The sequence below is a fragment of the Phascolarctos cinereus genome, unplaced genomic scaffold (assembly GCF_003287225.1).
Source record: "Phascolarctos cinereus isolate Bilbo 61053 unplaced genomic scaffold, phaCin_HiC Scaffold_5;HRSCAF=322, whole genome shotgun sequence".
Taxonomy (NCBI): domain Eukaryota; kingdom Metazoa; phylum Chordata; class Mammalia; order Diprotodontia; family Phascolarctidae; genus Phascolarctos; species Phascolarctos cinereus.
Window position 1 is genome coordinate 87,927,158 of NW_027555958.1, and position 144,179 is coordinate 88,071,336.

The window sequence follows — 144,179 nt, forward strand, 5'->3', positions numbered from 1 at the left end:
CATAAAGTACTAGGCTTAAAAATATGAAGGCCTGGGCTCAAATTCTGCCACAGACATTAGCTGTTACCCTGGACGCTTTGCTATTCTGTGCCTCAGTTTCCTCTTCTGTAAAGGGAGAGGGGTTGGAATCAATGGACTCCAATATCTTTTCCAATTCTAAATCTATGACCCTATGCCATGAGGCTTATGGAGGCACTAGGAAGAACCAGAGGTGTCACCAGCTGACGGTGATAGGATCAAAGACTAGAATTATGACTTAAGTTTTCCTACTCTAAATTCTATAGCTGTTCAATTCTAGACCTGCTGCACACCCAGGCCAAGGAGTATTCCAAAGCCAAAAAGCTTTGTAAAGCCTCTGCCAGGCCTACTGGTTCTCCAACTACCCAGTTCGCTACCTAATGATCTGTCCTGTCTTTTTGACTATGCGTACATTTTCTGCTGTTTTTTTGGTTATTATTTATTTATTTTTTAAAGCCAGTAAGTTCAGCATCAATTAACACCTATCTCCACTCTGGCATGTGTAGTGATGTTGTTGACACTTTGTGGAAATATCTCTAGCTACTCATTTAGCTAGACAAGTAGAATGGGTTTTATCGTTCTTTCCTGACTAGGAGAGCAAGTCAGATCTTCGAAATGTCTTTCATACTTCTATACACTATAGATGTACTACTGAAAATTCTGAAGGTAACATTAGTGACTTGTGGTCAGAACAGAACCATTAGTCTTGGCCAAGGCCATAACTTTCTTGTGGCCACCTGGCACTTTGCCCCAGTATACTCAAGTTATATTCCTCCAACAGGTAGAAGCAACTGTGCTTAGTACCTAATTAATGATTAGTTAAAATTGGAAGCTACCAGATATTTCATCTCCCAGGCTGCTGAACCACAGGTAAGTGCTTCACTCTCCCAGCTCCTGAGGAGACAGCCCAGCCTGTTCAGCCCAGATGATTGTGTCTCACAGGGCTCTGGTCCTGACCCTAACACTTACTCAGGTGACCTTGGGCAAATCCCTTTATTTCTCTGAGTTGCCTTCAGTATCTATGAAATGGCGTTATTCATGACTGTCATACCTACCTCCCGGGGCTGTTGTAAAAAATGAGATAATGTCATATAGTGCTTTGCCAACTGTTGAGTCTTCCACCCCTAGAAGGCATTAACTCGTCATTTTGAGAAGTCCAGAATAATTTAAATTTTAATATTATCCTAACTAGAAGACATGAAAAGACATCACCCCATGCCCTTCTTTGCCGAGGTAGGGGTGGGGGAGAAAACTATGGATGTGGCACAATAGATACAACGACAGACTTTTTGGATAGGTTGATCAGTTTTGTGGAGCTTTCCTTCTGCCTTTTAAACATGCTTTATTATGATAATAGGTCTCTGGAAGGAGGGGGAGGGAGGATTCCAGCTGTAGGGTAGACCCTCAAATTCAAATCCTGTCTCAGATACTTACTAGTTGTGAGAACCAGAGTAAGGCACTTAACCTCTCCCAGCCTCAGTTTCCTAATCTGTAAAATAGGGATGACAACACTTCTTTCACAGGGCTGTTGTGAGGATTAAATGAAACAATATGTGTAAAGCGCTTTGCAAACATTAAAATTTTATGTACATGCTGTTGTTGTTGCAAAAGGAAAAGATATGAACAATTATGTATCTTTAAAAATATATACTCATCCTTACTTCAAATGGTACTGAGTACTACGATGCCTCTGATGAAGCAAAGGTGGCCCTGGGTCCTAGAAAGATTAAGTCAGAAAGACGAGTCATCCAGGCCTTGGAACCGGCTATATGATAACATGATCCAAGGTCCAGCCCACCTAAGTCCGGAAAGGCTCCTCACCTTCAACCTTTTCTAGTCTCCAGGAAACGATTGAGAGCAGCCAAAATACTTTACTAAATCATTTAAGTCTAAGACGTAGAGGGAATTACAGTGAGCCTAGGGGATGGAAGAACTTCACACTTCAAATCAATCATGCAATCAACCAACATATATTATGCACTAATTAGCCAGGCTCTGTGCTAAATGTTAGAAATACAAAGATAAAAACGAAACTGCCCTCAAGAAGCTTATTGTCCATCAAGAGAAGCAATATGTACACAGGAAAATATATTTACAAGAAGAGGAAAGAACAGTAAGGCCAAAAAAAAAATCAGGAATGCTTAACTGTCTCAGTAAGATCTCTCATATACTCCCCTTCTCTCTCCTCTAACACTACTACCAATCTGGTTGAAAGCCCTTAGGAAGTTAGATAGCACAGTGAATAGAATACTAGGCCTGGAGTTAGGAAGATCTGAGTTCAAATGTTACTCCACACACTGGGTGACCTTGGGCAAGTCATTTAACTTCTGTTTGCCTCGGTTTCCTGAACTGTAAAATAGGGATAATAGCAGCACCTACCTTCCAAGCTTATTGTGAGGATCAGATGAGATAATATTTATAATGCATTTAGCATAACGTCTGACAAATAGTAGGTGCTATATAAATGCTAGCTAGTATGTTTTTATTACCTCTTAGCCGGGCTATCAGAGTAGACTTCTGGTTGTCCTCCTGCTTGCACCTGTCTCTCCCTATTCTACTGCATCCTTCATTCAGCTGTCAAAGTGATCTTTATAAAGCACAAGCCTGACTTGGGTGCTTAGCTCAGTACCAGACACACAGAAGGTGCTTAATAAATATTTCTTGACTATGTCATCCCCTTCCCCTCAATTCCATAAACTCCAATGGCTCCCTCTTGCTGCTAAGATCAAATGAAAAAATCCTCTGTTTGGCTTTTATAGACCTACAAAACCTGGCCCCTTCCAACCTTTCCAAGCTCCATGTAGTTCACAATCCAGGGACACCAGCCCCCTGTTCCCAGCACCCAACACGTCATCTCCCATTTATAGCATTTTCACAGACTGTCTTCCATGCCTGGAATTCTCTCCCTCCTCCTTTCTACCTCCAGGCTTCCTTGGCTCCTTTGAGCCTCAGCTGAAGCCCCAATTTTAATCTTAGTGTCGCCATCTAAAATTATCTCCAATTTATCCTGCGTTTATCTTATTTGTGCATAGTTGTTTGCATGTTGACTCCACCGCTAGATTTCAAGCTTGAGACAAGAGACGGGTTTTGTTTTTGTTTCTGTATTTTTTTACCTTTCTTTGTATCCTTAGTAAAGTACTTGGCATTTAGTAGGCATCTAATAAATGCTTATTGACTTACTATTCACATACATATACCCGTGCTCTTGTGTGTGCACTGCATACACACACACACACACACACACACACACACACACAGACTAACAAAGACAACATATAGCTGAAGATAAGACCATGTATTTTTGTTCCCTTCACGAGAATGTGTTCAGGATTAATTTTAAAGACACATGCAATTCTGCCCTGACTTTACCCTCCCCCAGGGCCCCTAGCTGGGTACTTTTTGCTGCCATCTGTGCAGTCTCATTGGAGACCATTAAGCAGGAGGGTTTTCTGACCTCCTTCTCCCTGCACTTTCAAAGCACAGCCCACATTCAAAACCAGAACATACTTCCTTTTATTCCAGTACTCAGGACTTAACCTATTAATTTGCAACAAAGATTTGAGCCAGACATAGCTTGCAACAGAGACTCTGGCACGCCTGAGGAGAGCAGATCTTTGTAATTGTGTCCAGTGATATTTATACGACTATCACTGTGTATAGACAGCCAATCTCCCCAGTGCCCAGAGATTAGAATAGCTCCCACCCACGTACGCATACATCCTTTTCATATTCTGAGCCAAGAGACACTCGGCTAAAGTGACTGGGTCCTGGAAGATGATCAAAGTCATTCAATATTGAAATCAAGAAGGTCAAAGAAATAGGAGCTTTCCTTTTCAAGCCCGGTGTACATTCAAATCTCAACCTGGAGAGGTTCCTATTTGTTTGAACTCCCAGCTTCTATCTCCTAGCCTGGAATTGATGCCTAACGTTTCAGAGAATACAACTACCAACCTTGACTGCACATTAATCTATCTTGAATTACATTTCATTCATTTCCAGAAGGGCACTTGCAACTTTTTTTTTCCAAAAAGGGGAAAGAAAAGATTAGGGAGGGGGGGAATTGAAATTAAAAGAGTCCCTTGAAGTTATTTCAATTAATTTGGGGACTGGAGATTCTGGAGAATGGCTCCTCTAAGAGCTACTGAAGTAGAACAGAGTGATTTGGGATCTGAGTTTTATATTCAAATATCCCCAGCAGAGAAAAAGAATTTTGTCTCCTGACTCATTCGCCCTCACAAATGCACTACCTCCATGGCTGGTCCCGTGAACAGGAATAGAGGCTGCCCACTTTAGTATATTAAAGGGCAGTTATAATCAGGCAAAAGGCACACACAGAACACTTTTATTTTCCAGCTGGGTGAGGGGTGAAGGTTTTCAGAAAAATGTGAAGTAAAAGGAAAAGTTCTGACTAGATTAAATTGCCAGGCGAGGATGAAAGCCATCTTGAAGTTAATCATTAATATCAACACCAGCAATTAATTGTCTCTACCCCAATGCCCAAGAGTTATCCACAGCCATGACTCTATTCTCAGAAAGACATCATGGTGTGCTGGATAGCAAGAGAGCCTCAAAGCAAGGAAGAGCTGGGTACAAATCCTGCTTCCTTCAAGTCTCAGCTAAAAGACCACCTTCTCCTCCAAGCCTTTCCTAAGTTCCCTTAATTCTAGTGCCTTCCTTCAATTGATTGAGTGTTGTCTTTGTTTCTGAAGTCCTTTTCCAGTCACATCTGACTCTTCATGACCTCATTTGGAGTTTTCTTGGCAAAGATACTGGAATGGTTTGCCATTTCCTTCTCCAACTCGTTTTACAGATGAGGAAACTGAGGTAAACAGGATTAAGTGATTTGCCCAGGGTTGCACAGCTAGTGAGATTTGAACTAAGGAAGAGGAGTCCTTCCTGCCTCCAAGCCTGGCACTCTATCCACTGCACCACCTATCTTCCCCACTCGATTGATTAACTCCAATTTATCTTCTTTCTCTTATTTATACATAGTTGTTTGCATGTTGAAATGAGGTAGGACTGTATTTTTAACTTTTGTGTGTGTGTCTCTAGCACTTAGCACAGTATCTAACACACAGTAAACACAGATTAAATGTTTATTGACTGACTGACTTCTGACACCCACGGGTTACTTGACCCCAAACAAATCACTTACCTTCTCAGTGTCATAGGCAATCCTCTAGGCCTATAGTTAAAGACAATGTGTGATCTGTATCAGAGGAGGGAGTTTTCTTACCCAGGAGGTCCCCATACCCATTGAAATCATAAGCCAAGGTCCCATCTCCTATAGTAATTCTATTTACCTTCCTATTGTCTCCAAAGATTTCAGAGTAGTTGATTTTAACTAACACAACAGTGAGAAGCAAATCAGAGAAGTATAATGACTTGTCATATGACCTAGATAGGATTTGAACCCAAGCCCTCTGACTCCAGATGCAGCACTCTTTACACCCAACTATCTCATGCTCACCTCTATTACAAATGCATTTATACCCCCTTTCAAATTAGCAGTAGAAAAATTGAATATCTCACCTAAGGTCCCAGCAAGCAGATGGCTGAACTGGGAATGGAAATCAGGAGGCCTCGTTCAAATCCACAGTAGATGAAGACCGACACAAGGAGTTAGGAGACCTAGGTTTGTGTCCCAGCTTTGCTATTTATTTATTAGCTGTGAAAACTTGGCAAATCAACCCTTCCGAGTCTCAGTTTCCTCATCTGTAAAATGAGGAGGTTGGACAAGTAATAAAAATAATAGCTCACATTTATGTCGCATAATAGGCATGCACAGAATGTCTCATTAGGATGCACCCAGGGAATTTTATTTACTAACATTTTTAAAGGCAGTTATTGAATATAGAGTCAGAACAGATTATTTTATTCATCAAATTAAACTACAACTGAACTCAAATTAACCATAATATGCATGCACAATACAACAATCTGTACTTTAAAACTAAAAGAGCAAATCATGCAAGTAAGTTGAAATTCAGAAACATTCTTTTTTGAGACAGGATGTGCCTAGATATACCCAGCACACCCTGCATGTTCACCTATGAAGAGTACTTGCAGGTTTGCAAAGTGCTCTAAATATATTATCTTACTTGATTTGATTAACTCAGGGATGGGAAACCTGTACCTTGAAGCCACATGTGACCTTATAGATCCTTGGGTACGGCCTTTTGACTGAGTCTAAGTTTTGCAGAACAAATCCTTTTATTAAGGGGATTTGTTTTGTGAAGTTTGGAGGCTGAAGGTTCCCCACCCCTGGTTAGATAATTCTCAAGTCCCCTTCCAGCTCTGGCATCTGTGGCTCCACCGGTCTGTTTACTGGGCACCAACCATAAACAAAGCTCTACAAAGCACGATGAGTTAAGAGTGAAATGTAAGTAAGCTTTGCCTCTCCCTTTATTGGATGATCTATAGCACAGCTGTAGTTAGATCATAGTAGCTACACAGGGAAAGCTGCTATTCACTAAAGAAACTCCTGGGTACCTTCTGCTGGTATATAAATTTGGGATCACATCAGGCCCTTAATTTGAATTAGATATTAATTCTGGTAGGCTGACTGGAAAGTAAATAACTGCAGGAAGAGAAGAGAGCATCCTGAAGAGAGAACAGCCACAGAGAGCAGAGGAGAGCAGCTACAGGGGATGGAGCAGAGCAGCCACAGAGGATGGAGCAGAGCAGCCACAGAGAGCAGAGGAGAGAAGCTATAGGGGCTAGAGGAGAGCACCCATGGGGAACAAGAGAGAGGAGCAACCAAGGGGAGAAGAGAAGAGCAGCTGGAGGGAAAATAGGTGGAATAGACTTGGAAGAAGAGTAGAGGAAGCCATGTGATGCAGTAGAGAGGAAAAGGAGCAAACTTGGAGGAGAATAGCTGTGTAGAAAGAATGGAGAAAATCAGAGCTGAGCTCTAACTGACAGTGGGACTGGAGAATCATGGAGGAAACTGCCTAGCCAGCAGTAGCATTATGATCCCTGAACCACAACGGGTTTCAGTGTTTGTCAGTTAGCTCTGATGCACCAGCCCTAGTATCTGCCCACATCCTTAAGACTGGAGTAAGACAGACAGCTGTCTAAATTTTACCACCAGTGCCAAGGAGCTTTAACCAGGGGCATGCTGATCAAAAATCCAAAACCAAACAGGTCTCTGCAAAAGTGAATGCAGGACGCACTTTTAAATTTCATCTGCATTATTAACACTTTCCTATCACGTTGTTGTTGTTTAGTTGTTTCCCCGTCTTTTCTGACCCTTTGCGACCCCATTTAGGGTTTTCTTGGCAAAGATACCAGAGTGGTTCTCCATTTCCTTCTCTAGTTTATTTCACAGATGAGGAAACTGAGGCAAACAGGGTTAAGTGACTTGCCCCAGGGTAACACAGCTAGTAAGTGTCTGGGACCAGATTTGAACTCATCTTTCTGAGTCCTGGCACTGTATTCACTGTGCCACCTACCTGTCCTAGTCACACTTTTTAAAGTCTAAACGATTAACAAGACAATAAGTCAATCCTTGATGTGTAGCATTTATTGATTTCCGACGTATAAATGGTCACACTGAAAATTTAGCCATCAGCTCTCATGAACCAATAGAGCAGACACTCCCCCCCACCGCACACCACTAACTTTAACTGATCGTATCCATTTCTTGCTATGCAGAAGGATTACAGGGGAATTTACTATGACTTTTTTAGAGACACTGAGGAAATAATTATAGCTAATATTTATATAGTGCCTTCAGGTTTACAAACCATTGTACAAATATTCTCATTTTGTCCTTACAGCACTCTGTGAAACAAGTGCTATTGCTATCTCCATTTTACAGATGAGGAAATTGAGGCTGAGAGGTCAAGTGACTTGTGTAGCCAGCAAATGTCTGAGGCAGGATTAGAAGCCAATTCTTTTCAACTCCAAATCCAATGACCTATTCACTGTGTCACCTAGCTGCCTCAGGCATCTATTTTGTTGAAGGGTGAAGAAAAGGTTTACTATCAGATTCAATTCTTTGTTATTTACCTTACAATTCCGTCTTAAGTAAATGTCTTTCCTCTTTTTTTGGATTCATGTGCCTTTAATACGGTCCCAAATAGTGATGACATTGTTAGGGACTCTGACTGCAGTCTAAATTGTTGATAACCCAAAATATCACAAAGAGCTTAGGAAGTACTGATGGTTTCCCAGTACATGTCAGAATCTGGTTAGGGAGAGTAGAATGTGTCAGGACTTCATAAATAACTATAAAACTTGGCTTCAGAGTTCAAGAATATCACATTCCAGTTTGAGAGATGAGAAATAAGCACATAAAATATGACTAACCATAAGCATGACAGTATATGACAAATGAAACTGTGTGTTACAAATGTTAAGTGCCATAAGAATTCAGCAGGTAAAAGAGTTTACTTCCAGGTGGGATGGTCAGGGAAGCTTTCATAAAGGAAATGAGATTTGATCAAGTCCTTGAAGTGTGGGTTTGGTGTGAGCAGAAAGAAAGTAGTTGAATGGAAATTCTGGCAGTATAAAAGTACGGAGGAAGAATTGCATAAGACACATTTGTGTGAATGAGTAGACTTTAAACAATAAAGCCTTCTGTCTAAGTACTGAATCTTGTTGTCTGACTTGGGGCAGAAATGAGTTCGCCTCTTGAGCCTTTGCCTTTACCTATAAACCCTAAGGCACTATCCTTCACATTTAATTCAGCATGGAGGAGATTAAAAACATGTCTTTGTATGAGTTTTTTCACAAGGTTGCAATGATATTGTTAGCTCTTTCCAGTACTAGTCTTAATTAAAGAAAGAAATGCAACAGCTTAATACTTTATCGAAGGGGAAGGAAGGAAGAAAGGAAGGAAGGGAGGAAGGGAGGAAGAGAGGAAGGGAGGAAGAGAGGAGCCCAGTTTCACCAGGCTGGCTTTGCTGAAGTATTTTATTTTACAGAATCTCTAACCAGACAACATTGGCATTACCTTTTGTACTTGAGATGTGATGGAATTAAAGGATTTGAGATTGCAAAGCCCTCATGAATAATTTAGGATCTCCTACTTCTCACAAATATTCACTTCACTTTCTATGTGCCAAGATTAAGCTGTGACACCTAAGGAATAGCTAACAAAGCTGGACACTCCTTAACTCTGAAGAAATCTCCTCCTTGCTCATCTACTTCCAGCTTTTCATTGTCAGCTTCACTCAGTAACCACCTTCAGTGGAACCTAGAGGTTCAAGATCTCAAAAATCAGGTCTCTCAAAGAACAAAAACGTAGCATTATAATTCAATCAGTCTCCAAATGAAAACCCAGATAAGTACTAGAAAAGCCTCAAATTAGCAATAAAATGCTCACCAAACAGGCAGAAACTTTGGAGTTACTTCTGAAGCTCCCCATTTCCTCATTTCCCATAATCAAGCCATCTTATTGCTTCTATCTCCACAGTAGCTCTCTCATCCACTCCCCTCCTCTCTATTTTCACTACCACCACCTGAACACAAGCACTTCTTGCCCCTCACCTGCACCAGAAAGAGCCATGATTCTCCAAACTGTTTATGATGTGACTTTCTGTATCTAGGTGAGTATCCGTTTGGAGCTTATCTTTGTATAAGATACAAGGTACTGGTCTGAATCTAATTTCTTCCATCCTTGCCGTCTAATTTCCCTAGTAGTTTATGTCAAATACTGAGTCCATAGCCCAGCAGCTGGGGGTCTTTGTGTGTGTAGGATACTAGTTAGTGTATTAGTTACATTTGCTTCTGTATGTTTCCTACTTAATCTGTTCAACTGTTTGATCTTTCAATCAATTTTTTTTTAACCAGGATCAATTTGTTTAATAATTACTGCCTTGTAGTATAGTTTGAGATCTGGCACTGCTAGGTTCTTTTCATTCCCATTTCTTTCCATTACTTCTCTTGAGATTCTTGACTTTTTTCCTCCATATGAATTTGGCAAATTGTTGATTGGTGTGACATTCAATAAGTAAATTAATTTAGGTATTATTGTCATTTTATTATATTGGTTTGTCCTACCCATGGGCAAATCACACTTCTTTATTTATTTAAGTCTGTCTATTTCTGTAAAGAGCTGTTTGTAGTTGTATTTATATAGTTCTTGTGTGTATCTTAGAAGGTTGACTCTCAAGTATTTGATATATTCTGCAGTAATTTTAAGTGGAATTTTCCTTTCTATATCTTCCCATTGGGTCTTATTGGTATTACATAGAAAAGCTGGTGATTTGTGTGGATTTATTTTATATCCTGCAAGTTTTACTGAAGTTATTGTGTGAATTAATTTTAGATGACTTTTTATAGTAGCTCTTTTCGCATTGGCAATTAAAAAAAAACCCAAACTGGAAACTGAGGGGATGCTCGTCAATTGTGCATCAGATTCGTTTAACTGAATAAGTTGTGCTAGATGAATGTATACTATTGTGCTATAAGAAATGAGAAAATAGATTATTTCAAAAAGACATGGAAAGACTTTTATAAACTAGTGTGAAGTGAACAGAACCAGAAGAACAATTTATAGGATACCATCGATATTATAAAAACGAATAGCTTTGAGGATTTTTATAAAACTAATGAAGAATGAAACAAGTTGAACCAGGAGAACAATTTACACAACAATAATAACACTATAAAAATAACTTTGAAAGCTGTAAGGACCAAAATCAATACAGTGACTATTCATGATTCTACAGGACCAATAATCAAACATGCTATCTGCTACAAAAAGATGATAGATTTAGGGTGCAAAATGTGTATATACACATATGTGTATACATACATATGTGCACGTGTGCACACACACATACATGTGTATGCATATGCACGTGCATGTGCAGGTATACAGCCATTGAGGGAATTTTTCTGGATTATGCATATTTGTTACAAGAGATGTTTTCCTTTTCTTTTTTTTTTAAATTGGGTGAAGGTTGGGAGGAAGAAAAATAGATTTTTGTTAATTTTTCTAAATATGAAGAGACAGGAGTGCTACAAATATGAAATGTTACACGAACTGTCACATGAAGTCACTGTATTATTAATTTTACTTAACTGTTTTCCAGTGTCACATGAAGTAGGAGTAATCTGTATTGTAATGTAAAAATAAAACATCTATGATTTTTTTAAGATGACATAGAATAATGAAACAGACCCTGACTCATGAGGCAGAGAACCGGGGTTCAAATCCTGCCTCTATCACTTAACTACCTGTATGTCTTTGGGTAAGTCATTCAGTCTCCCTGAGCCCTGGTTTTCACATCTGTAAAATGAGGACTGTGGGTGAAATGGACTCTAAAATTTCTTCCAGCTCTTAATCCTTTTCCCCCTCTAATCCATCCTGAATGCCACTGCCAATCATTTTTTTTTTCTTGCATAGATCTTGTAATTTCAATTCTCTCCTAAAAAATCTCCAATAGCCAGGTCTCCCACAATCTGTTGCAAACACACCTCCCCAGCTTTAAATGATTCCCCTCTACAATAGTGAACATTTCAGCCAGTCTAGTCTATTCTCCAGCACACACACACACACACACACACACACACACACACACACACACACAAATTGCTCTTTTCCATGATTTGTGTAATAGAGAAGACATGGAATTAGAGAATTCAGTACTGCAAATTTTCTTAAATAATGCAGAATCTTCCACCTCATGCATGTATTCTCTAACTGCTTGTTCCTTCTGCCTGTAATGTCTTCCCTCCCTGTAATGTCCTGCCTGTTGAATGCCTGCCCTTTCTTTAAGGGCCAATTGCTTAGCCAACCTCAGTAGAGAACAGTGCACTTTTGGATTCTACCTAAAAGCTGAAAGTCAGAACCATTTTTCCCCCTAATTGCTCCTCCCCAGGTGGGTCTTACTGCTATTTTGGTTTCCTACCAGTCATCTCCCCTCTAGCATTCCTTTGATGCTCGTTGATAGAAAGGTCTTACAGCATTTCTACAGCATTACCAGAGAGGTAGGTGTTCAAGCTGATTCCTGGCATGAAACATGAATGTTTAGGGCCTGAAGGCCAGTGGCTAAAACCACTGTTCAACTGAACCGTTTCTACTGGCTGTACTTTTAGCTGAGAGAATAATGACCATTCAACCCACATACCCAGACATAGATTTACATGCATTTTTCCCCTGTAAACTGCTTCCTCCAACTCAAATCCTGTAAAAAAAAAAAAGTATCTGTTCAATCGACCAGTTCCAGAGAAGCTGCTAACGCTTTGCCAGCCTGTGGGTTCTCTTATTTGAATTGAGGTCAACAAAAGCTACCACACAAACATTCAAACCAGAACCCTAGGGTCACTTATCCCTGGAAGTGAAAGTGTTCACTAAGAAGATGGAGGAATCATTTAATTTAATCACTATATGAGCTCGAGGAGAGAATGCTACTTATCTACTAATTACATATAAATTGAATTTATTTTGAATTTTCAATGATCGTAAGGCCAAAGTATCATAGCTCTGGGGCTGGAAGGACCCTAATTGTCCATCTAGTCCAAAACCAAACACAATTTCTCCATCACCTAGAAACCAGAACAACCCTAATTTAGTTAATTAGTTAATGAATTAATTCATCTCTCACCTTAGAGATAAAGATACTGATGTTATAGAGAAGTCTGATTTGCCCAAGATTACACAAGTAACAAGCATCAAAGGCATATTTCCATCTACTTCAATTCAGCAGGTATTTATTAAATCCCAATTACATGCAATAGACAGACAAAATGAACAAGAGTCCTTACCTTCAAGGAACTTACATTCTACTCTACTCTCACAACCTACCATAGTTAATAAAAGTAAAGAGAAAGGTTTATGTGAATTTGTGGGACAAAAACAACATCCCAGAAACAGATAGCCTCCCTTAAGCAAAGAACTTCAAGGAAGTATAGGATCATGACAGAAGAGAAATAGAAGCTTGGGGGGAGGGAACAAGGAGAGGGGTGGGTGTTGTGGTAAGAAAAAGAAATAAACCTTGCATTATTTTGATGCTGGCTGCCCAACTGAGCATTGAGGAAATATCATATCCTGCTTAACAATAGTTACTGCTTAAAAGGAAGTCTAGGAATGACCCCTTTGAGAAGGCTGATTGGTTTAACTTGGCTTTGATGAAATATTGTCCATTTAGAGCTCTGCATTCTCTGGGAGAAGTCACAATGGGGCAGGGACTGTCTTGCTGCTCTGTGGCATGTGGTCAGCGTGTGGCCAGCCTGCGGCCAGAGGATCTTTTTGAACTTTCTGAAGCTAAAGACATCTTTAAGTCCTTAGTCTGTATTCCCTTTTGGATAATTAGTAGTAGATCAAATGTCATTTGTAATTCTAAGTTATCTGAGAGGAAAACAGAGCAAGAGAAAGGGAGAAAAGTCATGTAACCTTCCAGAATTGTTCCATATGCTCTAGACTTCTGTTCAAAAGATTTCCTATACTGCCTGACCCCAGACACACAGTCATTACGCACAGTACTGTCTCCTGGCCAATTAGACCAGTGGTTAGTTTGGTCAATCACAGAAAGTATACACATGTGAAAGAAAGGACTATTTCTGTTCTGTTTGGAATTGTGTGACAGTGTCATGATAAACTAATCCAAATACAAAATCAAATTCTATTCCATTTTTCCTTTTTTTATGTTTCTTCCTGAACACTGTAAAATTAAGAGGTTGGAATAGATCAGGGGTCTGCAAACTACAGCCTGTGGGTCAGATGCTGCCTGTTTTTGTGTGACCAGACTGAGCTCCTGTCTGAGCTCACCGCCACCCCCTTTTCAGTTCCCATTTGTGTGCTATCTACCTTCATTAGACTATAAGCCTCTTTAGGGCAAGCATTGTCTTTACTTTCGCTGGTATATATATCAGCCCAGTGCCTGACATATAATAAGGAATTAATAAACACATCCTGCCCTGCCCTGCCCTGCCTTGCCTCAAATCGTCTCACCTCATTACATTCAACATGTTCACTACTGTAAACTATATGTCACCTCTAACAGTGCTTAGACCTTGAGTCTCTTGCCTAGTTCTACCGGCCATGTAGAGTTTAGAGCCTTCCTCTGTCGATGTCTTAACTTTCTCTCTTCTCTGAACCTTTTTTCTCTGCTTTCTCTTTTCTACTCTTCTAATCATCAACACTCTATCCTAGTGCCACCGCCACCCCCCTTAAAAAAAAAGTCTTGCATCTGAGACCCTACTTGATTGCAGGGTGTGACCAACCAGAAAACTAATGAGAGTGGAACAAACACCTCTACCTTTCAATTTTCAGATTTTCAGACTTGCTTAGGGATTGCTACAAATGTTCATTGTACCTGCAAGACTAAATAACTGCATACTTTAACTATGAAAATCACTGTTATGAAGTGATAATTGAGGATATTGCAGCCCCAATACATTCATATTAATTTTTTATCCATAGTTGAATATTTGAAAGCTTTACTTATTTTTATATCATCATTCCAGCTATAGGCAGATGAATTAAAGTCCTTTGCCATAAATTCAGTTTTGTGAAACAATAATTTTTGAAAGACCATTCTTATCTCCCATATCTCATGATACTTACTTTCCTTCAAGGATCAGCTCATATGTTAACCTCTTGCAAGAAGCCTTCTCCAATCTCCCTCGTTGTTAAAATTCTCTTCCTACCCAAATTAACACCTGTACATGGCTGGCAACTAGCTTGCTCAGTGGATAGAGCACTAGGCCTGGAGTCAGGAAAACCTGAGTTCAGATATGACCTCAGAGACTTACTAGCTGTGTGACACTGGGCAAGTCACTTAACCCTGTTGTCTTAATCCACTGGAGAAGTAAATGGCAAACCTCTACAGTATCTCTGCCAAGAAAACCCCATATAGAGTCATGAAGAGTGGGGCATAGGTGAACAACAAACACAGTTAACTGTTTACTTTTGTGTCCCCCTAATAAAATGTAGTATTTTATTTATATAGTGTTATTTATATGTTACATTAATTTTATATTATGCATATGTGTATATTTACATATGTATATTTATGTATGTGTGTGTGTGTGTGTGTGTGTGTGTCATTTTTATATCCCAGCTCCTAGCACCTTTCCTTTTAGATTTTTTTAAAAATCTGGACCTGCACTATCATAAGTCTAGGGAGGGAACTCCCTGTGAGAAAATCCTCTCTACCAATGCAGATAAGCAACCAACTACTGGTACAACTGACAGTCTTAGAGAATTTCATGGGGGTACCTGAGAGATGAAATAACTTGCCCAGGGTCATGTAGTCAGTAGGTATCAGAGATAAGATTTGAACCAAGTCTTCCTAACTCCAAGAAGGCCAGTTTTCTAGCTACAAAACCAAAGGGTCATTTAATAAATGCTTGCTGGAGAAAAAAAAAAACTGGAAACAAAGTACATGCCAATTGATTGGGGAATGATTGAATGAATTATAGGACATGAATGGCACAGAATATTATTGATATATAATGAAAAATAAATATAGAAAATTCAGAGAAACACAGGAAGATATATAACCAATACAGAGTAATCAGTAGAATTAGGAAAACAAGATACACAATGATTACAATAACATAAAAATAAAACAAAAAACCCCATCATGTTGCATACTTATAATAATCAAGCTCAGCCCTGCATAAAAGATGAGAGAACACAGCTTTGTATAGTTAAGGGTATAGAACAGTGGCGTCAATTTTACATAGAAATAGGGACCACTAAACCTTGTATAGGGATCCCAGCACAGCACATACTGACTTAAAAAAACTACATATTAACATTATCTATATTTTAGTGTATTTTTATTTATTTTGTTAAATATTTCCCAATTACATTTAAATTTGGTCTTTGGGATTACTTTGGGCAGTGTGTTTGACACCTTTGGTGCAGAACATGGCAAAATGCTGTCATACTATATATGGATGCTTCATTTGGCTTTACTGGACTGGTTTCCTTTTCCCCTTTTCAATTCTTAATTACAAATTAGAGTTTTCCAGGTGGGGGTTGGATATACGTAGTCAGAAATGAAGGTAATATAAAAATAAAAGATATCAGTGAAAATTAATGACTAAATTCTTTCTAAAAATAAATTCTTGTTAAATTAAATTGGACTCTGCTCAAGGCAATAAATGTACACATCTCCAATTCTCTATCTTTACCAGGCTCATTCTATAAAACTGTAGCTTCATCAGACACTGGAGCTGAAAAGTTATCTCAAATGTTTTATATAAAACAGTCTGCATTCTTCCACTGAGAAGGCATTCACTTCAAGAAGAAGTAATGGCTACTTTCTGGTCACCATTGTGCTTTGGTAAATTGCCTCTTGCAGTGATGGGCTAAATCAGGACTTGACATCTTGGAACTTGCCAAGAGACAAAGGGACACATCAAAAACAACCTCAATCAATTGTCTCCTCATACCTCCCACAGAGAAATACCCATTCCTCCTGATGTCCCCACCATTATTCCCATTATTTCTACTCTCTTCAGCAAAAATCCAGGGGAGAGGGATGAAGCAATTAGGTAGTATTTATAGATAGAGTGACCTGAGTTCAAACCCAGCCTCAGATGCTTACTAGCTGTGTGACTCTAAGCAAGTCAATGAAAGAATAAAAAAAAGTCTATTTGCCTAATTTCCCCATCCTTAAAAAGAGAATAATTATAGCACCTACATCCCAGGGTTGTTGTGAGAATGAAATGAGTTAATATTTGTAAAGCACTTTGAAAACCTTAAAATGTCACATAATTGTGCTATCAGGAAGTACAGGACATGTTGGCATGCCAAGGAAAATGGTGTACTAAATGATAAATGTTGTGCTCATGTTCTCAAGAGGTTCATGCACTTCCATAATAAGCATATTGATGTAAGAACTCAGATTTCAAATTTAAAGGGATCTTAGGGGTCATTTAATATAATTCTTTCATTTCAAAAGATAAGGAAACTCAAAGATAGCATGATTCAGTCAATAAAATGCTGGACTTGGAGTCAGAAAGACCTGGGTTCGAATCCCTACTCTGGCACTTATTATCTATGTGACCACTTATATGTATCAGAATACAACTTCCTTGAATCATTTCTCCTCTCAAGGCCTCAGTTTCCTCATCTTTACAATGAGAGGGTTGGGCTTGATGACCTCTAAGGTCCCTCCCAGCTCTAAATCTATGATCCTATAAATTCTAAGTGAAGGGGCTGGCTCATGGTTACACAGTTAATTGCAGAGCTGAAACCCAAAAGTGAGTACTTTGGAGACCCAGTTCACAGCATGCTCCAACCTCACCAGTCCCTCATCTCATGTATTTATAAAATTTAATTCAGAGGCTCCTATAGAGAGGCTCAGACTGGCACCATGCCAAGAGTCCTGGCTCTGGAGTGAGAAAACATAGGTTGTTCTGATGCTCACCATCCGTGTGACCATGGGCCACTTCCCTGAACCACAGTGTTCTGATCTATAAAATGAGGGGGTTAAACTAGTTGGTTTTGGGGATCCCTTCCAGGTCTAAATCAATAAGTCCAGGTACCTTGCACTATGAGCCACCAACCAGTGTAATGGAGGGGGAAAGTGGGGTAAGGGGGGGGAGTATTTAAAAGAAACAAATATCCGAAAGCTGTCCTGATTGTTGAGAGGCCACTATATCCAAATGGCCTCCAATGCCACCATACTACTTCACTCTAGCAACTTTGATAATTTCTATGTAAGCTTCTTCCCTTGCCCCTACCCTACACTACTCTTCTTCAGAGAACTATAATCAGTTCAACAAAACCATTGCTTCTAGAAAGGACATGTCAATCAATTGTCCTATTGTCCCTCTCACCATCCTTGTGGGTCCTCATAGATTCTCTTCCCTGGCCATGACTCCCTTCTGTATGTTGTTGCCTCCTATTAGAATACAACCTCCTTGAAGACAGGGGGGCTCTCACATTTTTATTGGTAACCCCAGTACCTAGCACAATACCTGGCACAAGGTAGTCCTTAATAAATGTTTTTGCATTCATTCATTCATGGGATATATATAAAAAGGCACTTTCTGAAAAGCCAAACTACTTGCATGAAACACAATCAAGGGTGTCCAGCTTCAGGAAAAGGTGCACAAATATTTCTATACCCTGGTGACTATACCTTTTTTGAAAGAGGCAAACCAGAGCATTTCATTTTTTTTCACACATGAAAACTGAGCTGTAATTAAGAGTGGGGTGAATAGGGCTTTACTCAGGACCCCTGACATCCAAGAGTGTGCTTTTTCCTCCAAGCCAAGGGTACTTCTATGTTGGGTGGTCTTCTGCCAGTCTTCACCGTTGCACCCTACACCTATAGTATGATGGCCCATAATCCCCTTCTTAACCCTGAAGCTACTATCCTCAACAGCCCTATCAAAATTGCTTCTGTCTCCCAAGGTCTAGTGGCAACCCCTATACCAGGCATGTTCTTGCTGTTTTTGTTTTTATTCAATCATCTTTCAGTCACATCCAACTCTTCATGATCCCATTTGGGGTTTTCTTGTCAAAGATACTGGAGCAATTTGCCATTTCCTTCTCTAGCTCATTTTACAGATGAGGAAACTATGGTAAACAAGGTTAAGTGGCTTGCCCAGGGTCACTCAGCGAGTAAGTGTCTGAGGCCAGATTTGAACTCACAAAGGTGAGTCTTCCTGACTCCAGGCCAGGAATTCTATCCACTGCATTATCTACTAAAGAAGAAAACCTCTGCTATACATCCCACCCCCTATCTTTCTGCTCCACCCCTTGGAGGTGGGAAGCCTGGAAGTCCTAGATCACTCTCCAAGGTTACAGGTTATGCTCTCTGAGGGATAGACCAGCCCTCCCTGACACAACTGTAACTGATGAAGGATTGAACTCTGTTCTCCTGACCCCAATGCAGGTCCTTCTCCCTCCCTGAGGCAGTCAACCCAGAAGCGAGATGTTCCTGGGGCCTTTTTGCATATGCACATGCAGACACAAAATTATATCTTTCTTCTCATGAGGCTTTGCATTCCCAGATCCAAGATCTTCCCCTGAGCTCACCTCTACAATCCCCACTCTCACTGCCCAGCATGCTTTCGCCAAGCACCAGAATTGCTAGCTATAACTCTGGGTTGAAGGAAAGGTTATCAGAACCTGGGAGAGGTGGTCAGCACACAATCCAGAAGCTTCTTATGACACTTTCAAACAAAGTGGAAAGCTGATAAATGAACAAGATCACATACCATGGATCCCAGGGAAAAATAGCAATGAATTCTTTATACATAGTTTTATTTTTTCCACCACAGACCTCAGGTACACAATAGAAATACTAGGAAACAGATAACTCAGGATTTTAATATCAGGAAAACACTTTAAAAAAAAGCAGCTCTCTTTTTAATATTACAGTATGTAACACAGAGAGCAATGAATATATGCGGTAATGCAAATAAACCTCTCCAGAGATTAAATTTTTCAGCTTTACTCCAGTATCTAATCAATCACACAGCTGTTTATTGCTTTGTATATGCCAAATCAATAAGGATTACACCTTAAAAATACCTTTAAAATAGTGTGCTATGAAACAGTTACTATGGAACTACAAGTAGCAATTACACCATGCAATTATATAACATAATACTAACAGCAAGTAGTTATTTTAACTATGCACTAAAAATAATGAGTTGGTAGAGGCAACTTGCTTCTTTCTCATTATATTCTTCATGTAAGGTCCAGTCACAATAAGCTATTTATATGCTTATATTCTGACATTTGTCACCAAAACTGAAGTGCTCTATGGATGGGAGGCAGCATGGTATGGGAGACAGTGATTTGACTCTGGAGTCAGAGAACCTGGGTTCAAATGCCTACTACTTGTGTAACCTTGGGCACAATTCACTTAACCTCTATGGACCTCAGCTTTTCTTATTTTGTATTGAAGAAGTAAGACTCCATGCCCTTTGAAGTCCTTCCAAATCTAAACTTAGGATCCTATTATCCTAAGTCATTGGACTTGTGTGTGATAAAAAGCTCAGTTCAAAGGCCAACATCTTTCTTTGGTACTGTTTAGGTTTAGAGGATTAGGGGTGCTGAGACCCCAAAATCATAACACACAGGTCCTGTCGAAATGAATTTGACCCAAGCCTTCTTTCAGCCAAAGACAATGTTTATTAAGATCAGCTATATTGACCAGACTCTTAAGGAATCTAAATATTTGTGATGCTCATAAAGATAAGCAGGCTTTAGCTAGTCTTAACCACTGGCTAGACACTTAAGGAATCTGAGCACTGGCTAGACTTCAAGAATCTCAGCACCTTAATGGAGGCCAGATGGCCCTTATGTACAGAAAGACTGTGGGAGGGATCTAGGAGTGGCCAAGTAGTTTGAGGTGACTGGAAGAGGGGTCTAGGGAGGATCTTGATGTGAGTGACTAGGAGGTAGAATGGGGTCTAGATAGGATCAAGGATGGGAAGTGGGGGGGCTTCAGGAGATAATAGACAATGCAGGGCTGAGCTAGGTTAAGGGTAATAGAGAATTGAGAGATTGGGCACAGAAGATAGTGAAAAGCCAGTTGATTGGATTATAGCCTCAAGTGGGAGAATTCAAGGAGAATCCCTTAGACAAAGGGGACCCAGATTCTTTTTGGGGAAAGGGGTAAAGGCCTTAGCTTGGGCCTGTACCCCATCAGTACCAGTTGAGGATGTATTAAGCCATACAAAGGCCATGTCTCCATGTTGTGGGTAAAGGAACATTGCTAATCTATTCCTACTTATGGCATCTTCAGCTTGGTAGAGCTAAAAGTCTTATCAACTCTTAGAACTATCCAAAGATAAAATGGACTGTCTTGGGCCTCAATGAGCTTGCCCTCAGTGGAGGTCTCCAAGCAGGACCTAGATGACCACTTGTCAGGGATATTATAGAGGGGATTACTGCTCTAGCTATGAATTGGCCTGGTTATTCTCTAAGGTCCCTTCCTTGTCTGAAATTCCCTGATTCTCTGTTATTCTTCTTTGTCAATACTTCCACTCCCATAAAACTAAGAAAAGTTCTTCCCTCTGGGGAGATAAAACACTGAAAATTAGTGTTCAAGGGAATATGAACACTGGACTCAGGAGACTGAGGTCTAGGCCTCTGCATCTGCCACTGGACTCATGGTGTGGTCTTGGGTAACCTCTCAAGGCCTACACTTCTCTTTCTGTAAAATAAGAAGAGATTAGCTATGCTCTAAGGTACTTTATAAAGCTACGATTTCTTTCCTTTCTTTCTCTCAAAGTTTCTACAGTTGGTGATTCTGAAAGCCCTCAAAAGCAATAGTGCCCTTCTATCCTAACCCTCTTCCAGCTCGAACCCCCTACTCTTAGCAGGTAAACAACTGTACACACAGGCTTCTAAAGGAAAAGTCTACATTCTATTTGTTATGCATGCCAAAAATTGTTGTTGTTTATTCCAAGTAGTGTTTTGTGACCATTTGAGCTTGCAAAGTTGCTTGCTGGAGTAAATTTAAGGTAGGTTTAGCCCTGAGTAGCTTTGCAACAATAAAGAACTGTCTTTTTAACACTCCTGACTGCAAAACAAATTTTGCAATTGTGTGAAGAACAGCCTTACAATCAATAGTCTTTTTCTCAACCGAAAATTTCATAAAAGAGGCATTATGCCTTTTTTTAAAAAAACCATTATTAACAACACAAAAACTTGTATTCAACACCTAATTACCCAGAGCACTTCCTAAAAGCCAACTCTACATTCCACAAAGAGAACAACATACATCTTGTTCTTGTCCTCTTGGAGCCAAGAGCCTGAGGGAGGCTCTTCAGCATGAATTTCCATATGGAGCCCTCACAGGACCTAAAACTGGACCTTGAGAACAGCAGGTGCTCAATAAATGTTTGCTGATCACAGGAATGAGTGAATGAATGAGTGTGGATACACATGGATACTTATACAGATGTACAAATGAATGAAAAAAAGCATTTCTTAAGCACTGAATATGGGCAAACACTGCTAAGTGCTGGGAACACAAATAGTAAAGTAAAATAGGCCACGCTTCCAAAGAACTCACAATTCTAATGGGAGAGACAACCCAAATGGAAAGTTTGTGTTGTAAGTCAGAAGAAAAGACTTGACTTCCATCTGTAAGTCAGATGGAAAGGGGAAATGGCGGTCAAGGTGGTGGTTTGATTTGTACATACTAAGTTAAGTTCTTCATAAATGGTTTTCTTTTCGTTCATATGTACTGTAGCAAAGCAGGTATTAATGCTTCTTCTTTAATGGCATTTCCATTTATAATATCATATCAGTTTCCAATGTTGAACAATTGACAATGTCAAAGACTTTAGTGACAAGTCTTTCTTTTCTAGATCTTCATACCTGTGACTGTAGCACCTTCAGGAACCATCACCAGGCTGCATCTTCACAGGTATCACTTCCCAAGATGTTGTCTGTGGGCACCAGGATAGAACCATTGCTATTCCCAAAGCTCTTGGATCCTAGGCTATCTCCATCAGGGTCTAAGGGGTGGTGGTGGTCAACATGGTGGTGGTTTGACTTGCCTGGTGCATGTTACCTCCTGTCTCTCCCTCAGTGTGCCCTACTGCTTCAGCTAGGCTGCCTTGCCTGCCCTGTGGGTGACAGCTGGTACAGATAGATGGACCCTTCTCCACAGGAGTTGCTTCCCGGCACGTTGGCTGTGGGAGTTGGCCTAGAAGTAGGACTGGTGGTCTATGAAGTGCTACCACTCTCAGAACTCTTGTGCTTATCTCCCTATTGGTAGCAGTTGGTTAGCAGTTGTTGCTGGTGGTTCTGAGGAAGGTAGACCCTTTCTCCCCCCAATGTTGGCTGTAGGGGATGGGCTGGAAGAAGGTCTGGTGGTTTGGCAGGCACTGCTATTCCCAAAGCTCTTGGGATCTGGATCCTGGGTTCTTGTCTAAGTCAAGTGGTGATCAAGGTGGTGGTAGTGGTTTTTAGGTGGTTTGCCTAGCACATGCTGCCCCTATCTCTCCCCTCCATGGTTCCCTACTATATAAGACTTAAAGTAATAAATTAATACATAAACCATAAAATATATTTAGAGAAAAAGACATAGATACAAATCAGAATAAAGATCAGAGAAGATTGCGATGGGAGTCCCAGCCTCAGTTTCCTCCTCTTCAAAATGGAAGGGGGAGGAGGAATTGAACTAGATAGGCTCTGAGGTCCCTTACCACTCTAGATCTACGACTGATGGTTGGAATTTCTTTTTTTTATTTTTAATTTTTTTAATTTTTAATTTTTTTGGAATTTCTTGATTGAATAGTTGATTCTTCAACTACTGATCAGCTACTGGAACAATAGAAGAAAAGTATATTTCCCCAAATTTCTTAGTTCTCCTGACAACTACTTTTCCCAAAAGAGAGTTCTCACGCATCATTTATGAGCAATAGAAAGAGCAAGCTCTGGATCTGGAGCCAGAAAACCTGTCTTTGAATTCTGACTTTTCCAGTTACCTACTCTGTGACCTTGGGCAAGTTATATAACCTCTCTGGGCCTCAATTACTTCATCTGAAAACTACAGAGATTGAGCTAGGTGACCTACATCTAAGGTCCTTTCCAGATCTAAGGCTATGACCTGCAGTTGTACTTCATGGTTTACAAAGCACTTTAAGATATATTGTCACATTTGATCCTCACAAAACCTCTTAGGCAGATAGCACATTCATTATCATCTCCATTTTTTAATAGACCTGTGATTTCACTAGTCTATGTAGCTGTCTCTGAAGAACTTCCTCTGTCAAAGCAAATTGGCACCTTTTTCTGTGACTTACAATCTTAGAAACTTGTCTGGGCTACTATGAAGTTTAAAAATTTGCTCCAGGTCACACAGCCAATATAAATCAGAAGATGGGCTTAAAACTAGGTCCTCCTGACTTTGAGGCTGACTATTCACAATACCAAATTGCTTTACAAATCCATTTTACATGCAAGAAAACTGAGGCTCAGAGACACTAAAGTGACTTGTCCTAGATCCCACAGCTAGTAAATGACAGAGCCAGAATGGGTCCAGACCTCATTCTAGGACACACAGCTGCCTAGTTAGGTAAAAAAAAATTTTAATTTATTGTTTGTACATGCCTCAGAACCTCAACTAGTAGCAGAAACAGCCCAAGGACATTGGCAAATGGTCAGCCTGAGCTCTGACATTCTGTTCAGCTGGAACCAATATATGCGTGGGTTTCAATTATTTGTCTTCTCTCCTCTTACCATTTGTACTCCCTCCCTTCAATCAGTTCCAGCCATTGAGAAAGTACTTGTAAAAGTATTTGTTTGGGATGGTGGGTTATCCCAGAATCTGTCAGAATGTGGCATTTACCTATGGGGTGCTGCTTGAGGCCATAAACTTTCTTTGTCATCCCCTATAAGAACCAACCTTGTCAATCTTTCACAGAAGGATGTTTATCTGATCTAGATGGCAAGGAAAGGATTAGATCAATAGTCTTCTAAGTGGTAGTCATGTTCTGATCCCATGATCAACCAACTAGAGGGCAGAAAGATGGGTTGCATACCACCCTTCTCAACATAGCCAATCATGAGTCTTATTTTCAACATAACCATCCCTATCCTTATGCCCCAATACTCCCCCATTCTACTTCTTCCCTCCATTGTATAAGCCAACAACCTTCCACTTTGTGAGCTAGGCATTGGCTGCTCAGGGCAAGTATAAATTTACCTCTTTCCTGGCACCCAAAGCAGCACTTAGCAGATGCCATGGGAAAAATTCCTCCCCAAGCATCCACACCCATGTTCTCCCTTCCTCTCAAAATCAGCTTGTGGCCACACCAAACACCCCTCAGAGGACAGGCTGAGCTCTACATTCTGGAGCAATGTACCACCTTTCCCCTTTTAGCTTTACATGGGACAGAACAAATTCCCCTTGCTCTGATGAGCAGACATAGATGAGTTGTGGCAGATCACAGATCTTATCACATTAGCTCTCCCCCCAAACCAACTCCTCTTCCAAACTTCCCTATGACTCTTGGGGGCACCACCATCCATCCACCAGGTTCATAAACCCAGTGCCATCTTCAATTCTGCACTCTCCCTCACCCCACATATTCCATTAGATGCTAAATCTTATTGGGGTTTTTTTACTTCCACAACTCTCATAACTATCCCCTTCTCTCCACTCTCTGGTTCACTGTCTCATCACTTCTTGGTGAATATCACAAGAGCCTTCTTATTGGCCTCCCTGCCTCTCCCTCTCTAAACCATTCTCTGTACGGTTTCCAAAGTGATTTTTCCTAAAGGACAGGTCTGACCATCTCACTCCCTTTCTCCAAACTCCTATAGATTCTAGGACCAAATCTTTTGTCATCTCATCCTTCTTGAACTTCTATCATCTTTTGCAATCATCTTTTTTACTATACTATGTTTTAGAAATGCTAATTTAAAATAAATACCAAACAGGAAAAAAAATCTGTTTTTAATGAAAGTTGTATATTGCACACAATGTTTAATAAATTGTATATAAAATTTTATACTAAACTAAATTGTAAATATGCAATAAATGATATTTGATATATTGGGAAATTATATTAAGCTAATTTACAGATTAGTAATTGCACACATTGGAGGTACACACTCAAAATGTCATATGGATGGGAATGCAAAATCAAAAAAGTTTAGAAACCACTATCCTAGATGACCTCTGGAGGTCTTTTCCCAACCCCATGAAATTCCAAAGAAGTACCTCTAGCCAACAATAGCCCATGTGTCTCATTCCCAATGCTTGGTCCTTCAGAGCATGATTATATCTTTGCCCCTGAATGTTTGGTGACTGCATTCAAATGCTTTGTAGGCTGCAGGTAGCTTTTTAGGGGGGAAAAGTTTTAAGGTAAGGGGACTATTAACCACAAACTGCCTCAGGATGACCTTAATGGCTCCAATTTGTCAGGCCTAACAATCTAAAGAGCAAAAATCTTAGAGAAAATCATCTAAATGAGCCATTTTCCCACTAATGTACATCACTAAATGGAAAAAGAAAGGAACCAGGAAGGAAGGAGGGAAGGAAGGAAGGAAGGAAGGAAGGAAGGAAGGAAGGAAGGAAGGAAGGAAGGAAGGAAGGAAGGAAGGAAGGAAGGAAGGAAGGAAGGAAGGAAGGAAGGAAGGAAGGAAGGAAGGAAGGAAGGAAGGAAGGAAGAACATCTTGGTATTTTTTTTCTCAGAGAGAACATTTGAATTTTCATTTGATTCAAACAAACATCGTCATTTCATGACCCCATGCTTCGATTTATTTTTTTTAGCTCCTTCCCTTGTGGATTCCTCTCGGCAATTCTATCAAGTCAAAAAGGTTCTTTTCCTGGAGATACCCCCAGAGAAAGGAGTTTGGGGAGCTTCTTGCTTATTTGATGCAGATCAAGCAGATCTCAGTAACTCATTTTCCTCGCTTCTTCCATAGTATCAGCTCTGAGATATTCTTTGCAAGCAGCCAAGGTAATTACCATCCAGCAGGGTCCAATTGTTTTCAATTAAAAGCTTTACAGCCGCCTTTAGTTTTTAATACCATTGTGACCATCTGCTTTCACTGAAGATCTCCCAGCCAAAAGCACAGGCTATAGCCTAACGCCATTGAAGTTCAGAAAATCGTTTCTTCCTAAAAGGAATACACTTAGTTACGAAGAAGGTCCCCGTATGTCTCTGTTGATACCCTGAGAGGAGCAAGAGGATTCAGAAAGTCTCCTACCTCAGGTAGGCAGGCTTCACGAAGTCTGAATATGTTGAGAGAATAGGGAAAGTATTCCTCCCTTCTTGCTCCAATCACTAGAGATTTGTCTCAATTCTCTGCTCCATTTTCAAATCGGCTAACGTTCATGAAGGGACTCATTATGTGTGAGTCACTGTGCCGGGTGCTAGGTATACCAAGACAGTCCCTATCCCCAAGTAGCTTATATGATACAAGATAATTTGAGGAGAGAAAGCATTACCAACTGTGGGACAAGGGAATGCTTTCCCAAGGAAGTAGCACCTGAGCTGAGCCTTGAAGGAAGAGATTGGAAAGAAGTATTGTCATCTTTTCCTACCTATACCCCCATCTTGCACTGACTAATCTGAGTATCTATTCTAGGAAAGCACATGCAAAATCCTTCACATGTAATTTGCTTGTATATCTCCCAGTTACCCATTTCTCCTTCCCCAAAGCCTTTACACAAAGACACTGGCCTTGGGTGACCATGCTTTGCCCAATTTGGAATGGGCAGTGGTAGAGCTTCATTGAAATAACCTGCCAAGGTTTGTCTGCCAAGTGCCATCATGTAAGGATGAACTTGTCGGCTCCCCAAAGTCTCACCCATCTTTGTTAGGCTTTTCGAATTGCTTAGGAAACAGAGCATGTAGCTCAGCGATCAGCTTTATCTTTATATGGCTCATTTAATGGCCACTTCCTGTGGTTGTCAAATGAAAAAAAAGACAAACTAGTACATCTCCTGTGACTTATTCTATCACTTCCCGTATCTGACTAGCTAGCAGCCAACATAATTTAGCATAGGTCATAAATTGAAAGCTACTTGCAATGGTGGCAGTAGCCAACCCCCACCTCTGCTTTGCTGATTATAAAGAAATCTTGCCAGTATTTCCATTATGAAAACTATTTCCTAATACTTAACCCTCATGACTCTGACATTTAATCAAATACTTAATGAATGGCTACAAATTATACCAAAAACATATGAACCCAGAGGCTGCTGAGTTACCATACAAAACTTTTTCTGAAGCAAATCTCACCAATCATATAAGATCATACCATGTGCCCCACACATTATTGCTTTTATTATTATTAATAATAGCTCTCACTTAGCAACTTAAGGTGTCCCCTAACGTTCCCATGAGGTAGGAAAGGAAAGTAGCATTATCATCCCCATTTTATAGATGAGGAAACTGAAGCTCAGAGGACTAAGTGTGAGAGTCAAACCCTGATCAAACTTCTCAATGAAACACATCCACACAGCAAGCATCTGTCATAGTTTTCCGTAGCTCTTCTACCTTTTTCCCATTATGTAAGTAGTTAAAGGGAGTGAGGCTCCTCACAGTTTCCCATCCTATTCTGGGCCAAGATTGTAGAGGGGAGCTATGCCTAATGAAGCCAACAAAACAAAACCTTTCTCTGATTTCTTACCCAGTCCATACCCAAGGACAAAGAACAGAGAAAAATAGAGATGCAAGTCTCTGATTCCCTTCTCCATCCCCTACCCTATCTCCATACGTGCCTACAGTGTTCTGTGCAGGAGAGAGGTACAGGATAAGCCTGGGACAAGATTTCAACTGAAGCTAAGGAGAAAATAAAATGAAGTCTTGTGTTTTCCCAGGCTCATGGGAGTAGTAGGGAAGAGAGCTGTTCACATATCCAAAATGACTTGGTTTTCACAAATGAAACTGGGCACTTGACAGTTACAGAACATGGACTAATGGATTTTGATCTCAGAGAAAAATGTGAAAACAGCTGACACATTGAAGCTTAAATATAATCAGTCACTGAAATTGCTGTGGGATTTGTTTCTGTGAAATTTCTCATGGATTTCTCTTTTTAACCATATATGTATCCTAAATATATAAGTATGTGGCAGATTATAATAGTTCATTTGAGATCCATTCTAGAAACCAAAGATACTGATTGGGGTGGAGTGGGGGGGGGGGTTGTGAAAGAAAAGAAGAGTGATTAATATCAACAAATATCCAACATAGGAAAATTAATACAAATTTGAATGGGTGGTCTCAAGGATAAGCAAATGGAGAAAATGCAAAGGATCTACACAAGTTATTTAAGTCTTTTTCTTTTAAAAAATTATATTGTATTTTTATATCAACTTTATTTCCAAATATGTTTTTCCTCTTCACTCACCCCATAAGCTACCCCTTATAACAGAGAGGAGGGGAGAGGAGAGGAGAGAAGAGAAGAAAAAGTTCAGCAAACTAACACATCAACTGAGTCTCACAACAGATGCAATTTTCTCACCCATATAAAGAAGGAAGGAAGGTACATTTTCTCCTCTCTCCTTTGGGACCAATCTTGAGGATTTTAATTACCTAGCATTTGCTTTCATTTTGTTGTTGTTTTCCTTTGTTATGGTCACTATGCATATTTGTTCTCTTCATTTTGTATCAGTTCTTATGGTTTCCCACACTTCTCTGCATTCTTCAGATTTATCAGTTCTTAGGATAGAGTAATAATCTATTACATGCATTTGCCGCAATTTGCTTAGTCACTCCTCAAACAGTGACAGCCCATTAGGTTTTTTTAAATAACAAACCAAACTATACATTGTACCAAAATACCAAAGAATCCCCGGGTAAAACTACATTCTCCCAAAGATCTAAGACAGTGATTTATACAGTGTTTCATAAATATTTGTCCCGTAAATGAATGAAGGAATAACAGATCAATTCAACGAAGATAAGGGCCAGTTGAACAAACATTGGGATTTGGAATCAGAGAACCTGGGTTTGAATCCCAAGGCTGTTACATACTCTCTACGTGGCCTTGGACCATTCATCTCACTTCTCTAGGCCTTCATGTCCTTATCTATAAAATGAGCAGGTTGAACTAGATGACTTCTGAGGACCCTTTTAGCTCTGAGTCTAGGATTCTATGTTTCAGGTATCTGGGAAAGGATTGTGCATTTGCCTTTTTGATAGGCACCTACAATCAGGCGTGTGTGTGTGTGTGTGTGTGTGTGTGTGTGTGTGTGTGTGTGTGTGTGTGTGCGCGTGCAGTTATTCAAACAGAGCACAAATTTTCCATAACACATACTCGGATTTAAAATTAGAATTGGCAAGAGCTATGACCTTCTCTTGTAGCTAATCATTCTGTCAATAAACTGACTGGCTAAATTCTGTCTTTTTTAAATAAATTTTTTCCAATAATTACTATTCCTTCAAAATGAAGGGCCAGGAGACTTTAGGGAGCCACGATGGCAGTGTAAGCAGTAAACAACCATAACTCTCCCATATTCACCTCCAAACAACCACAAAATAGTACCCAAAACAAATTCTGGGCAAACAAGCAAACCACAGAGGCCAGACCTCTACTTTCTTCAGTTGTAGCCCTGAGCAAACAGGCAGCCTCCAGTGGCCAGACTGCCACATGTTTCAGTGTATCCCTGGGGAAGCACAGAGATACCCCATTGGTCTCAGCACATGCCAGACACTAGTGCTAGGATCCCAGCTCACCACCAGGTAAGCTGCCAGACCCCTATGGCCTCCAGCAGCACCAGCCACTCCCCACCACCTCACCCCTCAGTGCAGCACAGACACAAGGGACCTCTCTGGGCTCAGGGCAACTCAGTGCAGCACCAGGTAAATAGCCCTTGGCACAAGAAGTCTCAGATGGTGCCCTTCATCCCTGAGACCAGAGCTTGAATTTAAAAAAAAAAAAAGGAAAAAAGGTGGAAAAATATAAGCAAAAACAACAACAACAACAAAAAAGAATCTGACCATAAAAAGTTATTATATTGACACAGAAGATCAAGACACAAACTCAGAAGAGGACAACAATGTCAAAACACCTATGGGCAAAACCCCAAAGAAAAATGGGAGGTGGTCTCAAACCTGGGAAGAACTCATGGAAGAGCTCAAAAAGGAGCTTAAAAATCATATAAAAGAGGTAGAAGAAAAGTTGGGAGAGGAAATGACTGTGATACAAGAGAATTATGAAAAAAAGGAGTCAACAGTTTGGAAAAAGAAAACAACTGCTTTTAAAAGTAGAATTGTCCAAATGAAAAGGAGATATTAAAATCCACTGAAGAAAACAACTCCCTAAAAAGCACAATTGCCACATAGAAAAGAAAATACAAAAGCTAGTTGAAGAAAACAACTCCTTAAAAGTTAGAATTGGGCAAGTGGAAGCTAATGAGACATGTGATATCTATGAGACATCAAGAATCAAACAAACAAATCCAAAAGAATGAAAAAATAGGAGAAAATGTAAAATACCTCATGAGAGAAACAACTGATCTGGAAAAGAGATACAGGAGAAAAATGTCAGAATCATTAGACTACCTGAAAGCCATAATCAAAAGGAGGACAGCATCTTACAAGAAATTGTCAAGGAAAATTGTCTTGATATCCTGGATCCAGAGGGCAAAATAGGCATTCAAAGAATGCACCTATCACCTCAGGGGAAAAAAATCCCAAAATAAATACTCCAAAAAACATTATAGCCAAATTTCAGAACTATCAGTTCAAGGAAAAAATATTGTAAGTGGTCAGAAAGAAACAATTCAAATATCGGGGAGCCACAATCAAGATTATACAGGATTTAGCAGCCACAATATTAAAGATTAGAGATCATGGAAAATGATATTCTGGAACGCAAAGGAGCTAGGACTACAACCAAGAGTCACTTACCTGGCAAAATTAAGCATAACATACCAAGGAAGAAAAAATAGTCATTCAATGAAATAGAAGGATTTCAAGCTTTTATAAGGAGAAGAGGAGAATTAAACCAAAATTTTGGTCTCCAATATAAAGACCCAAGCATAAACAGGTAAAAAGGGGGAAATAAACATAAGGGATTCAATAGGGCTAAACTGTTTACATCCTTATATGGGAAGATGCTACTTGTAATTCTTTAAAATTATATCACTAATAGTACAAGAGAAGGAATAATCATAGATAGAGGGTATGTGTAGAAGGCAAATTTGAGAGAATGACAAAAAAAATAATTTAAGAATCAGAAATAGGAGTACACTGGGTGTAGAAGAAAGAGAGAGATAGAATAGGGTAAATTATTTCACATGAAGAGTCTTGAAAGACCTGTTACAGTGGAGGGGAAGATGAGAGGGTGGGTGATGAGCATTGCTTGAACTTTACTCTCATCAGTATTGGCTCAAAGAGGGAATAATATATGCAATCAGTTAAATACAGAAATCAATCTTACCTAATAGGGAAGTAGGAGAAGAAGAGATCAAATTAAGGGAGAAGAGGGGGAGAAGGGGTGGTTGGACTGACAGAAGGGAGGGCAGATCAGGGGAGGTAGTAGACAGAAGCAAAACACTGGTGAGGAGGGAAAGGGTGAAAGGAGAGAATGGACAAGCAGGAAGAAAAATAGGAAGGAGGGAAATACACAATTAGTAAGCATAACTGTGAATGTGAATGGGATGAACTGTCCCATAAAATGCAAGCAGATGGCAGAGTGGACCAAAAACTAGAATCCTACAACATGTTGTTTACAAGAAATACACTTTTTAAAAAAATTTTATTAATTTATTTTGATTTATCAACAATCACTTCCATGTGCTTTTGAGTTGAAAATTTTTCTCCCCCTTCCTTCCCCCCACTTTCCCCAAGACAGTACACAATCTGATATAGGCTTTACCTTTACTTACCCATTAAACATATTTTCACATTACTGAAGTTGTAAATAAAAATTAAAACCAATAGGAGGAACCATCAGAAAGATGAAACAAAACTCAACAGAAGGTAAAAATAAGTGATAGCGATTCGACTTCCATAGTTCTTTCTTTGGATGTGGACAGCATTTTCCATCCCTAGGCCTCTGGAGATATCTTAGATCCTTGTAATGCTGAGAAGGGTTCAGTTTAACAATCTTAGTCATTGCATAATGTGGCTGTTATTGTGTACAAAGTCCTCTTGGTTCTGTTCACTTCACTCAGCATCAGGTTTTTCTGAAGTCAGCCTGTCCATCATTTTACAAGAAATACACTTGAAGCAGAGAGACATACACAGAGTGAAGGTAAGGGGCTAGAGCAGAATCTATTATAATTCAGCTGAAGTAAGAAAAAAAAGGTAGGCCTGATCTCAAAGTAAAAGTAAAAATAGACTTAATTAAAAGAGATAGGGAAGGAAACTACTTCTTGCTAAAAGGTACTGCAGACAATGAAGCAATATCAATACTAAACATATGTGTACCAAGTGGCTTAGCATCCAAATTCTTAAAGGAGAAGTTAAGTGAGTTACAGGAAGAAATAGACAGCAAAATTGGGGGATCTCAACTGTTCCCTCTCAGAACTCAATAAATCCAACCCAAAAAAATAAACAATAAAGAAACTAAGGAGGTAAATAGACTATTAGAAAAGTTAAACATGACAGGCCTTTGGAGAAAACTGAATGGGAACATTTTCTCAGCAGCACATGGCACCTAAATTAAAAAATGACCATGTATTAGGGCATAAAAACCTCAAAATCAAATGAAAAAACCAGAAATATTAAATGTATTCTTTTAAGATCATAATACAATAAAAATTACATTGAACAAAGGGCAGTAGAAAGATACATTAAAAATTATTAATTAGAAATTAAATAATCTAATCCTAAAGAATAAGTGGGTCAAAGAACAAATCCTAGAATAATTAATAATTCTATTAAAAAGAATAACAACAATAAGACAACATACCCAAAATTTATGGGATATAACCAAAGCAGTACTTAGGAGAAATTTATTTCTCTAAATTCTTACATCAACAAAATAAAAAAAGAATAGATCAATGAATTGAGCATACAAAAAAAACCAGAAAAAGAACAAATCAAAAATCCCCAATTGAGTACCAAATTGGAAATCCTGAAAATCAAAAGTGAGATTAAAAAGATTGAAAGTAATATATATATATATATATATATATATATATATATATATATATATATATGTATTGAACTAATAAATACATCTAGGAGCTGGTTTTTGGGGGGGGAAGGTAGATAAGTCATTGGTTAATTTGATTTGAAGAAAGAAAGAAGATAGCTAAATATCCAATATTAAAAATGAAAAGGGTGAAATCACCACCAATGAAGAAGAAATTAAAGCAATCGTTAGGAAATATTTGGTCCAACTATATGCCAGCAAATCTGGCAATCTGAGTGAAATAGATGAATATTTATGAAAATATAAATTACCCAGATTAACAGATCAGGAGATAGAAGAAGAAATTGAACAAGCCATTAACGAACTCCCTAAGAAAAAATCCCCAATGCCAGATGGGTTCACAAGTAAATCCTACCAAACATTTAAAGAATAACTAATCTCAATACTATATAAACTATTTGGAAAAGTAGGCAAAGAAGGAGTCCAACCAAACTCCTTTTATGACACAAATATTGGACTGATACCTAAATTAAGAAGAGTTAAAACAGAGAAAGAAAATTATAGACCAATTTCTCTAATGAATATTAATGAAAAAAATTTTAACAAAATACAAGCAAGGTGATTATAGCAATATATCGCAAGGATGATACATTATGAGGAGGTAGGGTTTATACCAGGAATACAGGATTGATTCAACATTAGGAAGATTATCAACATAATTGACCATATCAATAAAAAAAAACAGAAACCATATGATTATCTCAACATATGCATAAAAAGTCTTGGACAAAATATAGCACCCATTCCTATTAAAAATACTAGAGAGCATTGGAATAAAAGATGCATTCATTAAAATGATAAGCAGTATTTATCTAAAACCATCAACAAGTATTATCTGTAAGATAAGCTAGAAGCCTTCCCAATAAGATGAGGGATGAAGCAAGGACACCCATTATCACCACTATCATTCAATGTTCTCCTAGAAATGTTAACTGTAGCAATAAGAGAAAATAAATTAAAGAATTAGAGTAAGCAATGAAGAAACAAAACTATCACTCTTTGCAAAAGATATGTTTGTATACTTTGAGAATCCTATGGCATCAACTAAAAAAATTATTTGAAATAATTAACAACTTTAGCAAAGTTGCAGAATATAAGATAAACCTACATAAATCATCAGCATTTCTTTATATGATCAATAAAACCCAACAGCAAGAGATAGAAAGAGAAATTCCATTTAAAATAACTATAAACAAAAAAAAAAGCTTGGGAGTCTACCCGCTGAGACAAATCCAGGAACTATACAAACATAATTACAAAATACTTTTCACATAAAAAATGAAGTCAGATCTAAACAATTGGAAAAAAATATCAATCACTCCTGGGCAGGCGAAGCCAACATAATAAAAATGGCAATTCTGCTTAAACTAATGTACTTATTTAGTGCCATAGCAATCAAACTACCAAAAAGTTATTTGATAGAGCTAGAAAAAATAACAACAAAATTCATCTAGAAGAATAAAAGGTTAATAATATCAAGGGAATTGATGGAAAAAAAATACAAAGGAAAGTGGCCTAGCAATACCAGATCTCAAACTACATTATGAAGCAGGAATCATCAAAACTATCGGGTACTGACTAAGAAACAGAGTGGTAGATGAGTGGAATAGATTAGGTACACAAGACGCAGTGATCAATTACCTTAGTAACCTTGTGCTTGATAAATCCAAAGACCCCAGCCTTCTGGATAAGAACTCACTATGTGACAAAAACTGCTGGTAAAACTAGAAAACAATAGGACACAAACTAAGTAAAGACCAATATCTCACACCATATATCAAGATAAGGTCAAAATGGATGTGTGCTTTAGACTTAAAGGGTGACACCACAAGCAAGTTAGAAGGGCAAGGAATCATATACCTGTCAAATCTATGGGGAAGAAAAGAATTCATAACCAAACAAGGGATAGAGAGAATTATAAAATGTAAAATAGATAATTTTAATTATATTAAAATAAAAATGTTTTATACAAACAAAACCAATGCAACCAAGATTAGAAGGAAAGCAGGAAGCTAGGGGGAAATCTTTACAGCGATTGTCTCTGATAAAGGCTTCGTTTCTAAAATATATAGAGAACTGAATCAAATTGATAACAATACAAGATGTTCCCCAATTGATAAATGGTCAAAGGATATGAACAGGCAGTTTACAGATGAAGAAATAAAAGCCATCTAAAGGCATATGACAAAATCCTCTAAATCACTTTTGATTAGAGAAACGCAAGTTAAAATAACTCTGAGGTACCACCTCATACTTATCAGATTGGCTAATATGACAAAAAAGGAAAGCAATAAATGTTGGAGACTATGTGGGAAAATCAGGACACTAACCCACAGTTGGTGGAGTTGTAAACTGATCTAATCATTCCGGAGAGCAATTTGGAACTATGCCCAAAGGGCAACCAAACAGTGCATACTCTTTGATCCAGCAATACCACTACTAGGTCTGTATCCCAAAAAGATCATAAAAAAGAGAAAAGGACCTACATGTGCAAAAATATTTATAGCAGCACTTTTTGTGGTGGCAAAGTATTGGAAATTGAGGGGGATGCCCATCAATTGAAGAATGACTGAACAAGGTGTGATATATGAATGTAATGGAATACTATTGTGCAATAAGAAATGATAAACAGGCAGATTTCAGAATAACCTGGAAAGACTTGTGCAAACTGATGCAAAGTAGAATGAGCAAAACCAGGAAAGCATTGTATAAAGTATCAGCAACATTGTGTGATGATAAACTATGAATGACTCAGCTTTTCTCAGAAACACAATGATCAAGACAAGTACAAAAGACTCATGAAGGAAAATGCTATCCACATCCAGTTAAAGAACTTATGGCCTCTGAATGCCAATCTAAGCATATTTTTTCTCTTACTTTTTTCTTTTTTTTTGTAGTTTTTTTCCTTTTGATCTATTTCTTCTTTCACAACTGTGACCAATATGGAAATATGTTTTACATAATAGCTTGTGTATAACCTATATCAAATTGCCTACCACTTTCAGAAGAGGGGAGGGGAAGGAGCAAGGGAAAAAAAATTTGGAACTCAAAATCTTGTAAAAATGAATGCTAAAATTGTATTGACATGTAACTGAGAAAATATAAAATATTATTTAAAAAAATAAAATAAAAGGGCCAAAGCAACAGGGTCCATGTTATTTAAGATCACTATTGGTTGACCTTTTCTTATTACCCTAGAATAAAAAAAATTTTACCTGACTTCAGTAATGTGATCCCTGACCCTTTTCCTAATTTTCCCTATTACTGTCAAAGGCACCATCATCCTCCCAGTCATTGCATGATCATAATGTAGATGACATCCTTGACTCCTCATTCTCCTTCCCCTCATAGTATCCAGCTGGTTGACAAGTCCTGTCAATTCTGCCTTCATCAGGTCTCTCGTATGCTCTTCTTCCTCTCCTCTAACACTGCCACCAACCTTCTCACCTCACATTTGGACAATTACCATAGCCTGCTGGTTGTTCTTCTCTCCTCAGATCTCTCCACTTCAGACCACTATCAGCTGCCAAACTCATCTTTCTAAAGAGCAAAACTCACCATATCATCCTCCCTATTCAATAAATTCCAGTGACTTCCTGTCACCTCCAAGATCAAATATGAATCTTCTCTTTGACTTTTGAAGCCTTTCATAACCTGGACCTCTCCTACCTTTCCAGTGTTCTTATGCCTTACTCCTTTCCCCACCCACAATGTAGACTATTATCCCTCCCCACCGGCAATGTAGACTATGGCACCCTTGCTCTTCCTCAAACAAGACACTCCATTCCCTAGCTCTGGGCATTTTCACTGTCTGTTCCCCAAGCTTGGAACACTTTCTCTTCTCATCTCTGTCTCTTGGCTTCACTGGCTTCCTTCAAGTCCCAACTAAAATGCTGCCTTTTACAGGAAGCCTTTCCCAATCCTCCTTAATACTAATGCCTTCCCTCTGTTGACTATTTCTATTTTTCCTTGTGTATGTACATCTTTCTTCGTAGTTATTTGCGCACTATCTCTTTCATTAGACTGTGAGCTGCTTGAGAGCAGAGACTGTTTTTGTCTTTCTTCAGGGCTTAGCACAGTGCCAGGCACACAGCATGTATGTACTAAACAAACACTTGTTGACTGACTAAGGAATGGGCCATCATAAGCAACTTGGACTCTCCTGTGTGCAAAAGCATTTTGTCCAAGTTTTGTTGCATTTACTTAAAACCAATTCTGAATGAATATATTATAATTTCTTTCTTCCGCTGAATTTGAGAAGTGAATAATATTCAAAGATGCGTATCTAATTGGAGAACAATGCCCTTCCCCCACCCTACCCCATACAAAGTCCAACATTTTGGAAAGTTTTAAAGGTGACACTGGATATGGATGGCTGAAAGAACCTAGATGGTATCAGAATGTCATTTCCTAGTAGCCACCCCAATGGACATTTCTTTACTGGAGTGCATTGGGCTTGGGGAGCCCCTAAGCTTCTATCTCAATGCATGGAGTGGTTCCAGAGCTTTTGCTGGATGTTCCAGGAGGGTGAGCTGACACTATCCTGGATTGAAGGAAGGAGCAGTGAGTCTAGGGGGTCTTCACTAACCCTGGAGGTACCTTCAGCAGAAAGATAATTTTCAGGGCCATTTTTTGCCAAAGGTTTCCAGTTCAGGGAAATCTTACATGGATTCCCTGCCGTTGCCCCAAAGTGGCCAAGAAGCCCTAGAGAAACTAGGGAAGGAGAAGAGCAGGGAAAGGAAGGGAATAAATCACCTACTTAGATATCCCATGGGTGGTTGAGAAGAGCCAAGTTCCAGAAGGGAGTCCCCCAAGGGCAACTTTAGAATGGGATGTGTTTTGAGCCTCTTCTTTGTCTTTGGGGCAGCCTAAGGAAATACTCAGAAATACCTTCAGGAATGCTACAGAGCTCCCCATGAGATCAAGGACATGGAAACTTAGAGTGGAAAATGCCCTTACTGATCCTTCAATTGGACTCTTTCATTTTACAGGAGAAGAAAATGAAACCTAGAAAAATAGGTGACTTTCCCAAGATCACCCAGAGAGTACATTGAACCCAGGTCCTCTGGAACTATTTTGAAAATTTTTTCACTGTCATGCATCCTATGACTTCTATGCACCATTCAAGCCCACAATTCACAAGTCATACTACTAATAGGTCATGAACTTGGAAAGTCCAGCAATTGGATTCAGTTAAACAAACACTCATCAAGCACTAATTAAGCCTCTACTGTATACAAAGCACTGTATTAAGGGCTGGGAGTAGGAAATGAAAAGTGAGTTCCATGAAGAATAAATTCTTAAGTGGAAAGGGAAGGTTGGTCTAAGAGATATCATTAGATAAGTTATGTCTTGGAGAGTTACCTGGGGACACTAAAAAAAGAAGCAACATGGTGGAATGGAAAGAGGAGTCAACTTGAAGTGATGAACTTGGAGTCACTGAACTTGAGTTCAAATCAAAGAACTGATAAATGGAAGTATAGAATAAATTTATGTATAGATATATGTATATATACACATTTATATATATATCTATATATAGACCTATTTGGGTTATTAGTAGCCATTTTTAGGGCAGGGGAGAAAAAAAGAAATTTACATGATAATTTTGTTGTATATTTGAAAGAAACAGCAAGTTGTGCACAGCAGATTTGCAGTTTCATGTGCAATCATCTTTTTTTTATTGTACTGTTATGGAAATGCTTGTTTTATTCCATAAATTAAAAATAAAATTTTTTAAAAGTCACAGCTCTGCTACTAATCATCTCTGTGTCCTTGAGAAAGTCATTTAACTTTTCTGGGCCTCAGGGCCCTCATCTATAAAATTTGAGAGTTACACTGTTGTTGTTTAATTGTTTCAGTCATGTCCAACTCTTCATGACCCTTTTTTGGTGTTTTCTTGGCAGAGATACTATACTGGTTCACCATTTTCTTCTTCAGCTCATTTTACAGATGAGGAAACTGAGGCAAACAGGATTAAGAAACTTGCCCAAGGCTAGAGAGTTAAGTGTCTGAGGCCAGATTTGAACTCAGGTCTTCCTAACTCCAGGCCAGCTCTATCCACTGCATCATCTACCTGCCATCTTGGACTAGATGTCCTCTAAGATCCTTTCCATCTCTAAATCTATGAATGTATGATCCTTTCACATAAATAAGAATGACACAAGCAGACTGTAAAAAGTTCTAAGGACCCCTAGCAAAGTGCTATGAGAAATTGAGGAGGGGAGAGATCACTTTCATTTTGAGGAACCAGAGAAGGCTTCCCAGAAGAAGTAGTACCTGAACTGGGACTCAGAGAAAAGCTATTTCAACAGAAGATGTGGTGGGGATGGATCCCCAGTGTGAATGAATGTACACAAGGACTATAAGCCAGCACAGAACAGAACAAGGGCCATGCTTAGCTTGAATGAATTAGCATTCATGAAGGTGAGTAAAATGAAGTCAGACACAAAGGTATGTTGGAGCCAAATTGCAGAAGGGCTTAAATGCCGAATCAGAGAGGTTGTACTTTGTCCTTTTGATTAAAAAAAAAAAAAGGTGCACTGGCCATTTTTTAAAATTTACATTTTTTTCTTTAAAGTTTTTGTTAATGTTTTGAGTTCCAAATTCTATCTGTCCCTCCCCTCCCCCTTCCCTGAGACAATAAGCAATCATATATAGGTTATACATTATGCTGGCCATTTTTGAGTAGGATATGACATGGTCAGAGAAGTACACTAAGATTATGTTGGCAATGGTGTAAAGTGTGGTGTATAACAAGGAGAAACTGGAGATGAGGAAATGAGATAAAAGGGTATTATAATAAATAATCCAGGGTAACAGTTTTAAGGACCTGGAGAAGTATGGTGATGGCAGTGTGAATGGAGAAACATATGAGACATAGTGCCCAGATTAAATGTATCAATATGCGTTTTAAAGAGAGAGTACAAAGATAGCATCAGCAGGTCTTGGCAAATGGTTGGATGTGGAGGAAAGAGAGGAAATGGTCATAGGTGACTCTGTGTTTTTGAGTCCAGAGTCATGGGAAGATACTAGTGCCAACAACAGAATGAGAGAAAGCAAAGGAACATGATGAATTCAGTTTGAGACACATTGAGTAGAACACTCTGGAGATGTCCCCCGGATAGATGGAGATGTGTGTTGGAGGGCTTGGGGTTTTTTGGGGGGGGCAGTTAGAGGGAGGAAGGAGAGTCATATAAACTTATGAATTCATTAGGAAGCTCACTAGAAGGAAACTCCCTCTGCCAATGCGACTTTTGGTCTTAAAGAGTTGCCTGGGAACAGGTTCACCAGTCAGTAGAGAATTTAAGCCAGGTCATTCTGACTCCAAAACTGGTTCTCTATTCACTATACCAGCTCTCTAGAGCTTAGAGGAGAAACTGGAGCTAGAGAGCTCAACACAACTGAAAAAAATGACTGAACAAGAACAGCAACAGTGGAAATCATCTGCATGAAAATGATAATTGAACTCATAAAAGTGGATGAAATCATCAAGGAAAAGAGTATATAAAGAAAAGAGAAGAGAAGAGGGTCTAGGAAGACAACCGCACATAGGAGACAGGAAGAGGAAGACAAAACAGTGAAGAAGACCAAAATAGTCAGACAAATAGAAAAAAATCCAAGAGACAGAGGTGTGATAGAATGAAAGTTGGGGAAAGTATTGGGAAGGTAAGAAGGAGGAGGAGGGAACAGATTAAGCTTTTGTTAAGTATCTACTATGTGACAGGCCCTATAGTAAGCACTTTACAAACATCATCTCATTTGATTCTCACAACAACCTTGCAAAGTAGGTGCTATTTTTATCCCCATTTTACAGTTGAGGAAACAGGCAAACAGGTTAAAGGACTTGTCCAGGGTCTCACAGCTAGTAATCGTCTGAGGATGTATTTGAACTCAGGTGTTCCTGACTCCACACCCAAGCCTCTATTCATTGTACAATCAGCAGCCTCTAAATAATGAGGTCTTTATAAGAGAGGATCTTGAGGCCCAGAGGTTAAGTGATTTCTCCAGGGTAACACAACCAGTAAGTGGCATAGCCAGAGCTTTTAGCCTGTCCTTCAGAATCCAATTCCAGGTTCTCTGCTCTATACAGTGCTGCATGGCCTTCCAGGCTGGGAACACATGTTAATAGATATCCTCCCCCCGCCCCCCATTTATCGTTGGGCTTGGAAATAAATGAGAGTCCAGTGATTAAGGAAAGGCACACTAGCCAGATTCATACAGAGAAAACGGATCCCTTTACAAACGAGGTTGCATTTGCTTTGCTTTCTCTCATTTGGAAAATCCATATTTCATTCTTTTCTCCTTTCACCAAATTTAATTTGTTCCCTAAAAGATAGTAAAAAATTCTGAATGAGTGGTAAGAAGGAAAACAACGCCACCCTCCCCAGCATCACCCACCTGCCTCTTTGACCTATGCTTGACATTTGCTTCACAGTGGTTTCATTTGCCTTTACTTCTTCTCTTTTTCCTCTCCTTTTTCCTCTTGTTTACCTGGTTCTCAGTTGGATTTAAGCAGTCAGACTCTCATCAGTGGAGTCAAAGGTCTGGGGAAAGCATATGTTCTTTGAATCCCTGCCAGTCGGACCAAATCTGTTCTAGCTCATTTACCATTAGAGCATGAGTCAGCCAGATATCTACACAATAGACTTCAGTGGGCAAGGGGGTGGGAGGTGGGGAGCGGGGGAAGATTCAGAAGTACAGAAAGGGACCCAGCCTCCTACTAAATTGATGGGTCCTGGAAGGAGGAAAAACAAACAAAAAACTCTGCACAGAGATTCTGTTTGTTCACACCAGATAGAAGAAGGTAAATAGGATGATCTCTGGGCAAAACTGCACAGTTGATAAATGTTTTCTTTCCTGTCCCCAGACTGCTATTTCTATAGCCTTTCTCCTTTTGGTGGCAACTCCTCAATCTTACAGGCCCAGAAACTCACTAATCTCTCCCCACTTTCTGCCCCACCTCCAACAAAACTGGGAAATTAGAACAGCTGTCACAAGGAGTGACAGAGGTGAACAAAAGGATTGCCATGCAGCAGGGAGGTCCTAGCTGAGGATAGAGAGTACAAATTTATAATGGACCCAGTTAGCACCACCAGTTGATAACTTGGAAAAAGGAGGGAAGAAGTAGGTGGGGGGAGGTCTGTGTGAGTAATCTTGAATTAGGGATTAGTAGTTACAGGACCAAAAGAAGGGCAAAGCAGCCAAGTCTTTGGGATCCAGAAGAGAGGAAGGACTTTCTTGAGGTCATTTTTGCTGGATGGTCAGATTGGCTTCTTAAATTTTAGTTTGCATGAGCTTCAGTTAATGTCTGACCTTGCCAGGAATTTTCTTTTTAAGCTCTTTATGTCTAGACGCAAAAGGAAAAAGTCTACCTCTCTACTAAGAGAACTTCAGGCAACCATAAGCAAATAGAGGAAGATAGGGGCAATGAGAGGAGACAAGGCAGATTGTAACTAGAACGTCAGGATGTCCTATATAACTCTGCAATTACACTGTCACTAAGGACAGTTATGAAGTGAACTGAATATAGTGGTCAGCTTCTTATTATTCAGAAGGTCCAGATCCACTCTCTAGGATAAGAATTTCAGGGCAATTATGGAGTTCTAGTGGCTTAATTTCTTCTGTTTTCTCAAATTTCTTTTTTTTTTCATTCAGTAACCTTTTGATCTTAATTTTGATTTCTCACTGTCTCAGTGGGATTTTTTTTTTCTATCTTCCTTCTTGGATTTTTCTTTTATTCTGTCTAGAAGCTCTTCATCTAATAAAATAATAATAATAATAATAATAATAATAATAATAATAATAATAATAATAATGGCATTTACAAAGGCCTTTAAAGTATGTGAAGAGTTTTACATATATTATCTCATTTTATTTCACAACAACCTTGGAAGGGAGATGCCATTATTATTCCCTTCTTACAGATGAGGAAACTGAGGAAGACAGAGGATTAAGTGGCTTGCCCTTATGAGTGTCTGAGGCTGGATTTGAACTCAGGTGTTCCTGATTACAGGTCCAGAGCTCTATCCACTGGCCACCTAGATGAAGTGTCAAAGGTGTATTTAAGGACAGGACCTACAGATATTAGATACTTAAAAAATATTTGTGGATTGACTGATAAAGCTCTTTCGTCTTCTTAAGCAGGGACATTAGCCTGTATTTAATATACTCCTATTGAGTGCCTCCAGCAGGAAGACAAATAAAACATAATCACATTATTGGAACAGTTCCCTCAAATCTGGTTAGGATCACTGATGTGCTGGCAAATATTTAACAACTCTTGGGGAGGAAGGGTGGGGAATGTAGCATGATACACTTTTAAGTTTAATCTTCATTAACATTTTCTCCATCACTTTCTCAAGTTTAGAAATCATCAAAACAATAGATCAAGCCCTGTGTGGTACCGTTGGTGATTTCTGAGGAGTAACCGCTTACCCACACATTTAATAATTGCTTTCAGAAGCCAGTTGGAGCCAGCCTCCAGCACACCCCTAGTCAGAATGATAAAGGAGAATGACAGTCTTTCTCAACTCCCCCTACAAACACTCACTGTAAGACTAAACTGTTCACAAATACTCAGCTTTCGCTGTTCAAGCTCATGTAATGTGGCTACAATTTTGAAAGATTAGAGAGAACATTGGAGAGGAACCCAGCATTCACATAAAAAAAAGAGTTATGTAAAATGTTGGAAACAGAAAATGTTGAGGAAAGAGTAACAACGGTCCCAATTTGCCTCCACGTTTCATTAATTTCCAAGTCTGTTAAAGAAATAAAACAGAATTATCCTGCACATGAAAGGGACACTATCATGTTGCTGTGTTGGGATCTCACTGACAAACTAAGATCTTTAAAAGTACACATTCAAAAGACAGAAGTACGAGTATGTAACTGGAGATGAATACAAAATAATAACACAGGCCTATCCAAATAGTGCCGATACAGACCTGGGGATTTGTTTTGCTCTATTATGCATGTTTATGATGCTATTATTCAAGAAGGTAGGAAGGGTAGAATTGGAAAAGATAGATTATAAATGCATGGATAGATTCATAGATAGATGAATGGGTGAATGATTAATAGATTAATAAATACATTTCTTTTTTTAATAGCATCTAGAAAAAGCTGAAACTTGGCAATAAATAAAAAGCACAACAAAAAGAGACTTTTAAAATACTGTATAAAAATAAAAGGAAGAATAAATAAGGGAGAGGATCACAACTCTGGGGGATGGTGTAATGATACCAGAGCATCTGAAAAAGCACTCCTATATTACTTATTTCCAAATCAAACTGAATATTCAAAATGGGAAGGCAATAGAAAAAGGCTAACAAGGCCATGTGTCCCCAAGATGGTAAGAGGTTACCAGCAACTAGCTGCCCTCAAAGAATTCAAAGCACACAACCCAGACAAATTATGTCCCAGGGTACTGAGATGAAAGAACTGGAGGATGTGATGACTGACCAGCAGTGAGGAGTATTTGAGGAATCATGAAGACCACAGAAGGCCACAGGAATAAAGGTGAGTCAATCTTGTTCTGATTCTCCAAAAAGGGGAGAAGGGTGAGTGTCTACAATAAGTCAATAAGTTGAACATCAATTCGCTTTGTAAATTTCTAAGGTTCATTAAGATCAAGCCGGGAAACAATAACCTCATTTTTCTTTTTTTTGGAAAAGTCACTAGACTGGAAGAGCAGTGAAATATTGCAGATTTAATATATGTATATTCTGCAAGGTATTTGATAGTCTTTCACAGTATCTTTGTGGACAAGATAGGGGGATGATAGTATAGTTAGAGGGGTTCAAAAGTGGTTAAATGACCAGACCCAGGTGCTATTGATTGATGGATTAATGCCAACTGGAGGGAGGTCTCTAATGGAATGTAATAGACTTCTGTTTTGGGCATAGTTCTATTCAACTTATTTCATGCTTACCAAATTCATGAATGATACAAAGCTGAGAGGAATAGCAAAGCTGGGATAAAAAAAAAAAGACCTTAACAGAATAGAAGGATGAGTCATATCCAAAACAATTTAGTATTATGGAGAGAAATGTCAAGTCCTGTGTTGTTTAGTTGTCCCTGACTCTTTGTGACCCCATTTGGGGTTTTCTTGGCAGAAACGCTGGAGTAGTTTGCCATTTCCTTCTGAAGCTCATTTTATAGATGAAAAACTTAAGGTAAGTAGGATTAAGTGACTTGCCCAGGATCACACAGCTAGTAAGTATTTGAAACCAGATTTAAGCTCAGGAAGATGAGTCTTCCTGGCCCCAGGCCCAGCACACACCATTTAAGGAGGGAGTCCAGGCCAGCCATCTCTTCCCTTCCCACCTGGCTTCACTCCTTTGGACTTCTCCACCATACCTCCTCCACTCCAGCTACCTCCCCCTGACCCCCTTCAACTTCCTTTGATGTGTCGTCTTCTCCCTACCCCATTTGATTGTAAGCTCATTGAAGGCAGGGAATGTCTTTTTTCCCCCCATATTTGTGGCCCCAGCACTTCGCTTAGTGCTTGGCATATAGTAGGCACTTTATAAATGTTTATTGACTAACTGAATGTGTTAACAGTAAGCAAAGCATTCTAAACCAAGGAAGTCATAATCTTGTGTACTATGCCTACAGCAGACCGCATCTTGAATGTGGTGCCGAATTCTGAGATTGGTGCCTACATTTTAGGAAGGACATTGACAAGCTGGAGCGTGTTCAAAAGACAGTAACCAATATGGTGAGGCTACTTTAAGGAACTTTTTTTTTTTGAGAAACATTTTTTTTTTTTGGCTAGGCAATGGAGTTAATGACCTGCCCAGGGTCACATAGCTAGTAAGTGTCAAGATCTGAGGCCTGCTTTGAACTGAGGTTCTCCTGACTCCAGGGTGGGTACTCTGTATACTAGCTGCTCCATAAGGGTACTTTAAACTGTGCCATATGAAGATTCAATTCTATTCAATAAAATTTTATCAAGTATCTAGGTTGTATAAGGTACTATGCTAAGCACTAGGGGTACAAAAATAAAAAAATTAAAAAATCCCTGGACTTAAGGAATATACATTTTACTAGGAGATACAACATGCATACGTGTGGCCTATACAGGTACCTATTTATTAGGGGAAAGCTAAACAAACTATGGTATATTTATGTCATGGAATATCACTGTGACATGAGAAATGACAAAATGGACAGTTTCAAAGACATTTGGAAAGATTTCTATGAACTGATCCAGAAAGTGTGCAGAACCAGGAAAACAATTTGTACAATAATAACAACATTGTATAAAGAAAAATAACTTTGAAAGACTTGAGGACCTTGATCAATGACAAGCTGTAATTTCAGAACACCAAATACAAAGCACACTACTCATTAACTGACAGAGAAATGATGGATTCAAGATACAGAATGCATTTTTGTGGTGGACCAATGTGGAAATTTGCTTTGCTTGATTCTGTATATTTGTTACAAGAGTTTTGATTTTTTTTAATGTGGTAGGGTAAGAGGGAAGATGATAAGAAAAGAAAAAAGTGTTTGTTAATTTAAAACATACTAAAGTTTTAAAATGTCTCCCATAGGCCAATTCAATTACTGCTACAATAGTAATAAATAGAAAGGGAAGGGAAAAGGACTAGCAAATATAGGGATCAAGGAAGGCCTTGTAAAGGAAGTGGCATTTAAGCTAAAGTGCAAGAGACAGAGATGAAGAGGAAGTATGTTTCAAGGACAGAGATTGGCCTGTGCAAAGGCTCAGATCAGGTTTGGCAAACCACTAATAGTCCAGTATCTTTTGGAACATGGAGTTCAAGAAGTGGAGTGATATGAAACAAAGCTGACAAAATAAGTGGTAGCCAGATTGTGAAGGACCTTGAATGTCTGGCTAAGGAGTTTGTATTTTATCTCATAGGCAATATAGAGGGAGTTAAAAAGTATTTTTTATCAAGGGCATGAAACAGTCAAGACCTATGGCCTCTGGAAGATATTTTTTACAACTGTGTAAGAAGATGGATTTGAGAAGAGAGAGACTGGAGGCAAAAATACCATGGTCCAGGCAAGAAATAATGTGAGCCTTGATTAGAATGGTGACAATGTGAGTGGAGAAAAGAAGAGAAATGGAAGAAATGCTATGGAAATAAAATTGGTGATACTCGGCAACTGATTAGATGGGAGAAGAAGAAAAAGTTCAGTTATAACTTCAAGATTACCAACCTGTATGATAAGGAGGTTGATGCTACTCTCAATAGAAACAAGGAAGTAGGAAAGATGGATAGGTTTGGGAGGGAGGGAGATAACAAGTCTATTTTGGATTCAATAAAAGAAGAAAATATTTAAGGAGACTACAGGAGAACATGATTTCAGTCCTAAAATATTCAGAGGATTGTCATATGGAAGAGGAATTAAATTTATTCTACTTGATCCCAAAGAACAGAATTAAGACCAATGGATAGAAGTTGCAAAGAGATTTTTGTTCAATGTATAGGAATATACATGTATGTATGTGTGTGTGTTATAAACATCTTAAAAATTATAGCTTTCCACATTCAAATAACACTACCTCAGGAGGTAAATGAGCCTCCTGTCACTGAAAGACCGTTTAAAAAAAAAAAGGCTGATTGAACATTTGTCACAGGCACGTTAGGAGCAGGTTAAACCAGATAACCCATGAAATCCCTTTGAATTCTGTTATCCTGGGATTTTATGTAACTAGAGACTATTCCGTAATGTTTATTAATAAACTAGACAAAGTTTGACATGAAGGGGGGGGTAAATGTTTATTTACAAAACAAAAATGAGGAAAAATTGTCACTTTCTTTGGAAGGTCATGTGCAACCTAATGCATGTATTTTTGAATGTGAAGGCAATCTTCTTGCTCTATTTTCTAGTTGCAAACCAAACAACCTACAATATGAAGAAAGAGACATGGAGAGTTACATACTGAGAACACATGAGATGAGGATTATGGTGGGGGAGGGGTGAACATTAAATCATTATGGGTTTGTACAGATGACAGCCTGTAATTCTTGAAATTGTGTGTTTCCCCGTAATGCACTCTGAGCTCTCCAGCACTGTCATGTAATTAAGAGTAATAACTCACTGTACAGTAGACAATATGTCAGTTTTGCCTATGCCAGCAGAGGCAGGCATGGGATCCACCAATTCTACAAAGGGGACAATGATAGCCATCTATTGGTTGATCTATTGACGTCTCTTTCCATAACACTGGGACTTTTGTGCTGTCAGTCATATCCTCCCTCACTGTGCAATAATTGTTGAGGAATGAACATTGCCAACTTCAAAGTATTAAAATGCCATCTCTCACACACATTCAGACACTGAGAATCTCTAGGGGGCTATTACTTGAGTGGCAGCAATGTTATCATAAAAAATTGATGAATGGATCCATGATTTCAGGGCTGCAATGTTTTCCCTAGAGCCCCATGCAAAAGTTGGTAATGGTTACTGGTTTCCATTTTCACTGGTAAATGTTACTGCAAGAAAACAAAGCAACACATGGTATTAGTTCTTGCCCTGTTCCTACAGTCATGGCACAAAGGATACAACAAATAACTTGTACTCTCTACTATAAGCTTCTAGAACAACTATATTCATGACCAATTTCCATGTTTTGCTTTTAGTTTTGTCCTTTAAACACTAATTTAACTTTCTTGATCCTTGAAGAGACAAACATAATATTGAACAATGTTCTCAAGTCCTCAAAGGCAGGTACCCCATTGTCTTTTCCTTGAGTATCCCCTTCTTCTCACCTGGCCCCACTTCAGAGGCCAATTTGCTTTTCAAAATTCTTCTCTATATGATCATAGATCTGGACCTGGAAGGATCCTTAGTCTAGTCTAGAACTTAATCTAGAACTAGTCTAGTCTTAGTCTAGAAGGATTGTCTAATCTAATCACCTCATTTGATAGATGAGAAACTAAGGCCTTGAGAAATCTGGTGACTTAGGCAAGTTCACAAAGAAGAGCTGGTTTTTTAACTCTGTCAGGTCCTGTACCTTCAAATTCAGCACTCTTTACATGACACAAGCCATATAATGCAGACTTCCTTTAAGTGGCCTTAAGATTAAGCTTCCATGTATAATTTTACATTTAGGCAGCTAGATGGTACAGTGGAGAGAGTGCCAAGCCTGGAGTCAGGAAGACCAGAGTTCAAATGTAGCCTTAGACACCTCCTAACTGTGTGACCCTAGGCAAGTCACTTTAACTTATGACTGCCTCAATTTTCTCAACTGTAAAAATGAAAGTAATGATAGTGTTAGCTTCCTGGAGTTATTGTGAAGATCAAACAAGATAATATTTGTAAAGTGAATGGTATGTAGTAGGCACTTAATAAATGCTTTTCTCCTTCCTTATGGAAGGATGTTTCTGTCCTTTACTTATCTATTGAAACTTGAGCAGGATTTCAACATGCAAATATAGAACTGAGAGGGAGACTGTATTCAACAAAATAATTAAATAAGTGAGTGTTGCTTTTTGGAATGGGATCTGGCCTTGTAATTTCATCTTAGTGAAGAATTCCCTGTGGTAGAAACTTCTTCCATTAATGCAGATGACAACTCATTTACAATTTAAAAGTCTTAAAGAGTTGTCTTGGGCCTTGAGAAGTTAGCAAATGTTGCCTTTTGTCAATGTTAAAACTCTTATTTTTAGCTTGGGGCCTATGGACTTGTGGGAAAGTGGGAGAGTAGGAAAGATGGATATGCATATATAAATATGTATGTTTATATATGTGCATACATATATACGCACATACATGTATTGCATATGTATGCATGCATATATATAAAAAACTATGTCAGTATAATTATTTTCCTTTGTAATCCCATTACATAAGTTATTTTATGCAATTAAAAGTATTATTCTGAAAATGGTTTTAGTCCCAAAGGGTTTTCCATTACACACACACACACACACACACATACACACACACACACACACACACACACAAATGGTTAAGAATCCCTACGTTCAAGGGAAGACCAAAAACCATCATTCTGTCGACTAAACTATACTGATACTCATTTTGACAAAAATTTGAAATTAGTATTTAACTATGTATCTCTGCAAAGGTATCAACTGCACCAGCAAATACGATGTTTGGAATTTCACCTTTTTCTATTTTCTCTATTCTGTTGAGTGGAGGTTATAAATGAGTAAAGAAATGAATCATTTATAATACAGATAACTTGCCCTGATAATCAAGAGTTTTGATTGAACTAACTTCATTAGGAATCTCCCTAGGATCACTAAGATGCTGCATACTGATACGACTTAGGGCCCACCAGCCCCAAGCATCATCCTTGTCCTGATTTGCTTATTTGTAGACTGAAGAATGTAGGGCAGAAAAAGAGGCTAGAGACAGCATTCAGGAAAACAGAAACAAAACAATAGCAAAAAACTCCACTTATTATAAGGCAAAAAGTGAAGCATCAATATTAACAGAGCACCTGAGACACCATTCCAGATGTCATCTAAAGGGGATCAGTGAACTCACTGATGCATATATGTGCTCCATCTGGATCCTTAGTGGGGGGAAACGTGAAAATCAAATTAAGCCACTGTAAAACTAAGAGAGAAAATATTAGTTCCAAACCTAACACACTAGAGGTAAAAATAGCACCAGAAACATAGAATCTCAGAGTTGGAAATGGTTCCAGAGGCCAATGAGTCCAGGGGCTCACTGAACAAGAAAACACTCTACAGCATACCTGATCATCCATCAAGCCTTTCTAAGCTGGAAATCCTCCCAAGAAGGAAAATCCACTACTTCCCAAGGCAGCCCATCCCACTTGGAGATAGTTCAAATCCTTAGAAAATATTTCTTTACATAAAATCTTCTTTAGTCCCTTCCCAATTTCCATGTTTTGCTTTTAGTTTTGTCCCTTAAAACCCAGCAGAACAAATCTCATCACCCATCCCTCATGATAATTCTTAAAAATATTAAGTGATGGTTACCATGTGACCTTTGATAATTTTTTTTCCCAGACCAAATATCCTCATTTCTTTCAACCCTTTCTCATATGGCACACACTGGAGGCTTGGCCACCCTGGTTGCCTTCTGGATACTCGAGAGTTTATCAATGTTCTTTCTCGAACTACGCACAATACTCCTCATCCAAGATACCATGCCTCTCTTAATACAACCTAATCAATCAATCAACAAGCTTTTATTAAAATCTTACTATTTACTAGGTATTCTGCTAGACACTAGGACTAGAGATTTATATTATATGTTATATATGTTTCATAAAAAGAGAAACAATTCCTACTCAAAAAGAGTTCATACATAAACTACATATAATGAGTGTATATAGTATAGAGCAGGAGTGTGTGTGTGTGTGCATGTGTGTGTAAACCACCTTGCAGTCCATACTAGAGACCATGACTTAGACCTAGGGCTCTTACCTGTTTTTCTTTTTTCATCATAGACACTTTTGATAATGTAGTGAAGCCCATGGATCCCTTCTCAAAACAATATTTTTAATGTTGTATAAAATAAAGTGCACAGATTTACAAAGGAAACCAATTATAGCAAAATCCAGATATAAAAAAAAATCACAGACCCTAGGTTAAGAACTGCTGATCCTAACAGAACTTCCACCATGGGACCTTATTCTCCTGATTTGTGACTGCCTCTTAGTCCTATTTCAGGAAAGCAGCCACCCCTCCACAACCACCTGAATTCTTCCAACATACTCTTTGCTCACACATCTACACTCCAGTTCTGAAACTACAAACCATGGTCAAATCAACTCTAACTTTGTTGCTGGATGGGATGTGTCCATCTACTGTCCTATGGCCTCTCTCACCATCCCTCGATCCTCACTGAAAAATTGAAGCTATTACCCTCTTCTTCCCTTCTCTTCATCTCAAATTACTAAGATGACTTTTCCCCACTATCTTGTCTTCCACCTATGTCCAGGGGTGTACTGGAGGAACTTTGTATCAACTCATGGGAGTTGATTGTTAAATTTTCAGTGTGAGCATTTCCAACTTGGAAATCAACAAACACCAAATATCAGGGAATTTATTGTTTTGCTGATTTTGAGACTTAAGGAAGTGATAAGGAGAAAATGTTAATGATATAGATTAAATGTAGAAGTGTGGGGGTTTTTTGGGGGGCGAGGGGAAGGATCTGTGAAATATTTACCAGCACACCCTCTCCACCTCACAAGAAGAGGTAGCCCTCCTTTTTGCCAAGGTGAATCCCTCTGCATGCACAAATGATTCCCAATCCATCCTTCTCCTCCTACCTATCCAATTGCTCCTTCTGAGACTTCTTTGTGGAATATTCCTCTGGGTCACACCAATTGACTGTGGGTATCACCTAAGGCTCTGCCCTGGGTCTTCCCTCTTCTTCCTGTAATGTGACGATCTCAGCAGCTTCCACAGATTCAACTAAAATCTCTTTGCTGATGATTATCAGATCTACTCCAGATTCCCATATCCAACTGCCACCTGTATATTTCAAATTAATTTTCCTGTAGACATTTTAAATTCCACATGTCCAAAACTGGACTCATCTTTTCCCCCAAACTTTCCCTTTTTCCTAACTTTCTTTCTGCTGCCAAAAGAGCCATCATCTTCCCAGTCACTCAGCTTGCCATAGGTGTTATTCTCTTCTCCTCACTCTCTCTCAACTACCCCATATCCAATCAATTGCTAAATCTTATTGATTCTACCTTCATAATATCTCTCAAATACATTCTTTTCTCTCCTTTGACACTGCCACCACCCTGGCACAGGCCCTCATCACTTCACATCTGAACTATTTGCAATAACCTTCTGGTTGGTCACTCCCTTATTCAACAAATTCCAATAGTTCCCTATCACCTTCAGTATCAATTAAAAATCTTTTTGGCATTCAAAACTCTTAATAACCTGGCTCCCTCCTACCTTTCTGGTCTTCTTACACCTTCCTCCCCAACACTCTACACAATGGCTTCTTTGCTGTTCCTTACACAAGACACTTCACCTTCCTCCGGTTTTGATAATGCAGTAACAGGGCCACTTGGGTTCCTCAATGAATTAAACATAACTTTGTTTATGTTTAAGTACCTCTATAATCCATTTCTCAACTTTTGCTCTTCTCCTAGCTCTGCCACTTTTAATACTTTTGTGATAACTTTTTTTATGATTATTGGACTCTTTTCTTTTGAATGCCCAAGTCAGCGCCTGACAATAAATTTCAACTTAAAGATGCATATTAACTCTTTGAGCAACTGAGACATCATTTAATGCCCCCCCTTTCTAGATTTCAGTGGAGTCTGCATAAAACATCACTCCAGAAACTTTCACATATTTTAGTAGTACTCTTCTTAGTAACTCCTGAATCACCTAATTTGTTATCAAAATTGGGCCCAGAATTAAACAAGAGGAGAAGATTGGAATGAGTTGCCTTTAGGAAACTATAAAGCTCTTTTATAGACACCAAGTCTCTCTCAAAAGCCTAAGCCCATTTTTAAAAATACCAATTCTGATGTGACATATAACCGATGAGGAACTTTGAAGAAGGAAAAAAAATGTAAAAAGGTTATCAAGGAAATGTATGGTAGGAAATGAAGATGGGCTAATCATATGGTGAGGGCTAAGAATGATGGTTAGATATTTTGGGTACTTTATTGGTTTTTTCATGATGTCAGGAGAAATTAAGCACATGATGGGCACATGTTGGGGGGATCATTTGTGATGTCCAAGCAGGGAATGGACCAGTCACCCAGAATGGGCAGGGATGGATGAGGATGTCCAAATGGATGAGATCAAAGATCCAAAGATCATCAGTACATAGATGGAACAATGGATAGACAGAGTGCTGGATTTGGAGTTAGGAAGTCCTGAGTTCAGATGCTGCTTCTCAGATACTTAGAAGCTATGGGATCCTGGGCAAGTCATTTAAACTCTCTCAGCCTCAGTTTCCTCACCTGTAAAATGAGGATTATAATAGCACCTACCTCATAAGGTTATTGTGAGGATCAAATAAGATAAATTATATAAACCTTAAAATGCTATATAAATTGTATTATCATTGTCATTCATTTAGTATTTGCATATTTTTGTAACAATGACCTCAGTTCTCTCCAGCACTGACTAATGGTTAGTTAGTTCCACCCTTAGGGAGAAGGTTCTTTCAGTGTTCCATCACAAACCTGCATCACTACAACGCAGTCAGTGACATGTTAGGGCACAAAAAACGTAATGCGCTTCCTGAAATAGCTAATTCACTTAGAGCAGGATGCTCTAAAAGCCCTCTGGCTCTTTGAAATCCCAAAAAGCATTGTCAAAATGTGGCAAGTATACAACCCTACTTCCCATCATTATAACTGACATTTACATTGGACTTAAAGTTTCCAAAGCACTTTACATATATTGTCTCATTAATCCTCACAATATCCCTGTGAGGTAGGTCTTGCTGCTACTCTTATCCTCATTTTGTGGGTGAACAGACAGTCCCAGAGAGGTTAAGTAACTGTCACAAGGTCACACAGCCAGTAAGAGTCAGAAGTGGGAGTTGAAGCCAAGTCTTCTCTATCATCTAGCATCACCTCCACATTTATCTCTTTTTGTTGTTGCTTTTAACATTTTTATTGATATCTTCCATTTTTATATCACCTTCATTTCCCTATACGTTCTCTCCGCCCCCTCCCAGAGAGCCATCCCTTATGGCATAGTAGATAGAGCTTTGGACCAAGAATCAAGAAAACCTGAGTTCAAACCCAGCCTCAATCACTGCGGGAGGGCAAGTGGGCAAATCATTTAACCTCTGTATGATGTTCTTTCATCTGTAAAATAGGTATAATATCAGCACCTACCTCCCAGAGTTGTGAGGATAAAATGAGTTGATATTTTTAGTGTTAATAAATGTTAGCTATTACAAGTATTATGATTCTAAGTGAGGTAAGAAGAACCAGGAAAACAATGCACACAATGGCTACAACAGGTAAATGGAAAAATAGTAACAACATAAAAAAAAGACATTGAATGATATTCAATTATAAAGATTGGCCTCAAAAAAGAGAGGAGAAAATGTAACTTCCTCCATTCTTTGCAGCTAAATGGCACACCAGCCCTGGATTCAGGGAGACTTGAGTTCAAATCTGACCTCAGACACTTGACACTGGGCAAGTCACTTCACCCCATTGCCTCACCAAAAAAAAAAAAAAGATAATATATCTGGAAATAAAGATGCAGGGGTCGGGGCATGATTATTAATATTTTTTTATTTAAATAAATGTCAATAAGAGGACTGGGCGAAAGATGAATGAACCCAAAATTCCTCATCAGGAAAAAAAAATCATTTCAAATTACATGTCAGAGATTGTGGGCTAGTAATTTAAAGACTCTGCTGTATACAGAACCCAGGAAGGTATACTTCCATCTCTGAGCATTTCTATTGATTGAAACTCAGATTACAATTGAGGGCAGCCTTGAAGAGGAAAAGGAATCACAAGCTTGGCTGACAGTTGTATGGGTGCAGAGGGGCAGTCTCATATTCCTTGCCTTGGTGGAGGGTGAAAGGGCTTGAGGGCTGTGGAAAGAAAGGCAAAGCACCTCCAAGGAGGTCTCTTCCATTGTTGTTGGTTCTGTGAAGTCGCTGTCCAGCACCTGAGGCTCTCCCAAAAAAGGACCCCCACTCTAGGGATGGCTCTGTATATAAGGCTATGATACCTCTCAGGTTACTGTCTTCCTAAACACAACAGGCACTTCCAGATGCCAGGAGAATCAGAAACCATAACTTGTCCCTGTGATTTATAGCTGTAATGGCCCCCGTGCCTAAATTATTTATGTGCGTCGATAATATTCCATCAGTTGTGGGAGCTCTGAGGTGAACCCATATAGATAACTGCTCTCCTTCATGGAAATAAACTACGTCAGGGAAGGATAATACAGTATTTTCTTAAGAACCGAATGATGATGCGATTTGCAAATGTCATGCTTCCAGCGAATGAGTAATAATCTCATTATTCATCATCGGCCAGCCAACATGTGATCCGTGAGAGCACTGGAAAGGCAGGCAAGGTGAAAGCCTGAATCTAAACACGCCGAACACTGTAGGTGTCGCTTCTTAAAGTATTTAGACTTGATCACCCACACAGGCTGATGGTTTCACGGCAGCAGTTAATTCTCTCCTTGAATCACCTCCCTACTCTGAGTATAGGCTGTGGAAATGGAACACAAGTTCATTGGGGGATGAAATAAGCCCACTTCAGAGAAAAGCAAAAATACAAATAAACTGCAGTCTAGGAACCTTTGGAGAGCCTGAATGAAGCTACACAGGAATGCCCGAGAAATGTGTGGTTGCTGGGGGAGCTTGTTTGGATTTGAGTATATTGCAAAGCAATGGCTTTTGGTGCATCACTCCTGGTAGTAAGGGGAGGAAAGTTCAGCAGTTCTCTGGCTAGTCTGGGAGGGACAATTCATTACTAAACTGTACCTGCATTATCACTTGAAGTCTATGTTTTAAGAATACAAGATGCTTTTTCTAAGCAAAGAATTACCGGATATTAAAATTGGAGGGAACTGTGAGATTATCTGATTCAACCCCCAGGAAAGCTAGATGGTACAATGGATAGAAAGCCAGGCCCCGAGGCAGGAAGACTCCTCTTCCTGAGTTCAAATCTAGCCTCAGACACTGACTAGCTGTGTGACCCTGGGCAAGTGACTTAACCCTGCTTGCCTTGTAAAATGAGCTGGAGAAGGAAATGGCAAACCACTCCAGTATCTCTACCAAGAAAACTCTAAATGGGGTCATGAAGAATCAGATATAACTGAACAAGTTCAATCCTCTAATTTTATAAATAAGGGAAATTAAGGACCAAAAAGGAAAGATAACTTGCCTAAGGTTACTCAGCTGACCTAAGCTCATTAATTAACCAATAATCAATCAACAAGCGTTTATTAGGCACTTGGACAGCTGGGTGGCACAGTGGAGAGTGCCAGACCTGTAGTCAGGATAACTCATCTTCATGAGTTCAAATCCAGCCTCAGATATGTACTAGCTGTGTGACTCTGGGCAAGTCACTTTATCTGATTTGCCTCAGTTTCCTCATCTGTAAAATGAATTGGAGAAGGGAAAGGCAAATCACTCTAGTACTTTGCCAAGATAACCCCAAATGGGGTCATGAAGAGCTGGACACAACTGAGATGCCTGAACAACAGCTCCAGGCGCTGCTAGGTGCCAGGAATACAAAGACAAAATTCAGCAGTGCCTGTCAGTGTACATGACATAGCCATAATTTAATCCTGTTTTCTGGTTCCAAATCAAGAGCTGTTTTCACAACACTCTGCTTTCCTTCATAAATGTCTCATAAGTGTTCTATATGATCATAGATAAAAATCTGGAAGGGACCTTAGAGGTCATCAGGTCCTACCCACTCATTTTAAATATGAAGAAACTGAGTCCAAGAGAAGTTAAGTGACTTGACCAAGGTAACACACCTTGTAAGGCAAGGTTCGAATCCAGGTCTTCCAGACTCCAAGTCCAATGTTCTTACCACGCTGCTTCAATTCAATTCAATGAGCATTTATTAAGCTCCTACTATGTGCTAGGCACCACACTAAGCACTAGGGATAGGGAGACAAAATTAAGTAGTTCCTCTCTTTAAGAAACTTACATTCAACTGGGGGAGGGGGGATTGCTGTGCAGATAAGTAAATATAAACAACTTTTAAAAATAATAATTGGATGGTGGGCAGGATCAGGAAAGGCCTTGTATTAGAGATGATACATGAGCTGCGCTTTGAAGAAAGCTAGAGATTCTCCAAAGGAGAGGAAAGGCAGGAATATGTTCCTGACAAAGGTTTGGGGGAAGACCACCACAGAAATAGAGGAAGGAAAGTCTTAGGTGGAAACAGGTAATATTGAGGTTTAGGGGTTAGGGGTGCTGGGACTCCAACATGGGTCCTGCCGCAATGAATTCGACCCAAGTCTTCTTTCAGACAAAGACAAGGTTTATTAGAACACGTGCCATATTGGCCAGACTCTTCAGGAATCCAAGAATTTGTATCCCTAATGCAAGTGGGCCAGATTTTAAGAATCTGAGCCCCTTAATGGAGGCCAGATGGACCTTATATACAGAAAGACTGTGGGAGGGATCCAGGAGTGGTCAAGTAGTCTGGGGTAACTGGAATGCCAGGGACCTGGACCACGTGGCCAAGGGAGAATGGAGCCTAGATAGGATTAAGGGTAGAAAGTGGCCTGGGGCCATTGGGAAGTAATAGACAAGGGAGGGCTAGGGTAGGTTAAGGGAGATTGGGCATAGGCGCTAATGAAAGGCCAGTTGATAAGATTGTAGCCTCAGGTGAAGGCCAGAAATCTGGCCAAGTGAGAAAGTGCAGAGTTTTTCCTTTTTTACATAGTCTTTTCCTTTTAGGGGTTCAGATCCCATCCCCATCTTTAACAGGCCAATTTCACTGAAACAGAGAGTATTTGAAGGAGAAAAACCTAAAATAAGTCTGGGAAAGTATGTCTGCAATAGATCCTGGAGGGTTTTAAATGTAGAGCTAATCATTTTTATTTTATCCTAGAGGCAAGGGAGTCATTGAGGATTTCTGAGTAGGGGAATAACTTCATCAGAGCTATGTTTTGTGGAGCTCAAAACCTACCATTTCTCACTACCGTTCAAAATGATTACCACAGCTATTGATATTATGATAAAAACCATTGTTCCCTGCCACCTTTATTTTCCAGCAGCTACTCTGCTTGGTTTTAATTCCATGAACATTAGCCTCCATGTACCCTCTGGCAGGGTTCCCTCCCCCTTTCAGCTTCCTTTTGTGTTATCTTCCCCTATTAGAGTATAAACTCCTTAAGGGTAAGGGGCTATCTTTTTCTTTGTATCCCCAGTACTTAGCACTATGTCTGACATAATAGTTGTTCACCAAGTGTTTATTAACTATTGATTATATTTCTAGAGCAGCAGATCTCAAACTTTTGGTCACAGAGCTCCTTTATACGCTTAAAAATTATTGAAGATCCCCCTTTCAAGATCTTTTATTTATGTGAGTTATATCTATCAATATTTACTGTATTATAAATAAAAACATTTTAGTATTATTACAGAGATAGATTTGGTTTCATAGACCCCCTGAAATGTTCTGAGGGACTCTTAGGGGGTCTCTGAACCACACTTTAGGAACTGCTAATGATGGGGTACAGGCCCAAGCCCCTTACCCCAAACTACAGGCCCTGGAAAACCCCACCTTGAACTCTTTTTGAATTTTCCCACTTGATTAAATAAGTCTCTGGTGTTAGCCTAAGGCTATAATACTCTTAACCAGCCTTTTTTTCTTTTTATTGCTTAGGCGCAGTTTTCTGTTTGGCCCTTCATTGTCTATTACCTCCAGATCACCTCTGGCTACTTCCCACCCTTGATCCTATCTAGGCCCCATTCTCTTGGGCCAGCCATTTGACCTCCAGTCACCCCAAACTACTTGACCACTCCTAGATCCCTCCCACAGTACAGAAGATCCATCTTGTCTCTGAGATTCAATCTGGCCCATAACTCAGATCTGATCTAGCCAGCTTGTCAATCGGAGCATCACAAATGTTCAGAGTCTGGCCAGTGTGGTGGATTTCTAATAAACCTTATCTTTGGCTGAAAGAAGACTTGGATCAAACTCATTTGGGCAGGACCTGCATGTCGCTATTTCTGGGTCGCAGCCCCCCTAAACCTCTAAACCTCAATACTATTCTAGAGCTATAAAAAAGAGAAAGTTTTCCTTTCCCTTGCTGCTTCAATAAGGAAGCAGATCTTCAATCTACAGGCAGGAAGGAGAGGAAGAAATGTCATATACCAAGAAAGATTTGGTAGAATTTCACGATCTAGTTAGAAAGGCTAAACTTATAAACCTAAAGGTGTTTTTGTTGTTGTTGAGTAGTTTTGTCACTCTTTGGGACCCTTTTAGGGTTTTCTTGGCAAAGATACTGGAGTGGTTTGCCATTTAAGTGACTTGCCCAGAATCACACAGCTAGTTAAGTGTCTAAGGCCACATTTGAACTCAGGTCCTCCTGACTCCTGGGTCAGCACTCAATCCACTCTGCCTCTTTAAATAGGATCAAAGTTTGAGAGATGGTAGAGATTCTCTGGATTTTTTTTTTTTGGTGGTATAGTGAATAGCATGTAGAACTTGGAGTCAGGAAGACCTGAGTTCTATTCTTGTCTTGGAAACTAGGAATGTGACCCTCAGTCTCTCTGAGCCTCAGTAAAATGAGGGTGTTAAAGTAGGGCTGGATACCACCTATTTCCCAAGGTGACCGTAAGGAGCACAAAGTATTCTGCAAATCTTTAAGGTTTGTATAGACACATTAATAATGTCTACACACAGGGCTTGATAGAGCGCTGGGCTTGGAGTCAGAACGTGGCTTTCCAGGCTTCTTACACCTAACTCCTCTCCCATGAAGAGCCCATTGGCTCTTCAAGCCAATGACACTGGCCTCCTTGCTATTCCTCACATAAGGCATCACATCTCTAGGTGCTAGGCATTTTCACTGGCTTTTACCCATGCCTGGAGCTCCCTCCTTCCTCATCTCTGCCTCCTGGCTTCCTTGAAGTACCAGCTAAAAGTCCCACCTCCTACCAGAAATCTTTCCTCATCCCTCATAATACTAAGTGCCTTCCCTCTGTCAATTATCTCTGATTTATCCTGTCTATATCTTGTTTGTACGTAGTTATTTATGTGTTGTCTGTGAATTCCTTGAGATCAGGGACTATCTTTTGCCTTTCTTTATATCCCCAGAGTGCACAGTGCCTGGCACATAGTAGGTGCTTAATAAATGATTATTGACTGACTCACTGCCTCAAACACTTTCCTAGTTGTGTGACCCAATACAAGTCATTTAAGCAATTTAAACCTTAAATTTTTTTTTAATTTATGTATTTGTTTATTGTCCAGCCAGTGCCTGGGAAGATTCTTCATAGTATCTAGCACTATCTCCTTCTTGACCCTTAATTTTTTAACCAAAAATGGGGATTAAAAACAGCACCTACTTCACAGAATTGTGAGAATCAACTGAAATTGTGTTTTACAGACTTTAAAATACTATAGAAATGTTAGCTGTTGATAGTAGTCCCACCAAATCCACTGGACTATTGTAATGTTCAAACGAGATAATTCATGTAAACAAAGAGCTATAGAAACATCAGTTATTATTATCATTATATAAATGTCAGTTGTCCTAATTCTAATTTCTCATTTTATAGATGAGGAAGTTGAGGCTCAGAGAGGTGGAATCTTTTGCCCAAGATCACACAGGGAGTCAACAGCAGAGAGCAAATTGGAAATGAGGTCTCCTGACTCCCAAGCCAGTACTTTGCCCACTCCTCAGAGCTGCCTTCTAATGTCAGGTATCGTAGATCCAAAGATTAGTCAGGTCGAATGATGTATGTGCCTGCAATCTTCTCCAAATCTGTCATGAGATAAATGGCACTCTGGAAAAACAGCTTCCCCTAAACCCAGACTGAATTATACAAGAGCAGGTGCATGAGATTGCTGAGGAATGTATGGCCCTATTCCATTTGACTAAAGGGCTGCTTTTTCTAATTTGGAGCAAAGTAAGCAAACTGGAGCAAAGGGAAAAACCATTTGGGATTAGTGGCATGCTTTCTCAGTCATGGGCATATGTTTCTATTCTGGAGCCTTGAAAGAATGAACTTCATAAAAAACAAAAACAAAAAACAGCAAAGGAAAAACCACTTCTTCTCCAGCCCCTTGTTTCTTAAGCCCTCCAAAGAATCCTGAGCGTTCAAAGGGCCCTCCGAGGTCATCTAGTCCATCTCCTGCCCAAATAATAAAAGTAAACAAAAATACTAGTAACAATGATCATTCAATTTAATTCAACAAACATTTATTAAGCACCTACAATATCCAAAACACTATAAAGGCAGCAAAGGGTAGTGGAAAGAGTTAGAAAGGCCAGGGTCAAAGTACCGCAGCGTTGTGTAATGGATAGAGTACTAGACTTGGGAAGACCTGGCTCAAATCTTTTCTCTACTACTTACTGTGTGACCCTGGGAAAGTCATTGAACCTCTCAGTTTCCTCATCTGTACATTGAGTGTTGGCCTCTGAGGTCCCTTCCAGCTCTAGATCTATCACCCTAAAGTATGTGACACTGAGCAGGTAATTTCAACCCCTCACGCCCTAGGCCAGTGGACTACAAAATGGGAGTGGGCAGTCCCAAGGGGAGCTATAAACTCAAGGGGCTGAGTAATCAGCCTTGAGAAGATAGGTCCCATCCCACCCCCCTGCAATAGCCAAGGTTGGGTATATGCCCAACACAATCACACTTAACGTCGTTCCCCAACACTCCTCCACTTTGGCTCTTCCCTCTGCTGTGTAAATTCTCAGCCTCCCTCCTCCATCTGAGCTAATGTAGACCTCTCAGGGCTTCCAAGCACCCAGACTATCTTTCCCCAAAACGCATCCCTCTTGCCTATTTCCCTGTTACTGGCAAGGGCACCACCATCTTCTAGTCAGAAGGGGAACTTAGACTTGGGTTCCCTGACACCCCATACTAGGGTCTCTCCCCTACACTAAACTGCCTCCGGAATAAAGAAGAGTCTTCAGGATTGGGAGGTTACTGGCCAGGCATTTTGTAGCATTCACCTGTTTCTGCACAGTGCCTCCTTTGGTTATGGAAATGGAACCATCATAGGGACTGTTTGGGTAGCCACCTCCATCTCCTGATTCAGAGCTTTCTCACTGGTAGTCCTCCATCCCTAGAAAGCTGTCCCACCCATCCTCCCCTTCCTACCTCCCTGATCTCCTTCAAGACTCACATTGCTCAACGGGTCCAATCAGTTGCCAGATTTTGTAGGTTACAATTCCCCATCTCTCCCATCTGCTCTCTTCCCTCCGTTCATACAGCTACCACTCTGCTCTTGCCTGGACTATTGCAATGACCTTCTAACTGATCTCCCTTCCTCAAATCTCTCCTCATTCCAATCCATCCTCCACACAAAGTTGTCAAAATGATTTTCTTAAAGTGCAGATCTGACCACATCATCACTCAGTAAGCTCCACTGGCTCACTTGTGACTGTAGGATAAAATATTGTTCCATCTTCATCTCATCCTTTTAAAAGTTTTACTTTTATGCAATTTTATAATGTGCATATTTATTTGTGTAACAGTATATGTGTATATTTTATAAATAGTCAAATATATGCATACTGGGGCTATATACTGATTTTGTTTTAAACTAATGGAATGCAAGATCAGAAAAATTTGAAGACCACTGCATAGACAATTCTTTAAACTGTAGATCAATTGAAGATCTGCATTGATTGCATTGATAGAAGGAGTTTCTTCACTGGTTAAAAGAGAGGGGGGAGGAGAGAATGGGAGAGAGAGAGATCAGGCCCTGTGCTAGGTGCTGGGGAAACATTTTTAAAATTAAATCATCCCTTCCTTTACAGGACTAACATTCTATTGGAATGTGCCATGTACACAAATAAGAAAATGCAAAGTACATACAACTTAATTTTAATGACTGGGGCTCAGGAAAGGCCTGCAGACTTTGAGACACCTTCAAAGGAAGTCATGGATTCTATGAGGCAAAGCTGAACACTTAGATACCTCTTTAAGGTTTCCCAATCACTCTCCTCACAATAGCCCTGCAAAGCAGCTAGCGCATTTTGCAGAAGGAGGATACTAAAGCTCACAGTTAAGAGACTTGTCCAATGCCACACAAACGGTAAGAGGCAGAGCTGCAATTCAATGGCTCTTGTCTTTTGACAGGGTACTCTCCACCACACAAAGCTGCCTCCATATCTTAAAGTGGTGTTGTTCAGTCATTTTGGCTGTGTCCAACTCTTTGTGACCCTATTGGGGGTTTTCTTTTTTTTTGTTTTTGTTTTGCTTTGCTTTTTGGCTAGGCAATGGGATTAAGTGACTTTCCCAGGGTCACACAGCTATAAGGGTTATGTGTCTGAGGCCAGATTTGAACTTAGGTCCTCCTGACTCCAAGGCTGGAGCTCTATCCACTGCACCACCTAGCTGCCCCTATTTGGGGTTTTCTTGACAAAGATACTGGAGTGGTTTGCCATTTCCTTCTCCAGCTCATTTAACAGTTAAGAAAACTAAGGCAAAAAGGGTTAAGTGACTTTCCTAGTCACAGCTAGTGAGAGTCTGAGGCCAGATTTGCAATCAGGAATGATGAGTCTTCCTGACTCCAAGCTCGGCACTCTATCCACTGCACCTACCACCTAGCATATCTCCTCTATATCAGCCTTCATATGCAGTCAGGGGAGCCAACTCTAGTCGTCTTGGTCTATATCTTGCCACTGGACTCAGATGGCCCCAGGAGAAAGTGAGACTAGTGACCTTGCACAGCCCTCCCTCGCTTAAATCCAATTCACTTGCAAGTCATAGCATCATTTTCCTGACATCATGTTCCTCTTTGAGAATGAAGGACAAACAACGACATATGTGGTCAATTAGCCTCCAATGATAGAGAATTCAGTAACTGGAAAAGCAAAGTCATGTAGTGGAAAGAACACTGAATAAAAAGACGGAAGACCTGTCTCTGTTACTGGTTACCTATGTGACCCTGGGTAAAACATTTAACTTCTCTAGGCCTTAATTTCTTCACTTGTAACATGAAGGGTTTGGACTAGAAGTTCTCCAAGACACTTTCCAGCTCTGAATTTATGAGTCTATGAATTCCCAAAGTAAGTCATTCCATTTTTTTGCACAATTTAATGTAATGGGACAATTCCTGCTATCAGAATTGATTACCCAGGAATATCAGAGCTGAAAGGGAATTTTGGCATGATCCAACATAATTCCTTCATTTCGTAGTTAAGGAAACTAAGAGTCAGGGAGATTCAGTGATTTGCCTAACATGGCACAGAAAGTAAATGGCAGAAGGGGAATTTAGACTTGGGTTCCCTGACACCCCATACTAGGCTCTATCCCCTACACTAAACTGCCTTGGGACTAAAAAGGAGTCTTCGGGTTTGGGAGGTTTCTGGCCAGGCATTTTGTAGCATTCACCTACTTCTGCACGGTGCCTCCTTCGTTTCTGGAAACGCAACCACCGTAGGAAATGTTTGGGTCGCCACCTCCATCTCCTGACTCAGAGCTTTCTCTGGTAGTCCTTCATCCCTAGAAGGCTGTCCCACCCAACCTCCCCTTCCTGCCTCCCTGATCTCCTTCAAGACTCAGCTCAACGTCCACCTCCTACAGCAGGTCATTCTGTAAGAAGGGTTATACGCATCGAGTTTGTACGTGGTCGTTTGCTCGTTGCCAACCCCATTTGAATGTGAGCTGCTAGAGGGCAGGGTCTGTGCTGTGTTGTTGTTCTTTGTTTTGTTTTGTTTTTTTCAACTTTCTTTGTAAACCCCAGAACTTAGCACAGTCTGGCACATAATAAGCACTTAATAAATGCTGGTTCTATATCTGCTACTCATTTGTCAAAGTTATTTTCATAAAGTTCAGTCACTCCCCTATTCAATAAACTGCAGTGACTCCCTGTTACCTCCTGGACCAAACATAAAATCCTCTGGCATGCAAAAGCCTTTTATAACCTGGTCTCTTTCTACCTTTGCAGTCTTCTTACATCGTATTCCCTTCCACCTACTCTGTGATAATACTGGCTTCCTTACTACTATTTGAAAACAGACACTCCATTTCCCAACTGGCTGTCCTCCATGCCTGGAATTCTCTCTCTCCTCCCCTCTGCTTCTTGGCTTCCCTCAAGTCCCCCAAATCCTCCCTTCAACAGAAAGTCTTCTCCAGTCCTAGTTATTCTTTGTGCCCTCCCTCCTGTGAGTACTCCCAATCTATATTATATATTTCTTGTTTGTACATAGGTGTTTGCACTGTGTCTCCTCCATTAGATTAGGGGCAGAGACTGGTTTTTTTTTCTTTTTTTGCTGTCATTGTTTGGTTTTTGCCTTTCTTTGTATCCCCAGCACTTAGCGTAGAATAGGGGCTGGGAAGTATACCAGGGATGGGGGTAGGGAACGATGCTATGGTGATATTGCGACAAATGGTGAGGATTTTGTTCATTATTGGCCCAAGGACTAGCTTATGTAACTGAATAAATCATTTTTTCCATGAAGAAAAGTCCATCCATGAAAACTACCTTTGTTCCCTCATGAATCCATTTTATTTGCCCATATAGATCTGTAAGGAAAAAAAAGAGCTTAAATAAATCATGGAATAAATCATGGCCACAAATCTCTCTTTTGTGTAGATTTGTAATTTTTCACCAATGTAGACAATAAGCCAAGGTTATATTTTTTAAGTACAAAAAAAACCCACTTTGGACTCTGGATTGCTCCATTTGGCCACCTAAATTAGTCAGCTGGCCAGATCTCAATTTTAATTTGTGCTTTGAATCCACAACCATAATTTGAGAAAATTGTCTTTCTCTAAGTGACAAAGCATGGCACTTTCAGTGATCAACTGGGTTAATGTTAACTTGTTTTATTGTTATTGTTGTTGCTTCAAAAAAGTATTAGAGCACAAGAGAAGAGTTTTAAAACAATAGCTTTATCCTGTTTATTTTAAACTTTAGGTCAGAGATTCTTATGTTCTTTTGGGTATCATAGACCTTTTTCTCAGAACAATGTTTTTAAATGCATAAAATAAAATTTATAGGATTACAGAAGAAACCAAAGATTAGTGAAAATAAAGCTATAATATTTTTTTCTATCGAAGTTCATGGACACATGGGCCCCCTTTTTTGAAAAAAGATATTAAAGAGCTCCAGGACTAGTCACTGCTCTGGGCTGAGATCCAACTGCAGACTTCAAGACATGGCCTTACCATTAACCAGTTGGCTTTGGGAAAGTCATTTCTCTAGGTTTCAATTTCCTCATCTCCAAAATGTGGGAGTTTTATCCAAGATCACTTCAAACTTTAGAAGCTTTGCCTGTATGATTTTATGCAAACTATTCCCCTACAGTTTCCTCTTAAGCTAGAAGACTTTGTAATTCTTTTCTAGCACAAATGGAAGTGCTGGTTCAGTGATCATATCCTAGGCCCATCTAAAGCAGAGACTTTTAGCCTTGGGCTCAAAGGGTTCATGGATAGATTTCAAAGTATCCATGATCTTGGATAGAAAAAATATTATATCTATATTTTCACTAGCCTTTAGTTTCCTTTGTAATCCCATAAATTTTATTTTATGCATTTAAAAATATTGTTCTGATAAGGGGTCTAGGACATCCAAAAGAACGTAAGAATCTCTGACCTGAAGTTTAAAATCAGCAGAATAAAACAGTTTCTTTTATACTCTAATAATTAAAAAAACAAACAAAAGACAAGTTATTATTAACCCAGCTGACCACAGTTCTACAAATGAAGCAAAAACCATCTTTGAGCCCACTTTTTTTTTTCATAACGGACAGTACTTTTTCAAATAAGAAATTTAGAAACTATGGGCTTGGGAAGGGTTTTTGTTTTTTCAGTGTGGTTTTTTTTTTGTTTTGTTTTGTTTTGTTTCATTTTTGGAAGCAGCTTGGTACATCTCTATTTTAAAATTAATGGCACATAGTTGATCAAAAATGCTAAAATGCTAGTTCCAGCAAATTACACAGATAATTAAGTCTAATTTCAATAATGCTCTGAAATTCTAGTAATAAATCTTCATAGGCCCTTATGTGTAACCCATTCAGGACATACTGAAGATTTATTTTAATACTATGTTCCTTCTCCCAGTACATTTTAACTCATATCTGGCTATCTTAAGCAGTGTCTACATGGGCAAAATAAAAGGAGAAGGCAGGGGAGAGGAATAGCTCTTTAGATAATTCAAGTCTTTATCCCCAGTGACCTTGGTAAAATTTTAAGTCACAATTGGGCACTGGCTCATACCTTAAATGTTGCTTTGATTCTTCATTGTAGTTCCAGGTATGGGCTTAGCCTAGAACCTGTCAATTTCTTGTGGTCTTTGAGTTGTTTTGTTTGTGTCTGACTCTTTGTGACCCCATTTGGGATTTTCTTGCAGAGATACTGGATTGGTTTGCCATTTCCTTCTCCAACTCATTTGAGATGAGGAAACTGAGGCAAACAGGGTAAAGCCCCGGGTCGCACAGCTAATGTGTCTGAGGCCAGATTTCAATTTAGGTTTTCTTGGCTCCAGGCTTACCATTCTATCCGCTGCACCATCTAGCTGCCCCTCAATGACCTTGATAGTTTAGGTCACAATTGGGCACTGGTTCATATCCTAAATGTTGTTTTGATTCTTCCTTGCACTTCCATGTGAGGACTCAACCAAAAAAAATCGTCCATTTCTAATACAATAAAATTCCAGAGAAAGGAAAGGGGTTGCCATTTTCTTTTATGTTCGGCATCTGGGTTCATAAACATAAGGAACACAATTAACCAAAATTCCTCAAAAGTTTTTTTTTAAATCAGTTGTAAAGATGCTGTACATAGGAATAAAATGGAGAAACATTCCTGAAAGATGAAAGAAAATTTAAAATGATCATAGTAAAGAAGAAAGAGCTCTGGATTTGGAGTTAAAAGTCCTGAGTTCAAATCCCTGCCCTGCCATTCATGAACTATGTGACCGTGAACAATTCTGTCAACTTCCGTGGGCATTAATTTCCTTATGTGAAAAATGAAGGAGGTAGACTAGATCAACCCTGTGATCCTGTCACGCTCTCAATCATAAACCTCTTTGCCTTTTCTGAGTCTTTTAACACTGTGGATCATCCCCTCCCTGTGAATACATTCCTCCCTTGACTTTTGGGACACCTTTCCTTATTCTACTGTCTGTCTGATTGCCCCTTCTCAGTCTCACTCTGATGATTTATAATCCGTCAGAATTAGGATTTTTTTAAAAATACCTGGCTATTTCAGGTGAAAATGTTTCTAGACCCAAACATTATCTCAGGTATCCATTTATTTGTGTGCACGTATGCATGGTCAGAAAGTGGATGGTGCAAATAAGCCATGATCGCGATTAAAAACTGGTGTATCTGGAGGGTAGAAACAGCCTGAGAAATTATACTACCAAGAGCACCATAATGAAGAGATAGCACAAGCTATGTTGACATGAACCCAAGCATAACATGAACACTGAAAAATTCAGTAATTCACCCCCCTGTTTTTCTTAAGTCCCATTACTCCCCACCATATGACCTCCATTTCAATTAAGCAATTCTGCTCATGGTGCTCATGGCCACATGCACACCTACTATTAGTATTCCTACCTCTGTGCCTTTGCCTTTGCTTTGTCCCATCTGGAATGCCTTCCCTCTTGCCTTCCTTTCAGCCATAGCCTAATACCCCTTTAAGACTCACCTGAAGCCTTACATTCTCTAAGAATGTTTTTCAACTTCTTCACTCCATCCAGATCTCTCTCTTGTCCAAAGTTCCTTTGCATTTATAATTAGAACCATATAGTTGTTGTTGTTCAGTCCTTCTCAGTCCTATCCAAATCTTTGTGTCCCCATTTGGGGTTTTCTTGACAAAGATACTGGAATGGTTTGCCATTTCCTTCTCCAGCTCATTTTACAAATAAGGAAACTGAGGCAAATAGGGTTTAGTGACTTGCCAAGGGTGACACAACTAGTAAGTGTGTGAGACCAGATTTGAACCCAGGAAGATGAGTCTTCAGCCCAGCACTCCATCAACTGCACCACCTATACTTAATCGTATTCGATTATGTTTTTCTTAATATATGTTAGTTCTATCTCCTGAACTAAATTATAAGTTCCCTGAGGGCAAGGTCCATATATAATATTTTTCTAATGTTCCCTCTAGCTCCTGGCACAGCAATGAATAAATCCTAAATACTCAGTAAATTTTTCATTGACTATTTCCAAATATCTAAATACTAAAGAAAGTGAAAGAACAATGATACGTTTCGTATTCCAGGAATTTTTAATTTTCTTACTTTTATTTCTGATGGCCATTTCCCAGTTGTTTCTTGGGCTTCCTTTATTAAAGAGTTATTGAGAATTAACAATTCAATTCATCAGTAAATATCTGTTGTATGCTTCTTCCATGGCCAGTATGCTGGGAATCATAGGATTGGGATCTAGAAAGAACCTTAGAGATCATTGAATCGAACAGCCTCATTTTACAGACAGGGGTGTGCTGGTCACCATTTAACAACTGGCTCTCCAAAAACTGCATCGCACACTTTTATGTTTAATCTGCATTATTAACATTTTCTCAATCATTTTTTAAGTCTAGACAATCAACAAAAAAAAAAATTAAGGCAAGATTTGTAGCGTTTGCATATCTCAAAGGTGTAAATGCTCAGACTGAAATTTTTTTTACCTATTACCAATTTAATGTATTTTATTTTATTTTTAATTTATGGAATAAAACAAGTATTTCCATAGTGTAGGATTATTTTTAAAAAAAGATGATTGCACATGAAACTGCGTATCTTTTATGTACAACTTGCTGACAGTAGGCTCTACTCAGCTGATCAAGTACACCCCTGGTTACAAATGAGGAAAATGAGGCCCAGGGCGCCAAACTGACCTCCCTACATTCACATAGTTAATAAGTAGCAAAGTAATATTTGAACCAAAGTCCTGACTCCAGACTCAGCACTCTTTTTACTATATCACTCTGTCTGACAATCCAAAGAAGGCAGTTAAATGCCACCCATCATATTTTTTTAAAAAATGAAATTAGATTTGAATTATTTTCCATGTTGAAGAAGTTAAATAATTCATGACACCACTAAACCACTGTTGTTTGAGCAAACATTATTTGTCAAGACTACAGTGCCATATGGAGTAGGTCATAATTTGCAATCTTGGCAACTAAGCCATTATTTATTATTTCTTTAGCAGTATGAGGTGCTTACAGGACACTACATTTTAAAAATAAACTTTCAGTTTCACTATAAAACATCCTTTGCCTTTCACTCATGTCATCTACACTGTCCCAGTAGTGCTTTTAATTAATGATAACTTCAAGTGCTTATAAATATACATAATCAGAAGTATCTGTGTGTGCATGCACTTGGGTTACATGGATTCTCTCACTGGTAAAAGAATCCAAATTGATATTTTAATTTTTTAGATAAGATATCATAATATTCTTCTTAGGACCTTGAATGGTCATTCCATTTCACACACACTTAATATATATTGATTTGAATTGAATGACCCTACACATATCCATTGAGTAAATAAAATGAAAAAGGGAAACAAGCCACAGAGTCCTGCAAAACAAATTCCAACACTAAAAATGTTCAGAAACATATCTTTCTGAGTTTCAAGTTCATTATCTCTTTGTCAGGAAGTAAGGGGTATGTTATATCCTCATTCTTTCAGTCATGGTCTAGGCATGGTCTAGGTGGAGCAATGGATAGACTTCCAGGCCTGGAATCAAAAAGATCTCTGACATGAGCTGTGTGACTCTAGACAAGTCACTTAACCCATTTGCCTCAGTTTCCTCATCTATGACATTGGGATAATAAAAGCCTCTACCTCTCAGGGTTGTGAGGATCAAAAGAGATAATAATTGCAAAGCACATACACAGTACCCAGCATATAATAAGCACTACATAAATGTTAACTATTACTATTATATTATCATTACAGTAATCAGACATCTGAAGTCCAAAGTTTTTTTTCTCTATGATGTTGTTATCAGTACAGAAATTGTTCTTGTTTTGTTCACTGTGCTCTGTATCAGTTCATAAATGTCTTACCTCTTTCCTCTGAAATTATCCATTTCATCATTTCTTATGGCATAATAATATTCAACTATAATTCATATATCATAATTTGTTTAGCCAGTTTCTAATATGTGGTGCACATTTATCTTGTAAGTATCCCTCCCCATTGGGGGTGGGGGGATGGAAAGGGAGAGATCTTAGGCAGTGGGATAGAGTGAAATGAGTGAAAGATCTAGAGTGAAAGCACCTGGCTTTGAGTGCCTGCTCTGATTAGCACTACCCATGTGACGCTGACAGATAGGTAGCTATGTACCCCCAAATCATTTTTAAATGAAAACATTGGATTCAATGGCTCTTAACAGGAAGAGCCCCATTCTCAGAGGCAGCATGGTAAGCACGGAACCTAGGAGTCAAAAGACACAAAGTCTAGTATCATTTCTACATTTACTAGCTATGTGACCTGAAACAAGTTGCTTAACCTCCGTGAAATTAAGTTTCCTCATCTGTAAAATGGGCCTACTAAAAGCCTGCCATGTCTGTCTACCCAGGGCTGTTGCAATATTTGAACAACCCATATGAAAAGGCTTTGAAAATGGTATTGCAATATAAGGGATCTTATTAAAGGCTCATTAGTGGTATTAATTTCTAAAACTATTTTTTCTTTCAATAATGCCAAATTGATATTTTAAAACTAATTGCAAGGTTTTCTATAGGTTTATGTAGAATCTGCTTTTATGTTTCCAATCAAAAGTGATTCCTTAAGAGAAATGAATTTGAGGGGTACCTTACAAAAATAATGAAATTTTGTCTCTGATGTTTCAATTCCTCTTTTACACTTTTTTTTTGCATGATATTAACAATAGGGCTTAATTCTTTCAGCATTTTTTAGTTTCTCTGGTTTTTAATTCTTAAAATCAAATAGCTAAAGATACTTTTCTTGCACATACCATCCGTGCACATTAAACAGAAAACAACATTCTCCCTCGATCTCAATGTCGATCCTCTTGCTCTATCAAGTGTTGCAAAATTACATTTTTCCCTACATTACCTGGAAAGATTGGGCCTTTAAATAGCATGTGTACCAGCTGCTCTGGCAGGACAATCTCTGTGTAAAATGTAAGTAGCGTGTTATTTGGTAAATGAATGCTTCTGTAACTGTGGATACTTGAGGGGAGCATGACATTTTCCTCATTTCCACCCCACTGAAGGACTAGCTAGAGGGGCTGCTAGCCTCCCACCCTGTCTCAGCCCTTAATTGAAACATTCTTCTGAGTTATGTCTTCAGTAAGAAGCCAATAGCAGTTGCTTCCTACACTGAAAAGATCACTATTAATCACTTTTAAAGAGAGAAGACACAATTAATGTTGTTAATTCAGCTGTATATTCATATACCATGCTGTCCCTAGACCATTAGCCTTGCTTCCAATCTGGTCCCTCAGATCTGTCATCCAGGAGAGATTTCCTTGTAAAAATTCAACCTGGCAACTCCTTCTGCAGGTGCTATAGATCCAGAAAAGAAAGTTCTGGCCACCAAAATCTTTGGCATTGTAGAATGGTTCTACAGCAAAAACAGATATGGTTTTATCAATGGGAAGGACACTAAAGAAGATGCATTACTGTCTTCCTGCTACTGCACCCTAGAGATGACTAGATCCTTCCATTCAACTTGTGGCTGAAACCTCCCCATACATGCATTGTCTCTCCTTTTTACATTACGAATGCCTTAAGAGCAGTGATTGTCATGCTTTTCCATTTGTCATACTTAGCTGAGTGTTTTGTATATACTAAGAATTTAATAAATACTTTTTCATTCATTCATACAAAGAAGAGAACTGAGGCTATTGGCCTGATGCCTATTTATGAGATCTCTCTTTGCCTGATCTATCCAGATGAACTGGGTAAAAATTCCAAGTCAGTGTTCAGATTCTTTTATCTGTTGCTGTTTGCCTTGAAGTTCTGTTGTCTAAGTCAGGCCCTTTTCCACCTCTAGGAAATTGGCTATTCCATTTCACATTGGAATTCCCTGTCAAACGAGGGCTCCATTGTTCTTGCCCATTTCATATGAATCTGACAGAGGAAGTTCGATTTATTGTTAAGAAATGACTCCCCAAAATAAGTAAATGGGATCAAAAAAAAATTCTTCTGCAGCAGCCACCTAAGAAAAAGGTTGAGGGAAAGATAAAAGTAAAGAAAAGGATTTTGTCTAAAGTTGCGGGCAAGGGAAGAATAGAAGATAGAATCTGGCACGCATGGGCATTGTAGTGAATGTTTATGGATTAAAATACAGAGAGAAAAAGAGAGACTCAGACTGGTAGGTGCAAACCAGCCTTTCAGTCATCTGGGTAACAGCTTTTGCACATATCTAAAGGATGATAAATGGAGCCATGAGGATGTGAAGCTACCATCCAGCAGTCAAGCCTTCCTTTAACCTCTCTAGATTTGAGCATCTGAAGGGTAGAGTCAGGAAAGACCAAGACAAATGCATCCGGTGCAAGCAGGTGAAAAATACATAATTGTTCTACTGCAAGGTAGTAATAACTTGGTAACTAAAGGATAATGAGAAGCCACTGCTGTAATTGAGCCTAAATAGCAATTGCAGAGAAATGACTGGGAACCATGCCTCATTACAAGCGACTACGCAGCCTTACTCCTGATGCCTCCCTGAAAGTACCCTCTAACAATGATGCATTTGCTCTGTTTCATATTCCTGCAGAAGCCACTTAATTCATATAGATGGGGAGAACAGATGGATAGCTTGACCTTGGGCTTGGCCTGGAATGTAGCTCCAGCCTAATAAAATAAAATGATGTCCTTTTCTCTCTTCAAAGGCAAATTCCCTGCCTGTGAAGTAGGAATACATACTTCAGCTCCAGCCTGCTTCCAACTCGAAGAAGAAGCTAAGCAAAGCTATACCTGTCATTTTTTCAGGCCTTCCATTTGCTTCCTAATAGGGCTCTTTGTCCTGCCTCTTGTTTGTCAAGATTAGCTCATAATGTCCATGGTCACACTTCCCAGTGACAGCGTTCACCTACTGCCTTCTTTTCCCAAGGATGGAGACAAAATCATAATAGTTCTCATTTTCATGACACCTTTACGTTTGCAAAGCATTTAAATACATCATTTCATTTGATCCTCAATAACAACCCCCCCATAAGATAGGTGCTATTATTATCCCCATTTTACAGATGAAGAAACTGAGGCTCAAAGAGATTAAGGGACTTGCCCAGAGTCACATAACTAATAAGTACCTGGGACAAGCTCCTTTATTGGTTAGCCCTAATAACCAAATTATTTTACCTAGGAAAATAGTAACATTTTACTATCGACCCAGGGCATATACATTTTTTTAAGTGTCCATGTCTTTCCTATAACTGTCCCTAAGCAATTCAATCAACATGCATATTTATTAAGCAGTAGCTAGACTATGCCTGTACTAGGCACTAGGCTTACAAAGCCAAAACAAAAAACAGCCTTTGCCCTCAAGGAGCTTACATTCTGCTGAGAGGGTAAAATATGAACACAGATAAGGGAGGTGACAGCAAGATCATTAGAGAAGACAGGAAAAGCATTAAACTTTAGAACAATGAAGAAAAGGTTTGTGAACAAAGTACCAAGTCATTTAAGCCTTCAAGGAAGCCATGGGTTTAAGAGGTGACCATGAGAAGGGCTTGGGAGAAATCTTGTGTAAAATTATACCTTCGGGATATGAAATGCTAAATTTGGTAAATAGCATGTATAAGCCTTGCATGCCATCAGTGCCACGGCCACTTTGGCCTTTTATTAGGTTTATCTCATGGCTGGCTCATAGAATCACTGAATTAGGCTCCCACCTAGACACCATCTAGTCCAAGCACCTGCCTGATGTATAAATCCATCCATGACAAGAAGCCACCTATTCTGACAGTACAACTCTCTTGATAGAACCCCCAAGACAGTACATTCTGTGCTCCTGGTTGGGCAGCACCAAAACACCAGTTGTTAGGAAGTACTTAGGGGATGGTAGGTGGCACAATGAATAGAGCACCAGCCCTGGAGTCAGGAGAACTTGAGTTCAAATCTGGCCTCAGACACTTACTAGGTGTGTGACCCTGGGCAAGTCACTTAGCCTCAATTGCACCCCCCAAAAAAAAAGTACTTGACATAAGCTGGAATTCACTTTCCTGTAACTTCCACCCAAAGACTTTTGGAGCTGCATAGACTATGTTTAATCCCTCTCCCTTATGACAGCCCTTCCAGTTGATTAAGAACAGATCTCAAATTCTTCCCCCTGTCTTACCTCACCCCCCAGGCATTCTCTTGGTTAGGATAAAAAGCACCAGTTCCTTACCTTGATCCCTTGTATAGCATGGGCTCAAGTCCCCTCTCCATCCTGATGGCCCTCCCTGGGGATATACTCCAGGTTGTCAATACTTCTCTTAAAATCTGGTGCTTACAACTACACACAAAACTCAGGATTCAACTGACCTAGAGGTGACTGGTTTTTAGATAAAGATCACTGCCATATATTTCCTATACCTGTCCCTAAGCAATTCAATCAATAAGCAGCTAGGCTACTGTGCCTATACTAGGCACTAGGGACATGAAACAAAAAATAGCCATTACCCTCAAGGAGCTTCCATTCTGCCAAAGAGATAGAGCATAAACACACATAACCAGTGGACCATTGTGGACAAAGGAGAGATAACTGACTACCAAAAAAACTGGCAGTTTCTAGGTGAACTGAAATCAAACTAATGAAAAGAGAAAATGCATTCAATAGACTAGATGTTTTGTCTCTATAGTTCAAAATAAGAACTTTGGTTGAAAAATAGCTTCTATAAACATTATTTCTCCTCTGCACTTAGAGAAAGTTTGGAGCTTAATGCAATGTTCAAGATGTCATTCACCAAGACTCATCAAGTAATTAGTTGGAGGCAGAGAGGGCTAAAGCTTTAGGCCACAGGGGCAAAGAAGGCCAAGGAATTTTCTTAACTTTATCCCTGAAATAAAGAACAAGACATATATTTTTTAAATTAAAGTTTATTTTCAAATGAAGATTCTCTCCATCCCACTTCCCCTGCTCTGTCCTCTATCAATAGAGAAACCAAGAAAGATAAAATCCCTATTACAAACTTGTATAAATAAGCAAAATACCTTCTTGTGTTGGCGACTTCCAAAAAAAATACGCTTCAGTCTAAAGGAGGTGGGCAGTATGTTTTATCTGAGTCCTCTGGAATTTGTGGTTAGTCGTTGTGTTGACCAAAGACTCCAAGTCTTTCAAAGTTGCTTGTCTTTACAATATTATTGCAATTATATAAATTGTTTTCCTGCTCCTATTACCTCACACTGTGTCATTTCATAACAGTGACATTTCTTTTCTGGATATGACCAATGTAGGAATCTGATTTCTTGACTATGCATAATTGTTACAAGGGTTTGGTTTTGTTTTATTTTGTTTCCAGTAGTAAGGGGAGGAGAGAAAGAGTTTTTAAAATCAATTTTTGTTACTTGAAAAAAAATAAAATTTAATTTGAAAGAAACTACATCCCATGAATTTGATTCTCCCTGGGAGCCCACTAAATAGACTGGACAAGAAGAAGCAAATGATTTTGTTGAATCTGCTCCAGAAGTCAGGAGAATTCCATTTAGCCACACAATGACAGCATGCTGGGAGGTCAGCTTAGAGTTGAGGGAGTAGGGAGATGGTGGGAGCAGCTGGTCACCCTAGAGACAAATGAAAAACTTTGTTTTTTTACAGGCTCAGCCTAAACCTAGCAAGGAAAAACTCAAGTACAACCTGGCATTTTTCCCTTTTCTTCTCCCAAACAACCCTCCCTTCTGTTTCCTCTCCCTGAAAAACCATCAGATAATATGAGTGGAGCACCTGTTTCTGTCCTGTTTGGCCTAAAAAAAGGATGATTGAATGTCCACAGCAGCTTGGTCCCTTAAAGGATCAGCTGCCCACTGAATTGTAGAGTTCAGTGAATGGACAGCTGCTCCTGAGTACACCTGTTTCCATGTGGTCTCAGCTGGCTTGCTTCAGAGGCACATTTAGGACAGATGACCCACAGTGCACCGAGCCAGAAGTGTAATGGGGTTCCATGCTGTCCTTATGGATGTGGCATTATGCAGAGCATTTTACAGATTGTAAATCATCACATGCATATGTCTGTATATATGCTTTTCTCTCCTATCCTACTCTGATGTCCCAGCACAGCATGGAGGCACCTATTGGTTCTTGAAGGCCATGTTAGCAGAATGATAGCTCAGACATGTCCTGCCAAGCTGAAAAGGCTCTGAATGAAGGACTGAAGGAATGAAGAACGAAGGAATGAAGGACTGAAGGAATGAAGGACCAGTTCAAATAAGTTTAAAGAAGCTTGTCACCACATTGGCCACTGGGTGATACATGTTTTTTGGTCACAGCAGCTCTTGAAGTATATATAACCAGCATTTGTGAAGAAAGTGTCCTCATGGAAAAAATTGCAGATCTTTGAAGTTCTGAGATGTTATTTTTTTATCATATAGTTTTCAGTGTTGTCTGCTCTGTGTAAAAGGGTATGGAATATGATAAAAATATTATATATATACATATATATGTATATACACTCATAGATATAGATATATAATCATGATAGAAATGCAGTTTGCATTAAACAAAGGCTCAGAAGAAGCAAGGAGACCATGGTGGGGAGGGCCAGAAGGGAGTAGGAAGAAAGAGAAGACCAGGAGAAAGGTTGCCTTGCCACAAGTCTCTCCCCATTCTGGTCCATCTTCCACTCAGCTGCCAAGGTAATCTTCCTAAATCACAGGTCATGTCACATGTCAGATCCCTATTTAATAAACTCCAGCGGCTCCCCATAATCTCAGAGATCAAATATAAAAGTATCTGTTTGTTATTTAAAGCCCTTCATAACCTGGTCGTTTCCTTTCTACCTCTCCAGTCTTCTTCTACCATACTCCCCACAACACATTCTTCAGTCTGGTGAAACTAGATTCCTTGTTGTTCCTCATATAAGATACTCCATCTACTGAGTCTGGGCATTTTCATTGCCTGGAATCCTCTTTCTCCTCATCTCTACTTCTTGGCTTCCCTGGCTTCATTCAAGTCCTGGCTAAAATCTATGAGAAGCCTTTCCTGACCTCCCTTAATGCTAGTGCCTTCCCTTTATTGATTATCTCCAGTTTTCCCTATATGTACCTTGTTTGGACATAGTTGTTTGCATGTCATCTCCCCCATTAGATTATGAACTCCTTGAGAACAGGGACTATCTTTAACTTTTCTTTATATCTCTAACACTTAGCACAATGCCCGGCATAAGAGGCAATTCATGTTTATTGACGACTGACTGCTACTGAAACACCAAAAGGATGTCTTGAGGATGAATGGAAGAGAGCACACCAGATGAAAGCAGAGGAGGGAATAAGGATAGAAGAAATAGAGCCAGAATAGATTGCCGGAGGAGTGAGAGAATTAATAGATCTGAGAGGGGAAGAGTGAACGAGAAAGATGAAGAAAGGAAACCTGTAGGGAAAGGGCACTCATGTCCTCTTCAGAGTCATGAATGATTTGTCTCTCCTTTACTAAGGATTTTCCTTGTTGAACAGAACAGTGACTACTGACATCATGGATCCTTTTTCCACCATTGTTCATCTTCGCCACTGACAACTCAACCTCTGATTTGACTTCCAAGGGTAAATCTTATTAAGCCTTTGGCTCAGCTCACCAAAAACAGTAAAGCAAATAGCTTTCTTGTGCTATTTTGCTCTTATTTGTGTGTGTCATTAACATTAAGCACATGATGTTGCAACAACAATATAATTGATGACTTAATGGGCCAGATTTTAATTCAAGTAATATTTCCATTAATCTAAAAGCTATCCCTTAAAAGTCTGTAAAATTAATTTATTGGAAAAATTCCAGCATAACTCTACCAGAAATTCTCTTCTGCATAATAATGCCTCAGACTTTAAAAGCAATTTTCTTGCTTTTTCTTTTTTAATCAACCTACATCTCCCTCCTGCAGATGTACAGGCAAAAGATGCAACATGGGACCCTGAAATTTGTGGATTTGGAGGATTTGTTTTCAAAACCTGTAAAATCCATATGGACATTTGGGACAAGACAGAACATTAGAGAAACATTCAAATGCAAATGCAAAGTGTAAATGCTGAGCTGGAAGAGATTTCCATAAAGGATGTGCATGACCAGGGTCACTTTGGGGTTGAAGAAGATACCTACAGCCAGAGACCAGCCAGATGTCCTAAAAGAAAGGATGTGAATGCATTAGTGCAACTCATTTCTACAACTGATTTACTTCACATATTGGAAAGACTGAGAAACTGCATGGAATAATGGATAAAGAGGTAGCCTTATAACAAGAAAGACATGCTCTTTACATAATAAAGTGTGTGGGGGGGTTGTTTTTTGTTTTTATAGTAAGAAAGTCTTACCTGTGACATGTACAACCATCATGTGACCTTGGACAAGTCTCTTAATTTGTCAGTGCCCCAAGCAACTCTCTATATATGCTGTTACACATGAGTTAGCTGCACATCTTCATATGTGGGGAGATTTCCTACAGAAGGAACTCACAACACTGATGAAATCACACATGCAGACCCAACTGGAAAAAGCATCGGCCTGGGAGGTGACAGCCTTCTATTGGATTTTGTTTTGGGGCATCCTTGGGCAACCTACAAAACTTCCTTAGTTCTCAGGTTTTTCATCTGGAAAAGACTAAATTTTCTCCTATCCATCCTCTAAACAGCAGCTAAAATGATATTTCTAAAGCAAAAGTCTGGCCATACCACTCCCTTACTCAATAAATTCAGGTCCTTATTACCTCTAGGATAAACTACAGAGGCCTCTGGCTCACAATCTAGCTCCAGGCTATCTCTTTCCAGTCTTATTACACAGGGTATTCCAGAAGTCTAAGTGTAGTTTTAAATTTTTTAGGAACATCCTCTATCTTAATCCTCCTCAAAGCATTCTTTGATTCTGGAAATTGACCTGCTTCCTGTTTTTAACATGTGACATTCCACCTCCCACCCATAGGTCTCTAGGTTGCCCTCTTCTCTATCCACCATGCCTGGAATGCGCCCTTTCCTCACCTCTGCATCTTAGAATGCCTAGTTTCCTTCAGAGCTTAGCTCAAATGTCACCTCCTGCCTCTGCTACTGTCTAATCTCAGCAGCTAATACCTCCTTCTCAATATTATGTATATTTACCTGGTCTATGCTTACATATAGATATAGATAGATAGATAGATAGATAGATAGATAGATAGATAGATAGATAAACACACATATTATTTTCCTCAATAGAAAGCAAGCACTCTCATGATAGGGACCATTTCATTTTTATGTCTGTGTTCCCATCACCTCACAGAATACCTGGAATATATAGTAGGTGCCTGTGATTGATTTACAAAGCACTTTCCTCACAGCCCTGTGAGTTAGATCATGTATTATTATTCCCATTTTATAGATGAGGAAATAAATATATAAAGAAGTTAAAAATGACTTCCCTAAGGTCATACAGTTAAAATATGTTGGAATCAAAAAAAAAACCCTAACATTTATTAAGTACTATGTATCAGATCCTATAGTCTTCTGACTATAAGACCATATTTGACTTCACAAGTGATTGCATACACCAGTGATCATATATTTTCTATGATGTCCTAGTAAAAATATTTTAAGATATCATTCTCCTAGTCAGTCTGTGCATAGGGTAAGCAGGGTAGCACACCAGCACTTTGAGCATCTCTGAACCTGCCTTCCCATCAATACCCACAATTCCCTTAAGGCTAGAGAGCTCCAACATCTGACCCAAGTACACAGTGATTGTCACTGGGGACTCTGAGAAACTGTTGCTCTCACCGTGAACATACTGAACCAATGAGGTTCATTGCTAAGAGAATATGGTAAGAAACACAAGAGAGGTAAGCAGTGTCTGTCTCATGGATGCTTCTCTTTCTTTAATGTTTCCTGCTGCTGTTCTTTCATCTGAGCAAGAAGATGCTATATAGTATTTCTAGAATAAAGACACTTAGAGAAAATGACCAAGGCACTTTCTAACTAGCAAAGCACTCTCTGAATATGTTGCTGAATGTTGTTTTGAGCTGGGGTCTTTTGTTTTGACTTGTTTTGGGGTTTTTTTGGTGGATAGTGAGAGAGGTTTGGTCTGGGACTCCTAAGTGAGGAAGCTTTCTCTACTAATGCAGAATGGTACCAGCTTGCGCTATTTATAGTCTGAGAGATTTTCCTAGGACCTTGAGAGGTTAACAGCTCCACCCAGAATCACTCAGTTATTGTGAATCAGAGAGGAATTTGAACCCAGTTCTTCCTGCATCCAAGTTCAGCTCTTCAACCATAATACCAGGCTGCTTCATAATAGCTCATAATAATAAATCATTCTTCTTATTGTTGTATTTGTTATCATTATTATGGTAGAATACTCTTCTAGAAAGAAAAACTGAGCCCTCCAATGCCTATCTTTTTTCTTTTCAGGTCAAATCAACAAACATTTATTAAGCACCTACTATGTGTAGGCATTGTGCTAGGTATAAAGAAAGGGGGGAAAACCCACAATTCCTGCCCTCAAAGAGCGCACAATGACCTTGGTGCTCCCTTCTATCCTTCACATCCTATGATTCTAAGAACTAAGACTTTTACAAGAATAGTATGAGAATAGCATGAGATACTTTATCAAATGCTTTGTCACAGTCCAGACAGAATTCCTTTAATCTTGTAGTTTATTGGCTTTCAAAAAAGGGAAATGAAATTAGTCTGTCATGACCATCCTTACCCAAGTTAGGCTGGCCCTTTGCAGTGACCCATTGTTCCATCTACTCCCAAGCAATGGTCCTACCTCACATTCGATCTTCATTACAAGATTATTAAATATTGGTTAATACAGGAATAAGAAAATGTCTTTTTTCTTTCATTCTTCCTCTTCTATAATCTCTCATTTCTCTTCTTTTTGCTTCAATTGGTTAGTCTATTTCTGTATTTTTTGCATGAATCATATTTGGCATAGCCCCAAAAAACCCATCAAACAAATGATTCCATGAAAATATAGGCAGAGTCCATCCTTTTATTGGTGTGGAAGTTACTATGTATTACGGTAAATGGAGACTTGAGAAATAGACAAAGGAATTCTCAGCACAAAACTGTGATGTATGCCAGCTTGGCACACAGAGGGCACTCAAAACTTGGTTTCTGATTTAATTGATTTGAGTTGATTTAACCTTAAGAGAAAGCAACTCTGTCCTGTTGGATAAGTGTGGAGAAAGTTCCTCTCTAACAAGCCAATGCCTATCTTGATGTACCCCACTTCTGACCCTAGAGAAAGATTTTCCAATCACAATATAATAACAGATGTTCATAATAACCGTGGGTCATCAAGAAAATTTGAACCATGTTCTGCATGTTATCTTTAAGAAAGTGTTAAAGGAGAAATGCTTCCCCCCCCACCACATCCCAGTAAAAAGATGGCTGACCAAAGGTGTGAAAATCATTACCCATTAAAGACAGTTGCTTTGATGGTCCAATTTTTCTTTTGTATTAAGAGAGGATGGGAAATTATTCAAATATTTTTAAAAGGCATAAAGAAAAGTTATTAATTGGGAGAATAACAAAGACAATATCCTAACCCTAACCCTAACCCTAACCCTCCCGAAGACCCTCATTGTCTCCCTCCAGAGTAATTGTCACGACCTCCCAAATGATCTCCCTGCCTCTATGGCCCAACCAAATTGACCATCTTATTATTCCTCACACATACAAAATCACAAGTAAAATATCCAAACACAAAATGAAAATTAAAGTATGATACCATCCATTAAGTTGACAGACCCCCATAAAGCAAGGGAAATGGATTTATATGGGAAACTTTTCACTGAGTTGAAATAAGAAACAATTTACTTTTGCCTGTTATTTTTGTATCAAGTATAGTGAATATCTATGCAAGGCAAAACATGACCCCTGCTGAAAAGCTGTTCTATTCACTCATTGTTATGACCTATTATTTGATTGTTCTGTTTTGCATCTTTCAATAAAAAGATCTCAAAAGCTTTTTAGACCTTAAGATTTCCACTGGCTGCCCTCTCCTCCCCCACCCCCATTCCTGGAATTCTCTCCCCCCTCATCTCTGTCTCCTGCCTACCTTCATCATCTAAGGGAGAAGTGGGAGAAGTAGTTACTCAAATAGCCCAGTAAAAATTATGGATGGAGTATAGCCATAGTGTGTGCTTTGCAAACAATAGCAATTTTGCACATACAACATGTTCATAGATTGAGATATGTGGTATAAGGATAACTAACATTTATATAGAGTTTTAAGGTTTGCAAAGTGCCTTATAGATCTCACCTCATTTAATCCTCACAATAAGGATCCTCCTCACCTGGGAGGTAGTTGCTATTACTGTCTCCACTTTACCTCTGAAGAAGCTGAGGATGAGGACTTGTCCAGGGTCACACAGTGAGTATCTAAGGTAGGATTCAAACTCAGGTCGTCCTGACTCCAAATCTAGTACTCCTTCACTGTGCCGTCTAGCTTCCTCAATTATGGATAAATAGGTGGATACACAAATATAGATCAGCAAATGATTGCCAGGCAGTCAAATTCAGCCCACAGTTTGTCTCTGTATCCCCGGTGAGTAAAGAATGATTTCTGGCTATACAAAAGCAGGACATGGGCTGGATTTGACCTCTGATATAGATGGATGGGTTAGCTAACATTTATTCATTTATCTAGCACGAGGCTTTGCAAATCTTTTCTCAACTATGATCTCATTTGATCTTCACAATGATCATCCCCATTTTACAGATTAGGAAAGTGAGTCTTTGTTGGCACATATTCCAGCATGTAGTGTTGTGCATGCACTATTGTTATAAGTCCATATACTGTGTCTCTCTGCATGTTACATATATTTGATTACTCTATGCAACTCTCTTCTGTGTGGTATGAGTCAAGCACTGCCTAAGTTCATTGCTATGATTTTCACTGTCATTTCATTTTATTATTTTGTTTGGTGGGGGTAAGGAAGGAAGACTGGAACCCAAAAACTCTTCATAAAAACAAAAAAAAAATTAATCCCTTTTTGTTACTTTAATTAGACAGCTGGAGAAAAACTATCCTGCATTGCTCCTCTTTCTTCCCTCGCCCTCCATTTTGTCCCTTGTACAAAAATAATAAGTATCCACATGGCTTAATAGACCCAACATTCTCTTGACCTCAGCTAACTAAGTTTTGGTGGTGGCCTAGTGTGAAAAGATGTCAAGATTGGGAACACAGAGAACCAGCCTCTGGTTCTAACTAGCTCAAATTCCAAGCTTTGGACCAAACTTGAAATTTCCAGTTGTTCACAAATTGGGTTCACCAAAACTTTGGATTTTCCTCTAGTTTAGTTTGGAAACTGTTTTACACTATTCATTGGGCTGTAGAAGGCCCTATATTATGGGTCAGATCAGTCCTGTATCCCCAGGGCAAAGTAGTCGTTTAGAGCCAGGGCGTTCTGTTTTCACTCAGTCCAGTAACCCCATGAGAACACAGACTGACTACCTTCGGTGACATGATGCCAAAAAGATGGTCTCAGAAGTGAAAACATGACTGAAACAGCCATTTGTTTCACTGATGTAATGCCAGACAGTTTGATGTAGCAGTTAGTTTAAAAAAAAAAAAACTAAGCAGATTGCTTTTTTTTTTTTAAATTAAAGCAGCTGATGGTCTAGGCTTCATGTAGATGTAACTCAAACATCAGAATCCTAGAAAATCTATAGGAGACTCCTCACAGCAGAGATGTAGTGAACACAGATGTAGAATGACACATGTTGTCAGACATAAACGATTTGAGTTTTTCTCAGTTACGAGAAAAGGGTTCATTTGTGGGATGATACTAGTAGGAATGACAATGTTTTGGTTTTTTTAGAACATGAATCAAAAATCTTTAAAGATATAAGGGATAAATAATTAATTACAATTAATCAACATTTTTTGTGGCCATACTAGGTGCAAGGCACTGTGCTAGGCGCTGGAGAGACAAAGACAAAAATGTAATCAGCCCTGCCCTCAAGAAGCTTATATTGTGTTGGAGAGAAACAACATGTATGCAAGGAAATAAACACAAAGACAGTAATTTGGAGAGTTGTGGGAGATAAGATAGGAAATGTGTGTTAGAAACAGATTAGGAAGTCGTTTTAATGCCAGGCTTGAGTGGTGGGAATGAAGGAGCTGGTGATTTACTGCATAAACATTAGGGAGCCATTTGACGTCTTTGAGAAGAGAAGGGACATGCTCTGATAAGATCTTTCTAGTAAAAGATATATAGTAGCTTTTGCAGGATGGAATAGAATGCGGAAAGAGTAAAAATAGAGGGACCATTTAGGGCTGATATAAGCCACACTGGAGGAGTTACATACTTTGGGAGAAGATAGATACTACAGAAGATACTGTAGCTTATACTATGAGACCCATTTGTAGGGTATCAGCAAATAAAATCTAGTGAATGCATTAACTGCCCACTCTGAGTCACATGGTCAATAAAGTAAATACATTCAAAAATACTATTAGAATTATAAATGTTCTACCAAATGTCACTGGTATGCATAAGGCAGTGTGGTATAATGAATGGAGAGCTGAACACAAAGGCAGAAATACCTAAATTCTTTGTCTGATTGAGAAAGTAACCAAACCTCTCTGTGCCTCAGTTTCCTCCTCTGTAAAACAAAGGGGTTAGACTAGATGGCTCTGAGCTCCCAACATTTTTTGATATTATCAGCCTATCACCATAGCTACCCACAATCAAAATAAGCAGCAAAGAAATAAATCATTCAGTCAGTCGGCTGATTATCTCGTAGATAAGCATGCTACCAAAATAACTCAATAGTTGGATTTTTCTTTCCATGAGCTGAACTATTTTCAATTACATTAACAAACATCACCTTTTACAGGACAGAAAAGAAAAATACTGTCTCATCGAAGTGATTCTTCCACTTCTGAGGTGGGCCCTGAAAGTTGAGATATATCAGTTAACGGTTGTTTTTGTTTTTTTCTTCCTCCATAGTAAAGAGGAGACACTGTCATCTGTCGGAAGAGCAAATGCAGAACTTGGGGATAATTATTTAACAATAAACAAGTAACCTATGGTAAACACTGTAAACAGATTTAAAATTGATGAAGGATGCACTTGGGACTCTGACAAGCTCCAGAATGTTGGATTTTATAAAGGGCTCATTCAGACAACTTGCTCTTTAAAATTTGAATTCCCTTCCAGGTGTCTTAGGGTTTGAGGGATGGAAGAACAGTGCTAGTCTACCCTCTCAGTCAATTTTCTTGTAAAATCCAAGTTCCTGAGACCAAAAAAGAAAAAAAAACCTTAAAAGTAGGTGGGACCAAGAGAAATATAAGCACACTTAATGAACAGCCAACAATTTGTTGTGCCTTGAAAAACTTTGATCTTAGAGTGAATAAGGCAGTGAGGGTACTTATTTTTAGGGAAAACACAATGAACCTGAAGTTTGACTTGCTCCTTTCATCTCCCTAAAGGGCAGCTCTGAAGCCCTTGTTGTTAAGAAGAGCACACTGCTGCCCATTCCAGCAATTTATGTAAGGAGGTTCCTGCCATTTATTATGAGGACATAAAGTACAGCTGCAAGTCCATTATTATCCCTCAATGCCTGAGCATGCTTGGCATGAGCAAGGAGGGAGATTCTGGGGAAGTGCAAAAGACCTTGAAAAGCCCAAGCCCCAAACACATCACTTATTGGTCCCTCTATAGTTGCCAGACAAGAGGAGGGGGTGGGAGAGGATAGGTGATTGCGTTTGATTCCCTCCCACCCTCCAGCGATTTTCTTACTTATTTTGATTCTTACACATTAAGTAGTAACTTGGGTTTGGAGCAGATAAGGCATCAGGACGAAAGCCTGACAGCCAGAGAAGAGTGCCCACTAAGGTTTCTTCCAAGAACCACCTCCAAGCTGCACGAAACCTTACCAGCTTCTATTTATGAAAATCACTTACAAGGGGAAATCACTGAGAAGGGAGAAGAAGCCCCCTTCTTTAGCCTGCATCTGAGAGAAGCTGATGAGAGGAGAGAGACCATGCCTATAGCCATTTTCTAATTTACCCAATGGATAATTGGTCTCCTTGATGTGGAAGCTCCTGCCAGGGACACATATTATTATAACCCATCTATGCCCTTCTTATTCTGTCGACTCAGGCTATGTTTTCCTATGAGATTATTAATAAATGTGAGTAAACTAGTTTGAGATCTTCCACTGAAAACTTTGTGTGTGAATAATAAATCCCTGATCCTGAAAAGAGGAAATGAATTACCTTTCCTGGGATCCTCCTTTGAGGATTTGTTATTGTAGAAAGCACCCAAAATTTGGAGCCAGAAAACCAGGGTTCAAATTTCACCTCTGACTCTTCCTGCCTGTGAGACTTCGAGCAAATCACTTACCCTCCTCGTGCCTCAGTTTCTTCATCTATAAAATGAGGAGTTTGAACAAAGATCTCTTCAACTCTAAGTCTATGTTCCTATTGCTACTGATAAGGTGATACATGCCCTTGAGTCCTCACTTAGTTGACCTTCTGAGTTCTTCAGAATTCCTGGAAGCACCCACAGCCTGGCATGTTTCCAAAGAACTGGCATATAACCTGAAGAAAAACATGTTTTTCACAGGGCTCCTTTTGTTTTTTTTTTAAACAGTCCCTTTTCTTCCCACCTCTAGGAACAGCCTTTGAAGACCCACAGATACAGGGTAAGGAGCCATCTAAGGCAGAAAATGATGGCCCATGATGTTGCCCTTCCAGATATTCAAGCAACCAGATTATTCGCCAAACGAACAGTGTTCCTCTCCAGTAGGACTGTGATGACAGATAACTGACAGCTACAACATGAGTGGAGAAGGCAGTGAGGTTTTTGAAGGGGATGTTTGCCTATCATAGAATCATAGACTTAGAGCTGGGACTTCAGAAGCCATCTAGGTCCACCCACCCCCTCATTTTACAGATAAGGAAGCTGTTGTTGTATAGTCATTTTTAGTCAGATCTGACTTTTCTTGACTTCAATTGGGATTTTCTTGGCAAGGGTACTGGAGTGGTTTGCCATTTCCTTCTCCAGATCATTTTACAGATAAGGAAACAGGTGAACAGAGTTAAGTGACTTGCCTAGGGTCACACAGTAGTAAGGGTCTGAGGCCAGATTTGAACTGAGGTAGATGAGCCTTCCTGATTCCAGGCCGCATTCTATCCACTATGCCACCTACTTGTCCTAAGAAAGCTGAAGCACAGAGAAATTAAGTGACTTGTCCAAGGTCATAGAGGTAGTATTTGAACCCAGGCCCTCTGACATGATCTTTCCCCATACTACCTTACTGAGGCAGCCAAAAAATAGTCAAAAGCATGTTGGCCTTGTAATCTAAGGATCTGGGTTCCAATTCCAGCACCATCATTTACTAGTTGTACAACCCTAGGCAACTCACTTATTCATTTTCTTCATCTCTAAAATGAGGATAAATAATATTTCTACCATCTTCCACTGAGGGGTTGCTGTGAGAAAAGTATTTTATAAACCTTAAAGATGGACTGTCTAGAGACTAGACATGTGATTTCTTTAGGAGATACAGAGCTCCCTCTACAAATGAAGGCTGGCACCTTCCCTGTAACTTAGAGTCAGAGTTGCACAGGGCATTGAGAGGTAAAGTAATTGGTCCAAAATCTCACCACCAGTATGTATCAGAGGCAGGACACGAACCCAAATTTTCTGGGCCTCGAGGCCAGCTCCCTATGCCTGCCACACACCATACTGCTCATAAACATAAAACCTTGTTGTAAACATGAGTTATTGTCATCTTGACATGACTATCTTCTTCCTGGAGATTTTTGAATAACAGAGGATGAAATGCAGCTGGGAAAGTTCCCCAGTGGTAGTGGTTTCTTTCACTCACACTTGATGCTCTATCTCTGATCTGGATACCTTTGTATTGGCAGCTCCCCATTTCTGGAATGCATTCCCTCTTTAACTTAGGCCTGGTTTCCTTCAGAATTCTCAGCTCCAGTGGAATCTTCTACAGGAAGCCTTTCCTGAGACTCCTCACCCCATACTGCCCCACATAGGAGTGCCTTCCTTCAAAAAATTAACTTGAATCTATTTTGTGCATATATACTTAAATATATATGTGTGTATGTGTGTAAATGTGTATGCATATATACATATGCTATGTGTGTACAGGTGTGTATATATATATATAAATATATGTATAAGTGTATATACATATACATACATGTGTGTATATGTGTGGATAGTTTCCCTGTATGGAATAGAAGCTCTTTGGGGAATGGGAATGTTTTATTTTTGTCTTTGTTAAATCCAGCACCTAGCACAGTATCTGCTATGTGATAGGAACTTAATGGATGCTTATCAATTGATTGGTTGATCTATTAAACATAGGAGATTAGGCCCATGGTCATTGGGCTTGCTCCTATGTATCTGCTGGCAACATTGTTCTTTTGCAGAAGATGGTGGTAGCTAAGAAGGTGATTGCCAGTGTCCACATGGATAACCTGAATTGGCTTTATTCCAAGGATTACACAATTTGGATGTGTTTCATCCAAAAGGGCAGAGGCCAGAAAACAAAAGCAGTTGCTTTTCTTCTTCCTGGCATAGTGGAAAGATCAATACACTTGGAAATAAGACTTGGGTTCAGAACTCATCTCTGTCACTTACTACCTGTATGACCTCAGATAAGACATATGACCTCTATGGGACTCAGTTTCCTCTTTTGTTCAATGAGGGAGTTTAACTCAATGGTCTCTGAAATTGTTGCCAGTTCCAGAGCTGTGATCCTGTAATGCTACAAAGGATAATTAAATCGGCACTGACTGGTGTCAAGAACAAGGCGGTAAATGACCGACAGCAGACAGGATAGGGGCTGAATTTGGCAGATGTGACAGTGATTACGTGTCCAAAAGCCCTCTATGTGTCACAAACCACTGCCTCCTCCCTAGCCAATCCGAGCAGGACATTTTCCTAGCAGCCTCCCTTCTCCCTACCTCCAGCACTTCTCAGATCTCCCTGTGTCCTCTGGATGTTCAGAAATAGAGCTGCCCTGTGACTAGGTCCCTTGGCAGGGCAGAAATGTCACTGGTGTTTGTAAGACACATGGAGCAATACACAAGCATAGTCCCATCCATGGGTGTATTAATCAGGCAAGTGTCCAGTCAGGGCAAATGGTATCTGCCAGGTTAAAACCTCCCAGGAGGTCGTTAGTTGGCATCACTCAGAACAAGATGAACTTACCTTGCATAGCCCTGAAATATGAGCAAATGGAAGAAGGTATTTTGGAAGTTTGTCAAAATGTGGCTAGGTCAGACTTTTACCTGTGCTGCCCCAGACAAGCACAATCTCTTTAAATGTCTTGGTGAATCGCCTACTTTCCGCTCCCCCTTGCTAAAGCCCCCAGGGTCTCAGGAACACTGCGAACTATCCAGCCATCCCCACAGGCTTCCTTTTACTTCCACAGAAGTCCACCATCACGGGCCTCAAGTTGAGGAGAAGAGAAAGGAAATCATATGTGAGCTTTCCTCCTTTCCATCTAGATCTCAGAAGCAGTTCAGAGTGATCAGTCCTTTGGGAATCTGATCACTTAGGGGATCCTCTCTCCTCTTCTTGCGCCTGGCTAATTCTCATTAATGTTAATGGAAGTTACACATGCAAAGAAGTAAGGAATATGCCCCTTGGGGGAGAGCGTGCAGCCTTTCGCATCAATTATGGTTCAAATGGAGGTCGGGAGAATTAAACAAATGCAGCGGCATGGAAGCAGTCCTGTGGGAAATGTTTAGTATTTCATATTGATAAACAATCAACCAGAGTGATAGCTGGTTCATACGTTGTCCAGGATGATATTTCAGGAAAGATCTGGCCCAAAGACTTGTCCTAGCCACCTCCTATCCCAAGCTTCTGCACGGCTGTGATAGGTAGAAAAGTACTCCATAGCTAAAGAGCAGAGAAATGCTTTACTTGGTTACCAACATGCACATCTCACACAAATAGCTCCTTCAGCTACTTACATCAATTATGCCCTTTGGTCCTTCATCTTTTCTTTATAGGATGGGCTTTGAAAAATAGTATATACAAATACATAATATATTATTGATATATAATAATTAATAATTAATTTTAATATAACATATAATTAATATATATTATATACAATGGTATGTAACAAATACACATCAGAACAACTGAGAATCTCACTACAGGTCCTGTACCTGGTATTAGAATAAACTCAGGGAAAATATCTACTTACCACCCACCAGTAGCTTAATTGTACTTGAAGCATTTATGTGAACAAAGCAGTAAAGAGTAGATGGAGATGAAACCAAGGAGAAAAATATGAAGATGATTAAGCTTGTTAAAATAAAAGCCCCTAATGGAATAAATAGCTTTGGTTCTGAGCACAGAATAACTACTTCCTCCCTAATTCAAATATCAGATGGAAGAATAATTCATCTATTGAATATATTTAATTTTAAAAGTCTTTCCTCCAAATGAAATGCAAACTAGTTTTCTGGATGACTGACAACTTATGAAGTTAAGTAATCTTTGAGGAGATGATGTCTGAAAAGAAATAACATATTTGGCCTTTTCTTTTTAACTAATACAAATAAGAAGAAACGATAAAACATAATTTAAATAAACATATATATGTGTGTGATTTGATAGGGTTCCAGAGTGAAGTTATCCAGTGATTGGAATTTCACAGCAAAAAGTTCACCATCTGATAATGAAAATGTAAATGCATATGAAAAATAATATTGGAAAGTCCATGGGCCAAGCAGGATTGGCCACACTTCCCAAAGTACAAAAAGCCCTGACATTTGCTGCTTCCTCTGTATTCTCTCTCTCTCCCTCCTTCTCCCTCTTTCTCTCTCTCTCTCTCTCTCTCTCTCTCTCTCTCTCTCTCTCTCTCTCTCTCTCTCTCTCTCTCTCTCTCATATACCTCCATCATCACCTGCTCTCCCCTCCTCCCTGGCAACACACACACTCAAAAGGGAAAGTTAGCCCAGCAAGCCCAAATTAACAAGCAGGAATGGCTCTGGACAAAACTGAGAAATCTGTGTCAGACCTCTGGCTTGATTTCCCTTTTAGCCCACTTCTTCCCTTTTCCTCAGCCTCCCTGAGCTTTCAACTCTCACGCATGATAAGGCTTCCTTGGAAGAAAAATCTGAGTTCATGCTGAGGATGCGAATGTAACGTAAAGGATGGGGTGGAGGTAATCAGACTCAGAAGAGCACCCGGACCCATTGGACACTGGTTGACTTAAAGGTTCTTAGACTCATTTGTTTAGAGCTGGAAGGGATCTCATAAGCCATTTGGTCCAAACCTCTCATTTTACAGATGATAAAACCGAGGCCCAGAAAGTTGATGTGACATACAAATTCACATAGGTAGTAAGTGGCAGAAGTAGCAATTTAGCCCATCTGTCAGGATGCCTCCCACTTCCAGTGGACCTTGTATCCTCTAACTATTCATCATTGAAGGGCTTGGTGTTTTGAGAAGATGAAGCAAATCACCAATGGTCATTTGGTCCCCCTACCCCAGATAATGGGGGGGGGGTTGTAGCAATTTAAAAGGAAAGACAGTTCTCTCTGTGTCTGCCTGTCTTTCCATCTCTCCTGTCTCTCCTCCATCCCCTTTTGTTTCTTCAGAATGTATGGCATATAATATTTTCTCTAGGAACGATCCATGATGGGGGAAGGGTAAGAACTCTTACCTCTCTAGAGAAGCCAAGCAGGGCCTCCTCTAGGTGAGCCCAAGTCAAGACCTCAGGCTTCTAGCTGTCCATTTTGCTGAGTGCCAGTGATCACACAGTGATACTGAAATGGATGCATATTCCAGACCTTGATGGCAACATCATGAATTCCTAAAAGTTGACTCCTGGGCTACCTCCGTCAGAGCTCACTGTGAGCTGGAGGAATTTCTGCAGCTACATCCATCTCTGAAGAGAAGAAAACCACAGACAGGAGGATGAGTCTCTAGGCCTTGAGCTGTACTTATCCTCCTACTGATGTGTTTTTGCCTCCAAAAAAGTGCTGTGGTAGCTACCAGAGATATCTTCCTAATAGCAGTTGGCATCAACTTAATGACTCTGGGATTCTCAACCTCTTAAGTTCACAAGGTTTTCTCTAAGGCTGAAAAGTCTATCTCAGAATCACTATTTAATTACCTACGCTCAGCCAAAGAAACACTAAACAGAAGGGACTTCCAGGGCCTTGAGATTTTGACTCAGATTTATCCTCTCTAGTGGCCATATGTGATCAGGCCTCACTTTTGATGAGATGGTACAGGGCCTTCTTTGCAAGGCCGCCCCCCATAGAAAATCCCACAGGAATTCAGTGTCATGGATTCACTGAAGAGAAGGGAAGAACCAACATTAAAAGGTGAGTCATTCCTTTTAAGGTCTACCGAGTAGGCAGTTCATACTCAGTGGCCAATCCTGTCAGACACAGATCTGATAGTGCTCCCCCATGCACGTGGAGCCCAACCAGAAACTACTGGTTGTATGTGTCTTTCATCATAGGGCCCAGCTGAAAGGGCCAGAGCAAATGTGTCACTGGAAGGGGACCAGCTGAAGAGCAGCGCAAGTAGCCCTGGAAGGAGACCTTCTTCGCACATGCTCCATGAGTGTACTCTAAGCCAAAGGCCATTTAGGTGTGTGTGTGTGTGTTGTGTGTGTGTGTGTGTGTGTGTGTTTCTCCTGACTATACTCATTATATATACATTGAATTTAGGGGAAGCTACATGACACAGTGAATAGAGCACCTTTCATGGAGTCAGGAAGGAGAGTTCAAATCCAGCCTTAGATACTTAGTAAACACTGTGGGATCCTGGGCAAGCCACTCAACCTCTATTTGCTTCAGTTTCCTCAACTGTAAAAAGGGGATAATAACAGCATCTACCTGTAGGGTTGTTGTGAGGATCAAATGAGATAATACTTGTAAAGTACTTAGTGCCTGGTCCATAGTAGGCACTATCTAAATGATTATTCCCTTCCTCTCTCCTATGCCTTTTTCCAAATCTCTTATAAAAAAAATTTTTTTTAAGTAACATAGACAAAGAACAGATCTCTAGGTCACTCCACTATAGACTTATTGCCAAGTTGACATCAGTCTCTAAATGACTACTCTTTGGGCACAGTCATTCAGCCAGTTCCAGATGTGTTCCAGCTCCCTTCTCTATATATCCCACACGAAAAAATAGAATGAGAGATTTTTGTCAAATGCTTTGTTGTTGTCTAGGATAAACTAGACATTTGTATCATTCCCCTGGTTCTCCTGTCTAGGAGCAGTGTCCAAAAAGGAAATCAGGTTATTTGGGTATGACCTATCACTGATGATGCCATGCCATGACCACTGCTTCCTTTCTATCTGCTCCATAACCATCCCATACACTCTAGAATTTTACCAGGGACGAATGTCAAGCTTCCTTTTCACAAACTAGGACAACATTTACCCTTCTCCCCAATTCTGGAGAGTGGTTCAGCAGTCATCCGTAATTTATCTATGTGCCCTAGGAAGACAGAAGACCTCTCTATTGTGGCTAGGAGTTTGATGAATAGCTGTCTCAGTACCCCTCAGCAGGAAGTTACCAAACAATACTATTTGTCTCTTCTTCCCCTGAACATGACTGTGTCCTCTCTCTCCACACAGCACCTGTGGATTCCCAACATCATTCTTTGGAGGACAAGCAGCTGCTTCACCCTCCCAGAGCCCTGCGACCCCTATATATAGGAAGTGCTTCATAACTGTTACATAGCTCCCTGTTCAAGTTCCTTTGTCCCTCTCTCCTTTTTCTTCCATCCTCCAGACTCCTGGCACACATCAAAATTCCTTTCTGCTTTTTTAGATCTCTTTTCTTCCCTGTTTTCATCTTGAAACTCTTCTTTTTTTTTCAAACATGTTTTATTCTCTTTAATAGTCAGAAGAAGAGAGAGGAATTCCTCAAGTAGATCATTTGTACCTATCAATAGAACCCATATCAAACTTCTTTAACCAAAAAAAGGGGGGAGAGAGGTATATTTAGTTGTCTTTGGCCAGTAAGTAAATTCAGGAAATATTTTTTAAAGTAGTTATTCTTCTAAAGCTTAGCTTGCTTGAAACAGTCTAGTGTCAATTATTCAGTGATTGATTATGTAGTTTGTAGATTACGCAGGCCCTGTGCTTCTCCTTGGGCCATTCATTTCTCATTACTGAATAGTAGGAAGGGAAAAGATCCTATAAAATAAAATATAAACCCAATTTTCCACCTACAATTTCAGTCTCCAAAGAAACCTTTTGCCAAAATAGCTAGCAGTGCTAATTAACCGCAAAGTGGCTAAAACACAGAAAAAGGGTCTGGGTTGTCAGGAGATCTGACAGTAATTCTTGAATTCTGCAAAATCCAAAGTAGAGCATGAGAGCTAATTACCAAACAAGGTGGTCCTATGTTGTCTTAGAGCGTCCCTTCGAGTACACACACATACACCACACACACAAATAACTTTACATTTTTAATAGAAAAGGCATTTCCTCATAAATCATCATTTCCTCAAAGAGGGGTATTAGTAGGCTGCTGAATTACCTAGTCCCTCTGACCCCAAGACCAGATGACTATTTCTCAGTGTTTTACTCAATTAACTTCACAAGCCTAGATTTGGCTTCACAGCAATAACATTAATTAAATGAGAGCTTATGTCATGCTATTAGTTGACTGCTTCCTGCTTAGACATTGCAATTTTGCATCAACCCTTTTCAGAACACAAACACACATTCCATTAATGTTATTGCTTTAAGTAATGCCAGAAGAAGAGTTGGGAGTACCTGATTCTCCTCTCCTCTCCCCTCCCCTTCCCTCCTCCTCTCTCCTTTCTTCCCTTTCTTCCCTTCCTCCCCTCTCCTCCCCTCTCTTCCCCTCTCCTCCCCTCCCCTCCCCTCCCCTCTCTCTCTTCTCTTCCTCCTCCCCAAATCCTTTACAATATTTAACCAACTAATTGCATCAGTAAAAAACGAGGGAGAAAAGTTTGCTGAAGGGATGAAAAGAATGGTGCTGTAATCATTTACAAAAATAAAGTAGAACTCTATGGCATTGTTCATTATTATATGAATTCAATTTAATTCAATCAACAAGCACTTGTTAAACACTGTGGCAGTTAGGTTACATAGTGGATAGAACACTTGGTCTGGAGTCAGGAAGTCCTGAGTTCAAATCCAGTCTCAGACATTTAATAGCTGTGTGATCCTGGGCAAGTCACACCAATGGACTGGACAAAGAGCTAAGGTGTTCTTACAAGCCCTTCTTCCTAGCACCTCTCTCCCCTCATCCCCTCTTGATTAGAAACTATCTTTAATTAAAACACCACATTAGAATTCCAAACCAATTTCATCCTGGCTTTCCTAAGTGCTTTGTACAAAACATTAACTCGAGAATCTCATTATGCATTTGCAACCCCAGTGACAAACATAAATGATAATTTAGCTCTAATGCATTCTCAAGCAAGCCATATTTTTTTAAAGGCACAGAGATAATATTAACTTGCTGAGAGGAGTGTATGTAGTGGATTGATCTATTTCTTTGCTTTTCCAACAAATGGCTGAAGTTGGTATGGCAATAAGCTGAACGAATCATCGTAGTATACTGATCTGAGAGTTCCCAACAGATGCTCACTTGGACTCTAACTCAGGGCTGGATTTTTTCTGAGTCTTGAAAGATACTAACTTAGGGGCTAAGTCATTCAAGAAGAGAAAGGAAGAAAAAAAAAGTCTACCAAAAATAGTTAATAGGACCACAGTCAAATACAGTAAGGATATGAATATTTCAAAGCATCTGTTTTAAGAGTATGGTAAAGGTAGTCATTTTAGGCATTGTGTTAATCTTCCAGAAGACAGAGAGACTCAATAGCTGATCACCCAGGTGATTAAGAATTGGCGGGACCATGCGGGCAGCTAAGTGGCACAGTGGATAGAGCTCTAGCCTTGGAGTCAGGAGGACCTGAGTTCAAATTTGGCCTCAGATACATGACACTAACTAGCTGTGTGACCTTGGGCAAGTCACCTAACCCCAACTGCCTCACCAAAAAGCAATGAAAAAAAAGAATTGGTGGGATCTGCAGAGACCATACTCTCCCACTCTAGAAAAGCTTATTCAATTAGCCATGAGACTCCTCCCTGGAGTCAAGATTCCTGATTTGTGGATATGTGAGTGGAAACTCACCTTAACCCACTATCTATTCAGCTGGTCCCAGAGTACAATTCGCATACCATCCAGTCAGATATCAGGATGCCACCATAAGTATCTTGCCAACTACCCTGCTGCTGAACACATACCCTCCAGCCCCTTCCCCTTTCTACCTTTTATTCTTCCTTTGAAAACAATTATCATATCAATATTATCATCACTACTGGAAAGAGTGTAACTATATATTACTCTACAAATACACTCAAAATCCCTGTGTCAGCCAAGACCATAAGTCCCTTCCCTGGCTACCACTCTCATATGTGTATTATTTCCTATTATAATGTAATTATATTATCATTGTTATATTATATTGCTCCTTGAATATTATAATGCTCCTTGAGGGCATAACTTTTGTATTTGTATTCCAGGATCCAGACATAGTCCAGGTACCTAGTATGGGCTTAATAAACACTTATGGGTTGATTGGTGGATCTCCCCTGAACTGCTCTTTCCTACAAAGGATCAATGATAAGTATCACAAAAAACTTATTCACCCCTGCCAGGAAAAAAAAAAAACAGAGACGCTATCATATTATAAAGAACGTAACAAGAAGCCAGCCTGTGGGCAACTAGGAGATATATTGCCTTATGGTACAGAGTATAATACAATAGCTCACTCTTACTAGCAGTGATAATGATAAGAGGCACTACACACATACTGAATATATAAACTGGCAAGGTCACAGCTAAATGCCACAAGCTATTTCCAAACAATAAAAAAGTGAAAGATGTTGCTAGGGGCATGGCCATCCAATACACACTATCAGGTTATCATTAACAATGTTGCCAATCAGGCTAAAATGGCACATAGCCATTTCTGAACATTCTGAGCAAGTGGATTGGGAGGGAAGAAATGAAGAGAAAAGGAAATATAATTCCACTGGAATCCATCAAGTACAATTACATTTTTAAAGAGCTACCACGTTAGACAATAGTCTAGTCTGGTCTTTGTGTGTCTATTTAGTCATTTGTGAAAGTGGTTTATTTCTTTTACTACATGGTTGGTTCCTGGTGGACAGGGACAATCAGTGCCTAGATTCAGAACTTTTCACATACATCTGTTGGTTCTGTTGTTCAGTTGTTTCAGTCCTGTCTGACTCTTTGTGACCCCATTTGGGGTTTTCTTAGCAAAGCTACTGGGGTGGTTTGCCATTTCCTCCTCCAGTTCATTTTACAAATGAGGAAACTGAGGTAAACAGTGTTAAGTGATTTGCCCAGGATCACACAGCTAGGAAGTATCTGAGGATAGATTTGTACTCGGGAAGATGAGTCTTCTTGACTCCAGGCCCAGCTCTCTATCCACTGTGTTACCTACCCTCCCCTTCACATACATTTAGCAGATATTTAATATGTGTTTCTTGAATTGATAGGAAACAGATGACCAAAATCATATGGGTTATTTGGGAAACAGAGAGCCACTGTTTTCATTCATTGGTCATGGCACTGGCAGAGGGAAAATGGGAGAATTACTCCATCTTTCCAAAATATAGATTTACTCCAAATGGCATGTTGTTTTTCAGTCATTTTTTTAGTCGTGTCTGTGACTCTTTGTGACTCTGTTTGGGGTTTGCTTGGAAGAGATACTAGAGTGGTTTGCCACTTATTCTCCAGCTCATTTTACAGATGAGGAAACTGAGGCAAACAGGGTTAAATGACTTGCCCAGAGTCCCACATCTAGTAAGTGTCTGAGGGTGGATTTGAACTCGCAAAGATGAGACTTCCTGACTCCAGGCCCAGCACTCTAGCCACTGCACTAACCCAACTGCCCCATCTCCCAACCCCTGTGAATGGAATACTGGTAAATATTTAACAACTGGCTCCCTAGGAAAAAAATATTCAAAGAGCACACTTTAACATTTATTTTGTATTATTAACAATCCTCCACGCTTTCTTAAATCTAGACAGTCAACAAAACAATAAAACAAGCCCTGACTTGTAACATTTGCACATTTCTGAAGCGTAAATGCCCACACTAAAAATTTAATAGTTACTCCAAGCCAATATGAGTTGCCTCCAGCATACACATACCTGCCCACTACCCCCCTGCCACTTGTGAAAACTAGGACCATTGAGGCCAACCACTAACAGAAAAAGCAGGGTTAATTTTCATCTACTTTCCAGTTTAATTCGACCCCCTTTTCCCATCCACACCCACATGGAGGAAGAAGGGGAGAAACGTTTTAAGAAAACACATCTGGGCTCTCAGGGGCAATACTATAATGTTGTTTGCAATCTGTTTATTGGGTGTGTGTGTGGTTTTTTTTAAGACATTAAATATCTTCTTTGCTTAACATCAACACTCTTAATCTCTCCCCTGTATGAAAGATTCTTTCTAAAAACAACATGAGAAATTTGAATTCTAATTAAGCTTGGAATCAATCTGAATATGTGTTAGGTATGCATATTTAACTTCATAAAACAGTATTAACCAAAATAAATCTCTTTCCCTTGTTCTTTCTTTGCCTAAAGACTGGCAGCTCCTCAGTGTTAATTCTTGTTACCATACTTATTTGGAACTGACTAATTCATGAGTTTCACTCATATTCTTCAGGTGCTAACTCCAAATGCTAGCTCAGTTACAGTTTTACCTTCAAGCAAAGGAAGACATGGTCCCATAAGTAAAAAGGGCTCAGTAGCTTTCCTTATTCTAGCCCAGGTGTAGCCCTAGCCCCTGTACTAAGAACTAAAAAGGAGAAAATCAGCTGGTGACTGGCCCTAGAACCTGCTGATAGCAGCTCTCAGAAGATCAGCTAAATAAGAGGATGGAAATAGCCCAGAGCCCAGAAACTAGAATCTAGAGACCTGAATCCTAGTCCTAATTCTATAAGCAAATGCCATTGGATGGGGCAAGTCACACTACTTTACCCACAAAATGAGAGGAAGTCAGGTAACCCAACACCTAGAGTGTTGGATTTGAAGTCAGGAAGACCTGACTTCAGGTCACACCTCTAAGTGACTCTGGACAAGCCATTAACCTTAGTTTTCTCATTTATAAAAGGTTGTTGTTGTTCAGTCATTTCAACTGTGTCCAACTCTTTGTGACCCCATTTGTTTTGGGGGAGAGTTTGTTTGTTTGTTTTTTAGCAAGGATACTGGAGTGGTTAGCTATGTCCTTCCCCAGCTCATTTTACAGATGAGGAACTGAGGTAAAAGAGTTAAGCGACTTGCCCAGGGTCGCACAGCTAGTAACCATCTGAAAGCACATTTGAACTCAAGTCTTCCTGAGTCCAGGCCTAGTTCTCTATGTGCTGTACCACCTAGCTGCCCATCCATAAAATAGGGGTGATAATAACCCCTACCACAGAGTGGTCATGAGGATCAAATTAGGCAACATATGTGAAGTGCTTCGCATACTTTAAAGGGCCATGTCAATGCTAGTTATTGTTGTTATGAAAGGGCCAGATTAAAAGAGCTCTGAGGGCTCTTACTATTCTTGTGTTTCCTTGAAAATGACAACCACGACTACAACATCACAATCACACATAGCATATTCGGAGTTTATTTTGTACCCTTACTCTTTAAAATCATCTTGTTGATCTTCTCCAGCCTAATACTACTTTATAATTTTGAACTTGTCTCTGAGGCCAGCCCTAGAGTACTGCATTTGTTGTCAGAGAATGGGAATTCACATACTACCTCTGCTATTTATTAGCTATATGGCATTAGGTAAGTCTCCTTGGGCCTCAGTTTCCTCATCTGTAAAAGGAGGGGACATTTTCTTCTAGATCTAAGCCCTACGAAACTATCTTTCATGATAATTCTCCTAACTCACTATCCATGTGTCAGTAGAAAAGGTTGACTTCTTTTCTATTCCTCCTTTCTCTTTTGCAACGTTTCTAATTAACAGTACTTGGAATTTCATATGAACTACTAGACACCATTAAAATCATCATTAATGCTAATGTAATCCTCTTTTTCAATACCATATGGACCTTCTTTGCAAGCTAGTAGATGGTGGTGTAGAACGTGTGTGGGTTTGACTCATTATTTAATTGTTCCTTTTTCCATAAAGAAAGGACTTACACGTCTCTCAGTCTCTATTACGTTTCCTTTGACCCCTTCGTACTACTTGTATTTGTCTTAGAACAGTTGCCACAGTACTAAAATGACCCTTGGCTATTAAAATGACCGCTTCACTTTCTGTCTAATATCCACAAAAGACAATAGTCTGATAATCCAAAGTCCTAGTGGCCAGGTCCTCTACAGATCTGTTCAACCGCTCTTGCTTTACAGTTCTCCCTTCCACATTGTGGGGGTTAGGGCCTCAGCCCGCTGCAATATGGAGAATCTCTATAAAATGTGTTGACCCTCCTTTTGTACCAGAGAAGAAATCTGAATGTTTTCCCTTTTTCTTTTATGTAGTGTTTGCAGCACCTTATTGCAAAAATTGGGTTAAGTATTTGGTCATAGGCTATATTATACAATACTATATATATATATTTTATGCATTTCTGAGTTTTCTGTGTCATCTGCTGGCCTTTGTGTGTTGTCTGCAGCTTCTGCAAAACTCCCCCAAAATTCCCATTTAATTTCTTATGCCAACCCACAATATTTCAAAACTGCGATACGGAAAATCACAATGTGGAAGGGACAACTAAACATCTAAAAAATCAATCAAGAAACTTTTTTTCTTTTTTTCAAAGCTGGTTTTCCCTATCTTGTTCAAGCTGTATGGAGTGATTCATGGCCTGATACCACTACTGACCAACAGAAGCTTTGACCTGTTCCATTTCCTCTGATCTTGGCTACTTCACCTCTCCTGGTGACCCCTGGGGGGGTCTTGTTCTAGGGAATAAAACTAGTATAGTACTTCTTCTCCTAGCTCCTTGGGAACAATACCTACCATAGTCTTAGATTATGAATTGTTCATGGTACAGGTTAACATCTCCAATAAGAACCAGCAAGGGAGGAAAAGTTGCAGGCAGAAGGTTCTTCCTCAGGGAGAAGTCAGAAGTATTCAACAAGTCATGTCAAGCCAGGGTCCATTTCTGATGATGTGGCTAGCAGAGTTGAAGGATTGTGTGAAAAGTCAGTCTAAGGGTCAGGCTGAAGAGTTCCTTATCAGGATAGCAGGAGTTCCAGAAGGGAGACACTGAAAAGGAGTTCAAATCATTTGCTGCACTCAGTTTCTTGTGGCCATGTGCTTATTTTTATACCAGTAATCTTCAATCTTCTCCTAAATTTGTTGCAATTAAAAAGTTCCTACTGCAATCAGCAGCATTATTCTCTAAAGAAATGGCTGCCTTGAGTGGTGATGGACAGGATCAATCTGTTGAAGTTATAGGAATACAGATTTCAGCTTACTCTTGGAAAAAAAAATCCTTGCTAGTAATTAGAGCTAACAAGGCAGAATCCTTCTACATTGAGAATTCTTCACTGTTTTATGTATCATGGACATATTTGTTAATCTGATGAAGCATTTGGACCCCTTTCAGAATAATGTTTTTAAGTGCATAAAAACAAAATGCATGGGATTATAAAGGGTACCAATTATTTTTAAATGCAGTTATAAAAATGTTAAATAAAATTTTTAAAGTTCATAGTCTCCAGGAGAAGAATCCTTGCTCTACATAGTAGAGGGAGTTTCCTCTCTAGAAATTCTCTATATTGATGAAATCATGGGTCTTAGTCAAAAAAATAAAACTGATAGAATGGATTACCTTATGTAGTGAGATCCTCATCACTGGAAGTGTTCAGTCAGAGGCCAGATGACTATCAGGGATATTTTTAAAGGGGATTGTGGTCCTCATTGCCAAAGGTAGCAGGGGGGCCAGCAGTGGAAATCCAGCTAAGATGAATTCTGAAGAATCTAAAAGGTGGGACGAGCCTAAAGATAGTATTTATTCCACTCCAAACAGAGGTCCAAGCATAAAGATGGCTGAGGAACACACCCAAGTCTGTGATAGTGACAGAAAAATCCAGAGAGAGAGAGAGAGAGAGAGATCTAAAATCCAAAGAAGAGATGGAGTCTGAAGACAGAGAGAGTGAGAAGATGGCACCATGTTTGAAGAAGGCCCGAGTTTCCTCTTTCTGGCTGCCTTGGTAGGATTGTTATAGCCATTAGCTTATGTCATATGCTGGGAGGGAAAATGGAGAGAAAAGGGGAACACCATCTAAAGCTTTCACTGTATTCAAGGGACATAAATGAAATGAAATGTACACACGTGAAACAAATCATAAAAAGAGCTAGAGCACAGACAACCAGGCTGTCTAGAAGCAAAACCACGTGTAGTGTCTCCTTGCAAAGGGTCTGGGAGGTACCACTTTTAGGTAGGTACCAGCTTGATGAGACCAATAGAGCCCTCAAGCACCTACATTACTTCAACACAATTTGATCACACTGACACAATGGATTCAGATGCCTGTCAAGTGCTTGTCCTCTCTCAGCTGGAACCAAAAGCAAGTTAAACTTCTTTGTTTTCATTCTCCCTGACAATTGAGGGGTTGGTGCATGTAATTAAAAGGACTACAGGCTGGATGTCTGTATTAACCTGCTTTGATTCATTTCTACCATTCTGATAAAAATCTTTATACAGTAGTATATGCTGTAATTAGTGACTTTTGACAAAACATATTAGGATTAGAACAGAAGGAGCCAGTGGGATGTGCATCCAAGCCATGAGATGCAAATGAATAACACCAATACAACCACTAAGCCAATAGAAAGCAGGGCTAGAGCTACACAGGCAGCTGGTGCAGCAGTGTGTAGAGCTCTGGGCCAGGAATCAAGAAGACCCAAGTTCAAATCTGGCCTCAGACCCTAGCTGTGTGACCCTGGGTAAGTCACTTAACCATTATTCGCCTACTTTCCTCAACTGTAAAATGGGGACAATGATAGCAACCATAGCATTGTTGTGAGGCTCAAATAAGATGTTGTTTGTAAAATGTGCTCAGCGTAGTGCCTAGCACATAGCAGGTGCTGTATAAATGCTTATTCCCTTGTTAATAGTAAATTGTTATTAAAAAATGTTAGAGTTGGGAGCGACCTCAGCAGTCATCTATTCTAACCTGAAACTGGAAAAGAAGCTTACATTTGCTTCTTCTTCATTTCTCTAGATTGCTTCTATTTCTGCCCTCTGGGGCCAAATGGAACAAGTCTCAGCTCTCTTCCACGGGATAAACTTTTAGGTATTTGAAGACAGCCACCAAATCTACCCTGAATCTTCTCTCTTCCTCCTGAACACTCTCAGTCGCTTCAGCCGATCCTCACATGGCACAGAATGAAGGCCTTTTACCATCCTGGTTGTTCTTTAGACACTCTCCATTTTACCAATGTCCTTGCTCAAATGTGGGGCCTGGAATTGAACACAATGGTCTAGTTGTGGTCTGGACAGGACAGAGGACAGAGGACCAATCACCTTATTCTTGGAAGCTGTGCTCACATTAGGTTTTTGGTTTGGTTTGTGTTTTTGGCTGCCACATCAAACTGATAACCTTCCAGTTCCCTAAAATCAGAGGTTTGCTGAAGCCAGCTTAAATCAGCATGCAAGAGTCAATTATTACATTTTTGGAGTGAGCATCTATGCCTCAGGAAGCAGCAAACTCTTCAAATTAGGGCTCGATTTATTGTTTCGTTGATTATCTAGACTTAAGATGGAGAAAATGTTAATAATGCTGATTAAACTCTAAAGTATTATATATACGTACGTACTATATATGTGTGCATATATGTATGTATAGTTTTGAGAGCCTGGTGTTAAACGTTTACCAGAAACAATGCTGCCTAAAATTCCCAGATCTTTTTCAGATAAATATGTCTAAGCATGACCCCTTCATCTTGTACTTCTGACTTAAATTTCTAGAAGCCGAATGAGAGGATTTACATTTATTACTATTAAATACCATCTTATAAGATTCAGCCAAATGTTCAAACTTGTCAAGATCGGTTTTTTTTTTAGCTAAGCACGAATTCCCAGAGGCACTAAACTAGAATCCTTCTTCAAAGGTGACATTAAATCATTAACAGATACTTCTTCTGTCTAGTCACTCAATGAATTCCAAATCTACCTAACTCTCTTGTTATCTGACCCACATGGTTCCATCTGTTTCACAAGAATCATATGAAAGACAATGTCAAATGCTTTGCTAAAATCACAGTAAACTGTACTCCATCATTCCTCTGATCTACATATCCTGTAAAATTATCAAAAAATACACTAAGTTTAGGTATATGGGACCTCTTCTCAATCAAGCCATAGCTTGCTCTTTTCTATATGTCCACTATCTCTTTAATATGTCCAGAAGTTTAGGACTTTTTTTTTTGGTGAGGCAATTGGGGTTAAGTGACTTTGCCCAGAGTTACATAGCTAGTGAGTATTAGGTGTCTGAGGCTGGATTTGAACTCAGGTCCTCTTGACTCCAGGGCTGATGCTGTCTATCCACTGCACCACCTGACTGCCCCACATGTCCATTGAACTCCAGGTCACTTCTTTCAGATATCTGCCCTGCCTCAGTCTGGCAGGACCTTTTCTGTTCCCCACAATCATTAAAATATCACTGACAACCATCATATCTCTCAGTTGTTTCAGTACCCATTGGATGTAGTTCATCTGGCTTAGATCACTTGAATAAATCAAGGGCAACTAAGCCTTACACCTTACTTATCTTCCATCAATTCCTCATTAGCCATTAGCAATTTCTGCTTCATTCTTTATGGTCCAAGTGTCATTCTTCATGGCAGAGAAAACAGAAAAAAATAATAATAAGTAGCTTTGTTTTTTCTGCTAGTTACTATCAAACTATCCACCCTGAATTTCTTAGAATTTCCTTTCCACTCAAGATAGCTTTTAAATGAATTTTTATCATACGTAGGTAAGGGGTGCAGAGTGTCTTAAAAGGTGTCTCTCTCTATAAAGGGCACCGGGAACTTGCTTCTGGGAGAGCCTTGATGATGTGTGGAAGTTGAGAAAGTGTCTTGGAAAGACTGTGGGGCATATGTAGACACTGTAGAACTGGTTCCAGTTGACTGACCACAAGTAGAAGTTGAGGTGCTTTGATTGGCTACATCACCATCCAAAAAGACCTGTCTGCTTCAGCCATGTTCTCTCTGACTCATTTGCTTTAGTTTCAGTCTTGGCAGAATGTAGCAAATCCTTCGCCTCCAGCACCCAGTTAACTGGGGGTAGAATCACCTACCTTGGGAGTTTCAAATTTTCAGGAGAGCAAGCCACAGGAATCTGAGAATCAGAGTTCAAGCTGTGCGTTGCAGCCAGCCCAGTACTGATACCTCACGGATCATCCAGGTAATCTCTTGGAGTGATGTTCTGGCCCCATGCCAACAAAAACAGAAAGGAGGATTCATCATTTCACAGCAGTATTGCCTTTAGACATGAACCTGGCAGGACTAGTGTTATATAGGAACTTTGCTAAATTTTGAGCCTACCCCTTCAGAGATGAAGGGAAAGTAGGGAAGTATCGGGGAAAGGTTTGTCTACTTGTTTTTGCTATTTATGTTTATAAAAGTTATCTAGAGTGAAGTGGTTAAGTGGAACCTGGGGAAATCCAGCCAGTGGGAGCTTAAGCCAACAGTAATAGAGCCCACCCCAAACTTTCAGAGTTCCCCCTCTGGAACCCTGCAGGGCTCTGGGAGAGGGGGCCAGAGCATAAATGTTACACTTGGATTTCCTTAGTTTTCCTCAGAAGTGTGTACTAGATAGAGAATTCACTTCTGAGATAGGAAGACCTGTGTTCAAGTGTTGTCTCTGACACACGCTGACTGATTGAGTGACCGAGGGCAAGTCATTCAACCTCTCTGTGTTCCAGACAGCTAAGACTATGAGCTGCAGAGAAGGTAGCAACCTGCATCAATGGGAATTTCCCATCTGGAGGTCTCCAATATCAAAGAAATTCAGAGGTCCCATCCCTATTTCTCTTTCTAGTTTTCCTTGCCAATGTAAACTTATTCTGAACTTTTGCATTTCTAACCCTTGTAGAACTGTGCTATACTATTGAATTAAGCTTCTTTTGTTTTCCTAGCTCTATCCTTCAAAAATCTAAGTTAGTTTATTAGTGCTATGTTCACACACCTCACTATATTCAAACAATTCCCTGCTCCCCCTTTCGATTATAATCTTTCCCATTTTCAGAATTTCATTCATAAGAATAAAATTCCCTCCTCCTTTGTCCTTTCATCCTTCTACTCCTCTTTGACATTGCTGGTAGAATTTTAGTACACAGGATTTTTCTTATCTTTCCTCTGAACCCTTTGAAATCTGTTCTCCAAAAATCTAGGCTGGATGTCACACTTTGCCTAGCATTTCTTCTCATTCTCTATAGCATACTATGAGAAGGAGGGGCCCCTTCTCTCCCACCAAGGGTCTCATCATTTCCACTGCAGCACAAGCGAATCCCTGTTAATGACAACCCATCCAGAATAGAATTTCCCCCTTGGTGGTACCTCCACCTTTAGAAAAATGAAATAATCATTAAACCAAGCCACTGGCTACTCTGCTTTTGGCAGAGAAATAGTTGCTGCAGACATCTGGATAACTGAAGTCCTTTATCACTACTACAGTATTCCTGTGCGGCAGCATTGTGCTATATTTCCCAAACTCAACATTTATTTTCACTTTCCATCCGGGTGGCATAGTCTAATAGCAAAGGCACAGGTGAAGTTGCTGGTCTGGCCCCCTCTTCTTGAGTTATAGGAATAAAGGAAGAGACAATGGGTGAAGATGTAGAGGGATGTTTAGATGTGGAGTAGTGAAGAGAAAGGGCTTGATTTTTTCCATCAAAATAGGGTGAGTGAATATCTAAGAAACAAGGCATGAGAGAGGCATTGGGTGCTTGAAGATGGAGGGAAAAGTTTGGCAGAATTGCAGAGGAGAATGGGATAGTAGTCACTAACTTAATACAGGAATAGCTCTGTTAGGGTTTTTAAGTGTGGAAAGGATTTTTCCATTACAATGCTTATAACTTGTGAAGTCACAGGTTTAACAAAGGTGCTGAGCTAGTCTGGAATATCTGAACACATGGTAGAATGACATCCTCTCACCTCCTCCTTTCACATAGCATACCCATCCTGCATCAGGAGGTGGTTGTAAGGATGCCATGAGTGGACTCACCACAGCCTTGCACTAACTTCAACAAGCATCCCCTTTGACCTCACCCAGTGGAAAGAAAAAAGAATGGAGCAGGAATTTAGGGGCATCACTAACATAAATGGAATAAAATAGTTGGCCAAACACATCCAAGCAAGAGGGCAGATACTTCAGTGGATACTTCAATACTCAGGGAGATGTTTAGGCAGACTACAGTGAATGTATCCATCAAATGCTTGATACCATCAGATTCTATCTCACAAGATTGTTGTAAGGATTAAATGAAATAATACATGTGAAGCCCTTTGCAAACCTTCTTGGACTATGTAAGTGCTAGTTATCAACGTCATTATCATCATCAGCATCATCACCACCAACATCATTATCATTGTGCTATAGTCCATAGAGCTAGTCTTTCCCATTTCATTAAAGTCAACAGACATTTATTTATCATCTACTGTCTACCAGGCACTGTGCTAAGTGCTGGTACAATGAAAGGCAAAACAACAGTCCTTGCCCTCAAGAAGCTCACAGTCTAATGGTGGAGACAGCATACAAATAACTATGTATAAACAAGATTAAGCTGGTGATGGAACCTAGAAGGATGGCCCTAGCATTAAGGAGGACCTAAACATTATCTCTGGCCCTTTTATAACGCTATCCTATTGTAAATGTTCAAGGGTCATCAAGGGACCTTAGAGCCCATCAAGGCCTACTTCAGAATTTTACAGATTAACTGAGATCCAGCTTGATAAAGTAATTTGCCCAAGATAACATACTTAGTAAGGAGCAGAGATGATATTCAAACCCAGGGGCTATGACTCCAAATGCTAATGCTCCTTCTACACATCTTTTAGGAGCTAATCAAAGGGGGGGGAAAATCTTATCCTCTGTTCCAGTCATTCACTGAGATGGTCGTCTTGATTCTACATTCTGGAAATTTTCCATTTCAATAAGCCAGAACAAGACATTGAGACATCCAGTCCCTTGACGATTTGTTTTGTTTCTAGAAAGTTATCTATCTCTTTCACTTCATTTTTGTTTAAAATGCTCCTCTCTCACAAGAACGTCTTAAAGAGATTTCATTTTTCTTAGATAGCATCGCAGTTCCCATGCAAGAGACAAGTATCTTAGAAATTCAGGTTTAGCAGCCATGAAAATAGAGAATCTCAATGAGCATAAGTTTTGGAATGAACCAGAAAGATGGACGAGGTGTCTGTCAGCTCTAGAGAGACAGCTTCTTGGAGATGTTTTGAAAATAAAAATTCCCAGTTTGCTTTCAGGTTACTGGCTAGGGAACTAGAGATACGAAAAAAAAACCAAATCTAATTTTGAACTGTTTTCTTATGAAGTAACTCATCATGGCCAGAGGCATGGATAGTTGTACACATTCAACTTTTCTCAAAAGGAGTTTTTCAAACCTATTTATTTCAGATCTCTAGCTTTCTCATAGAATTTTCTCTATAAACCTAGTCTACTTTTATTCACAGTGATTTACTGATAAGAATAATTTATTAGAAACAGTTATTACAATGACATGTTGTATACATTTATAAAAATACATACGTGAGGGAAATTACTACTAAGTGGGGGAGGGAAGGAAGGAGAAGGACCAGGAAAAAAATAAAGAGTATGCCTATATAACCATGATAAGCTAGACAGTAGAACTAAAAATTGATTTTTAAATAAAAATGATGTTTTAATTTGCATTGACAACTACAGATAATCAAACATATAACCAGAGTATAGAGTAAAAAAATCTCAAAATTAACTCCTAAAAAGAGATTTTAAGTGATTATATGTCTTTTTGCTTCCAACAGTTACCAATGATATAACCCAATCCCAAATACGCATATTTTGACTTAAACACAGTGGTATCTATACAAAATTTTTCTTGTTCTCATGTTATTTTTTAATCTTCTTTTATGTGTATATAATGTATGTTTCTTAAACTTTAAAATCTGGGGATCACTTTTGCCAGAGGCAATCAATACATGAACCATGGTGTAATTCCACAGTGCTAAGAAAAAAAAAAGTCCAACCTGATTTACCTTTTAATTTAATTACAATAACACCTATTTCTCCCAACTATTGATTTGTTAATGTCCTTTGCAATGTTTGACCAGTGGCCTGCTATTGATATCTTACCCTAACCAAATGTTGTTATTAGATTGTCATCATTATTACTAACCAAATGCTCCTACGTTGCAAGCAAGGCTATCTGTAGAAATAACTTGTCTGACTGTTGGGCTCTTTTGACCACTGTAATTAGTTTTGACAAGTTGTCAGCCAAATAACTGGTCAGTTTGGTCCCCTCCAAAAAAAATCCCTTTCAGTTCAGTCAAACAACCTATTTGATTGTTGTGTGTATGTTTTTTAATTGAATTGATTAATGGTTTGACTTTATTGATCATTCCAAGCAATCCAATCAGTTGAATATAGTCATTGTTGCAACAGTAATCAGGTTTTTTCCTCTACAAAGATGAAATCTCACAATGGCAAATATAATTTTAATAGAAATTTCTGTGCAATTACAACCAAAAAGAGATAGAAATTCTCTTCTCCATTCCACTCCTTTTGAACAGAACCCAAAACAACAAAAACCACAGGCAGTGAAAGAAGGCTCAAGTAAACAAGCATTTATTAAGTGCTGACTATGTGCTAGGCACTGTGCTAAGCTCTGGGAATACAAATAAAAGCAGAAAGAAACATTCCCTGCCCTCAAGGAGCTTACATTCTAATCTGGGAAGACAACAGACAAAAGGGAACTGAAAAGGGGATAGTAGAATGGAGAAATGAAGGTACCAACTACAGGAATATGGCAGAGAAAATACAGGAGAGTCAGGAGTGAAGCTTGGAGAAGAATGAAGACATAGCTGGTTAGGGCCTCCTTCTTAAAAAGGAGATTGTGGGAGGAACCATCCCATCAGAGGGAGAGGCAACAAGGATGAAGCTGGAGGGTACTTCAATGTGCAACAGCCAGGGGTAGAGTTGGTATCCAAGGTGAAGAAATTTCGGGAATCATTGTAGAGAAAGACTAGGACAGTCAGGACTGTAGCTTGCATAGGCTGGATTAATATGAAGAGGATCATATGTTTAGAACTGGAAGAGATTTCAGAAACTAGTCCAGTCTAATTCCTTCATCCTACTGATGAGGCAGCTGAGACCCAGGGATGTACAGTGATTTGCCAAGGTCACATTGTGCTGGAAGAGGTGGGCTTTCAACCCAGGCCCTCTGACTCCCAAGCCAGGACAAGGATAAGGATCATCACCATCATCATCATCTTCATTATCATTTGTTGCTGTTATTCATCCTTTTTTTTTTTAAAGAGGATCAGTGATGTCATGAATGGCAGCTTGACTTGCACATGGATTGGATTTAAGTGAGTCAGAGTTGCACAAAGTCATCGGCCTCACTCCATTCCAGAGTCATTGAAGTCCAGTGGCCAGACAAAAGTCAGAATGACTGATGATGGCCCAGGATGCTGTGGATGACCTTTTCATTTTCAACATCTGAGAAAGCTCTAAGAGCTCCACAATGTCTGCTTTCAGCTGCCTTCACGGTCATTGGAGCAAATTGTTCTCATTTGCCCATTCCACCCGAGAAATCTTCACATGCTTGTAGTAGACATCCCCATAACTCCCCAAGTAATATTTATGAAGCACTTGAAGGTTTACAAAGTGCTTTATATACATTACATACCTATATGATCTCTTTTGATCTTCACAACAACCCACAGAGTTCGCACTTACTTTAATGTGTTCACTTCATTGGCACAAACAGCAGAAAGCTTCTGTAATTTAGTAGATGATCTCTCAGAATTACTATGGGAAAAAAAATCATCAAGCTGTGGCAAACATATTGATAGGCCTCTCCAGATTTAGCTAGGGTGCTACCAGAACAGCAGGTATACAGTAAAGAACTCAAACCTTTGTTAGCCTAGTAAAACCTGTCTGAGCCTGTACTTCATAGATAGCCCTTTCAAGAATTCAAGGCCATTTCCATACCACCATGGGCTAAGTGTGTACAGATAGTAACTAGCAAATCAAGGATATAAACCCAGGTCTTCTGACACCAAGTACAATGCTCTTTCTAGCTAGGTAGCACAGTGGATAGAGTTCTGGACCTGGAGTCATGAATCTGAGTTCAAATCTAGTCTCAGACATTTACTAGCTGTTGGATTCTGGGCAAATCACTTAATCTCAGTCTCTCTCAGTTTCCTCATCTGTAAAATGGAGATTATAATAGCACCTACATCCCAGGGTTGTGGTGAGGATCTAATGAAATAATATATGCAAAGTCTTTTGCAAACCATAAAGCATTCTTTAAATGGCATCATCATCATCATCATCATCATTATTGTTATTATTATTATACCACATTGCATTGAGACCTTGCTGAGGACAATTCAGACAATTTCCTTTGGATTTACTTGGTAATCCTGATGTTATCCCCATATTTGCCTGTTTCTTTTTCAGCCTTTTTCCATTAGGATGCCTAGCGACCATTTGGCAGATGGCATTAAGACCGTCCTCCTTACACTGAGATTGTACTCTTCTTCCTTTCTCTTCAATAGCACAGAACTGAAAATTAACCGTTCAGATTATGCTGATCTCAGTGCAGTTCACTCTAATGACTATAAGGACCAATCAGTAAAATTAAATTTCTTGATTTTATGGACATTTACTTAGTACATTTGATCATTTAAAATAGATATGTAAATTGCCATTTGCTTCTTTTACACAAGACATAAGACTTTTCCTCCGAGACATTTTACTGATTGCTTGATGGATCACAGTTCTTTCTCCCCTGATGCAAGGCTTTTGGAGAGATTTTCAAATCTACTAATTAAGCCCAGTTTCCAAATTTATGGAATAATTATTACATTACCACTTGCAAGTAATTTATAATGGTTTCTGGGGTTGGTGGATCTTGGTTTTCTATTGAAATCCTTTGAGTACATTGTTTTTAATTTACAAAAATAAAGCAACTGGAAGAAGCATTAGACTTATTATCAGGTGCAGGTTTTGATCTCAGATCTAAAAAAAATCTCTTACACATTTATCAAAGAATCTCTCATGATAATGACATAAGGAATGTCTCTAAGGAAAAGTCTTGTGTCAATCAGTTGTCTGGAACCTGCAAAAGAACCATAATTGTGGCAGGATGACCAAAGTGATCCATGGCACTGAAGTTATCTGCTGCTAATTTAGACAGCACAGGCTGCACTTGCAGGTCCCTCAAAAATGCAGAGATAACAAAACTTAGCATGTAGTTAGCATAAATATTACTTAAAGCATTTCCTATTCCCTATTGCTGCTATTGCCTTCCCCTCTCAGATTGCCTTTCATATATGTGCATGTATATGTGTATACATATGTGCATACATATATATATATATATATATATATATATATATATACACACACACACACACACACACATATATATATATCCTCATTAGAATGTGAGTTCTTTGAGGACAGGGACAATTTTTGCCTTTCTTTGCATCCCTAATGCTTAGAGCAGAGTACCTTATGGCTGGTACAAAGTAAGTGCTTAATAAATGCTTTTTGACTGATTAAAATAGGAAGCTAGCAGATAGAAGTTCCTCTCTGCCCCTTTCACAAGCTGTGTTTTGCTCGATCTCTCCCCTCAGTAAGCTCCTCACCAGTGTCTTCCTGTTAGCAACCTGGAGTCTCTGTCTTCTTCTATCAACCAAGGGGGTCCTTTGTGCTGCATAGCCCAAGCACTGATAGGTGGTACTTGTCCTAGGTGGAAAATTTTCTGATGCAACAATCATCTCACTGGCTTCTACCTCATGAAAGATGTTAATTTGTTTTTGGAATTCCTTGCAAGATGCTCCTTAGATTCCTATTGACCTAATTTTCAGTTTTCAACTAACCTGACACACTTTGAGGACTGAGCTATTTCTCCAAACTAGGCAGTCTTTTCATTTTTCTTTAAATTCTCCCTTTTCCTACAATAGGTTCTCTACCCATTAGTCATGCAGAATTTATGCTTTAGCATCTGTTCTTAAGTGTGCATGGATTTCCCATGAGATGCCTTAAAATAGTCTCTGGATTTCAACAATGGATTATTACTTACTTTTCTATTCCCTCCTGTTATTTCTCCCTCCCCTAATTAATGGACACATTGTCAGAATTCTGTCTTCTAAAAGTAAAGTTACCATATGATGGTTTGGGGATTGGAGGAGGAGCTTTCCTTCTGCCAGAATGTTGAATTTAACCATACCATGATCAACATAACATGTTTCTCTGAAGCACATCTTTTCTCTAAGTTCCAGGCCACAATAAATCACTGGGTCCCAGATAGTCCCTTTTCTGAGAATTATAAAAATGCCAAAAATCTTACCTCTATATCCTATACTTCAATTTTTCAATAGGTACAAGTTCATGATCCCATCAGTTATGGGATCCTTCCAGGGGTGTAGATCACATCATGCTTTCTCATCTTGTACAACACTTGTCCAAGTCCTTTCACAAACTTTTCATAGTGAACCAGCCAATATTTTGAAACCTTTCCTCTAGGTCCCTTGACATTATGGAGATGAGAAAATAGGCATATTTCAGTAGTTATTGATCCCCTGTGGATTCCCTTTTTAAGGTAGTAATAATATTGGTGATTTTTCCAAACATTAGATTTCTTGCCCTATTTCAGATAACTAGAAAATCAATTATTCAACAGGTTCAAAATTTTGTGTCCTCCAATACAGATTTTCTTGATTTGGAGAACTGCTCTTTCCATCTTCATTTTCTTTAGTATCATTTCCATTTCCTCATGAAGCACATCAGCGATGATGAAGTTAAAGTCCAAATATTGATAAAGAAAATAATGTATTATAAAAATGCTGATGGATCTATCCCATATTTCAACTGTTTGTTTTACTCCTTCAGTTTTATCTTTAAATTCTCTTGGAATTCTTTGATTTAATTTGATCTTATGTAGAGACTTGTTATAAATTCATTTTTCCCTCCAACATTTCATGTTGCTTTATAAGGCACTACTATTTATAATCTTCCACTATCTTCCTCAATAAGGTTTTATAATTGAGTTTAATTCTAAACCAGTGAAGTCCTTGGCAGCTGTATTTCTCCAGGTGTTTCCTGGTTAAGATGGTTATTACCTTTTGGTCTGTTGTTTGTGTTGATTGCTTTACAATGGTTAAACTTCCAAAGGAAATGGTGATAGACTGTGTCGATGACTTTTCCCTCTTCTATTTCCCATTTTTTCCTGTCATTAGTTTGCTTGAATAACTTGGTTTTGAGCTATTTAAGCTGCATGTTGCATTTTCTCAACCTTTTTGCATTTTTCCAAGTTGGTATTGATTTTGATCTTTTGACTGAGTCCAAGTTTTACAGAACAAATCCTTTTATTAAGGGGATTTGTTCTGTGAAGTTTGAATTCAGTCAATGGGCTGCACTTGAGGACCTAGACATCCACATGTGGCCTCAAGGCTGCAAGTTCCCCACCCCTGCTCTAGACTATAAATTGCAGAGCTAGTAAAAATCTGCATTGGTAGGAAGAGTTTCTTCAGCTGAAGTTCCCTATAACAATCACATGACAGGTACAGACCAAAAAAAATAAATCATAATGATCCTTTACCACGTTCTGTTGTAAGCAAAAAAAGACATTGTAATGGTCTGTCAACACAAGCCAGGGCTAAGAATTTCACCAGCAGAAGCTATGATTAAATGAATATCCATGCTAATGTAATTGGAGACTGGCTAATGAGTCCAGTTCCTATGAGCATGGGCAGCATGCTCAGCTGATGAAATCCCCACGTGGATTTTGGAGCAACAGCAAACATTCTGTGACTGATCCAGCCTCTTTCATTAGCTATATGAAGTTAGACTTCTTGTTGTTCAGTCATTTCAGTCGTGTCTGACTTTCATGACCCCATTTGGAGTTTTCTTGGCAAAGATACTGGACTGGTTTGCCATTTCCTTCTCCAGCTCATTTTACAGATGAGGAAACTGAAGCAAATAGGCTTAAGTGACTTGCCCAAGGTCACACAGCTAGTAAGTGTCTGGCTTCAGTCATGTGTGACTTCATGACCCCATTTGGATTTTTCTTGGCAAAGACACTAGAGTTGTTTGCCATTTCCTTCTCCAGCTCATTTTACAGATGAGGAAATTAAGTTAGACTTGGGGTGCATTCAAAAGCCAGTAACTGGCCAGAATGAAGCTGTGTCCTCATTCTTTCCTGGCTGTATCCCAGAGAAGAGACAAGAACTGCTGAAAGCCTCCATGGGGGAAAAAGGACTCAGACTCTCCCCAACATGATACTGCTGCAACATGGCAGATGAGCACAAGGATTTGCTATTGCTTCTCTACCTGGTATGTCTCTTTCCTGCTTTTAGATGAAGGAGATTGGAGATGGCCCTCAAAAGGACAAATAGGCAAGGTCATCAGAGAGCAAGGAGCTGGAATCCATGCTAGGTTTTTCTTTCAGGCAGCCAGTCAAACATTGAGACCCTGAGGGCTTTGTGCTCATTTCCTCATTGAACACAGCCTGGTAGGAATAAGGAGAGCTCTTTGCCACATATGTGCATAAGGACAGGGCTTATATGACCAGTCCCCCATGGCCCTAGTGTCAAGTAAGGTGAGCCAAGCCATACTGGTGTCTAGGTTATGTGGCTTATAGTCATTAGATACGCAAGCTGAAAGGGACTCTTACAGATCATCTGGTCCAACTCCTTCATTGTACAGTTGAGGAGGCTGAGGTCTATAGAATTCAAGTGACTTGGCCAAGGTCACCCAGTGACTGGGGACCAAGACAGAATGATGATTTGGATCTCTCGTCCAGTCCAATGCTCTTTTCATCAAACTACACTTAAAGAAGGTACTTTATAAAAGACAACATCACTTTATAAAAGCACGTACCATTATTAATTTTTGTCTATACTGTGTTTCATTGATCAGAAATTGATCCTCTTGGAAAATTACTAGAAGAGGATTTAGAAACTGGACTTGGTCCTTTGGTTCAGGCTAACAGAAAACAACAAATGGATCAGAGGAACATAGATATAGAGCTGGAAGGGAACTTAAATGCCACAAAATCTGATCCCATCATCTTATAGATAGAGACATTGAGACACAGAGAAGTTAGGTGACTTGATCAGGGTCACACTCCTAGTAAGTGTCTGGGGCAGGATTTGAACCCAGATCTTCCTGAATTAAAGTCCTCTTCCTTAGATACAACATCATGCTGTTTCAAAGAAAGCAACATTGAAAGATTCACACACCATCTGTCCCTCATGTGGACCATCCTCTACAAAAGGAGAAAGAAGTTTTAAAAGGACAAAGTTGTACCCTTCTCCTTTCGGGAACAAAAGAAGATCTTCATTCATTGGGCGCCTCATAAAACTTATGCAATAAAAATTATAAGGTGTATTTAAGCCCAGCAAAAAACAAGTCAAGACAACAAGTCAAAGAGCAATTGATAAGCATCAGTTTCTAAATCCTCTTCTAGTAATTTTCCAAGAGGATCCATTTCTGATCAATGAAACACAGTATAGACAAACATTAATAATGGTACGTGCTTTTATAAAGTGATGTGCCAGATGCTGTGCTAGAAATACAAAGAAGGGCAAAAAACCAAATCCCTGCTCTCAAAAAGTTCACAGAAACACATTCCTAGAAAGAAAATAAGCAATAAGCATGGCAGCACTTAAACTTTTTTAAGCAGAGTTTTTCAGAGATGATGTTCCACTGAGGCTTGCAGAAGTATCCTGAGGCATTTTGCAAGTGGAGTTAGGTTCCAGGTGCTCATTTTTTTCATTTGTTTTTATCTTCTCTCTCCAAATTAAAATATTTTATTTTCCTTTTCCTTACTCTTTCTAAGCCTAGTCTTGGTCCTCTCCATTATCTCCAAAGGCCATCTCTCCTGCACTGTCTACACTTTCCTCTTTTCTCAGTCTTGACTCACTCTTTGTAAACCAGTTCAACTCTATTCTATATGTATATATAGAATATTCTATAGTATATGCCTTGCTCCCTTCCCCTAACACCACCCAAACCTGGATTAGTCCCACCATCCATATCTTCTGCTCTTGCTCACATGCTGCTGAAGAAAGTCCCAAAACCAAGCTAACTGAGTCCATAACAAATATGATCTAATCTCAACTAGGATCTCACCACGGTAGGCTAATCTGTTTTGTCCTCCCTTATTAACAAGAGCTAGCATACATGCTCATTGAAGCAAGGCAATCTGCTTTCTCCTCCCTAATCGAGTAAGTGTCTGAGACCAGAATTGAACTCAAGAAGATGAACCTTCCTGAATTCAGGTCCAGCATTCTATCCACTGTGCTACCTACCTGACTTGTAAGTAAGCTCATATACTTATTCTCCTTCCATTCCCCCCCCTTATCAAAACCAAAACCTCTACATATTCCTTCAATCCACTGTCCTCCTACCTTCTCTAGCAAATCACCCCCACAATCATCCCCTCTCACTCTCAAATCTTCATGCTGTCTTTATCTTCTGGATCTTTCCCTACTGAGTACAACACATTAGACACTACTATCCCTGGAAGTTATAAATCTCTACTCATTTTTTTCAGCCAGATTCCAAAAACATATAGTTTCTACCTTGCAAAATTACACACATATACATACATAGGTACACACAAATATTGAAAAAGCAAACTACATATAACTAAAATGAACAGCTTCCTACAGAACCCTTCTTGTTCTTTATATATTGAAGTGTTTGTGTTCATGGAAGAGTGTTAAATTCACAATAAAAGATTTTTTAAAAAAAATAGCTATCTAGATACATTGCTTCTACCTCTCTTTTCACTCAGTTTTCAACCCATTGCAATTTTATTTCAGCACACCACTGAAACGGCTCTCTCAAAAGCTACCTGTGGCCTTTGAACTGCTAAATCTGATTGTCTTTCCTCAGTCCACATCCTTCTTGGCCTTTCTACATCACTGACACTGTTGCTCATCCTCTCCTCATCCATACTCTCTTTTCTCTGGGATTTCATGACATTATCTCTCTTATTTCTCTTCCTATCTACCTGACCACTCCTCAGTCTTCTTTGCAGGGCAATCTTCCTTATACATGTGATCCATTTTCTGCCTATATAAGCTATAATAGTTTGCTTTCTTGCATAGTTCTTGATGACACTTGGAGATAAAGGCATTTATACAGGGTGAATCAATCAATCATTTTATGAAGTTCCTACTGTGCGCCAAGCATTGTGCCAAGCATGGAGAATGTTGGTATGAGAAATAGTAAGGCCAGTTTCCTTACCTATGCGATCCATGCATGGCACTCCTTTTCCCATTTTAGTGATGTTGAATTGGCTTTCTTGCCTAGGATTCATGTTCTCCTTACCACTCCCTCTTAGAATCCTGAATCTCCTCAAGTGTCGAGATCCCTTTCTTGATCGCCCCCTCTCCAGGTGCATTGTGACCTAGTAGATAGAGAACTGGCCCAGTAAGACCTGGATTCAAATCCTGCCTCTTTCCCATACTTACTGACTGTGTGATCTTGAGAGTCATTTAACTTCTCAATGCTCTGGGCCACTTCCTAAGACTGTTTAAGACTCAGCAGCTAGGCCCTGCAGTCAGGAGGACCTGAGTTCAAATTTGGCCTCAGACACATAACACTTACTTAGCTGTCTGTGACTCTGGGCAAGTCACTTAGTCCCAATTGCCTCAAAAAAAAAGACTCAAAGTTGCAGAAAAGGTGCCAACCTGCGTGGGCAGAGAAAGTTTTCTCACCCAGAAGTTTGCAACAAGGAGTATTTCATTTCTGTCTTTTTATTCCCAAGGCTTAGCATGGTGCCAGGTACATTGTAGGGGCTTAATAGAATTCAAGTTGATTGATTGATTATCCCTGTACAGATACCTTTACCTCCCAGGGTCATCAAGGACCAGGCAAGACAATAAACATGTTGTAGCTGATTATGAATTATATATGTTTTACATATGAATTATATATAAGTTATATATATGCAAATGAATTATATATGTTTTATTGTGGCCTGAATAAGGACATCATTAAAAATAAGAAAAGAAATTTTATTATAAACCCTAAAACCTCAATTCCCTAGGCTTAATATTCATTAAAGTTATTGTGGCTGTTATTATCACCATCATTCCTTCAGATTCTCCCCAAATGCAGACGACTGGCTACAAACCTACATATTTTGCTTTATTGCCATTCACATTGTATACCTCATTACTTTTGCTTACTTTTGTATTCCCACAGTGTTGAGTACAATGCATCACACACAGCACACATTTAATAAATGTCTATTAAGTGAATGGACGAATCTTCCCCAATTTCTTTAAAAATGAGAGTTCCCTAACTTCAAAAAGTTGAAAACTCTTGCTTAAGAGTCTGTTTGGTATAGAATATAAGATTTGTAAAGGACTTTACAAACAATTTCTCAATTGAGGAAGGAGTTGAAGGGTGGGGTCATAAGACTCGAGCATTGGGCTTGAGTTGAGAAGGTCTGGGTTTAGATCTCACCTCTGACACCAGGGCCAAACTCCCAACTTCTAAGGGCAATGGGTAACTTTCTAAGATGGATTGGGGTTCTTAACCTAAAGTCTTTATTTTGAAAACTGTTTCATATTATTGGCTTTCTTGATGACCACACGTATTTTATTTAATGCATTTAAAATATAATTCTAAGGAAAGGTCCAAGGACTTTATTGAATTGACAAAGAAGTCCATGATGCAAGAAAGGATAAGAACTCCTATTCTAAAATGTAGACAGGCTTCCATTTGCTTAGGTAGAGGGAGTTCTTACTTCCATCATGATCAACAAAACAATAAAGGAAGCCTTGATGTGTAACATTTGCCGATTTCTTAGGTATAAATGCTCACACTGAAAATTTAATAAATGGCTCTCATGACAGCCAGTTGCTGGGGATGGAGGTGGCTCCAGAACACCCGTGCCAGAGAGCACAAATGATTTGCCCATGGTTATATAGCTGGGAACCATGCAAGGTGAATTTGAACTCACATCTTCCTGTCTTCAATTTCAGCTCCCAATGCACAAATCCATGATACCTCTTGCTACTCATTATTCCTTGCTCTGCCTTCTGGAACCAAAGATAACTCTACCTTCTGCAGGTAGGCCCTTATCTCCCCAAGCAGAATGTAAGCTCTTCGAGAGCAGGTAGTTTTTTGTTTTGGTTTTTTGTTGTTTTTGTTTGTTTGTTTGTTTTGACCTCATCCTAGCATGGTATCTTGCATGCAGTAGGAGCTTAGTAAATGCTTGAGAACTGATGACTCTTCAAGATCAAAAGTCTAGGTTTCAACAAAACCATATGGTATATCTATGAGTGGTTTCCATTTATGTAATTTTCTTGAGGGCCTGGGTAGTGATATATTATTTGTAGTTAATATTATCTTTAGTAATTCTCTCTGTGCCCTATATAAGTACTTTTTGACTTGTTGGCTAGTAAACAAAAATGATGGTGGGGCTCATTTATGTTCTAGCAGGAAACAAGAGTGAGAATATGTATTTAAAGATTTCTCAGTGAAAAATCACTCAAATTCAATTGATTTATTTTTTATTATGATAACCCCAAGACTCCTATTAAGAGCCCAATCCTGCCTATTAGAAGGCAATCACTATTACAATTTTTTAAAATGTGGTAATGTGAACTTTTAATATTCTAATTCTGCCTAATTTTAAAATAGAGTCATAGTATTTTAAAGTTGAAATAGACTTTAGATGCCACCAATCTGACCTCATAATTCTATTTGTCTTTTTAAAATTTATCTTTGGTTTTTTTGTACAATGGTTAATATTATGATATGAGTCTTAATTATTATGTAAAATAAAAATGATAAGCTATTATTACAATGCTTAACATTTTAGCCTAGGAACAGGATGCAGTAGAGATGTAGAGGAGAGCAGAGTATGATTGTTACCTTCAAATATTTGAGAAGTGGTCATGTGGAAGACAAAATAGACATATTTCACATAGCTCTAGAATGTAGAACTAAAACCAACACCGGGAAGATAGAGGGAGGCAGATTTTAATTCAGTATAAGACGTTCTTAAAGTCCTTAACCAAGAACAGTGCAAGCCAAAAGGTAAAGGTCATGCTTGCTATTAAAAAATTTTAAAAGAAGCAGATCATATACCTCAACAGCTTTGGGAAGGAAATGAATTCTTAACCAAAGGATAGAGGCAATTACAGAATGCAAAATAGTTTTGATTACATGAAACTTAAAAGCTTCTTCACAAACAAAATTAATGTTCCTAGGATAGGTAGGAAGAGAGAAGTCCAATGGGGAAAATAATGAGAGAAATGCAAATCAAAACAATCCTATGGATTAACTTTGACACTGCGAAACAATAAGGATGACAAATGATGAGAATAGTCAATATTGAAGGGATTGTGAGAAGATAAGAGTCATACTAGTGCATTGTTGGTGGAGTTGTGAATCAGTACAACCATTTTGGAAAGCAATTTGGAATTATGCAAATAAAATGACTAAAATGTCCATACACTTTGACCCAGAGATTCCCCTGCTAGGCCTATCTCCCAAAGAGGCCATTGACAAGAAGGAAGTCCTCATATATACCAAAATATTTATAGCAGCACTTTTTCTGATAGCAAAGAATTAGAAACAAAGTAGATGCTCACTAATTGGGGAAACTCAACAAATTGTGGTACATGAATTTAATGGAATATTATTGTTCTGCAATAAATGAAGAATATGATGAATACAGAGAGACATGGAAAGAGCTCTATAAACTGATGCAGAGTAAAATAAATAGATCCAAGAAAACAATATATACAATAACCACAACAATGTAAATGGAAAGAACCACCACAAAACCAAACCAAAAGTGAATGCTACAAAATTATAAAGAGCAAGCACAGTTCAGAAGAAGAGATGTAAGAAGACACCCCCCACCCCACTCTTTTGCAAAGGTGGGAGGTCCACAAGTGTTATACACTGCACATATTTTCAGACTTTTTTTTTTGGTTCCTTTTTCTTTTCGTCTTTAAAATACAATTTGTTTTATGGAATGGCTGTCTTAGAGGTAGGAGAGAGGTACAGAGAGAAATCATGGCAATGTTAAAAAAGATATTAATAAAAATTTATTTAATCAAGAGATATTTTCAAAAGAAAGATAGTGGTAGACAGGAGAAAGGTTGTAGGATTAGGAAGTGTTTAGAGAAGAGTGACTAGGATGAACTCAAGCCTATGTTAGATGACAATCAGCTGAAGGAGTTAGAGATGTTTAACCTGGGAAAAATGATGGTGATGACGGTGATGATGATGATGATGATGATGATGATGATGATGATGATGATGATGATGATGATATTTATATAGCACCTATTACGTGCCAGGCACTGTGCTAAACACTTTACAAATATTATCTCATTTGATCCTCACAACAACCTTGGGAGGAATGTGCTAATAACAGCATACTATCCTCTTCTATAATAATATTATCCCCATTTTACAACTGAGGAAACTGAGTAAGTGACTTGCCCAAAGTCACACAGTCAGTAAGTGTCTGAATCTGGATTGGAACTCAGGTCTTCTTAACTTCAGGCCCAGAACTGTATCCTTTGTCACCTAGCTGCCTCAGAAGATTCAAGGAGGATGTGATAGCTGTCTTCAAGTATGTGGAGGGCTGAAAAGTGGAAGATGAACTAGGTTGGCTCTGTTTGACTCCACAGGACAGAAGCAGTAACAATTAATGGAATATTCTAAGGGGGAGATTTAAATTTGATGTCAGGAAAGACTACCTAACAAGGAAAGTTGTTCAAAGGTAAATGGGGTTATCTCATTGTAAATCTTTTTTTTTTGGGGGGGGGACTAGGCAATGGGGTTAAGTGACTTGTCCAAGGTCACACAGCTAGTAAGTGTTTTTATGTGCCTGAGGCTAGATTTGAACTCAGGTTCTCCTGAATCCAGGGCCAGTGCTCTATCCACTGTGCCATCTAGCTGCCCCTCTCACTGTCAATCTTTAAGGAAAGGACTTGCCAGTTAGCTCTACTGGGGATTTTTTATTTTCAGTTGAGAGTGAGGTGAAATGTCCCCTTAAATTCCTCCCAACTAGAAAATTTTGTGATTCTGTGATCTCAGAATGGATAACACTCTTCATTTTTTCTAATGAAAATGTTCAAAGGGCATAATCCCAATAACAGGATTATTGAATCAAAAGATATTTATTTTGATCACTCTTGCAATGTATTGCCGATTGTTCCTCAAAAATATATTAGGAATTATCCCCCCATTTTTTAATTGAAGAAACTGAGGTTTCTTTATATCATTAGTCAGTGCCAGAGACAGGACTAAAACCAAGGTCTTCTTACTTCTAATCTAGTGCTATTTCTACTTTTTTTGTTATTTTTTTACATTTATGTAGCTCTTTAAGATTTGCAGTGCTTTACATGTACTATCTTAGTTAATCCTCACAACAACCATGAGTAAGGTACAGTTATTATTTCCATTTTACAAATGAGAAAACTGAGGCTCAGAGAAGGAACTAGCCCAGCCAGAAAGTGTCATATTCCAATTGTGGTCTTCCTGGTTCTAAGTGCAGAACACTTCACTACAGTACACTGCCTCAGTTCCTGATATGTGATGAACAGATCTTCATTCTCTCTCTCTCTCTCTCTCTCTCTCTCTCTCTCTCTCTCTCTCTCTCTCTCTCTCTCTCTCTCTCTCTCGATGAAGTATTTGTACTCATAATAGTGAATGAACTAAGGACCTTTAACTACCAAATAAGCAGGATTTTCAGGTCTTTGACTCTATTAAGATAGTCTAGAGCATTTTTTTCAAAAGTAGATATTTCACAGAAGTTCAAACAGTAAATTTGGGCTTTTGAAGATAGCTAAATTAGCTATAAAGACATTTTAGTGATGCAGATAAGCAACATTTTCAGAATCAAAGGATGGAATTTGAATGCCTCTCTGGATGGGAGTCATTACAAAAATCTAGTGGGTGGAAAACTCGACCTATTACTATGCTATACTACTATTTAGCCCACAGAGAATCACATTCTGCAGAAAGAGGATCAAGTGATGCTGGCTTCAAAGGGACTGAAATCCTACACAATTAAACAGTGAATCCGAATCAGGTCATGAAAAAGAAAAGAAAAAGAAGGGGGCGGGGTGGTGGTGGTGGGGAAGCCTTGTGAAGTCAATCCAGGTTCATTAAAATCTAGAGTGGAAATCTCCCACTAAAGAACTAAGTTCTCTCTTCCAAAGGACTTCAGTAGTAGGTAGGGATCAAATAATTAGTCAGTCCAAATGTTCACAAAATATCCTGGAACATGAGCAGACCACACATGAAAAATGGCATATGACAGAGAGAGGCGCTGAATAAAAACAGAGCAGTCTGGGCCTTTGTCATTTGAGTTTTCTTATTAAAGAAAGACAGGGGTATAAACCTATTTCTCAAAGGGACACTGGTGAATAAAAACATTCTCCCTCTTACTCGTAAGTATGTTGATTATGATTCACTAATAAAATGTAAATACCTGTTCCAGAGAACATGCTGTCTTCCATCGAAAGCAACATATAGGTCAATTAGAACAGACAAATTAGGCTGACTTTTTTACAGTCATGAAACATTAGGGATTTTACATAGTAAAATGAATGTGCTACTTACCATTGTAACAGTTAGGATGCTTAGCATACAGCTAGCCAGGTACTCTCTCTTTAGCTAGCTCCCACATTTGGAATGTGCCAGAGGAGAATGTAAGGCTGGCGACTTCGCACAGCCCTCCCTCACTTAAATCGAATTCACTTGCAAGTCATGGCATCACCTTCCGGATAGCACGGTCCTCTTGGAGAAGGAAGGACAAACAACAACATTTGGAATGTGGGTGGGACTACTTTACTGACTCCTCTGTTAGCCAGCCTTGGGAGAGGGACTTTCTGGTTCCAATGCCTCACCTGAGTCCTAGGAGAGGACAACGGGGCTAGGGAGTAAAATTATTGTTGCTCGGTCATATCTAACTCTTTGTGACCTGACTTGGGGTTTTCTTGGCAAAGATACTGGAGTGGTTTGCATTTCCTTCTCCAGCTTATTTTACAGGTAAGGAAACTGAGGCAGAGTTAAGTGACTTCCTCAGGGTCACACAGCTAAATCTGAGGCTAGATTTGAACTCAGGAAGTTGAGTTTTCTTGATGCCAGGCCTGGTACTCTAACCACTGTGCCATCTAGCATTGCCCAAAGCTAATTACCTTGGAGGGGAGCATCTTCTGCTCTTTACTCAAGCCTTCTTCCACCTCTTAGATCTGCTTACTCATGACTCAGGTATTGCCCAGGATTAATGGTGTAGATTCACATGGTTTAATTTTTCTCTGCTATTGAGAAACTTGCAAAAAGTTAATAAGTCAAAATTCATTGAGTTATAAGGGTGGGATTGAAACCCCATTTGCCCCAGTGCATCATCCAGGTGAAAACAATTTTTTAATTGAAATCCGAACTTGAATACACATTTCACCTGGGTACCTTCTTGAAGCTATTGTATGAGAAACTGGGTCATACCCTAAGTAGATGTACAAAAAAAAGAAGCTAATTCAAAATCCAGAAAATATTCTGTTCAAACGTTTATTACATACCTACTGTGTACAGAGTGTTATGTGTTCATGTGGTGCCAATGTGTACAAAGCTAGGCTTTGGGGGAGACACAAATTTTAGAATACAGTCCCTCCCCTTATATGATCTTGAATCAAGAGCTAGAAAGAACCTCAGAAACCATCTAGTCAAACTTCTTCATTTTATAGGTGAGAATATTGAGTCACAGAGAGATTAGTGACTTGCCCAGGGTCACATAGCTAAGATTGAAACCCAAGCAATGGAAGATGTTGGAGCAAAGGAGTGGCATCAAAGATTAGTCTAAGGATGGACAAGAAGGAAGAGTAGAGCTAGGAAAATCGCTAAGGAGAGATATAGGCCAGGTGAGTGGTAATGAGGACCTGGGCTAGAGCAGGTACACTAGGAATAGAGAAAAGGGAAAGATGAGAGAGATGTAGCAGAGATGAGAGCAGCACCCAGTATCTGCTTACATGAGAGCATTTAGGCAAAGGAAAGAGACCTTAAGTTTGTGAATGGGGGAGACAAGGGTTGGTGGTGTTGCCACAAACAAAAATAGTGCATTCAGAAGAATGAGCAGGCTTCGGAGTGAAAGATAAGGAACTCACTTTGGATATAGTAAACTTAAGGTTCCAGTGATGTAACCAGGGAACGATGCTCTGTAGGCACTGGAGATAGGCATCCGGAACTCAGAGGAGAAGTCAGGGTTGGAGATATAATTTGAGTCATCTGCATAGAAATAATAGCTGAAGCTAAAGAGGGTGAAGGAGTCAAGGAGAGTTTGTGATACAAATGAGAAGGGAAGTTCTGCTAAGTGGAGGCAGCATTAAAATAGGTCAAAATGGTTTCTTGATATGACCAACCATGGCATCAGAGGGTATGGATAAGTGGACAGAAATTCAGTCAGGTAGAGAGAGTCCCATGTGACTTCCCCTGCTCCACCAGGCCTCAATGCAGCATACAGGGTGGTGGCCTGGACATTCAGTGGGGTGTGTATTAAACTGAAGCCCTGGGAGCTTAGGTTTATATTGGGTTTTCAGACAAAGGGCCTACTCAGGCTACTACCATGTTGGCAGTGGGAGTGATGGGGTCAAAGAACATGGACCAATAGCAAAGGAATGCTCCAACTGGGAAAATTTATTCTAATTGTACCACAGTAGTCAGAGCACAGAAGGTGTCACGATGATGAAGGTGGAAGTAAAACTATGTCACATCAGCAAGCTTCAGGGAGAATTTTTGCAACCTTAAATGTATCAATGTTGTATAACAACAACTATCCCTAGGAGAGTGGGACCAGAGAGTGTTCTGGCTACTCAATCTAACTGCTAGTTTCACTATCCTGGCCCAGCTCAATGTAAGTTTTACATTCTGAGATATTCACCTCAACTAACTGAACATTAAATTATTAAAATGGTGTCCCTAGGATACATCTCATGACACATTGGACCAACATTAATACTATGAAAACTGAAATGAGGGTTAGGGTGACTGCTGGTAGAAAGACTCTGAGTCATCCTTCCCAAGAGCTTAGCCTGAGTCAAGAGAACAAATACTAAGGTTCTATCTGCTCAGCCTTGGAGATCCAAATAGGCTGTTCCCTAATCTTCTCCAGGGATTGTTCTACTTGTAAGCAAAAACAAGATGCATTGGCTAGGTTACAGTCACCTCCTTCATTAGCCAGAACAATAAGGTCCTAGATTAGCACGCATGCCAGTGAGTTAAGGTTCTCTCCTGGACACCTATTTCATTGGAAATAAGAGGCATGGGGGACTCATAAATTGTGGATCGTGCCTTCTGCTTCATATGCCCCTATTCCAAGGTAAGATCCTGACAAATTTGTGAAACTCTGTCTCAAATGCCCCTCCCTGGAAGGCAGAACCTGTAGACCCTGTGTAGGCCCATGTATTTAGGATTCAAGAGACCCTTGTGTATATCAAGGGTGCCCTTCATGTAAGGGACCAGTGTGCGGAAAGCTATACTTTCACAGAGATACAGCATTCCATTAGGTACTTGCCAGAATAGAGAATAAGTATTAAAACTAGTGTCTGGGGAGGGACATTCCTATTCTGCCAGAGCCATGCCCTGCCCATTCAAGTTTGGATCTGAACAGTCACAGAGTTTGGTTTCATAGCCATAAGGATAGCATTGTTAAGTTCTGCCCCTAATTTTTCCCAAAGTAGAGGAGGAAGCAAGAGTTGGGGGGGGGGGGATCCACACCAACTGAGGCCATTGCTTAAGATTTCAGAGATGCCATTTGTACAACAGAATTCATAAAAGTTTCATTCATTGCTATTCAAGCACAGTCAGTTCTGCTAGAATGCATGTTTTGGAAACACAAATTTGTTCCAATGCAATTAATATATTAGGGAATGTTTTAAGCGTAATATGAAGCTGAAGTTTACTTCTGCCCAATTTCTTCTGCAAGAAATAGCAACCCTTCTGACACTCACTTCCACAAGCAAACTTTATATCTTTGTCAAAGTAAAGTGCCCTATTTATTGTATATTTTCTGGGGCAGTACGGGCTGTGAGTGGAGGAGGAATGGTTTACACCATCCTCACTCCCACTCCCACCTTCACCTCCCCCCAATCCCCACCCCCACACTTAGCCATGACCTCCTGCCCCAAGGCCCAGGGTTGGGGTCTGCACAACTCTCTCATGCAGCCCAGGTGCAGGGGGAGCAGCAGGCCAAGGCTGAGAACACAGCCACTATTTACTGCAGCATTTGTATGTTTCTTAACCATTTAACGTGTGCAAAACTACTACTATTTTTAATAGAATCCTATCTTTTTTAATTTGTTATTTTTAAACTTTTTTTTAAATTAAATTTTTAAAAATTTGATGTGTTGTTTTTTTAACACTGCCCCTAACTCTACTTCCCCTATAAATCCTGTTGTTTTTGTTGCATTATTTTGCATAGCTCTGGGCTAACACATGGCAGAACTGCCGATATCTACTGACTATATCCAAAACTCCTCGCTCTACCCCAGTGGAGCTGATTTGCCTGACAACCATCAGGTGAAGGGGGCTGACATTGCAGGATTTAGACTTGCAGCCTAAATCCTACTGAAGTAAATGCTGGGTCACTCTCACTAGGGCATTCTGGTTTTGTGGTAGAGCCTCCTGGAAAATACAGGCCAGAGTTGTCCCTAGATGTTTCCTAACATCTGTCCTTATGGCAATGAGAAGGTGCAGCTGCCAAGAGAGAACCAGTGGAAGAGCAGGAGGAAGATGATGTATCTCAGTAGGTTCCCATCAGTAGTCAAATCCTATGTTACCTGTCAGGAGACGGAAGCAGAGAAAGAAACTCGGACAGTGTTCATGACTTTCCTTCTATTATTCCTCATCTGTCACTGATGGTGGGGGTCAGGTGGTTCCCATTCCACTAATTTGAACATCTCTTCTTATTTCATTTTCCATAGGTTGTTGCCTGTCCCCTGAGTCCCCTGGGAACTCACATATCATTCCCTGAAGCTGTCTACCATATTACTCTGATGAGGAATAAGAAAAGGTTCTAACGTCCTAATTAGCTTCATGTTTCCTATAAGTTCATCTGGTTGCAGACTGGGTGCTTGGGAAAACAATTAACTGAACTCTGAGAGAAAAAAATATTATGGAAGCCTGTCCAGTAAGAGTGACTATAATGAGTTGGAGGGTTCAGGGCTTCTAATCTGGTGCTTGCAATCCCAGTGTTAGTGGGGCCCTCCACACAAGGTCTACCCCCCAGTTTCCAGTGTTTTGGGAAGAAAAAAAAAGTGACATCTGAATGTGGATTTATATGACCAGGAACAACTGTCCACTGGATGGACTACAAGTTTCAGTATTGGCTTTTTTTCATTCTCCCCTTCCTTCTCTGTCCCTTGATAGTGGGTTTGCCTAGAGTCAAGTGAGGGAAGACTATCTCTTTCATGGAACTGCTACATTGAAGGTAAAAACTGCTCTGGGGGGCCTGCCACCCCGGCCTTCACTTAGGATGTTTAGGGCTTGCTGGCTTGATCATTTCCCTGCTGCTTGTGAATGATATGGGGCAGAGGATGTTGACAGGATATTTTGATGTTTTGTCCATTTTTGAGGCATTGCTTATGTGAAATCCATGCTATTATTACTGGGGATATAGTCAGGGTCTCCTAGCCAGAAGCAGTCATATCTTTCTCGGACTTTGATGGTGAATTTTGCCTCACAGTGGGCTATTGGCATGCCACTAATAGGTGGTATAGGTATCCATAGCCTTCACAATATACCTGAGGCTTCTTTGTTGTAGCAGTGGTCCTATGTAGTCAATCTGCCTGGGGTGTGCTGGCCATCCCTCCCCTGAGATCTTTCCAGGCAGAGGATTTTTTTTAATGCAAAGTCAAAGCTGACATGTTTCAGTCTTTGCAGGCTTGGATCCATTTGTGATGGGCGATGTGGAGGCCTCACGGGCTCATAGCTGCATAGTTTTCTCATTACCATAGCCAGTGTGAGCATGAATCCACTGAATAATGGATTCCATTTGGGTTGCATAAGCCTGGTCAGTTTGCTCGTTCCAGTATAACTTTTTGGGGAAAAGTAATTTCTTGTAGGCAGAGACATAAGTTATATGAAACATCCGATTATTGAGTTTAGAGTCAATGCTTCTCTATAGTAAGGCACCCTAGAAGGATGATTCAGTCATCTAGCCAGTAGATTGCCATTGGTGTGACCACACTGCTGGAGCACCAGAACTTCCTGGAAGGCAGTCCCTTAGTCAGACTGCCCTGTGCTGTGGGTAATGTAGTAGCCCTATCTGCTCCCCAGCTGCTGTTGTACTCCATTGAATTGGAATATTTTTGATGTAGGCTGTGCCATATGTGAACCAGGAATTGGGGCATAAAGCCTTCAGTCCTCTGCAGGTACATTCCTGGAGCCAGGCCTCACCCCTAATCTAGCTTGCTATCATACTTAAATGGGGTGAGCTAAGAGCTGAGGGTAGGGCAGAGGGTGTGTTTAAATGTGTGTTTACATGGTATTCCCTCCAATGGAGTACATCCGTGGCAGAGCTGGCTCCTCTGCATCACCTTCTTCCTCATCAGAGGAACTACTGAGGTATTTGTGTCCTGATCTAATGGACCATGCCTACAGCCCCCTGCCAGGGCCCCCCTGGACTTGATCTTTCGGTTTAGCAGACCTCTCCCATCTAATTACCTGAATCTCTTTGTGAGCCGTTCTCATCTTGACGGGATGGGCAAGGGTTTGGAGAGGGGTGACATGGGGAGGGGGAGTTCCCTCTCAATCCTAAATTGAGGATTGAGCCATGGAATGGTGTCCATCATCCTCCTTGGGCTATTTTTCACTCTTAAATGTTCCCTGAACCAAAGTTTCAGGTTTGTTGGGGTCTAGAGGACTAAGTCCTACAATTATTAAAGACACCAAGGTCATCCATTGCACCCCAGGTCATCGCCGGCTGTCTTTTGTCTTGCCACTGGACGACCTTGTGCAACTCTGCCTCACTTAAATCCAATTCACATGCGAGTCATCACTCTGGGATGTCATTGGTCCTCTTTGAAATGAAAATGAGAATGTTTCTGTGGCAGTTTGGATTCGGGACACCATCGATTTCCTCCCCATTCACTCTATCATCTAACAACCAAAGGAGCATCACCTTATAGGATGGAGTCTTAGGCAGAAGTGCCAGTTTCCGGTTCCTGTGTCTCCTAGAGATGGCACAGTGGGATCTGAAGTAAGGAAGACGAATTCGAATTCAGTCTCCAACCCTTATTAGCTGTGTGATCCTGGCCAAGCCTCTTAACCTCTTGTCTCAGTATCCTCAGCTGTGAAATGTGGATCATAATAGCACTTACCTTGCAGGGTTGTTGTGGGGATCAAATGATTAAATGATATATTTGTAAATAGTACTTAGCACATAATAGGCACTATATGAATACTTATTCCTTTTGTTTTCCTGGTTCTCTTTGGACCGGTTGTGTATGCGTGCTTGTGTGTGTCCTGAGGTCTGAGCCCCATGCCAGATCTTCTTGACCTTTCCACTACTGCTATCTGCCCTAGCTCCCCTTCCAGGGGCCTTCCTATCTATTGGCAGGACCTCCTATGAGTGGTATTTGCTGTTTTGTTCCTTCTCCTGAGCCCCAAGGAGGGATGTAGCCAGGCTAATCATATGCTGGTGAAGAACACCTCCTGTATGCAGCAGGAGCATAAGGGATGTAAAGGCATCTGCCGGTGAATAGCATTATCATCAGGGATGACAGTCACCAGGGTACAAATATTGCTATCACTGGGTTGATCGCCTCTTCTCAGGGACAATAGGAAAGTTATCTAAGGTGGGGTAGATGACAATAATGGTACCTTTTAGCCATTCTCATAGATGTACAACCTTGGTATTTCCATTAAGTATCAGAATGACTATGGTATTACTTGAGAAGGTGTCTATGGTCAGTCCTCCGAGTGCTATCTACCTTTGCCTATCCTTGTCTCTCTATCAGCCAGATGAGCCATTCTTCCCAAAGGTCACTGGCCTCTCCATGAAGCCTTTTCCTAAAGCTATGTAACTCTCACTCTTCACTTCAGTCTGATCCTTCTAATCTTGGGTCTTAGTTCCATCATCACAGACAGAGAGATTCAGGAATCTTTTTACTCCACTGTTTGGATTAATGGAAGACTTTTCTTGCCGTTAAAAAGAGCCATGGAATGGTGTCATCATCCTCCTTGGGCTATTTTCCCTCTTAAATGTTCCCTGCATCAAAGTTTCAGGTTTGTTGGGGTCCAGAGGACTACAAGTCCTACAATCAGTGAACATTTTGCAACTCAACCAGGTTCCCTTTTTCCCCTAGGGAGTTCTCCCTCCAAAATGCCATCCAGGCCAGTGTGTCAGACATCCCACTTCTGGTACTAACTTGTCATACAAATTTGGAGGGGAGTTTGGGTGAATGGAACACTTCAACCCCTAGAATGGGTCAACATGGTTTATTGATACAGCCAATCACTGCAGCATCAGGTATGGACAAATGGACAGTAATTCAGTCAAGGATACAACCTTTTTCACTCCCTCCCACCTTTCCCCATTCCACTGGACAGAATGCAAGATGATGGTCTAAAGGTACAATGGGTCTTGTTGGGCACAGCTCAGTTTTGCATAAGGTTTTCAGATGAAGGGCCTGCCACCATGGCAGCAGCCATATTGCCAGTGATGCAGTGGGTCAAGGTACATTGACAATAGCAAATGGAGTTCCCTAAAGGTGAACAAGGAAGACCTATTCTAACTATGCAAGTCATAGGTGGTGGATGGTGAAGGTGGAATTATGATTGTGCCATATCAGTGAGCTGGTGGAGAGTTTCAGTAGCTAGAACAGTGTATGGTTAAGCCTTAAGTGTAATAGGAGACAGGTGTTGGAGAATGAGGCTCTAGACTCTGCTGGCTATTCTGTGTCTTGGGGAGTATTCACATTAAGAGGTCCTGAGGATAATGGGAAAATTGTAGAGACAAAGTGATTAGGGAAATAGAAGAAGGAGAATGTGGTTTCTCTACAGCTGAGAGTAGATAATAGACCCGGTAAGGAAGAAGGAAGTGGTCAAAAGCTTTGGAGAGGTCAAAGATTAGGATTGTAAAACTACTACTGGACTTAGCACATAGCAAATTTAGAGAAAGTAGTTTCTCTAGTGTAGTGGGAATGGAAACATAATAGTGTGGGCTTGAGGTGGCAAAGACATTCTATCTAGATGACATTTTTAAAAATGAAGTTTAATGGGAGAGAGGAAAAAGATATGATTCTAGGTGAGTGAGCTAGACAGGTCAGAGGTGATAATATCTGTTTAAAAAATAAAGTGCTTAGCATAGTGCCTGGCTGTAGATCCAATAGAAATGATACTCTCTTCCCTTCCCCAACCCTTTTCCCACAGGAAGATTTTTTTATTTTTACTTTTATATTTAAAGGTGGGGGAGGTCCAAGCATGTTTGTCTGACAATGGGAAGCAGCCAGTAGTAAAGGAGAAAGTAAACAGTCCTGAAGGAGGCAACAGGAGTGTGGGTCCAGGTTGTAATTAGAGGAATTGGCCTTGTGAGAAATGTGGATCTCTTCTGTGACCAGAAGTAAAATCGAAAGAACAAGGAATGCTTAGGATGTCTGAAGAAAAAAGAAAAGAGGCTGATGAAGTATACATCAGAGGATGCTACAGCTGGTGCTGGAAAGGACCACAGAGGTCATATGGTCCAACCACCTCACTTTAAAGATGAGGCCCAGGGAGATTAAGAGACTTACCCAAAGTCAACTATGTTCTCAACACTGGGATTTGAATCCAGGACCTCTGACTCCCCAGGTAGTAGTCTTTCCACTGCACTACCTTGTCTTCCATAGAAAGGGTGATAGACGTTGACATTTGAGGAGGCTGGTCTCAATCTTCAGAGTGAAGTAGAAAGCTAGTTTAACTACTGAATGGAGCTCAAGTAGAGCTATATCTCATAAATTTATAGAGATTAGATATTTGTAGATGGTGAAATAAGTTTAATAAGTGATTTTCTTTTTTTCTTTAACAGCAATAGTAGATCTATAAATAACATATAGTAGGGGTTACCCCAGGGCAGCTAAGTGGTGCAGTGGAGTCAGGAAGACGCATCTTCTTGGATTCAACTCTGACCTCAGGCATTTACTGGCTGGGTGACCCTGGGCAAGTCACTTATCCCTGTTTGCCTCAGTTTTCTTATTTATAAAATGAGCTGGAGAGGAAATAGCAAACCACTCCAGTATTTTTGCCAAGAAAATCCCAAACGAGGTCACAAAGGGTAAGACATGACTGATATGACTGAACAACAATAAAAAGGGGGTTACCCCAGGATAAGCATTCAAAAATTAGGAGTAGCAGAAGATTCAGTAAATAAGATCGTCAAGGAGAGTGAGACATTAAAGTGACAAATTTTAGAGGGTAGATGGCACGTTCAGGAAGGATTGATGAGCCCTTTCCAGGGCTGCTCATCCACCTTTGGTATCCACCTTCACTCAACTCTCACCTGTGGCTCCAATAAGCTGTAGTATGTGCCATGGCCATACCCCAGTAAAACTATCTTGGCACCTGGGATAAACCAGGTTGAATGTAATTGACAGGCCTCGAACCCATCAATGAATCAGAGTGATGTCTACCCCAAGCATGTGAAGACTTCCTCGGTGGAATTGGTGGATGAGAACAATTTGTTCCGACAGCCATGAAGGCAGCTGAAGCAGGTGCTGTGGAGTGCTTAGAACTTGGTCAGACATTGAAGATGCCAAGGTCATCCACTGCATCCCAGGCCACCGCCAGTTGTCTTAACTTTTGTCTTGCCACTGGACTTCGATGACTCAGGAAGAGAAAGTGAGGCTGATGACTTTGTGCAACTCTGCCTCACTTAAATCCAATTCGCATGCAAGTCATAACTCTGGGATGTCATTGGTCCTCTTTGAAATGAAAGACAAACAACACAGGGTAGATAGGGAAACAAGCAATGCCAGAATGGGGGAGACAGATTGGAAGACTAGAGGAGGCCCAAGGAACTAAAGGTTGAAAGGAATCAATAGATACATGGTAGGCTTAGGGTGAGTGACAGTGCGACAGGTAAATGGTTCAGATTCGAAATTTCAAAGTTCTAGATCAAAGGTGGTAAAATTCTTAAAGATGGTGAGATAGCTAGGTGGTACAGTAGATAAAAGTGCTTGACTTGAAGTCAGAAAGACCAGAGTCCAAATCTAGCTTCAGACATTTACTATCTGTTTAGCCCTGAAAAGTCACTTACCCTCTCTCAGCTTCAGATTCCCCATCTGCAAAATTAGGACAATAATAAGACCTACCTTTCAAAGTTATTGTAAGGATAAAATGAGATATTTGTGCAGTGCTTTGTAAACCTTAAAGCATTTAGCTAATATTAATGTGAGGCCATATCAGGCATGTGGCTGAAGCAAGCTGAAAAAGGTCATTGGAGTAGAGGAAATTGAAGAACTGAGAGGTTAGGTTGTTAAGCAGGTAGGTCTTTGACCCAAGTTTTGAATTCTATAGCATACCTAAAAAATGGACTTTCAGATTTTTCTTGAAGACCTTCATTGGGTGGAGCGCTCAAATCTTCTCTTCTCCAGGTTAAATAACTTTAGTTCTAAAAACTGATCTTCATATAACATGATCTTATGGCCCCAGAAGCAGCTGGTGGTGCAGTGGATACAGCATTGGGTCTGGAATCAGGAAGACCTGAGTTCAGATCCGACCTCAGACACTTACTGGTTGTGTGACCCTCAGCAAGTCACTTAACCTCTATCTGTCTCAGTTTCTTCAACTATTAAATTGGGATAATAATAGCACCTATCTTGCAGGGTTGTTGTAAAGATCAAATGAGATGATGTTTGTAAAAAGCACTTAGCACACTGTCTAGCACATAATTCATTGCTGTTCAGTCATTCAGTTGTGTCTCTTCGAGACCCCATGGACCATACTGTCCATGGGATTTTCTTGGCAAAGATACTGGAGTAGTTTACCATTTCCTTCCCCAGTAGATTAAGGCAAACAGGTTAAATGACTTGCCCAGGGTCAAGCAGCTAGTATCCACTATCTATTTGCCTCCTGGGCAAACAGAAGTTAAGTGACTTGCCCCAAGTTCACACGGCTAGTAAGTGTCTGAAGCTGGATTTGAACTCTGGTCTTCTTGATTCCAGGCCCAGCGCTCTATCCATTGAGCCATCTAGCTGCCCCCTTTGGCACATAGTAGGGCACTAAGTAACTGCTTATTCCCTCTCTCTCCACTGCTGCTCTCCCTTGGTTATTTTCCATGTTCATCACTGACATTCTTAGAATGTGGCATCCACATAAGGATATATTCTCCGGAACAACGTACAACAGGCAACTATTTTCCTAGTCACGGATGCTACGTTTATGTTAACGTAGTCTAGAATCACATTTGCTTTTTTTGGCTACCATACTATATACTGTTAACTTATATCAAATCTGATAAGACCCCCAGATTATTTAATCAAACAAACTGATACCTGGTCATGCCTATTCTGTCTTGTACCTGAACCAAAGTATAAGGCTTTTAATTTATACTTCTTAAATTTCATCTTCATCCATTAAAGCCCTTCTAATGCCTCATAATAATGGAGAAATGACCTTTAGTTCTCAAAACTGTGCTGGCAAAGCAGAGCTCTGCAAGTTCCTATCAAGCTGGAAAGGCATACGGTACTGGTCTAGTGACAGTCAACTGTGGGTTTGTTGTCTGAGAACTAATCAAGCTAGGTCCAGTGAGACTCATCACTAGGTTAGCTCAATCGTGATGAATTTCGTTGGCCACAGCAATGCTCAAAGAACATTTAGCAAATTGTAGGGCAGTGTGATTTGCAGAGGGGTTATTAATACTGATTACATCCCTGAGTCTTAGAATGTTAAAGTAAGTAAATTTCATCTTTTTAAAGTTGATTCAATATTCTGTAGATTTTTTTTTGAATCCTAACTCTGATGACCAAAGTGACAGTCATTCTTCTAGCTTTATGTCATTATCACATTTGATAAGTTTGACATCTACGCCTTTGTTCAAGCCACGCATAAAAATACTAAAAAACCACAGAGTACAGGAGAGCTCTACTATCAGTAAAAGCAACCAGCAATGACTTTGAGACCAGGGGAGTAGCAGTCAGCAGCACTCAAGGGAGCCCAGCAGTAACATGCCGAAGATGCTATATGCCACATGAGACCGGCAGGAAACAGGCCCAAGGGATACAACTCAGTGACACCGCCAGAAGACGAGTGGCCCTGCAGCACTAGAGATATGAGATGTCCTTCCACATGTGCACTTCACTCATGTTTCTGTGTGCCTTTATAAGGGCTCCATGTGCCCACTCTTTCCACTAATAGTATGAGCATTTATGGGAAAGCATACCCCATGTTAATTGGTGGGGGGGAGGGGTAAGGATTTTTTATTACTATTTTCCCCAGTGTTCCTTCATTAAATAACATTGCTCTGAATTATGTCATTCTGTTGATTACTAGAAGTAAACATACCAGTGGGGGCTTGTGAGCTGTTTTAACTCAATATATGAAGAACTTCACAACAACTCCAGAGGGTAGGTGCTATTATTATCCATATTTTACAGTGGCTTATCTGTGGAACCCACCGAGGATGCTCCTGAGGTGCTTCACTAAAACTCCTTGATTCTGTTTTGGAACTCCATAGTCTTGGGGGCAGGACTCAAGCTTTCTTTCTTAGATATCCCTTATGTAGATATTGTGTGGTATTGAGATAATAGTAATAAGAGTAATGATTATAATTGCAAACTATAAAATACCATGTAAATGTGAGCCAAGTGGTTTTTACAGTTTTTTTTTGAAAAATATGATCACTGTAAAGACCTTCCATTGCAGGTGCTGTTATTCCCATTTTATACATAAGGAAACTGAGGCCCAGAGAACTAAAGGGATTTGCCAAGGATCATACAGCTAGTAAATGTCTGCAGTGGAATTTGAACCTAAGTCTTTTTGCCTCCAAATCCTGCATTCAGTATGCCATATACCTCTCATGGTGTCCTCCACACAGACTAGGGAAAGAGAAGATAGAGGTAAGATTCTTCTGCGGTTGTTTAAGAAATATAGGCTAAGGGGCAGCTAGGTGGTGCAGTGGATAGAGCACTGGCCCTGAAGTCAGGAGGACCTGAGTTCAAATCCGGCCTCAGACCAAACACTTGACACTTACTAGCTGTGTGACCCTGGGCAAGTCACTTAACCCCAATTGCCTAAAAGAAAAAAGAAAAAAAAAGAAATATAATGGCTAATATGGAGCAGCTCTGGTTTCAAACCAAATCTGGTGCCATGCGTTAGGTGAGAAGCTAGTGATGCAGGTGTGAGCATGAATACATACATTTAGACATATACATATACACATATTTACATATTTATATACACATCAAGAAGAAAGTACATTTCTTCAGTTATAGTCCAGGCAAACTTGAATGAAACAACTGATTAAATATGAGACAAAAATAGCTCTTTTGCCAGAAGGGACTGGATAGCAGCTAAGTGGCATATATGGGCACATAAAAGAATAGAGATTTGAAAAAAAAAAATCCCACACTATTGTAGTTCAATATGTGTATGTACATGTATATACATACACATTCACACATACATATGTATGTAGAATATACAAATATATGTGTGTGTGTATATACACACATATGTCAAAAACATTTTGGAAGCAGATCATCATTTACTCTCCCCTACTCACAGCCTTCTTTTTGATGTGCTAGTCTACTAATCCCACTTTTCTCCCCTAAAATGAAGGTATCCTTTACTTTTGTATTGCTTCAACTTTATCTTAGCATTTACCCACAAGGGATCTCAGAGGCCAGCTAGCCCAACTTCTTCATTTTACAGAAAAGGAAAATGAGTTTTAAGTGATTTGCCCAAGGTCACATAGGCAAGTGTCCTAGGCAGACTTTGAATCCGTGTCCTCTGACTCTATTATCAGTTCTCCTTCCCCTGTACCACGTTACCTCTTATACTTAGGGGAAAGAAGGAAACAAACGTTAAGCACCTACTGTGAGCCAGGCCCTGTCCTATGCATTTAACAAATATTATCTCATTTGACCTTTACAATAACCAGGAGAGGGCAGGTGCTATCCCCATTTTACAGATGAGGAAACTGGAGATAGAGGTCAAGCAACTTGCCCAAGATCACACAGCTAGGAAGTATCTGAGGCCAGATCTGAACTCAGCTCTTCCTGACTCTAGATTCAGTGCTCAATCCCTATGAGCCTCTTAGAAGCTGATTTCTTCTCTATCGGTATTCTGTCCATTGATGGAGAATACAGCATATCCCTAATGATAGTCTTGATGAGTTAAATATATTCACCATCTGGAAACTGACTTTTTGGTGATGGGCTTCTTTGCTTTAAGTTGACATGATCTATCACCTAAAGAATACAAGTAACCTTTCTAGTCTGGTAGGATATTGCCTTCCACTGATACAAACTTTGAGAATTCAGAATCAGCTCCACTCCAAGATAAGGCACCTGAATAGGACCTGAGTGGAGGTTCCATCTTTAACTAGGTCATTACCATGTCCACTCACCACCTCCCTTGGAAGGTATGAGGAGAGGACAATTATATAGATACTTTCAGATGAGTTTCATACTAGTATAGATTACAAGATCCTTGTCTTCTTCCAAATTCTCAGTAGATCTTAATTGCCTTTGAGGAGTCAGGGGGGACTAGTGGTGGGACAGCATTCAAAAGTTTTTTAGGGAATACAAAGTTAGCAGTGAATAAATTTCAGATTCAAGAAGTGTGAAAAACAATCACTTTCTGTGGATATTTGTCAAGATGGGTCAGTTATAGTATAATCATGTTCTACTCTCTACATACCACCTTTCTCCCTTGAGCACACAAGGGTCAGGAATTGGATTATTCCAATTTACTGGAGTTCTTGAAACACACTGCCTCCTCATCTTTGCCCTTAGAATCCAGTCTCAACTCACCTGTGAGGCTTTGATGGAACCTCCCTAAATTAAAAGGTTTTTTGTCCCTACCATGCTTGGTGTAGGTCTCTCCTTTGTTCTCATCACCTTGTATTATGCTCATTTATATGTCATATCTGATTCTTCTTTGACTCTCCCCTCCCCAGGATGGCATTATATATGTGTGTGTATGTATGTATATACGTGTGTGTGTGTGATCATCTTTGTGTTTCTTGTGTCTAGGATAGTGCCTGCCATATAGCCAGAACTTAAATGTTTGCAGAACTGAATCAGAATGTGGATCTGAATCCTTGAAGAAAAACTCTTAAGCGTCCCCAGTCTGCTGCAAGATAATATCCAATAATATGGGATTTCAAAGCCCTAGAATACTGTCATCCTCATGGGAGTTAGCATATTACAACATTACACAGTCATTTTGTATGCACTGGTTAAGTACTTACTATAGCCTCAACTTTGTTAGCACACTGCTTTAGAGGATATAGAACAGGCAGCAGACGTGTTCTTTGCCTTCAAGAAATTTAAAAACCACAAAGCATGAGCAGACAAGTCAAGCAGGTAATAATACAAGGCAATATTTAATTAAGTATCCAATTGTACAGTCTGGGTTAGACTGTGAGGCCTAGAGTGTAGAGGATAGGCTAAGGCCTCCTAAGTTTCTATTGGCGAGGAGATACCAGAGTAGAACCAGCTATTAGCTCCAAACCAAGTTGGTTCTACGTCTGGCCTTCATTCTTGTCTCCTCCCCACTAGAAACTTGGACTCCATCCTAGGAACTACCCAGGGCTTGGAAAGATAAGCTTTTGTCTTATCTTTGCCAGACTCAAGCCTCTACCTCATTTCCTAGCCACCAGTTCCCTTCCACCAGGATAACTCCTATCTCTTTCTACCTTCCCTTCATGTTCTGTCCTCTGTATTAGAATGTAAGCTCCTTGAGGACAGGGACTTGCTTATGTTTGAATCCCAGTATGCCGGGCACAGGTTAAAACACTTAATGAAAGTGCCATCCATCCATCCATCCATCTATCTATCTACCTATCCATTGATTACTCCAGCACATCCTTAAATGTGGTCTCCAGAGCTGAACGCAGTATTTCAGCTATGATCTGATTAGGAGAGTGAAACGATTACCTCTTTTTCTGGGAAACATACTTCTTAGTGTATTCTAGAATAGTTTTGAATATGATGAATTTCAGATACATACAAAACAACCAGGGTTGAAGTTGGTGATATGGGACTATGGATCAGGAGACTAGGGCTTAGATATGTAAAAATGATAAAACTCATGGCAACTGATAAAGTCATTAAGTAAAAAAGAAGGTGGTACCATAGCCATCATCATGCCACATGGTCACACTTCACCTTCCACCCCTCATTTGACACCCCAGCTTCCTCTCTGAAGTCCAGTGCTCCAGACTAGTAAGAGTTCACCATATCTAAGCATTCCTATACCCACTACAATACACTCTGGCCATTTTCATGCCTGGAACTGTACATTTGCTCCTTTGTACTCCTGGCTATAATATAAACACTACCTTGGAAAATATATGTCACCACTGCTAGGCCTATACTCCAAAAAGATAAAAGAAAGAGAAGTTCTTTCTGTTGTTGTTTAGTTGTGTCCAACTCTTCATGACCCCATTTGGGTTAGTTTGGTTTTTTTTTCCTGTTTGTTTTGGCAAAGATACTGGAGACTACTACCAAAAAGATCAAAGAAAGAAGAAAAG